Below are 121896 nucleotides of genomic sequence, written 5' to 3' on the forward strand. Positions count from 1 at the left end.
GATAAATAATTTTAAAGTTATTAGACTTTAAAAGTAATTTTTTTTTTTTAATAGCCTTTATGAATAATTAACCAATACTGGTTATCGACTATTCGACCTTTTCTGCAATTTATTCCTAATTTAAAGTATTACATAAATGCAAACATCAATAGTTTCAAAAGTTTCCTTACCTACCCTCCTTAATCTGAGCTTCTGAGTTCTGACTGGACAAAAATAACACAAACAATTTATATTATTATTGTTCGATAAAAATTTAAAAAATGTACTTAATAAATTACAACATTTTAGTGTATCATCAAAAAAACAGCTGGTGTTACATACAGTTCTGAACACTCTGTATGTTGAAAATCGGATGTCGTTCAGTCATTAGTTATTTCATTACCTACGACCTACGTCATAGTGCTTTTCAATGGGTAAACGCTATACTTGACGTAGATTGCTACTGTCAAGCCAACAACTCCATCGATTAGGTTAAAAATAAATAGAACGATTAGACGACATCCAGACCGGTGTAGTAAGCCCGGAAAGGGGTTTTACATACATAGGAAATAGATAAGCCTAAATAGTAATATGTAAATTAGTAAATTGTAACAAAAAACATAAACTAGGTTTAGAACAAGAGAAACTAGTATTAACAACAAAGAACAAAGTTGTTAATTACTCAGATTGCAAAATACCTAGTCAAGGGAGTAATATGAGACCTGAAAGGTGTACGTCATAGTGACGTACATGATAAGTACATAAATATATAATATATAATATATAATAATATAATAATATAATAAGTAAGCGTGTGCTTACTACACCGGCGGTGTTATTCCCCATCGATTTAAAAATATTGTTTTGTGAAAACAATGTACCACTACTGTATTCTGTTTTGAAGGCCTTATTATGCGAGTTAATGTTATGTATTTTAACTAAACAAAAAACCCAACGACTCCGGTACGTGTCGTTTGGATAGGACATTATATTTTTGCAAAACTCGCACAACCTTTTTGAATTCTGAGTGTACATAACGGCATCATTTGTATTCGACGAATGCGACTATAACTGTGTACACTATAATATAATATTGTGTGAGTGTGTGTGTGCAAACAGAAAATAGGACACAGAAACGAACGGAATACGTTATGCCACGATTTCGTTGCGCTAGTACAGCGTTATTATTATTATATTAATAATAATTAATAAATAAATATCGTATTCAAAGGGCGTAGCTTTGCGGATTTCTAACTAGAATGATTGATCTAAATATCATGACTCCTAAGTCTTAACCTAAGTTGCAAAAACACCAACTGTACCGTGCGGTGGCGCATTAAACTGTCTAAGAGACTATGTTTTTTTATTATTTTCGCTACAGCACGCATAAGCGCAATTATCCCTAATTAGCTTCCCCCCTCCCCTCTGAAAACCCCAAGGTTTTTTTGCATAAGGTTTAAGCCCTTGGTGAAGGTAAAGTAGACAAATAAATATCGTGTTAGCCTTTCCAAACTCCATATTCTAATAGCGCTAATGACTGCACAAGGCGTAGAATGAAAGGAGTTAAAATAAGCGGACTTATCAACATATAATTATATATACCCGTTATTAACACTGGCTGTGGAAAATAAAAAAAATATTCCCAAATAGTACAAAATATCCCTTTTTTTTTTTGAAGACTGTTAAATATAGTTTTAACTATTTGATATATGTATAAATGATAAGTTGTAAATAAATACGTATAATATAATGATCGAAGACATTTTACTTTTATACAAATAGTATACTTAAATATACACATTGTCATATATGAAAAATTAATTTGGTGAACTGGTCAAATAAAATGATATAACTGAGTCTACAACTTGGTTCTAACTGTTCTAACTTCTTTATTAGCTTCAGGAAATACACATTGATATCAGTTCTGCAATGTTGCCTTAGTATGCGATTTTTATGTGTTTTAAACATAATTTGAAAACATGGTTTGACGCATGGGATGAGATACGATGCATTCAATTAAAAACGGCGTGGCCAATCAAAAAGATACGAAAATCATGCAAGTTAATGCACGTCACACGAGTGGATGTAAAACGTCAACGTGACATTAGTCCTTGCACGACACAGAATGGAAACGTTTTAAGTGAAAGGACACTGCAGAAACAATAGCTTGATGTCGACCCAAACCATGTTGTGTAGTGTTTAGTTGATTTTCCAAGTCAATTGAATACATTTTAATTAAACTTTAACTTGACAACTTATTTCTTTTTTTGTTTTGCCTTACCTAGGCCGTATTGTTAAAAAATCATTAGACTTCTCTGCTTTGGACTCATCACAATGATGGTATTTTTTCTGTGTGTACATTGTTTTCAACCGCTGGGATTTATTTCTAATTAGATCTCGCTGTTATATCTTATTATTTGAGAGACAGTCTAAAGTTCTATTCCGGAGTAAGCTGTTCGACAACGCTTAAACAATTGTTCGCAATTTATTTTGTTTTCCTAAAAAAAACCATTGAAAAAAATATTATTTAAAAGCAACTTTGTGACTAAAACCTTGAAATCGGCTGTACAAATGACAAAGTGTTTTTTTTTTTGTAATAAAAAGTGATTGTTTACAAACGTTGTTCAGCATTGAAGCGTGTTCTATAGGAACGACTAGATCTATTAAATTTAATACTTATTTTATACCGAGGATCCTCCCTAAAACCGATTTGACAATAATTATCGCTTAATTGTCCATTTTTTTTATTTTTCTGTTGGTGATCTTACACAATGTTACCGACTGTAATAAATCTCAAGTGTAGTAAAAACTGCGACAATGTTCAATAATGCATTTTTCATAGACCTAAGTACGCGAGTGTGTATGGGTTATGATGAAACCATAATATGGGTTTATGCGCCTTATGAATTTATGATGTATTCTCTTAATGGAAATATGCCTAGAATAAATTACAGATACCCACGGTACAGATATTCAGCGTGACCATTAATAATTATTTTTATTTGTGCATAATAGACACATTCAAAATGAACATAATATGTCCTTAGAGGTTTTCGCATTATATTGTATTAAGACATCTCCACACGGTCTTTTGACAGTAAAGAGTATACATTTAGAGGATAACTTTCTCTATAGGAGAAAAACCAAACGCCATAGCAAAAAACTAAGGGACAATAAGCTTTAAGAAATCAAACACAACTTGACGAGCATCCTTGGATAACCCATAAGCATTTTATGGCAATATTAACCAACTTACCGAGCCACAAGAAGTTTGATTTCAAACCTTTCCTGGCCGAATGCGGAAATTATTTAGACATCCGCAATGAGCTCAATATTTCATTAATTGTTAGATAATTAATATGTTCCTACAATCAAACAAAACTAGGGTTTGCATATTATTTCAATGCGACATTTACTTTGCAAAATAATGATATTTTGGAAAGAGAAATATTTAAATTTTTTTATAGGGGTAGGACTTTCAATTTTTAGATAGATAGATGCTACAATTCCAAACGTTTTGTATAGTTTTATTTGTAATAACTAGTCCAAATATTTTGAAATGACTAGAATCTAGATTTGCAATTTTGTAGATCGCAATTTTTTTTTACTACTTTGGCTTGATGTGAATGATTAATACTTTTCTGGTTTAATGGTATCAACCAACTCGCGTCGGAACGTTTAACAGTGGTTTAATTACCACCTTGACCCTAGTTTACTAACTGTATATGCTGTGTTGACATGTTATCTTATTCTAGTTTTTTATAGGTCAATCGTCGTATGTAAGCAACATTCAACAAAATTTTATAAAAATCTTAATTTTTTAGGTTTTTTTTTCTAAGTCTAGAACTGAAAATTCTCGCCATTGATTCATCTCAATTTATGATACAACGTGTTAATTGGTGTTATTTTTTGGAATTCCTGAGTATTCATACTTTGAGTAAAATTATTAAAGGAGATTTTTCGATATCTTACTTTCCAAGTCAATTTAAAAGATAACTCAAAATAGCGATAGTATGTTATTTATTTACTCCAAAAAGATTGAAATAAATTAGTAGTAGGTCATAATAGGTTTGTTTATTTATAATTGACTTATTTAGTCAAGAATTTAGTTAAATTACACATATATTATGATATAATTCTAAATAGAGATTATATGTAAGCTCAATACAAGTTATGTAAACTTTGCATTGCAAATAAATCATTAAAATTAATTAGTTTGTTAAAATAAAAATGAATACGACTTGTTTCTTTTTAATTTCATAAAAAATCAGTATAGCAATTTTAAAATGAAAGGTTTTCTGGTATGTATAACTGGAATGTAAACTTTGTTTTTCTCTGTATAACATAAAAATCCTCCTTGCTAAGTTTAGGCGTAATTTGAGTATACTATATATTATAACGCAATAAAGAAATTGCTTACATATTTTTCTCTAATGGACTATTGAACCGTCTGTACTAATTTTTTCAACGTTGATCAGACACACGCCTATGCTAGAACCCTAGGGATGCCCCCCCCCTCCCTTATCTGCAGTCCAAGTCTTAAGGTCGAGTTCGGATTTCGAGACGAGACAAATGTGTGTTGTGTATGATGTGTCATAATCGGATTACACTACTATGTGTAATAGCAATAGGTGTATTATATTATGAATTCAATGTGGAAGAACATTATACCGTCCCGGTATAGTGTTATTTGTGGTGGAAGATACTCAATGTCACCAAGAGCGGCGCACATGCGGTTCGGTGGCGTTCGCACGTTTTCAGTCAGTAGTGCCTTCCTCGGTCTCCGGTGTCCGTAACAAGATAAAAAATGTAAAAAAGTCGTCAATGTTTATTTTATTTTTGCACTCTTGTTTTTTTTATTTTTAATTCGCACTATTCGCACGGCCGTCGAATTAAATATTGAAAAATCGTTGACAGAAATTGATGAGCGTACGCTTCGCAATATAGTTTTTATAATTGTTCGGTTTCTTCGAGAAAAACACAGTTGATCTCAGGTAAAAAAAACAAAAAAAATTAACGTTAAAAAAAAAATAGTGCCTAATATACAATTATTCCGAATGACAAACGTAATTTTATTTACATTATTATGGTCGTCTCCGGGTTACACGGCATAACGACGTTAGGAAATATAGTCTATGTATACATTTGTTTATATAATAATACATACTAAATTAAATTATATTACAATTACAAGACACCGAGGAAACGGTTGGTGACGAACGTTGACAAATCGCTAAAATTCTACAGTAATAAAATCTGTCTGTATAATGCACGAGACTAGAAACTTAATCGCCCGCATTGGCTTTGTTGGGGTTATATTTTAAATTTAAAACATTGAATTTTGATAATTTAAAGTGTACAAACTTTCTAACGGCTTTGTTGCTCAAGTCGAGCTAGTAAAAAAAAAAATGTTACGTCTATTATATTTCACACCTGTAATTCGTTATTGATTTTAGAAACAAATATTTATTTTATTTTTACCAGACCAATACATCAATGATTGTCATCACGGTAATCCCGTAATTTTTTTAAAAGAAAATCATAATTATTATGTTAACCGTGTCAAAAAATTATCTTATTAAGTAAAACAATAAAATTAGACTTAAATAATTGGTAGTTAAACTTATAAATAATTTTTGTTTGATTTATGTTTGTGCGTGAACAGTTAAAAAGTACAAACCTTAAACAAAATCACTTTTTATGTATTAGAAATTTAAAGGAATCTTTTTAAACTGTATTTTAACTAATAATTTACCAATCATGAGTATTTTCAATCATAACATTAATCAGTAAAACCATTTAACTAACATTATATCTTAACTGTTCTAGGGCGTAGCTTTTCTCTGCTTGACTGGGCTAAATTACCTTCATTACAGGGCTTTCTTTAGTCTCGCAATCGCTTTAAGAAAATATAATAAATCTAATAAGATCTATTACCGAATCGTCCCCGAATGATGATTGCTACATTCATAAGAACGCCGACTAAAAGATAGTTTTTTTAACTTTAATTTTTTTTTTTTATTATGGAATACTTTGAACTAATAACCATCTGTTTTATGAATTTCTTATTATTTTCTATTTTGTACTGTTTTTAAATGGAAAAATTAATATAAATGGAAATGTTAGCGATTGCGAAAGCAGTTTAAACTTTAACAAATAGCTATTATAATAGATTTATTATTTTGTCCAATATGAAATAAAATAATGACAAACTATAAGTAATGAGTAAAGGGTACCACGGGCCAAAAAGGGGTCATAACAACACTCCGAAATGTCTGTCACTCACAAAAAACAAAATCCTACTCATTTCTAATTTTTAAAAACGTTCAATAATAATTGAATATACACACTTACGTAAGCTAAGTAATTAAACTGCATTCTTAAAGTATATATATTTTCAATGGAATTACAATAATTTATCTGGTTGCCTACAGTAATTTAATACAAGTAGTTATTTTTCAAAAAAATCAAGCGAAAAAAAATATAATAACATATTAGTCTGCAAAAAACTCGTACAGCAATTGAAGACCTTGGAGCAACAACAAGACATGCCCTTTTTTCATTTTTTTTTTCATAACGTTTGGATTTAAAAACATTTTGGAAAAAAAATTTTTTTAAAAAGGACATGTCTTGTTGTTGCCCCAAGGTCTTTAATTATTGTTATCTGCGCCCATACAAGTTAGGACCGGAGGAGAAGATCCTTCAGTCCTAACTTGTATGACTTTAAAAATAGTTCTTCAAAACTGGTTATCACTTATCAACCAGTTAACATTTTTAGTAAAATATTCTTAACTTAAAAAATTAATAAATAAATAATAAATACGTTACAATTTAAATTTCAAAAGTTGATATTAAAATAATTAGTTTGGGGGGGGGGGGGGGGTAAAAACAAACAAAATTGTGAAAAAATGAGATCACACTGTATAAAAACACTATGAAAACAAAAATGAATTTCTTATTAAACCCTATTAAGTGGTTCACAATAAAATTATCACCTTGTATATAATATACTAAATTGGCAAATTATATAATATATATTATGTGTACAAATATACATGAAATTAGGATATTCATTAAATAAACGGTCCAAAAAAAAAAAAAAATTATAAATCGACATCAAACCAAAAATAAGCCTTACCAATAATTATAGACCAGCAAAAAAAAAGGAATTTTTATATACATTTTAAAAATTATTTATATGTTTGACCTACAAGAACATATTGCTTAAGAACGACTATTTTCCATAAGAACAATAACGGCTTAATATAATAGAGAATATTTAATAACCCTTAACCATAAAATAACACAATCTCCGCGGAAAGTGTATTATTTCATGGTTAAAATTTTTTTAATATTCTTTATAATATATATCCGTAAGTTGCTCAAGTTTTTTCTAGCTTATTATATTATATATGTATATATTTTTTAGAGAGATTTTTAATGAATATTAGCGTGGTTGGGTTTATCCTGCCTCGGAGCGGTGTTACTAAAAATCTCAACTATTAGTTATAATTTAACAATAGAAATTACGTCAATAAATAGTGATATTTAAAAAGGAGAAAGAAAACTCACCAACTAGACTTATGGCAATTATCATTAACTTATTTATATGGTTGGAGTGAGAATTCAAAGATTTCATCGTTCTTATTTAAGGATTTTTCATACAAAAGTTAGTCGGTCGGGTAGGCGTATACGGAATGATTTGATCTGGTATTATAATTATTAGGTTTTAAAACTAATTATTCCGAGAACTCTTAAGGTTATCGTTCTACCTTGAGTCAATTTTTGTGGAAAACGATTTCAAGTTGTTGTATTTTAAATAATTTTTTTTGAAAATAGTAAAACTATTAATCAAAAAACAGAAAATTAAATGTCTTTGGACTCATACATATAACATGTGCACACCTAATATTATTATGTTAAAAGAAATACCATTAAGGAAATTATTGTTCAAGGTTCCGATAATCTTGTAAAAAAAAAAAAAATAAGGAGACCACATAGTCTGTGTTTTGATTTTCTTTCTGAAGTTATTATAGTAGCAGTTAGACAAGTATATAGTTAAACAAATTAATTGTTTGGAATAAATAATATTTTTCTCTCACGAACGTCGTCGTAGTTGGACGACAAATAAATATAATTTATATGTTCGAGTTTTATATTTTTATAATTCGAGTGTTTGGATAGTAACATGACGGTGTTCGGACGAGGATCCATTCGAAATGATTTTCCAACCAATTGACCACAGTGCACGACCGTTGCATAATTATTATCAATATTGATTTATTAAAAAAAAAATATCTTAACTATGGGAATACTCCGAATCTCGAATAACAACAAAAATCAATCATATATAATAGATTTATTTAAGTTGTTATTGATTTTGAATACACCGACGTAACTATTTAATTTAGTAAGCACATATTGCAAAAAAAAAAACAATTGTTCAAATCTTTTCCTCGACGGAAAGGCGTAGGTCCATATGAACATGTCTTGGTTTCCTGTATGTTATCAATCCATTTGTTTAAATTTAATCTTAGCCGTTTCCATTCGTGGTAAATTTTACATAGAAATTAGCATTTTGCAAATTTTCGGCGTTTTACCGCAGCAACTAAAAATATTCAACTGGGAGCTTTTGCCTGTACAAAACACCACAACACTTGTACAAAATAGATGTTCCTAGTTCTAGAGAACAATAGTTTTGTGTTTTTATAAAATAACCGTTTCGAGTCAAATGTCTTGCTTGGGCTTTTGTAACGTTTTGGCCGTCTAGAAATGCCGTCTGATTTGTAAGTACCCTAAACACATTAGACAAACAGGTTGATTTTATACACTGAACAACGACATCTCTTTTGTCAAATGTTTCAGGACGTTTATAATTGAAAAACTGTGTTATATTAGTGTAATATAGTAGCTATCCGTAACACTATTGTCTCGTTTGTCCAACTTAGCCGTATTAGCGAAACGTCCTCCGAAATGCAGCTATTCAACATATGGGTGCTATTTTATAATAGTACATGCACATCTATAACGTGCACGGTATAGGTTTCCTGTAAACCTTTTCTCGAATGTTGACTGTGGATTACATTCATGTGCATTGTTCTCTATATTATAACAGTATAACCGGTTAGATAGAGTACCGGAAAAACGCAACACATTAATTTGAAGGCGTATTTTACCTGTCAATAATTTTATTAGGATTTTATCGTCGTACAATAATATTATGTAATGTTGTTAAAATATTAAAAACATTCTAAACGATTCGCCAAACTTATTCGGCATGTAAACGGTTATTATCATAATTAGTGTACTCGTCTAGTTTTACTTGTGTTACAATAATAATTGGCACGAACCACCACGATGACCGACACAGGTAATGATATATTATTTTTAACACATAAATTGCAACTCATTGGGTTGTGTCCGCGACGAGTAGGTAGATAAGAAAACGAGATAAGAGATTGTAAGCTTTATCGAAAGAAACATTTTTTTGTTAAAGTAGTTAGATTAGGTGGGAGTGGGCAAGTGCACTGTTAATAATCATAATGGTAAACCGGTCGCTGCAGTTAGTACTTGCAGTGCGCCTTTTTTTTTTACTTTTACCACACAAATTGGGACTTTTTAAACATTTTTTTTTTTTGTGAAAGAGGTGAACTACTTCCACGTATGGTTGGAAAATTGTTTAAATAAAGTAATATCGAAAAACCAAACAAAAAACACTTTCACTCCAAACGGAGTGGAAACTTTTTAGTTATTTCTCTTTTTCTAGCGTTCAACTAAATCTATCGTAGGACCCCACCGACCCTCATCCTCTCTTTCATATTGTATAGTTGGTTGTGCCAATGATTTGTACGAAATAAATAAATATTAAGAATAAAAACGCGCCAACACGTCATATTCTCTCATAATAAATATCATGAAAAATATTTTTATTTAGAACACCTTAATATTTAACAAAATCCTAAAATAATTATTAGTTAAAGTTAATTGAAATAATTCAAACAACAAAGATATGAAAAAAATTACCAACGAAAAGAGTGCAGAAATTTAATCTGAACCGACATCGTCGGTATTAATGTCATGGAAGTGACTATATTTAATAAAACCGTTAAACTGTTATACCGTATTTGAACAGTACATTGTTTGGTTTCATTTGTAATTTATACTAGGTTGATGATACTGACTTAAAAGTGCTACTTACGGACATGTATTGTTCTTCAACTCATGACTTCAATTAAATTGAAGGTAACAAAAAATGTGTAATCACTTTTTAATGAGAAAAATCCGCAAAATTTTCTTAAAATCACTAAAGATATAGATATAATTTTTTTTTAAGACAATTTAAAAGACCTTGAAATTCGATGTGCAAACTAATCACTGCAATAATCAACAATTATTGTAGTATTTTATTTATCATTGTCTAATAATTCCAACCACCAATTTGCATAGAAACGTTTTTTTTGGGAAATAATTGTGTCATCACTATTTAGTTTATTCAAATATTTTTAAACTATTAGTCGCTTCGATTCCGTGTGAGCTCGATGTCATTTTAGAAGACACTCTGATGAGCTATTCAATTCTTTTTTTTTTACTGTTTGCATTTTGTATTGGCAATAATGTGTCCACACTATTATATCCAACATTTAGGTTAGATTAAGTTCGTTGAAATTGCACTTTTTTGGTCTATAGTCCATGTGGAGGTGTTAATAATACATTTTTAAAAACAAAATGTTATCTCTAAAATCCCCAACAATTTGGGTAAACCCAATTTTATCCAAATTTACTTCTAAAATAAAAGTTGTAAAAAAATTATAAATTTCGAGTGATATGTTAATTTTTAAGAGAATTTTACAAGAAATATGGAACAGTTTATTTGTTATTTACATCCTTATTCTAGAACACCTTCGATAAAACCTGAATTTAGCATAAAAGCGAACATTCTAAAATCCTTTTTTTCCTATTTGCCCCTCATCATGAATTGTGTCCCATAAACGTGACATTGAAAACCGGAACGCCTATTTATAATAAATAGTAAAAATAAAAAATCAGCACGGTCAAACCTACACAGAAAGTAGTGTCATTTAAGTTATAATGATTATTTATTTTTTATTTTTTTTAATAATAGTTTACCATAATTTATTCCAGTGTTTGTTTACCCACAACATCACTCTCACCTATGTTTTACCGTTCTCCTACTTAACCAAAAAAAAAAAACAAGTTATACTTGGCCAAATCGGTACATGGCACCATGCCACTATCACTAGGTACGTCCATTGACCACAGTTTAAATAGTCCTCATTTTAATTACACAAAAAAAATGTCCATTATGCAAATGAAAATTTGATAACAATTAAATAATTTATTATAACATTTTTGGCAGTATATGATAATATAGGATAGTGAAGTAATAAATACTACAGTGATAATAGTATTATAATTTCATTATTTTTGAAAAAATTAAAAATTGTAACGTATTTCAAAAAGAAAAATGTTATTTTGCTTATAAATCAACCAATGATAAATAATAGTTATATGTTAAGTATCAAAATTCTTTGAGTTTTCATCCATCAAGAAAAATCCATTTATAATTTCCTTTTAAAAACAAAGTTGGTTATTCCAGCGTTTCGGTTTATTTTGCATAAACAATGTTTAATTTAAAGTGATATCATTACATTTGAACCTGAACAACGAAAACTTAATGGCATTATCTATTATTGCTAAATAATAAGAAATAGTAAATTTATTACATTTCATAAGTAACTTGTCCAAGGATAAAACTGCTTACAGATGATAGTTGCATATTTATTTATAACCGATCGACAGCAATAACTTTCAAAATTATATTAAAATAAATTAAATTAAGAAATTAACTAGTTAATGCTCAGGCCTCGGTTGTAAAACTAGTATTGAGCAAGCCATTTAATATTTGGATTTAAAGTTCTTGAAGCCATCGGAGTTTTTTTGTGAATTTATTAAACTTTATCTCTAAATTGCCTAATTTTTTTCTATTACTCGAGTGCGGCTTATTCTTATTGATTTTGTCCCTAAACTATTGTTGTTGATTTCACATGACTACTACAACTGTCATAAGTCCTTAAACACTTATATTATCCCTTTTAACAAGTCGACTATAAGATGAAGACTAAGTATTATATCGCAATGCTCTTCCATGGATCCATCTATACCCCGACAGGCGCAGGCACGGATTCAGGATGTCTGATTGGGGGGGGGGGCATCAAATAATATCAATAGAGATTATCAGGGTTAACTATGTTAAAAAAATTTGAAATCAGGATAATTATGATTGAGACGAAGTTTACCTAAAAATTATTTATTTATAAGTAGACCAAAATTGAAAATATTACGTGCAGACTATTAGTGCTCTAAATGATCGTTATTTATCATTATATTTTAGTTCCAAAAAGTAAACTTCAATAAATAATTTAAATTTTTATTGTAAGAAATAAACAAAAACAAATTTTAAAAATATTTAGGTTACTCAAGATTTTATTTTATTGCTTAAAAAATAAATGTATATTTAATATTAACGATAACATGAACGGTGTACGTCGTCGTTAGCCAGCCCTATTAGAATTTACCGAACTATAAATATAATTGACCGAAAACAAATATCGTTTTTACAAAATATTATATCAAATATGTAATAAGAATAATTTAATGTTTTTCTCGTGCAAGTTTTGATATTACCCTATAGAAGTTAAAGTTACACCTGCACAACCCGTCCCGTTCATCATGAAACTTGGCGGCCGTGTAAACATATTGGCCGCAGGGTTCAATAGGTATTGGATGCGTTATACTATTTATTATATATATATATAAATACATTATTAAACCACCTCTCCTTAATAAAAACGATGAAATATTCGAATTCTCACTCCAAGTCCCCGGACCTATTGATGTCCAATATCTAAAACGACACAGTTGCATTCGTTATTGCCTATGTGCGACTGTGAAATCCAAAGAGTGTTATGCTAGATAAAAGTAAAAACAGCACAGTCCAGTTTATGGTATATTGATCCATTGAATATTTCAATTAATTCAAACGAGTTGTTGTACTCTATTTTTTGTTAGTAATAACTGTATTCAATGGCCGTCGAGATTTATATAAATTATTTATTTACATAGATTATAATCTATGTATATTAATAATTACTAAAGAATAATAACAGTTGGGCGTCAACATGTTTGTATTTTCATTACATTACAACAATACAATTCACCGCGTAAGGTTAAGCATTATATAACGTAATACATCTGACAAGATATTAAGCATTAAAATTATAATTCATATTTATAAAATTTACTTCAAAATTCTAATAGCAGTTATACATTTAAAAACGACTTTTTCAGTTATAAGGAAAATACCCAAGCGCGTGTAAGTAATTACATGTATTAGTACATGTAAGGAAACAAAAAAACACAAGTATATTTTTAGTTTTTTGTCAGAAGGTTGATTTTTTAGCGATGTGTTTAGTGCGTTAAAAGTAACAACACCTCTTCATCAAAGTAAGGGAAAACCCAAAAAAATAATTCATTTTTTTTTAAATTTTATATTTAGTATTCTGAAAGCGAATTTTTATTCCTTTGGCATTTACAAAGAGGGGTAGTTTGTCTTATTAATTTGAATAAGAATTGACGTAGAGTACGGTGAAATCAGCTATAATACGAGTTATTATTGTTAAAGATAAATGGGTGAAAATAGGAGAAATCAACTAATATCAGATATGATAATGATGAGAATGATTATTAATAAGAGAAAACAATTTAAGAGATAAAATAATAATACGAACAGTGGTTGAAATTTGAAAGGTACTCGCTGCAAAATATATAAACTACATTTTGTAATTTTAAAAGGTTACCATCTTATTATGAAAATCATTTTTTTTTTATTTTAATCTAAAATCGAATTTAGCGTGAACTTTTATTTTGTAAAAAAAATATGACTCTATTGTTGCTTGTATGTATATTATATAGGTATTATATCATTCATACATTTTTTGATAACACTGAAAAAGACCATAATAATTACTTGGGTAACTTCATTCATTAGCACTCAGCATATCTAATATTTTCCTGGAAATTTTAATTAACCAATAAGCTTCTAAAACTAAAAACAATATGCACTGCATTGGCCTTATATATGTCACAAAAATAATATAGAGTTTATTATCAGTTGTTATTAGTTTGTTAGCTATTACTTACTAGACCTATACAGTATAATAAAACACTTAATTGGTCATGTGCAAACAATTATTCCTTATATTTAATTTTACACGTGCGAGCAATTAAATTACCAAGACTAAACTACTGAGAACATAGAAAACAAAAATATAGGTTACAAAAATAAACAGTATATAATTTAATACCCAACCATTAATTTCAGTGTATACTATCATCGCTATTAAGTAGCGGACTATCAAGAATAATAGAACATGTTATGTTTAAGAGCGCCATAGTCATATTATATGCCTATAATATTGTTGTCAAGTTACAGGTTTGCGTTACTTGGTATTTGGTAAAGGTGTGCTAATAATGCTTCTTTTTTGCTTATGTATTTCTATAATACTTACATTGTGTCCAGAACTGAACATCATAATTTTGTTTTTAATCATGTTTCGGAAATTGGCTAAATTTAACACTTTTAAATTATTGACAGAGAAATAAATAAATACAAACTACCAGTTTTGTCCAATACTCATCTAGTAAAATAACTTTCAGTGAAATAAATACGAGTACAAACATTATTTATCTTTTTGAAATTCAAAGCATCAAGTCCCTGGCAGCTGGCCATTTATTTTTGTAATTACCTATAAAGTGGAATACATAAAATCTTCCGGTTAATTAAGTTAGCTTATATTCATGTTTAACTAATCTTTAAATTCCAATTGACTTATTCATAAGGTTAACTCCTTCGAATCTGGATTAATTCGTAACTAATTAATTTAGGTTTTTTTATTCAAGTATAACTATTCTAAAAGCAAAAATAAAATTGAAATGTAGCTTAACAGTAGTCGACGAGAGAAGACACTATTGGTTTGTTTTAATTGTTTTACTACAAATATTCATATAGAGGGCGTCGCACCGCCCATTTTTAAGGAGAAAAGTATGGGCAATTTTTTACAAAATCTTAATTTAAAGGTTAAACTGTGGTGTGTAATTATTAGTTCAATAACTAGGCCTCTATTTTGGTAGTTAATTTATTTTTTGGACAATCACAGCATCTTGAAAGCGATTTAAAAATGTTTTTTCATCTCTACATGTTTTCGCCAACTGAAAATAACTCGCTTCATTTTGGTTTTAGAGTAAAAGCACCTATTATAAAACTAAAAGAGAACAATATTCCGGAGGGCAAGACGGTGCGGTTATTCATTATTCCAAGTATAACCCTCAATACATAGTTTAGAAATAACGACTATTTTAACATTTTTAAATGACTGTAACTTTTCAAAAAACGATTTTTTTTTTTTAAAACGCACCGTTTTGCCCACCGAAATATTGTTCTCTTTTAATTTTGTAATGGGTGCTTTTACTCTTACACCAAAATAAAGCGTTTTATTTTCAGTTGGTGAAAACATGTTTTTACCACTGAAAATCACCGGTGCGACACCCTCTTAAGTAAATATAATATATGTGTATTATAATTTTTTAATTTATTTAAATTAACTGAAAATTCAATGAATTTTTAACATAGAAGTTATTTAGTAATATTTAATGTAATTTAACTCAACAAAATATATAATATAAATCATTTACTTATACAGTTTTTAAACCTATTTTACAACATAGCTGGCATGTGTTTAAAAAACATGTTAGTGTTTTCAGACCTTGAAACTAAAAATTGCATGAGTTACAAATGTTGTGGAGAAATAACATATAAATAAAATTATTGTTGCTTACCTGCTTGTTACATCAACAGTTTTAGTTGTTCATATAAAGTAGTGTGTTGCATTTTCTTTACTTCGTTTTTTCAGAATCTACTATTTTTTATTTTTACTATTTAAGAACTGTAGTTGTTAGTTAATAATTATTACGTTAGTTACAAAAAAAACGGTAAACGGTTAAAAAAAATCCGTAACATCCTAGTAGAATTATGAGTACAAAATAATTTCAAACGTTTTGTTCTTAGGAATATGGCCTCTAAAAAGTGAAATGGTTAGATAGACAAAACACATTTTTTTTATACAAAAAACCCAATACCTGAATAATAGGGTCATAACCGATTTAATTAATTATTAATTACATTACGGCGTTGAAACACAAGAAAAGATAGAGAATAAGAGAGTACAGAAAACCCCGAAGAGTATGAAATCATGAGCACAATAGTCAGTTTTTCAGGGTTAAGTTACTTTTAAAAATGGTTAGTAACTGTTTTGCATTGAATTGGCACATGTGCCTGAGGTGATACGTCTTTTGAAATTCCCAACTGTTTTGTTACCTTACGTCGTTTACATACACATCTAGATCAGTTCTAGTAAACTTGATTTTGCCCACAAGATGTATTTTACGCCAACAGAAAACATCAATTATGTACAATAATTTAATCATAAAATAGTTTGTAAATCAATAGTGGTTTATCCGGTTTAAAAAACCGGATAAACGCACCTACGCAGATTTTACTGATAAGAACAATAACGTAAAATAATAATTAAAATCATGTAATAGCAGTAAAAATTACCTTGGAGTATTGGTTGAAAATACAATATATGCTACAACATAACGCATGAAACACAAAAAAGATCAAAGATTTTCAGAATGCCAAACATTTCAATATAAGAAAAGAAAGCATTGGTAAGTTTGATAGCAATGCTTAGCATTAACGCGTTGATAAGTCAAAGTTAATTTCATCGTTACCAGACTTAATCTGGATAAACTTTATAACTTACTAATTCATAGTTATTCCAAACTAAAAACAAATTTGAGATGTAAAAAATGTGATACAAATACACAGTTTTTTTTTTTTTAATTTATTTGAGTTACTTCATTATGTTAGGTTAGTTCAACACTCAACTGGAAGCTCAATCCAACTTAAGCTTGTAAACCAATTAAAAATAACTATTTCATTAGACTTATTTTTTTGATGAAGTAATATATTGACAATTAGTTTGCCCAGTCTTATAAGTTCCAAAATTGAGACTTGTTTTATAATAATCGTTATAAAAAAAAAAAAAAATGATTACAAAAATTAATTAGTTGTGGAGTTTACACTATACGTCGGGCGATCCACCAGTGGTCGATGATGTAAATTGTATTAAATTGAGTCATGATTTTGAAAAATGAAAGTCATCCTTTTGTGGATGTGGATGAAAAATTTGTAGTAATCGGTTTTTTCCAATAACTTAACATTGACGAAGACTTTAGACGACGGTGACTAATCCTAGCGGTGTAAAAAAACCTACGGGGTTTTCGAAGGTTCATTAAATAATATATGCAAGTTTCTTCTTTATCCGAAGGTAAAACATGTTCTGTACCTATTGTCTGCATAATAATTGCACCTATAGCACATTTGTCCTTAATGGACCCACGCTCGACTCTAGCCGCAAGTAATACTTCTGTTTTTTTTTAAGAAAAAGACTACTATTGTATGCTACCAATTATTATAATGAAGTAATTGATCGTATGAATTGTCAAAAAAAAAACACGCTCTATTGTAATTATATTACCTTATAAAACTATCTACAGTTGGCATATTATTAAACAGATTAACCTTATTATTTCATAGCCATGAGTGTGCTTAACAATACGTATTTTTAAATAATTCAAAGATTTGAAGGCAATGGTAAATTCTAAGCATTCTACCAACACCCAGCGGATTAATTTATATAAAAAATCATATAAGAAATAACACAGCCAAACTAAATGATTAAATAGGCCAACCGTAAAAATTAGGAGTTCTTAAAAAAATCATCACTAAGCATACTTTATGTTCATACATAACGAACAACACGTTTTATATTATTTAAAATTAAATCCAAAACGTTCGAATAATCATCACTTGTAAGATCTATTTTAAGTAACAGAAACCTGATCAAATAATGAATCAAAAGAAATCTGCTTGATTTAAAATCGGCGAAAAAATCCAATAAAATGTATGTGTATACATTTTTATTTAAAAAAAAAAAAAGATTAAACGTTGTTATTAAAGTTACATTTTTAATTTTAAAGAATTATTTTTACGAATTGCACATAATCACCAAACAAGTAGGAATATTCTTTGGGGGAGGGGGTAGATTAATTAGGTTACATGAAATATATATTTTTTATTCAGAAGTTTGTGTGAGATTTGGCGCCACTGAATACAAATATAAGTGAATGGTGATGAAACGAAAGCTAATACGACCCTTCTAAAAGTTACTGAATACTCAGTTAAGTTATAGGTACATATACACTGTATAGCTGTTTTAGATTTTGGTCACTAGATATGAGGCAATAATAAGTTTTAGAGCTGTAAATTCTGTGATTCGTCAAAACGTATAATTAAATATTATTATCGTTCTAGTATGTATTCTGACGAGTTACTGACTAGACGTTGACCTACACCGCACCAGTTAATTATAATAATTTAACATTTTCCTTGAAGAAAAACCATTGGATCTTGAACTTGTCTTATGATCATCTGACTTCCTTAATATTAATTTCCCATCAGCTGGTTATTTTCGATCACAGATGTGAAAAAGATTGCTAACTTTTGATATTACAAAAACGGTCATCTTGGTCGTGGGCTCTGTAGTAGACAGTATTCATAATATTAATAATAATATATTGTCAGCAGCACGTTCAATGTGGACGTTTGCCTTTGCGGTCGCTTTGTTGGCCGCGCCCCAGGTAAACGGTCTGGGACCAACCACGGAGTTCCCACCTTTGTTCCCAGCGTTTTTGAAACTGGTGGCCGAGGGAGTGTCAACGTTGAACAAAGCGTCCCGGGACGTACCGATAACACGTGTGGAATACGACTTCATCGTGGTCGGCGCAGGGTCTGCTGGGGCGGTGGTGGCCAGCCGACTGTCGGAAGTAAGTACACCAGGACAAGTTTAAATAGAACGCACAAGAGATATAACGTCTGTTGCTTGACTGAACTTTAGATACCCAAATGGAAGGTGCTACTAATAGAAGCCGGCCAGGAGGAACATTTCGTCATGGATATCCCGTTGGCAGCAAACATGTTGCAGTTTACTGAAGCCAATTGGAAGTACAAGACTATGCCGTCTGATAACTATTGCTTGGGTAAGACCACGGCTGTAGATAGACTGGTTGTATACTAATTTCTAATTAAAACGATTCCACACTAAACGATAATTAGCCAGTATCTCCTAATACGATTGTTAGCCAATATGAGGGACTATTTCTAATTATAATTAAAGTTGGATTAGTGGCTATATCTGTAATATTCAAACTTAAAGGACTATATCCAGTAAATGATCGTTAACTAGTTGCCCCGTGGCTCTATTTGGAAATTAATCGAAAAGACGTTTAGTCAATAAGGTATCGCTTTAAAATTAGATACACAAAAAAAGTTAAGTCTTCAAAAACAATTGTAATGTACACAAAAATATATAAGACACCGTGATCGTCGGACGTACGATACCTAAATGACAATGCAAACGTACAATAATTCCCTCTCAAAAACGGTTGAGAGAGTAACCCGCGATATTCTTTTCGTTTATCTCAAATAGTTAATACAATGTATATCATTTTTCTTCTGCTACATTAAAAGGATTTAGGGCACATGTACATATTACTGGATTAGCATTATTGTTCTACAGATTCATATTAAATAAATATTATGAAATTGTAATGCCTAATTTAGTTTCCCACGGCTATATTCTACTACACACTATGATACATAATACATACTATTTAAATTTGAATACTTTTAGATTTGATATTTTTAAATGCACTGCGAAAAAAAAAATTGGTAGGCCTATTCAAGATGAGAAACACAGTTGGTGGTCACTCTAATAGACCACGCCACCCGTGTGCTTTTATCGCCGCCAACTGTGTTTTTTAAGTTGAATAGAGTATTATCATATAGAAATTTGTTTTATTCATATACCTCCTTAGGTAACAAAAGAACAAATACTGAGTGTACACAAAACAGCTATCGAGTAACCGGTTTATACGATTTGCTATCAATTGACTCCTAATAATTATATATTGAAAAAAATAATTTCTAAGATGTTGGTAACTTATTTAACTGGCGGTATAACCTATGTAACCTTGATTTAATAGAATAGCATTAGTTTAGATGTAAATCGAGGATATCACTATTCTTGCTAATGAATAATAGTTTTCAAAATTGCATATGATATTAAAATACAATCATAAAAAAAAAACAATATTACTATTATTATAGTAAATTTCAAACGTTAATTTTGCTTATTTCAAGTTCAGTAATACTACCATCTTTTGACTAAATATGAATCTGGCCGTCCAAAATAATTAGTAATACAACCTAACCCAACTAAATGTAGTTTGTTATTTTCAGGTCACGAAAATAGACAATGCAATTATCCCAGAGGAAAAGTCATGGGCGGCTCGAGCGTACTCAATTACATGATATACACTAGAGGACACAAGAAAGACTATGACGCATGGGCAAAAGCGGGAAATGTCGGTGAGTAAGACTCTTTACTTTGGGAATGTATGTTTCACTTAACTTGTAAATAAGAAAAAAAAATTAAAATAACAAAATCATTTTGTTTGAAACATACTCGTATTTAAATAGTTGAACACGATAAAACCTAATTTGAATCCACTAATAAGTACAAAGTTTTCCATTAAAAAAAATACTCATGCTATAGATGTATAGATAAACAATATGTTATATCTTATCACATAACTCTTGTCTCTTATCTTTTATCACTAATCCCTTATCTCTTACCTCTAACTCAAAGTGAAAGTGGCGACATTAAATTTCTTGTATCGAGCCCAATAACATATCCATGTTAATTATACCAATTCAGTAAATTAATTGTGACATTATTGTGTTATTAAAAAATTGGCCCCTTCGCCATTGCAAATATATGCGCATAATTATTGTCGTGAGAATACACGGGGTAGCTAAGTTTAAGCTTATTGTTTTTTTTTTTTTTACGCTTCAGGTTGGGATTCGAATCAAGTATTAAAATATTTCATGAAATCTGAAAATGCCAACTTGACTCTCCAAGATCCGCAATTCCATCGACAGGGAGGTCTGCTCAGCATAACGGAAATCCCGTACAAAAGTAAAGTGGCCGTCGCTTTTGTCGAAGCCGGACGAGAAATCGGTTATCCCGTCAGAGACATAAACGGTGAGAGTCAAGTGGGCTTCAACTACCATCAAGTGACCATGAAGGACGGCTTGAGGCACAGTACGAACGTGGCTTTTCTGCATCCGGCCAGCAAGCGGAGGAATTTGCACGTCAGGAAAAATAGCCAAGTGACTCGGATACTGTTCGACAGCTTGGGCACTCGTGCCATCGGCGTCGAGTACTACCGAGGGAAAACCAAGTACAGGGTGTTCGCCAGAAAGGAAGTGATCGTCTCGGGCGGTGCTATCAATTCGCCTCATCTGCTCATGTTGTCGGGAATCGGCCCGGCCCAACACCTGACGGCCAAAGGCATCAAGACGGTGCGCGACTTGCCTGTCGGCCGGAACCTGATGGACCACGTGGCTCTGGGCGGCCTCACGTTCATCGTCAACGAGACGACCTCGATAAAGACTGAACGGATCCTGGAAGATCCCAACACGCTGTACGATTTCATGGTCAACCACGGGGGGCCAATAACGGTACCGGGAGGCACGGAGGCAATAGCGTTCTTCGACCTGAGCCGGCCCGGAGATCCGCTGGGGCATCCCGACCTGGAGCTGTTGTTCGTCAACGGCGCCGTGAGTTCGGACGAGACGCTGAAGAAGACGTTCGGCATTACCGATCACGTGTACAACCGCGTGTACAGGAAAACGGAACAGAAAGACTCGTACATGGTGTTCCCGATGATCATGAGACCGCGAAGCAAAGGGTGGATCGAGCTCAAAGACCGCAACCCCTTCCGGTATCCGGCCATTCACCCGAATTACTTTGCCGACGAACGGGACTTGGACGTCGTGGTCAAGGGCGTCAGGATCTGCCAGCGGCTGACGAAGGCCACACCGATGAGCGACATGGGCGCCAGACTGTGGGACGTACCTATGCCGGGCTGCGAGTCCCATCGGTTCGACTCGGACGACTACTGGAAGTGCGCGGCCAGACAGCTGACGTTCACGGTGTACCATCTGGCCGGCACCTGCAAGATGGGTCCCCGGGGAGATCCGACGGCCGTGGTGGATCCCAGGCTGCGGGTGCACGGTGTTGCCGGGCTACGGGTAATCGACGCTTCGATAATTCCAGTAATACCGGCGGCGCACACAAACGGGCCGACCATCATGGTCGCCGAAAAAGGATCAGACATGATCAAGCAAGACTGGGGCATTGCCGTTTGACGTTGTTGGCTCTACGACGCGCTGTGACTGTGATAAAAATTGTAAAAATTGGGTAATTGGAAAATTCAATACCAACTGTACATATACACACCTGTACTGCATAGTATATATTATAATAATAGTAAATTATTATTATTTGTTTAGTCAAGTGTATAGTTAACATTTTTTTTTTTTTTTGTAACTTTTGTATCAGATAAATAAAAACGTGAACATAATAAACAACGTGTATAAAATGTACAATGGCTTGTTGTGAGATATTTTTAATAAAACAATTTAAACAATTCTAATACTTAGTATATTTGTAAATCCTGTCCTCGGGTAAAATTAATTCAGTTGCAAGTAAGATTCGATAACTTTCGCAATATGAAATCCATAAAATCCCTCTCCTCGGTACCTTTAGGTTTAGGTAACTACGAGTATTCACTTTTAGCCGGAAAAAAAAATATTTATCTCATTCCACCTCATCAAATTTTGACAAACGACCAAAATATCGAAACCGTTAAAAAAGTACACAAGGTCAGAGACCACGTTAATTATGTACATAGAATAATACTATAATAAACAATACTATTATTATAAGTTAAAGAGCCGCTCGCAACACGCACCGCAATTATATTTAACTACCTAAATATTATACCTACAGTTTAGTAATATGTTACCTGTGTACTGCAAATAGCTAATATTTAAAAGACTAACGACCTAAAACAAAACACTGGAAAATACCTAAAAAAATTTCATGGTTGAAAAATGACCATGAAAACAACAGAAATCAGAATTATTATTATTATTCAACAAGAATATTACTATTTTGATGTTTGTTTTTTGGCTTCAATATCGAATTAGGTTTTTGACCTATCGTTGGACCATATGCATAACATTAAGCCGGTTAACACACTATACAAAAAGAAATAATAAAACCGGTTTAGTAATAATAGCGGATTTTAATGTTACTTTTTTCTTTTATTTTAAACTATTTTAATGAATACTCTTCATCAAATTGGTTTTTTAATATGCCCCTATCGATCAAACCGGGAATTTAATTAAAGAATTACTTTTCTTTAAAAAAAAATGTGCTATGAGAATTTAGCCAAGTGGAAATTGTATATTATTATCTGGTAATAACACTATAAATTGAGCGACTTGCTCAACTTTGTACGGGTACTAGGTAGGTACATGTTACAACTGTTAAGATTGTAAATTATATTTCAGTTTGTAACTTGATCAGGGTATATCTAATGAAATAACGTTTCATTAAGTATTGACTCTTTGTGATTTTAGTTTCTGTTTTATAGCAACATATTGAATTCTGCAGGCAGAGTTGGGAATTTTTTATTCGAATAACCAATAATAACTAATTTATTTGAATAGTCTCTTTATTCGACCAAATCTAAGATGATTTCTTCGAATACTTTTTTTTATTCGACCAAATCCAAGATGATTCGTCTAAATAATTCCCAACTTTGTAGGCAACGAACATTCCCCTAAGCCTTAATGAAGCCTAATAATAAGCCTAAGTGTTATACATTTAGCAAATTACAATAATAAAAATGGTAGCAAAATACTACAGACATAATGTTTAAATGACTGGCCTAATTCAAGGGTTTTTTTTCTACAAAGTAATCAAGGAAATTCCAAGAATTCCGATTTATCATTTTAAAAATTAAACTTTTAAATCATGCCCTCTTTTTAATCTGACCAATTAGACTTCTTGTGTGTTATAATATTGCGCATTCCCATTGATCAACAATTATTTATAACTCTTACCACACATTGATGATACTTCAGTTGCGTTTTCCATAGTCATTGTTTCATTTGCCCGCACCAAGTTCAAAGCAACGGCAGCTGTCGATGTTGACAATCATTATTCTTTTACAATATTATTAGAATATACTATTTTTCCTATGCCCTTAACCCTGGTCAGGTATTGCTTCGTCATGCAACATTAACAGTAATTAATCCTTTATATAGTGAAACGACATTTAATTATAATCACTATAATTAATCTGTTAAGTTCCTAGCACGTGGTACGTTACTAGCGACTTTAAGCCACTTTGTTAGGTAAACAATTCATACTTTTTTTTTTTAATTAATAGTTTTGCTTGTATTTTTTTATGTACTATTCACACTCATATACTATACACATGTTCTATGATAAATAAATCAACCGACATGTTTTTACTTGTTAAGGTTAAGTTAGACAGACAAGAATGCAATAACTATCAAGGAATTGCCCTTCTAAGTGTTGCGTATAAAGTTTTCGCGAACTGTATCTTGTCAAGGATAAAAACAAAATCAGAGCAAACCATTGGCGATTATCAAGGAGGCTTTGAACGATCAACATCTACGATGGACCAAATATTTATTCTCAGACAACTATTCCGAAAGACACGGGAGTTCGACAAGGAAATGCATGTGCTCATAGTCAGAACCCACTATTACACATGGTATTGGCAAAGAATCCAGAAGGGAAAAGACCTCTTGGACGACCCCGTTTACGATGGGAAGACGTAGTAAAGAGGGACGTACAATCACTGAATGGTGGTCCAGATTGGAAAACAAAAGCAGCTGACAGAGAGACTTGGAGGATTGGTTGTTTGACGGGATGGTCCTAGTGGCCGTTAATACCCAAGAAGAAGGTTAAGTTAGACAAACAAAAATAGTAAAAATGTCCATCTTAGTGGCGGAGTAGGGGATTTGATGAAATGTGGTTATCTGACTATTATTTTGTAAAATAATCTTGCAATTTTTAATGGGCGTCGTAACGATATTTATTAGGTATTCAATTATAATTTTTTAAGTGAACAATATTATAATGTGTGCCCAAAATTACCCCGGCATCAAATTAATTTCCTAGTTTTCGTTAAAATTGCAATAAAATGATTTAAAACGTGTCACGATTTATACGCAACGTACCCAATTCATGGGAAATTACTACTAGGGTCACGTTATTTTGTAATTGAGAAAATAGATAAAATACTAGAAACCTTCATAAAGCTTCAAAAAAAAATTAAAGGTGAATAATCAGTATTTTTTTTAAAATTTTATCTTTTGGTGCCTGCATCTCCGTCAATATTAATTCTTTTCACATTCTCGCTAGAGTATTTTTTATCTCTGAAAAAAATGTTTATTTTAATGAAATTTTTACATTTTTACATAAAATGACATAATGTCCCAACAAAAAAAAAAAGCTGTTTAGTCCACCCTAATATACATGTATACTAGTATACGAATTATGAGACAACAATCTTAATGGCATTATGATTACATTCTGGGTTTATTACGAATAGTTAAATAAGGATTAACGTAAAAATATAAAAAAAACAACAATACAGCATCATAATAATTATTATTGAAGTAATTTAATTGCATTGGCTCTTGTCAGTTGTCTACTAAATTGGGTATTTTTAAAACTTGAAAGTAATATATCAGTGTTTTTTTATTACTCACGGCCCATTATACAAGGTTACGACTTTACGTTTGTTACTAATAACTTGCATGGATCTTCAACACATAAGTCCAAGACCTGTTTTTGTTATTAAATTACAGTAAGTAAGTACTCATGTACCTATCCTGCCCAACGATTTTGTCATAAATTACCTATTGGTAAAGTCGATTCGTTACAGTTAACTAAAAACGTAAAAAAATGACACAGATCGTGTGGCAGACTTTAATCAAAGATTTTATCAAAGGCTGAACTCGATTGGATAAGAATTATTAGATTGAAAAAATGTCGAAATAGCAGCCAACTTTTGTGGTTTTTTTTTTTTCGATTTAGTACCTACCTAAACACAGTGAAATAATCAATAACATACTTATGTTTAACCCTTACCCTTAGAATGGGTGAAGACTTTTTCTTTATTTTGATTTTTAGACTTAAGGTCTGACAGTTAAACTTAGTTAAATATAGTAAAGTTCTATAATATTTACATATTTTTTCTTTAAAAAACTGTTGTCAGCATCAATTTAATCGAATTTTTTGTTTTTTGTGATCAATTTAAAAACAAATAACACCATTCTTTTTTTGCTGTAAGAGAAAATGTTGTAATTTATTTAAAAAATATTTTTGGTTTTTTTAAACATTGTAATTTTTTACCTCCAAAAATGATTTCAAGCACAATGTATACATTAAAAATACATCCCAAATCTAATGCATATTAATCTGCAAATAAGTTGACATGGTATAAATTGATTAAAACCACTTTTTCATCAACATTCTGTCCCTTGATAGCGATTAACGGTTAATCAAAAGATCTTCACAGTATCATTCTAAATTCTAGACTACATTATTTTTGCCCTAACTAAACAATTAGCCCTAAACCATACGTCCAATTTAATTTTGTAGATGCTTGAACACAAAATGTCTGTTAATGTTAATAATAAGTAATTATTCAAAAATATGTTCATATACTATTTTTCAAATAATCAACAGTACGAGCAAATGTTTGAGTAATTGAGTTATATGTAACTATGTATAATTAAAATTAACACTTACTTTTAAGTGGCCACCTAACGAACAACCACAGCAACCCCAAAATAAATGAAATGTATTGAGCTTGTAGAATGAAGAAAAATAATAATAACTTGTTTAGTCATTCTGTATTAAGAAAAAATCAATAATAATTTTGAAATCACAAAATACTCATAATAAAAAATATGCATATAATGTAATAAAAAAATACAATTACAAAATATTAGTAACATTTTTTTCAAAAAGTAAAGCAAGTGAATAAAAAATAAAAAACTAAATAAATATCATTAAGTTTAGTATAATAAGTAAAAAAACTTCAAAAAGTAGTTTTTTAATAAAGTTTAGTTTAGATAACAAATAAGTTAAGAAATGTATAATTGTGAAAGCATAAACTCAGAAGCATATTTTCCATTAACTACATTCAATACAATTTAAAGCAATAAAATAATAAAAATAATATTTTTTAGGCTATTATTATTTTGTTTGTGGTCAAAACACTACATCTGAACACAATATCAAAAATCAATAGTGCTTAATGTAATAAATAATTATTGGGCACCTGGGATTTTCGAGAGAACTTTGGTTAAATTTACGCCAGATAAAGCTTGAACAGCTGGTGGTAGTTGAGCTACTAGTCGATTAACTTCAGTACTTATATTGCCGTTACCACTTAACAAGACAATTTCATCGATTTTTGATAATGGAGCCACTATTTCGGCTGCTATTTTCGGTAAGGCATCCATGATCAAAGCCATCACGGCGGCTTCCTCATAAGTTTTAAACACGTTCGCCTTCAACAACATTCCCTGTGCTTCGGCCCTGCCAACGGCCTCTATTGCGGTTGCTTCGGCTAAACCGATTTTCTTTATTCGTTCACCTTCGGCTGTCGCCTCTTCAACAGTTTGAGTCCTGAAAATGTTTAGTAATTCATTGTATAATTGTGGCTTATAAAGACCATAAATATTATAAAATTTATAAAACACTTCACTTACTTTTTACCCTCTGCAATTGCTTGAACACGATAACTTTCGGCCTCTGCCGGTAACCTGACAGTCGCATTAAGTTCTCTTTCCCTTCGTTCCACTTCCTGAACTTCAATTTCAATTTGTTTCTTTCTTTCAACAACATCAATTTGTATTTCTTCATTTCTAATTTTTTGTCTGATTTTGGCAGCCTGCAGCTCATATGCTAGTTGGGCTTCAGCTTTGATCGAGTTCACTTCCATATCGTATTTAGCTTTTTGTAATTTGAACATTCTCGAATTGTCTTCAATTTTCGTATCGGTACCGTACTTGACATCCATTGCCAATTTTTCACATTCTGCCTCTCTTATACCCGCATCTCGGTTAGCCAGTGCAACACCGATATCAGCATCTCGTTTCACCGCTGCCGTCTGTGCTTTGCCCAAAGATGTCAAATATTGGACATTATCGTATATATCCTTTATAGTGAACGATAGTATTTCGATGCCCATACGTCCGACGTCCGGCGCTGCAACTTCCCTTACGAGTGATGCAAACTGATCTCTATCTTTGTAAACTTCTTCGACGGTCAATGTACCCAATATAGCTCTGAGGTGACCCTCCAAAGTTTGCAAGATGGTTTGCTTGATTTCGGAAGTGGTCCTACCGAGAAATTGTTCTGATGCTGTCTGTAAGAGTTCATCGGCCTTCATGATCTTGCACTGAGCAACACCCGTAACAGTGAGGGGAACGCCGTGTACAGTTTCCACATTATCACATACAGGATTTAACGTCATAACCTTAAGGGGAAAAAAAAGTGATTAAAAACAACGACCCCGCCCAAATTGGCACAATGCTGTATTGTTATTACCTCGAGAGACAGATATTGAACATCTGTTATGAACCACCAAGCCCAAGCCCATCCTCCAACCACGGTGTTCCGTTTGGTCGAACCGCAGCAGCCACCTGAAATGATAATATAAATAAATATTAACACAACGACCGTTGTAAAATATAAACATTGCAGCAACGTTCTTGGAAGGAAAATTACCGACATACGGGTATGACACGTGGGCCGTCGTTAAGGAAAACCGGTGTGTTTCAACATCGTTGGCCATGAACAATTATATAATAAAATCTACGCCTGGCTTTCTAATTATTAAATCAAAAACAATTCATACAAGGAATTTAATAATAGTCTGTTCAAAAAACAATAGCTGGTATAACGAATTCCGCTGTTTTTCGTGTTCTACTAACTTATACTGGGCGGTCACGAGGAATAAATTTGCATACACATGAAGCCAGAACAAAATCAGACGTCAAAATAACGGTACTTTTATTTCGGTATATGTTTGAAAATATTCGAAATAAAGTATACTTTGCAAAACGAAATAAGCGATTTAGGTCACCGCATTAAAAAACGCGGCGTGATTGTTTTTGCCTTATGAATTTGCCAGTGTAACTGCGAATGAGCAATCATTTTTAACAATGCCGGTCCTTAAACGTTTAATGAGACAACCTAATGGTTAATGAACACATTGTATGGACGAAATACTGTAACTAAACGAGTTTATAATACTTTAGTAATTATTTAGCCAGACATTTTCGAAAACGCGGGTCATGGATTTTTCGAAAAAATTACACATTATAAACGACAATGTTTTGATTAATGCATGACTTGCTTGTAATACTAGTCATCGTAAAATCAATTCAAAATCGACAATTTTTGTGATGCTACACGAATGTTCTGGTCAGATGGTGCGAAAAAAACCGTCACAGCCCAGAGGCGTAAATAAGGAGAGGCGGGGAGCTTAAGAATCGGTAATCCCTCTTAAAGATTCCCGAATTAAGTTATCAAATATTTAACACCGACCGTAAGACTATAATTAACCAATTCTTTTATTAAGGGATCAGAATAAATACCGAACATTTTTCAAAAAAACAGGGCTACCCTTTGGATTTGAAAAAAATGTTAAGAGAAAAAGACATACCTTAAAAATACAAATTTCCTAAAAAATAAATTCGAAATTCAATAGAAAAAAAATTGAACCACGTTTAATTTCACACTAGAAACTGAGAAAATTGTGCGAAATTACAAACGTTGCTCGACTTTACAAAAGCATTTATGGCCAGAACACGCCAAAAAAAAAAAATAATCAAGTTCTTTTAAATAATAGGAATCGATCTATTAAATCATGTAAATGAATTAAACGTCAACGACCTAAGCTACCGTTTAAATTAATAAAAATATTTTACTTTCCGAATGACAAAAATTATATTTTTTGGTTTTATAATGATGTTTTTTTATGTGTCTGTAGACAATAACTTTTTTCCTGATGATCGATTTTTTTTAGTTTTTATTTGTAATTTTTATAACATTTTAAACTGCAAATATTATATTTTACATTTCCTCGATAGTTCTGTTTTTCTCGGTTTTATATATGTTTTTGGGGAAATATTTAATTATAAATACATTTTTAATTTTTAACTTTTACGAATAAATACTTTTTTTTGAAAACGAATTTTCTTTTTACGTTTTTAACTTTAATATTGTTAGTAAAACTTAGTGGCGTTTTCTTTGTTAACCCCATCAAATGTTTATATAAGCCAAGGTCATTTATTACAAAAATGCTGTAACAATTGTCTATATCAGTGGTATCGATGATTATATTTAACTGTTAACATTTAAAGTATGGAAGGTACTACCTCAATTTTTCAAACAGGTTTTAATGTACATACCTAAATAAATACTTTAGATTTAACAAATTCCCAGAAATGTCCTATATAAAAAAAAAACTAATGTCTTATAAAAAAAATGTTATAATGGATACGTTCATTATTGTGTAGGCCCTTATTTTGTCACAGTACAACCAAAAATTTAAATTGCACTGACAATATATAATATTAATTGTTTGTGTTTATTAGTATACAATTATAAACATCGTAAGCAGAATGTAGTAATTTATTTTTTATGGTTATAAAACAAGTTCAATGCCAAATAACCTACATTAAGAAGTTCAACAACCTAACAAACGTGGTTGTTTTCGCAAGAACAGACTACGTAATACTTAACTGTACATGATTATACCAAGTAGGGATTATATATTACATTCACTATAAGTAATGAGTATAGACCTACTAAAAGTGGAGGAGGGGATGACCTAAAATATAACGGCTATTCCTCAGGTTAAGACCAAGGACAACAGTTGTTCATGGTCAAGAGCATTGTCTTGAATAGTTCATTTCACCATGAAAACCAATATTATATTTTTTATTTTATTTTCAACCACATATTACGTTGAATCGATTCTCGTTGACATTTTTCAATCACTCTACGGACAGTATCTTCAACAAGGAATATCTTTTAGAGAAAACACATACCTAGGCAATAAGCCCATACTGCGTGAGTATGATTTTATTGTTATTGGATCAGGTCCAGGAGGAAGTGTTGTTGCAAATCGTTTGTCGGAAAATTATAACTCGTCAGTGTTAATATTGGAAGCTGGACAAGATGAATCTGTGTACACGGATATTCCAGCTGCCGCCCCATACTTCCAATCGACAGACTACAATTGGGGATACAGTACCGAACCCACCGAAAATGGATGTTTAGGTAGTGAAAATAAGCGTTGTTCGTGGCCAAAAGGAAAAGGTTTAGGCGGCTCATCAATCATAAATTATATGTTGTATACAAGAGGGAGCAAAAAAGACTATGATAGTTATGCGGCACTTGGAAATACTGGTTGGTCTTACAAAGATGTATTGCCCTATTTCTTGAAATCTGAAAACAACTCGATACCAGAATATCAGAATTCAGAATTTCATTCTAACAAAGGGAATTTGCACGTCGAAAGAATAAAATATCAAACACCACTCGTTGACAAGTTTATAGAAGCAGGAGGCGAATTGGGATTGAGGAAAAACATAGATTACACAGTTGAACCAGAAAATGGAATTTCACGTATACAAGCTACAACAATAAACGGACACAGAGTAAATACAATTTTATACATTTAATTTATGATGACCACACACATACACTTTTATGTAAAAAAATCCTCGTCACTCAAATCAGTTTTATAGAGTAGTTTTAGACTTATTATCATATTAAGATTTTAAAAATTATAGTTAGTAACAAAGTTGTAGCTGTTTAAAAATATATAAGTAAGTTCTCGTTCATTAAGTAATAGAAAACTTTCAGTTTAGCAAAAATATAGCTCTCAGAAATATTATATTGTGCTAATTTGTGAATGAGTGTTTTTGCTTTAAATCCATCATGCACAAAGCCAAACGGATTCTTCGTAGCTTTGTTTAGGATAGAACATTTTTTAAGAAAAATAATAATCTGATAAAAAATTAGTTACCTTTGAAAGAATACTCATTGTGGTACTAATATATACTATAGGTATACTTCAGTTTGAACTTTAAACTAAAATTTTGTGAAAAATGTCCTACTTCGAACTTTTAAAAAACAGGAGTTTAGCTTTCTCCTAATAATAAAAAATATAAAACCAACCTTTATTATTTTCTTATAGCAAAAAATCCGTCTCTGTAAGCGAATTGTTACGAAATCTCCTTCTTAGAGGAGGCGGGATGTCTCTAAATGAGCCTTTTAAACTATAAAAAATATGTGGACATGGAAACTGCTACAATTTTATGTTCTCTAAGCTATCCTATAAAATTAAAATAATATTGCATCAATCATGATGGCTATTGAGTTTTGACTAAATATTAAATACTCATAATAAATACTGTTTTTTTCGCAGATGAGTGCGGCTAAAGCATATATTCGCCCAGTGAAAAACCGTCAGAATCTTCATGTCGCAATATTTTGCAGAGTGACCAAAATACTGATTGATCCCCAAACAAAAAAAGCTATTGGTGTAGAGTTTGTTAAAAAAAGGAAAACCAGGAGAGTATGGGCCAAAAAGGAAGTCATCTTATCAGCTGGACCAATTAATTCACCTCAATTACTCATGCTGTCCGGAATTGGACCAAAAGAACATCTAGAAAAACTTGGAATACCAGTGATCCAAGATTTACCTGTTGGCAGAAACTTAGAAGACCATTATGGAACAACTGGTATTACAAAAAAACCTATATTTTGAAGTATATGTTTTCAATTAAAATTATATCAGTTTATAATATTATAAAATTATTGTTTAGGTTTAAGGTTTAAAATCAATAGAACAGGAGTAGCAATCAGCGAGCAAGCTTTGTCAGATCTATTGGTATTCGACGATTGGTTTAATTTTGGTGAAGGACCTTTAACTGTACCAGGAGGAGTAGAAGGTTTAGGTTATATAAAATCACCGGCTGGCAAGGAAGTTGAACTTATATTTCTCTCTTTATCACCGACTGGTGATACGTTTAATATAGTACCTATGCTATTAAGACCAGACGCACGTGGACAAGTCACGTTAAAAGACAAAAATCCTTGGCACTGGCCAATTTTACATTATGGATACTATCAAAACAAAACTGATTTGGATACATCTGTTTATAGTCTTAAGTATATAGTAAAATTAGTAGAAGAAACTAAAGCTTTTAAAGATTTAGGTGCAACAATATACCCTGATCCCATACCAGAATGCGATAAGCTCCAGTTCAAATCAGATGATTACTGGGCATGTTTAGCGAAGTACACAATAACTAGTTTACATCATCAATGTGGTACATGCAGGATGGGTGACGTTGTAAACAACAAATTACAAGTCATTGGAATCGAAAGGCTAAGAGTAGTAGACTCTTCAATATTACCACACGTTCCGAGAGCACATCTTTATGCTCCTACTGTAATGATTGGAGAAAAAGCAGCAGACCTAATAAAAAGTGATTGGCCCCAAATTTTCAAAAATGTTTAATGTTTTATGAATAACCTAATAGTTTATATAATTTCACAAACACGTTGAGTATTATTTTATAATTGTAAATACTTACCAGATACTATAAGAGCTTTGTTTGGACCAACAGTATGTATTTGTCCCATTTTTTTTTCGTTTTTTGTATTTTTTTATTATACTTCTAAGTCATTAAAAATTGCGGTAAACCAAAATATAAAATATGGTGTTTTTTTAATATCTATTAATTTTAACATACAAACTTTAGATAATGTAAAAAAAAACGGAGGTTTGTTAAAAAAAACCACTACAATTAATTTAATTTAATGCAATTATTACTATTCGATAATCATCAACAGCCAACACTGAACACACTTAATATTTAATTACAAGCCCACTGGCAACTTGGTGAATGAATAATGACTAGAGGAATCTACATTGATTTTAGATATTATAGGTACTAAATACTAATGGACTAGAAGACACTACAATAATATTCGGCTAACGCCTATTGCATAATTGAGATAACATATTATAGAAAATTATATTTGCATAACATAACAACATTCAAACCCTTAAACCGGGCACATAAGACGCCGAAAAACAGTCAAACCAGATAATAGAAATTAAATCATCTTTTAAACACGAGTTTAGATTATGATAACTCATCTCAATCAATTAATAAACCGGATCAAATAAAACAATAATTTATTATCTACCTAGAAAATTTTCAAATTTGAATTGATATTATTATTATAATAATTGAATAATGAAAAAAAATGAGTTATTATTATTACTAGCTGCTGCAGTAGTTCCAGTGTATTTACCTAATACTGGCAACACTGTTACTCGGCGTGGTGTGATATCGCTTATCATTATGGAGGCATCATTTCTGGTGGCTACCGCCGGTAATGCATACCTATCCGGTTTCGTACCACATTTCCTGTGTAATTGAATAGGTACCTAATCAATTTCAAATAAAATTGTGTTGTTTCTATTCCTATGATTAGAATTTAAATTAAATTTATGTTTTAGTTATTATTCAAGAATAAGCATTCAAAATGAGCAGATTTTTCGCCACCGGCTCGGATTCTGAATCCGATAGCTCGTCTGAAGAAGAACAGGTTATCCGGCAGCCTACCGCCAATTTCACGGTATGTTGGAATAAAATTGATTAACAAAACGAATTCGCTCTCTTTTCTGCCTGCAATTAAAGTATTTATTATTAAGTATTCAATATTAAACTAAATTTTGAGAATTTAAAATAAGTGAATTATCTTAGGTCTTACGTGTAAAATCCTAAGTAAGCAGTCGATAAAATCTCTTTAAATAAGTACTCTTGTCTCTTTACAATGTTCTATAGGTACCTAATTCTTATTCAACTTTCTCGATAGCCAATAGGTCACCATTTTTTAAACACTCCACTAACTTTTATGTCTTAATTTATAACATCCATTCACTTCTTTTTTTATATCAATTACCTCAACAATTTTCTACGATTATCTTTTTAGTGATCTAAAATTGTATTTTATTTTTCAACTTGCCCAAGAGCATAATCATCTTTGTGTTTTATAATCCTTCCTTTACAACTAAATGAGAAACCTACAGTAGAAGTAATATAAACTATAATAGTTCAACTTGCATATAAACACATCATCTTTCCTGATTATATTTAATACATTTTTCATATTGTTTTTTTTTACGTTATTATTTGTTATAATATAGTTCAGTGATGATGAAGAGGATACAAAACGTATTGTACGGTCTTTAAAAGAAAAACGCTATGAAGACTTAAACATGACTATTAAACAAATCAGAAACCATAAGAAAATCAAAGACATGAGTAGCTTGTTGACAAGTGAGTTTAAATAATTAATAGATTAATCCTAATATATTATATCATTTTTTCTAATAAATTTTATAGGTTTTGAGGATTTAACTCGTGCTTATATGAAAGCGTACAATGCTGTTATACTAAAAGAAGAAAATGGAGTGGCTCCTCGTTTTTTTGTTCGTTGTCTTGTTGAAATGGAAGACTTTATTAATGAAGTTTGGGATGATCGTATAGGACGTAAAAACTTATCTAAAAATAATTCTAAAAGTTTAGCTTCATTGAGGCAAAAATTCAGGAAATATGTCAAGGACTTTGAAAGCGATTTAGCTAAATTCCGCGAAAACCCTGAGCTTCCTGACGAGGAAGAAGACCAAAAAGACGATGCAGAAGCTGATTCTGATGAAAGTGAAAGTGAAGACGAGGCTCCTGCTGCTTCGTTTAAAAAAACTGAAGAGAAAGTGCCCAAAGTAAGAATTTAATCCGTTCTTCTAATGTATATGTATTTTATTCCTACAATTTTTTGCCCTGTGTATTTAGGCTCCTAAAGCAGCTGGTGATGATTCTGACAGTGATGATTCGTTTGATTGGGGCAGTGATTCCGAAAGTTCTTCTTCAAGCAGTGAAGACGAAGGACAGTATCAAAGTATAAGGGAACGATTTTTGAAAAAGTAAGCTATTTATTTTACAATATGTCGACATGCATGGCCTAACCGTGTTATATAGGGCGTTAAAGTACTTGGTTTAATAGGTTTTTAAATTTTTTTTTACTTACGGAATTTTTGCTTAGGAGGGCAGCATAGCTTAACTATGTTCATACAAATTAATAATGTGTCAAATGGACATCTTTATAAAAACATAAAATTTTATATATTGATTGATTGGTTTTTATGTGCTTTAGGTCGACGGACAAAGATGATGACGAAAAGAAAGATAGGAAAGACAGAAATAAAGAGAGGAAGGAAAAATTAAAGAAACCAAAACGTGAAGAAGAGGATGAAAGTGATAGCGAATGGCAAAAAGTCCGAAGAGGAGTAGCTATTCCATCTGTAAAATAACAAAATTAAATTATTGCTACCACTATTTGCTTTGTACTTCACAATAGAAAAGTAAAACTGTTATTGTCTTTTTTATTCTCTCTTAGGAAAAACCAAAAATGTTTGCTAAAGACGCAGAAATCACTCCTGAAGCAGTTTTACGTAAATTGTCTGAAGTAGTAGCAGCTAGAGGAAAGAAGCGCACTGACCGTAGAGAACAAATCGAATTACTTCATGAACTGTTGTTAATATCGGAAGCTCATAATTTGGGATTAGGGCTAAGAACAAAAATTAAAATGTCAATCATATCGTCAATTTTTGACTACAACCCAAAAGTGTCTGACGCGATGAAACCAGAAATTTGGAGCAAGTACGCCAAACGTTTTCATAGCTTAGTTTTTAAATCAAAAATAGGTTATATTTCAAGTGTTTTTTTTATTAAACAATTGTAATACATAATTATGTTAACTTAAAATTCTAAATTAAAACAAATTTAAGTTAGTCTACATTTCTAATCTTCTCCTCTAGGTTGTTGGACTGTATAGTCGAGCTTCTAGATTTAATTCTTCCCGCCAAAGAAACAATATTTATCGGCGAATCGGTGGCAGAAGATGCTGAAACTTTAGATAAACCTAATTTCCGAGTACGAGGTTGTATTCTTACAATTGTCGAAAGATTAGACGAAGAGTTCACTAAACTCTTAAAGGAATGTGATCCTCATAGCAATGATTATGTACAAAGGTTAGTAAATATTGTTCTGAACAAATAAATTATTATAATTTCATGTACAAATTACAATATAATTTAGACTAAAGGACGAAAAACGTGTGTGTGAAATTATTGATAAAGTCCAGTTGTTCTTGGAACATCAAAACATTGATACGGAAATTTGCCGAGTGTACATGCGAAAAATCGATCATCTGTATTACAAATTCGACCCGTTGGTTTTGAAACAAAAAAAAGTGATAATGAAATTATTAAAAACTTATTATGAGAAATCTTAAATAGTATTTTTTTGTTTTTATTTCTTTTGCAGGGAGAAATATTAGCGTCTCATAAAACCAATGTCCAGATTATGGAAAATTTATGCAAGTACATATACGATAAGGACGGCACCGATCGTTTACGAACAAGAGCTATTCTGTGTCATGTATACCATCACGCTCTTCATGACAATTGGTTCCAAGCTAGAGATTTAGTACTTATGTCTCATTTGCAAGAAACCATTCAACATTCAGATCCCTCTACTCAGGTAAATATTTTTCATAATAATATAGCAAATACGTTGTACACGAGGAGAAAACTGATATATGTCTTCATTACTAAATATCTAGATTCTTTACAACCGTACGATGGCTCACATTGGATTGTGCGCTTTCCGTCAAGGCAACATAAAAGATGCTCACAATTGTTTAGTTGATCTAATGACCACTGGTAAAGTAAAAGAATTGTTGGCTCAAGGATTGCTTCCACAAGTAAGGATCGTTAATTAAATAAAACAAAAAAACAAGTTTTTTTTTTTTTTTGAGGGGAGGAAAAATGGTGTTCAAAAAGGATTAAAAAAATATATACTAATATTTTAATAATAGCACTGGGGTTACCATTAACAATTAATAACAATTTACGATACTTTTCAAATGAATTTGGGCAGTATCGAAATATTCAATTATTTATAAATTGTATATATTTGTGTTTTATTTTCAGAGGCAACATGAGCGTAGTAAAGAACAAGAAAAAGTTGAAAAACAGAGACAAATGCCGTTCCATATGCACATAAATTTAGAGCTATTGGAGTGTGTTTACCTCGTATCAGCTATGCTTATTGAAATCCCATACATGGCTGGTAATTATGTATTCAATAATGCACAATTTGTTATCAATAGATATTAGCTGTGTAGAATGTAATATTATAATATTTGTATGCGTAATTTGATAATCTCCATTTTAGCACACGAGTTTGATGCCAGACGACGCATGATATCGAAAACGTTCTATCAACAACTGCGATCAAGTGAAAGGCAATCATTAGTAGGTCCTCCAGAGTCGATGCGTGAACATGTAGTTGCTGCGAGTAAAGCGATGAGAAACGGAAACTGGTTGGCCTCTCGCAATTTTATTATTAACGAGAAAATGAATGCCAAAGTATTGTCTCTATTATTACAATGACACGTTCAGTGATTTAATTTAAACATAATGTTTGTCACAGGTTTGGGAATTGTTCTACGAAAGCGAAAGAGTAAGAGATATGTTGGAGCGTCTTATCAAAGAGGAATCGTTACGCACATACTTGTTCACTTATTCACACGTGTACAATTCAATTTCAATGAAAACCTTATCTGAAATGTTTGAACTTCCAAAAACCTCGACTCATTCGATTATTTCAAAAATGATAATCAATGAAGAACTAATGGCCTCTCTCGACGACCCTACCCAGACAGTTGTCATGCACCGTAGCGAACCCAGCAGGTTACAGTCGCTTGCTCTTCAATTGGCTGACAAGGTCAACAACTTTGTAGATTCTAATGAGAGAATATTTGAAATGAAGCAAGGTAATTAAAATACTTTGATTTGTCAGCATTAACTAGTTATTTGTTAATGGTCTTTTTTATTCATTTATAGGTAACTTCTTCCCAAGAGGTGGTAACCAAAACCAGGGACAATATAGGCAGAACTATGGACGACAAGGAGGTGGTGGACAAGATTGGAACAGACAACGAAGAGAAAACCGGGCTTATTAATTTTATAAACAATCACATTTCTACTGTCATTTCACATACAACAATATTATTGGAGATTTTGATTCATTTAATCTCATTAAATTATTTTCTATTGTTTGCAAATTGAGTTATAAATAATAGATTTACTTTCTTAATAATTTATTAATAATTTTTCATTTTATTTTATAAATAATTATTATACTAGCTGTAGATGTATTTAAATTGTAAGCTGTTTGTAGTGTTTGTTTGTTTCACAAATAAATTCTTAAGAAACAATACCTAACGCTTTGTTTGATATTACCTTATGAGTAAACTACTTTTAATTGCTGTTCAATTACAAAATTAAAATAAGAAATTTTATGTTTTTAACTAAGCGAAAGGTTCAATGTATAAAAAAATAGGTTTTATTAGTGAAATTAGTAATTACACTAAATCTTGGCTTGAAAGCAAGTTCATTATAGTCCTAACAATAATATTTCTTGGTTATTTTAACAAAAATAAATTCAATGTTTTAGTTTCCTTTGTAGTAAAACAATGATGCTTCGTTGATTTTTTTTTATCTGTAAAAATTATCTCAATAAACGTCTTTCTCGACTTATCCCATACACAAATGAGATCAGCACTATTTAATTTATACAAATAATATAATTACACAAAATATACAAATTTATTGTAATTGAAAACGTAGCCACGCGAAATGTAAGTATTGGACTTGACTTGTTTAGCTCCAGTGTTTGGAGTGTTAGGAAATAATCTAATATCTATTATGTCTTGTAATACAATTGTAAAAAATATAAATTTGAATAGCCAAAGCTGCTACTGTTTATCAGAATACAAAATCCAATACCAAGTGTGGGGAGGGGGAGGTCACAGGCCATCAGAGATTGTTATAACTGAAAATAAAAACGCTTAGGATCGTACCTATAGATATGTAGCAATACATTCGACCGCCACAGATATAATCTAATCAAGCATTATCAATAATGTCATTAAAATTGTATTTTTTATATAAGTGTAGCTACATTTAAGGTCGATCGTCTGTCTATAATAATGTGTTGTCGTTGTTACCTATTTAACAGTTTAATGAAAATATTTTTCAGAAACCTGTTGACTATTGATTCAATACAATCATAGCAACCTGGAAATTTACTATGGTTAAAGTGTAATTTTCCTGTTTTTTTCGTTTTTCCTTAAAAAAAAAAATTTAACTAAAGATTTTTTAATAAATTTGAAAAGTTATAGCCTCACACTAGATTTATCTTTTTCAAAGTAAATCGATAGTACTTTATCGAAAAATATTCCATACAAATTTGGAAGTAATTCGATTATTGATAAAGAAGTTATATCAAGCAATTAGATATAACTATAAAGTAATTTTAAATTCAAAAATGTGTACATTTGTTGGGTATTTTTATCGATTTTAAAGGAGAAGGGGTGAAATTTTCTAATTTTTGGCCCAATAAAGTACCTTTCAAGTACGATTTCTGATCTATTAACACAAAGCGATCGGTTCAGCGGTTTAGAAAATATCGTTGGTCCAGATGCTAAATTAAAAAAAATAACCACACTTCATTGTAAAACAATAACTAATATAACAGAATAGAAGCAATTTCAAGAGAAAAGAGACTCTATCAGAAAATGAATAGAATAAAAAACAAGAGACTTGACTAATGGGTGACGTAAAAAGTCAAAATGAGACAATTAACAGTAACTTATTAGAAGTATAAACAGAAGGACCAAAAGAGAAGTGACTTAACTTTCCAAAAAGTTTGGATCCTCGAACGCGTATAAAAATTTTTACTTTGTGAGAATGGTGAAAATGTTACATACTTGCCTATAGGAAGCAAAATTTTAAGTTAATTTCTTTTTAAACTTAAAAAAAATACCGGTTAATAATTTTAAAAATTTTTTAATTTTTTTCAAATGGTTGATTTTTTTTTTGTTACATTATGCACGCTGATTAAATTTGTTGTTTTAGTGCAGAGGCAATAGGCATACCCTCTTCTATATTATTATCATTTATCGTTATTGGTTAAGTATGGAATCCCACGCACATCAGTGCTTCATGTTTGCTGGTATAATAATGTCATGACTTATAGACGTTTTAACAAGAAGTCTTACCTATATTTGAAATTAGATTAGCTCACGAATATATATTATATCATTATCGTATTTCCTTTATTTCTAACTTAATGGAGATTTCCAGTGACATGTAAATCGATGTGTATCTAGGTCTAATGATTAGTAGAGGGAAATAAACTAGAATCTTGTTTTTTAATGATAGAACAACAAAAGCCAATAAGCTTTATTAATATAAAGTCTATACTTGAAGAAAATTAATTGTTAACTGTTAAATATGCTAGTAAAAGTGAATTTATTTGTAATTGCAACGCATTTTTTCAATAACGAATAATTTTCATTTTTTATAGATAGGGTACATTTGTATACGGTATAGTATCAACTCGTCTGTAATGTCAAAAAAAGTAACAATGCCATATCATATTATTTAAAAATATGTCCAAACCATTTTCATTAATATTTAATTATTTAAATTTTACATCTTTCATTTGATCAAGATTATTTTTATAATAAATAATTGTTTGAATAAAACGCATATGCATACTGGACGAGCTACTATATACGCCCTTCTATCAACCACAATTACTCTGTCAATTAATTCAATCTATGCTAAATTAATAACAATAATGTAAAACAAATTTTGTGTTCAAAGAGATCCTTTATAATATATAATATAATATAATATAGGATCTCTTTGAACACAAAATTTGCAAACCTATGCTGACTCTATGTGTGTTTTTAACTGCTGAAAACAATTCGTTTCTATGTTAACTTCTGCTTGTTGTTTGAATAACAAGACGTAGCAATTTTATATTGATAGTATATTAAAAGTCAATACTTAGATTTTAATATTTTCAGCGAACAATATGCATTGTGTCGAAGCGTTCTGCAGATATATTTTACGTTAAAACAATTACTTTTTCGAACGACTTAAACATTACTGTCATGTTCTACTATAAGTTTGGACGTAACTTCAAGATATTTCAAAAAAATATCCGAAGGCGACCAAAAACTCAAAAGGGGTTTCGCCTGGAGACTTGATGGTAGGTATTTCGAACACATACAGTTATTATATTATGTAACATAATACAGCAATATGTTCTTCTCTCTCATTGTTATTCATAATAACTGTTTCAAAAAAAAAAAAGAAAACTTTTATGAGAACACTTGGAATTTTAAAAGTTGGTGAATTAATTTAAGCATTTGAGAGTCTAACAGGGCGATTTCACATTCGGGCTTCAGAGTAGGCAATGCAAAAACCCAGCATGCTGTGTAGAAATCTCTTAATATATAATAATTTAGATACCAAATCTAAAGTCCAAATCCAATTATTACTAAATACTATTTACTAATATTATGTTATTTTTTTTTAGATTCAAGTGCAATTTTTTACACGTGGCGGTCGATCATACATTTCCTAATAAGTATAAATAATACGAAGTAACCCGTAAGCAAAACATGTAGTAATTTATTTTAAATATTAATAATAATTTAATTGTATACAGCTGTAAGGGTGCGGAATTAACTACAGACGAAATAATTGTACTTAAGTTTCTCTGCTCAGTAAAATTCTTACATATTAAATTCAAAATAAAATAATTGAAAAAACATTTTTTTATATGTCTGGTTTGTTAATTCTAGACATTTTTCTATTGCTTGATTTGGTATAAGTAATGTATTCCTCAGACGAATTTATAAAAAGGGAGTGTAATTATTGGAAATATTTTTTTCAACTAAATCGATACATTTCTGAGTAATATATTCTGGTCTCACTTGGAAGCAAAATAAATAATACCTAGTAGGTACCTACGCTAAAATATCTAAACAATAGAGTTACCTCCCCTCCCCTCTACTAAGTCAAGTACTGTGTGGATTAGGTCTATGTACGATGATGCCATTTTACTTTCAATTCTCCCTTTATAAATTATTTTGGACAACCTCACAATTATAATTTATTTATTTAAGTAAATTCACACATTATAGCACTATTGTCATTTCAGATAATTGAACTAAACTACTTTAACAATTTTTTCGTTTGTAACTTTTCACTTTCGCGTTGTTGTCGTTCTCGTTATAGTTCATAAACCTCTCATATTTTCTGCTCAGTAAAAATGAATTACTTTAAAATTTGCGTCCAGTTAATCAAGTCACACCATTTTTACACCAACAAGATTTTTTTGTAAATCAAATTACCAATATCTATCCCTTGATCCTTACTGGATAACCTCCTTCGTATCCTCTTATACGCAAAGTCTGTCGATGCCGGGATATTGTAGTCATTAAGTTAGTCTTAAGTTAGTCATTAAGTTAGTCATTAAGTTAGTCATAAGTTATGCCCGGATCGACTTCGATGCGTAAGTCCACCATTGTCTGTTGTGTGGCCGCCCAGTCTGTCGATACCGGGATATTTTAGTCATTAAGTTAGTCTTAAGTTAGTCATTAGTTAGTCTTAAGTTATGCCCGGATCGGCTTCGATGCGTAAGTCCACCATTGTCTGTTGCGTGGCCGCTCAGTCTGTCGATACCGGGATATATTAGTCATTAAGTTAGTCTTAAGTTAGTCTTAAGTTATGCCGGGATCGACATCTATGCGTAAGTTCACAATTGCTTGAAACGCCCCTACCACACATTTCTGGTGGTTGTACAGTAAATACAATTTGAGCATCATCGTAGATGGAGATACCACATTAAAAAAAACGAGCCAAATACTCTACCTCATAGGTGGTTTGGAAACGAGTATAAAATTCCTAATACGAAGTAACCGGTAAGCAAAACATGTAGTAATTTATTTTAAATATTAATAATAATTTAATTATATACAGCTGTAAGGGACCGGAATTAACTACATACGAAATAATTGTACTAAGTTTCTCTGCTCAGTACAATTCTTACAATTTAAATTCAAAATAAAATAATTTAAAAAACTTTTTTTTATATGTCTGGTTTGTTAATTCTAGACTTTTATCTAGTGCTTGTTTTGGTATAAGTAATGTATTCCTCCTTATTGACGTCTTCCAATAAAGTACACCAACGAAATTCGAAAAAAACTAAAATTCATTGGCGTGTCCATAAGCCTAAGCAGGCGATAAGTGATAACGACAATATCACGTATTTATTATTATTTAATTCTATTTTAGGCTTTAAAGTTAAAAGAAAACTTACATCAAAATATTTTTCTTTTTTTTACATCATTTTCAGGAATACTTGAAGTTGAGTTGAACCCCCCCCCCCTGAATACGGCCATGTTTTATAATAGTACATTTTTTTCTAGGAATTATTTTTAAAAAAGGATATGACATTCCTTCATTCCTTTGTCATCGTTTTTATTTTAGAAATGTGTTTTTGCATTAAATCTATCTTGAACTTAGTAAAGAGCATACTGTGTAATCGAGTTTATGCGCTGGAAAAATCAAAATTTGGTGTAAACCGTCTTCTTAAAAGCTAACTCTAAGAAGTCGTCAATTATTGTGCAGTTTATTTATTTGGTTTTTTTTTTGTATTATACTTCATAATATATAAATAGGTAGTTGTAATTTTAACCAATTAACTAAGTGTGTAATTAAGTCGTACATTTCTTTGCAGATTTCACTCCGAGTGTCATAAACAAATACGTTCGGTTTTGAACTATTTTGTATATTATCACATTTCAAGTACAACAAAGTACCCATTGTGCACATATTTGATAGCGAGTGACGGCAAAACTCGCAAAAGGTAGTACACTAATTGGAATAATGGGCTTTATCGAAAAAAGCGGTAAACTCACAATATAATCATGGATGAGAATATCGGTAAACGATAATGTTATTATCGTCGTATTATTATAGTAATCGATCGAGATAGCCGCTGCTGCTGACGATAAACAGTAAACCAAAATCAAATTACGGTTTCATAAAATTAAAACTACTTAAATAATTTTGTATTTTTTTTTTTTTAATTGTCAATAATGTTATTGTTGAAGATAATAATAATAATGTCATTATTATTTTTTTTTTTATATATACACGGTTTCCGCCATGAGCAACGGTCGTTTTCTTGTTTTGCGCGCTGCGGTCGGCCGTTCCCGGTTCCCCTTCCTTCGGCCGCCGCCGCACATTCCAGTTTCCACTCTCTTGCTGCGCTTCCTTCACTCGTGGTCGGGTGAAGTGGTGTTGCCGTGTAACGTTTTTTTAATTTAACGGTTATTTTCGTACGTATCGGACCGACACCGTAGCTGTTGTGTCTGTTGCGTTTCGCATATTTAAAACAATATATCAGCGTTTTTTTTTTGTTTGTACTGTGACTTTGCTGTAGCTTTACGACAATATAATAAACTTTCGATACTAGTTGTCGTCAATCCAACTGGGATAACCTCGTTCCCGGAAAATCGTGTCCTGCCGCAGTGTGTCTATTAGTGCCAGTCGTTCCGAGCAAATCCGCAAACATGTCGTCCAGAGCGAGAGAAGACGAAGTCAGAATCCCGGAGGTCATCGTCGACAATAAAACCAATAAGAAATACCAAAGGGGCAGCTTTTTGGGAAAGGTAGCAATAACGTACACAATAATATTGTAAACAATAACCGTTACAAACGAGTGCGCGGCAGATAACCAGCGTCCTTTGTGTACACATTATTATTTTTCACGTTGGACAGGTACAACAACCCTTTCCGTTTGTTTTTCGTCCCCCGAGACTTTTGCCAACATCAGCTATTCAATTTAACCAGTTACACATTTTCTGGTCTTGTTGAAAATATAATATTATTCTTTTACAACACCGACATCTTGGTTGTCGAAAAACCGTTTACACATTATAGTTACCATTATTTATTAATGTGTTAAAATATGCATTGATCTCATAATGTATTTGCACAGGTTAAATATTTGTAAATACAAATTACTGCCACACGAAATTATATTATTATTTTCAAAAAGTAACCAAAGTTCAAGACGTTTTGTATTAGTTATAGTTATAGGTGTAGGTTAAAAACACCTGTTTTTGACAACAGTAAAATTAATTTGTGAACATAAGGTTTTATTCTACAGTTAACTACACCGGTATATACCAGCCTATAATTTTAATATTGTTAAACTATGCATCTACTTAATACCTATTTAATTTTCAAACTAGCAATTAGTAATTTTAATTTTCTGATCTTACTAGTTGTTTGAAGAAATAAATAATCCCAACACAGTGTGAAATATTTTAAATATTATTATCTTAATACTTAACCCAATGTTTAAAATTTTACATTTTTATTGATGTCTAAACATCAATTAACCTAAAAAATTACTGAAATTAGTGGGGTATTGTATTTACACTATTTACATATTTTGTGGTTGCTCCCACTTAGCAGATTGACTGCTCTGCCCAGACCAGTCAATCTGTTCAAGCGGGAGTAACTGCAAAATATGTAAATAGTGTAAATCAATTAACCTACCATATTTACATATTTCGTCATTTACCAATCCAAAAAAATCAAAACTAATATACTGATTTTGAATTAAAATTTTAATTCTGTGTAGGTATATATATTTTTTTTAACATATTGTGTGAAAACAGATGCTATTAGCATTTAATATTGTAGTTTTTATTAATATTGATTTTATGAAATTGTACTTTGATTTTTGTTTACTGTTTAACGTCAGTTATCTCGGATCAATTATTAAAGACGATATTAGGTATTATCGAAATCCTTTACCAGTATTCTCATCCATGATTATGTTGCAACTTTATTGTATTTAAAAATTTCCTTTCCTACTCGCTTATCGACATGTTTATAAAAACGCACAAACATAATTTATTTACAAGCCTTTTCATTTGATCATTCCCTCATATATAACAACATCTCATTTGTATTTGAATGGAATTTATACCTACCTAACAAACGTATAAGTTGGCCAATTTTTTTTTAAATTTGTGTTTGTACCATAAAATAATTAACATTTTCTTCTAAGTATATGTACTATTTTTTTATGTTTATTTTAGGGTGGATTTGCAAAATGTTACGAGATTGTAGATATGAGAACAAAAGAAGTTTTTGCCGGAAAAATAGTTTCGAAAAAGTATCTGTTAAAACATAATCAAAAAGATAAAATGACTCAAGAAATTCATATTCATCAAAGACTGAAGCATAAGAATATTGTTGGATTTCACAGCTTTTTTGAAGATCCAGATTTTGTTTATATCGTCTTGGAACTTTGTAGAAAAAGATCTATGATGGAACTACATAAGTTAGTATTAATTGTTATTTTTGCAATAAGCCAACAGCAGGTTATTTAATTTAAAACTTAGGCTTTCAGTCGTATAATAATAATAATAGTTGAGCCAAGAATGATGTTTTCCAATTATATATAAATAAACTAAATTACATAGGTACCTATTATAATTGCCTATTAGCTGACATGATGTATAAGCAAAATGTAAATAATTGCACTATTTGAGTCTTATTAAGTCTAAGGAGTTATTGTCATGCAAACTTTGAACTTGTGTATCATTCAGTATCAGGTTTCCGAGTTCATCACAGTATTGATTTTTGTCAGGAATTTGGTAGGTAACTAAGTATTTTAGTGTTAAATTATCCATTTAAAAATTACATATGCTTAACATCTACTTTTGTTATATAAAAAAATGTATTAACAGTTCATTACCTATAATATTGGGATATATTTTTTTACCAACTATAATGTAGGGTATTTTTAATCTAACAATTTATGGACATTTACAATTATTCTAAAACTTTTTTTTTAATTTAAACATTATACACCTATCCCAAACAGCAAAAACTTTAGACATTTAAATCATAATATTCATACAACATTTTGTAATATTAAACTTAACAAATAAATAAGAGCATTTAACAATATTTTGGAAATAATTTAAATAAAAAAATTTTGTATTGATGTTGTCATTCAACATATTTAGGCATTTCCTTTTTTTTTACACAGAAGAAAATATAAGTTTGAAACTGTAGTGATAATAATTTTAATTAAAAGTAATCATAATTAATATATGTATTGTTTTTTCAAAGTATCAATTGTCTAGTATTGTTACACTTAATTGCTTACAATTAAATAATGATGTTTACTTCTAATTAAAATTATATATTTTATACCATATTAACTATTAAGTCATCCAGTAATCTAAAACATTAGCATTGGTAATTAGGCAATGTCTCAGTTTTAAACATTGATTTTCTTTAGTTAAAAAATATATAATGAAATACATTGAATACAAATTTAATATAATGGCTGTCCTATGAATATTATTTCTTATAATTTCTTGCTATAAGATAATAAAAATGAACATTTTTTTTAGTTTTCTTTTAAATATTGTTTCGTGGTGTTGCTATTAAGTAATGAAAATTTTTCTCGGTGGGGGGGGGGGGCATTGCGTCATCACCTACTGTCACGACAAGAAGATGAAAAATAAGAAGAATCATTTAGATAAAAAAAATTACATTTTGGCATTCGATTAATGCCAAACTCCGATTGTAAAAATAATTGTTCTTAAAATCGATTCTTTTTTCAAATTAAAATAATGCATAAAATCTTAAATATGCCTTAATAGTTCAGATAATAAAAACTGTTGTCTTCAATTAAATAATTTTTTTTGAAATTGTTACTGTTTATTAATTATATTATGTTTGTCTTAACAGGAGAAGAAAAACACTCACCGAACCAGAAACTCGTTATTACGTGTACCAAATTCTAGAAGGTACTGTTTTTTTGCATCAACAAGGTATAATTCATCGTGATTTAAAATTAGGCAATCTATTTTTAAATGATGAAATGGAAGTTAAATTAGGAGATTTTGGCTTGGCTGCTAAAATTGAATATGATGGCCAACGTAAAAAGTAATTACTCTCGACTGATTTGTTTGTGTTATCCTAAATTACAATGTGATCATTTTCAGAACATTGTGTGGAACTCCGAACTATATTGCTCCCGAAATTCTCAGCAAAACTGGTCATAGTTTCGAAGTTGACGTTTGGTCTATTGGGTGTATTATGTGAGTATTGTTAATCCAATAACATTGAGATCTTTATTTAATTGTCTAATTTATGTGTTTAGGTATACTCTCTTAGTGGGGAAACCGCCGTTTGAAACTAGCTCTTTAAAAGAGACGTATGCTCGAATTACTCGATGTGATTATAATGTTCCTCCTCATTTGAATAAAAGCGCTATCACCCTTATAAACCGCATGCTTCAATACGATCCCAAGAAACGCCCTACTGTATCCGATATTATGAAGTCTGATTTTTTCACAACTGGTTACATGCCCAAAAAGTTACCGCCGTCTTGCCTTACAATGGCACCTCGGTTCGACTCTATCAATTACAGGGAATCGATTTCTAACCGCAAACCCCTTAATGGTGAGTTAAATTTTTTGATAAAAACTACTTCTATTAGGAGGTTAGGTTCACTCTTGACCCCTGATCTAACTGAGCTGTTTTTTTTTTTATGGTTAAAATTAAAATTTGCAGAACTCAATAGCCCTAAAGCGGCCGTTATTAAAGCAGTTACTAAACCTCAAGATCCAGCTAATAAATTGCCTCTATTCAATGTACCAAACAGAGCAGTTGGCGGAAACGGCGTTTCTGCTTCAGACTGTAAAGAGTATATGATTTCGCTCGAAAGAGAATTAGGCAACCTATTGAAAAATAAACCAATCACGAGAGGAATGACAAATATGGGTAAGAACTGTAAAAACTGATATTCTAAGAAGTGCATTTTTTTATAGGAAATGGTTAAATTTGTGTTTTTTTTTTATTTGAACAATTTTAGAAGAGAACACTGATCCAGCTGCAAAACCTTTGATATGGGTGAGCAAATGGGTGGATTATTCTGATAAATATGGATTCGGTTATGAACTATCCGACGATTGTGTGGGCGTTATGTTCAATGATTTTACTCGTATTGTACTATTAGCGAATTTCAAGTAAGTAAATACTGTGGCCAACGCTAGTACATTAATTAATTATAATGATATATTTTTCTTTAGAGACGTTCATTACATTGAACGAAATGGTTCCGAACAATATTATACTACTGAACACACGCCTCCATCTCTGGAAAAGAAAATGAAGTTGCTCATGTACTTTAGGCGATACATGAACGATCATCTAATTAAAGCCGGAGCAGATATTTTAGAGAAAGACGCAGACCAATTGAGTCGTACTCCGTACATGTTCCAATGGTATCGATCTACTTCGTCAGTCATTATGCAACTCACGAACGGCACATTACAGGTTTGAAACTATTACTAGCAATCCATTATTTTTGTCTTAATATTATTATATTATTATTTTTTATGTCAGATCAATTTTACGGACCACACAAAAGTCATATTATGTCCACTGATGAACGCTGTTACATTCATTGAAGATAATGTGTTCCGTACATATCGATTCAATACAATCGCAGAACATGGTTGTAGTCCGGAGTTGTCTAGGTGTTTGGAGTATGCACATAAAAAAATTGGGTCCATATTAAAAGAAAATAAATAAATTAGTTGTATCAAAATCTGGACAAACGTCTAGACTTGAAAATTTGATTTGCAAGACAACTGAAGAAAGTGTAAATAGTTTTTTTTTAAAACTTTATTTTTTTTATTGAAACTATACTCTTTTTAATAGTTCCATTTTCTTTTAATTACATTTTTTGTTTCTCGTTAACTTTAATTTGTATATTGTTATGTTGTAAGCTAAAAATGTAATTAGGTGTAACAAGCTCAAAGCTGTAAATGCGAAACATAACCCCACTTTTGAGGATCAACTACTCTGCATAAATTAGCTATGTAGTTGAATTCTTTGTACATAATTAAAAAAATTAAATGGAATGAATATTAACATATTGTTTGCTCACTAAATTATAAGTTCTAACCAAATTCACTAATTACATACTTTGATCAAGGCTTTCAAAAATTCAAAATATTTTATGTTTGCTAATGAAACTTTAATGTCACTACAACTAATATTGTGTACGTTTTATGTTTTGTCCCTTTTGTCATCATAATATTGAAACAATAAGTAATTCAAACCATTCTTGTTTATTTTCGTGATATATTTGCTTGCTTAGTTATTTTTCTCCCTTTTTATACTAAATACTTTTTTTATATAAACTACTTGAATGTGTCGTGACTAATTTTTCTACGATCAACATTCGTAGCAATAAAATATAAAACTATTTTGTATTATAACATTAATTGTCAAATTTAATTTACGTGATATTTTTTTATGTATAATAATTTTAAATTGCAATTTTTGTTATAAGTATACTAGAATAATGATTTATTTATTTAGTTAAAAAAATATAATAATAATTTGCTTTTTACTAATCTGTATATATATTATATATAAAATAAACGTCTGTTTTGATAAACTAATTCTAATTAAACAATCACTACAAATACTATAAATAAAAGTATATGTTTGTATTATAATATATTAAACTAAAATCGTAAACTGAAAAAGATTTTTTAAGTGTGTATAGCTTTCAAAATCTACTTGTTTCATTCCTGAGATTTAAAATATCTCGACAATTGGTTCTTTAATAGTAAAAGCGTCAGTTTGAATACAGAAAGAATTGTTAAAAATTGTAGGTTAGTATTCCTAATGCTGGTAAAAAAAAATAATTTTGCTTAATTCTGGGACTTGTTAATAATATAAGTACATTAGTTAGAAAAAAATAATGAATTATACTACATAAATCGTGAAATACACCATTTTTAATTTTGATAAAAGGTAAAAAACTTGATTATTTTAAACATTTGCACATTAAAACAAACATTTTACCTTTTTTTTTGTTATTTAATTTTTTAATAAGTTGCATGTAATCAAAGTACGTTACGTTCTATCATATTTTTAAAATATTCATCTGTAATGGTTAGACATTTTTTTTTTTTTATGGCTACTAATAGTGTAAACAAATAATTTTGTAAAAATCAAATGTTTTATGATTTTACTTGGCATATATAATAAGTGTAAGTAGTGATCGTAGTATATTTTTTTTATATTAGATTCATTTTTTTCAAGTTACTAAAAAGTAATGTTGATTTATTTTTTTGAGAGAGGCCCCCCTGGTCAAGTTGCACCACTGTACCTATCTAGTAAAAGGGTATCTATTAAATTAAATGTAATTGTTGTATACAAAATTTAGAAATAAAACGCCGTTTTTCCGAGACCATTTCACAAAATTCTTCTCTTCAAAACCCTGTCATACACTTTTCTAGATCCATAAAAAATAATTAAATTTCCTGTTTCACGTTCTAATCACAGACTAATATTGTGAGTGAATTATTATTTATTTTCTCATAAGATATACAGTATACTATTATATTGCAATTATGTGTTATAACAATATAATTATAAAGGAATACCTTTTAAACTGCATAGGGCATCTTAAGCTCACTTGGCCTCTGGCCCGAGTTAATATATAAATACTGAAAATCAGATTTTTTTTATTATTTCCAATAAAAATAATTTATTATGCATGTTATGCTCACGAGGTAAAACATAACTATTTTTGTAAGAGGCGCGCAATATATAAATGTATAAAATAATTTTTTTTTTAAATTATAAATTATAATACTTTGTTTTTAAATTTTAAATACATAGACAATCTAGACTATAATTAACAAATTTTAAAGAAATACAATAATAGTAGTTATAATAATAATTAAAACTAATAGAGTCAATTAATAACAATGATATAGATAGTTTTTACTTAAAAAATAAGAGCACCACGATTTAAGTAGTTACTTTAAACGAACATAAAATAAAAATTTCTTTGTAGTTGCCACAGTCTTATATAACAACATATATATATAGATATTAAATGTTTTATTTATTTTATTTGTTACCAAAAGGTTATAATTTTTTCTCAGAATGCGTTCATTGTATTTAAAAATAATCAATAAACATTGGCTGCTATAAACTTGTAAACGTAAAATATGGTCAACATTTACTTAAATTTAAAATTATATTATATTTAATTGAGTTAAATAAATTATCACAAATAGCATAGGACAGAGTACAAAACATATAAAATATTAATTAACCTTAATCTAACACTTTGGCAACCAAATTAAATGTACAGAACATAATCCTAATTAATAATAATATTAAAAAAAAATATATATTACCAAGAAATCAAGACTAAAACAGGCAACAACTTAAATAGCCGAGTAGTATCGTGAGACAAATAGTTGATGAACGAACGTCGTATTTGCTTGGTTGTCCTGCTGATGACGTACCTTTAACAAAAATAATAAATTACTAAATCTATGATCGACACATTATAACTATAAAAAAAACATACTTGATGCCAATTTTTTGTTATACACCGGGCAATTCTGATAAGGAATTTTCAGTTTAACATTTGTGGGATAATAACCAGATATTTTCAATGTTTGCGAATGCAGTTGCCCTGTCGTCAGTAGTTTGCTGAAGTCGGATTCTAATTCGTTAGCGATTGCTCCTGATGAATAAATAAAAATATATCGTTGTCATTGAAATACAGGTTTTTTTCAAAACGAATACTTTTGTCTTTGTCACTTTACCTTTGAAGTGGACTAAATATTGAATACATGCTCCGTTGTGTAATATTTTAGTCTTCCTACTATCTACTGCCAACATCCATTCGGGGACGCCCAAAGCGTTCCTGACGGCTTCGAAAAAGTGGGTCGTCTCGAATTTTGTAGTTTTCCTCACGTTTACATACTTGATAATATCTTTATCGTATTCAATATTGGCACATGCTAATTTTTCGTAACCATTTTTTGAAAATACCACAATCGATCGACCAACAGCTGATATGTCCCCTTCTATAAGATTAAATGTCATTATATTATCAGTATAAGTGTACAAAAATGAACATGACAAGTTTATTACCTAAAGGTAAGTTTGGATCTGAAAATACCATCGAGTGCGATCCTATGTCTATCGTGCCTAGACGTCCCGATATGTCTCCAACATAGCATCGTAGCGGTTGGTCGGAACCACATTCGTCTTCATACAATTTAACCTAATGTCGTTTAAAAAAAAATAAACATAAAGGTTTGTCTTAAATCATTTCTTATTTATTTTATCATCTAACATTTAAAGGATCGGCTAGCTGAGTGTAATACGGGTTCCAAATGTATCCGGCTGCTGTACATCGTGTTCCTAGATCTTTAACAGTTGCATCAATACCGACTGGATTGACATAAATTGCCCATTTGTGACCTTTAGTCTAAAAACAAATGTATAAATAAATATTACAGAACAATTGTAAAACTATTTTCAATTTTCAAATTACCATGTTTCTGTTGTACGACCCCGGATACTGTAAATTGACTTCTATCACCGTATCACTTTTGCTTCCATCATTATAAATCAATTGAGTCTTAAACAACAATTTTACATAATTCAAACTATTAACTTAAGCTTTTAAATTGGACACAGCATATTAAAAATGTAACAAATTTCTATTTCTACCATTCGTATGTATCCTTTAAGGAATCCATTCGGATTATGAAATGACGCCATCGCTCGTATTTCTCGAGCTTCTGAAGGAGCGTATCCCCTCTCTATCGTCGAACACATTAATCTGTTATCCAAAATTAAAATATATTAGTTACGCTACTTTAATAAAAACTTAGTTTGCTTGTTTATGGCAAAAACTACTATATTTTGAACATGTTAAACATAGTATGTAAAAAAAGTGTTAGTTTTAGTATGAAGTGAGAACTTGATTTTTAACTAAAACCATTCTCGTTTCTTAAAGTTTAATAAATAAATAGTTAAACAATCTAAATTATAATTAATAAGTTAACTTAAAATATTATTATTGCTTTAAGTTTATTTGATAGTTTACTTGCCTTTTTTTGGAAGGCATTCCATGAATAATTACAGATCGTCCCAAAAATACCAACTGACCAAACAGCTGAGCATGAGTGTCATTGCCGACAGCTGATATTGCTCTGTCTCCTTGAATGGAACCAAACCGCATACTCCAATCGCCATATCGTAGCTGTCCAGTTAATTTATTATTCCACGGATCCCACACTTCGTATAAGTTAGAACTTTCACACGGTAAATCTAAGCCACCATCGACTGGATTCTGTTAAGAAACGAATTATAAAAAAAAATCTCATTGTACAATAATTAAATACATCAAAATTTAAATTACTTACCGAATAAACATAATAATTGTAAGCGCCTTGTACACCTTGTAAATTTATTTCAAAATCGACCGGATCATATTCGGAAATTTGAAATAGTTCAATTTTACCAGACACGGATATTTTTTCATCATCGCTGTACCAATCTTTTACAACTGCTTTTCGATGCCAAACTTTTTCAATTCTACGTAAAATAAAATGTTGTTGAATAATTCTATTGAAATAAAAGTGGTTTTTCATTCAGCATAGGAAAAAGCATAAACTCGTTTATATATACAAATTAAAATTATTAAGCTTCAATTATTATTATTTGACTAACTAATATTATATTATAAGTACATGCATAGCATTTGTCAGTTTTGAAACCGTACACCAAATTTTTGAAATTTAAATGACTGTTGAACTCTGAAATACTGACCACAACCACCAATCCACCGCGTTAACAGAAAACAAAAAAAAAAACTATACTTAGAACAAGCTAATCGATCGCCACGAGCTTCGGGTCCGTGATCACCATAAATGACAAGTGCTTTGCCAATAATAGAATGTATTCCGAATAACGACATGTATTCGTCCACAAACATACGTCTACTCACTCCTATAGAATTCAATTTATTTCCCGCAATCGACAAAGTATCTAACCGAGAAGACAGATCGCCTACACTACAGTACTTGAGAGATTTGCTGCACATAGATGTCATGTTGTTTTTAACTACCTAAGTTTAAAATTGAAATTTCATTAATATATTAATACATTAAACATACGTAATCTGCCTAAAAAGTTCGCGGACTGATACCATAATTTTTTATTTTAGATAAATCATGCTAAATAAATTGCATCCTCTTGTAAAATAGCCATGTGGAGGCAATACTGGGACATAGTCCACGCGGCAGCTGAAGAGCTTAACTTCTTAGAACTTTTAGAGATGTGAATAGCCTGATTTAGAATTTTTGAGGCACCGGACAAAAGACAAAAATCAGCCTATTATTAATGTAATACTAATAAAATTATGAACTGTAAATTAAATCTAGTAGGTGGGCCCCGGGTCCACATGAGCCCTGGAAAAATACCCATAATGTCCTTGCGTAAATAAGGCCCTGACAGATGTCTTGAGCAATGTAATCAGAGACGAGACAAGTGTATTGCAACATATGGAGAGTGTTTTGAAGGGGATGAAATTTACTTAACATGATTTATCTAAAATAAAAAAAGAAGGCATCAAATCGCTTATTATTTGGACAGATTACGTAAGGTAATATGTACACATATTATCGCTCTCATACAAATTGTTAATTTTTTTTAACGACCAAGACTGGCAAGAATTTTTGTTTTAGGATTATAGTCAAATAAATTACATGTATACGTCTGTAAGGCTGACTGTTTTGTTTAATCAAATAATATTTGGGTGATTAAAAAATTGTTAACCGCTATTTCTACATAGTTGCTTTCTGTTTGAGAGAAACAATATAATACACACTTTAGCTGTACACAAATGTCCAAACCTTATGGGGATCATATATCGCTCCGGCGCTTTTACATCGTTCTTGCCAATTGTAAAAATCTTTACCAGGAGGATTCGTGTTAACCGACCACCTATGTTGATCTGAGTTTTTTAGTGTAGTGCCGTCGGCATGAACTAAATTTTCAACTATTACTATAGTCTCTAGAGCTCCGATGTCGACAGGTTGGCGAAATATTATTCTACCAACAAGCGGATATCGGTATATTGCCTCAGCTGTTAAATATGGTACTTTCGTTTGAGATCTAGGTCCAAAATACGGCAACAGTGTAGTACAAGTCCAAATATTGTTATCTCTGAAAATTCAAACTTAAAGTTAATAATTTTGACCTGTCGTTAGGGAAATTTTTAATGTTTTAAAAGATATATGTATTAATAAAAAACAACATTTTAAAATTACTATTTTGTCATGAACAAATAAAACGTCTTATGTTAAATTTACCACCCTGTGTACATGTTTAATACATAAAAAATATTAAAAACTAAGCAAGCTTTGTATCAAAGCCAAAAATATAAAAAATTGAAACAAACAATTTACTTGTATAAAGCCAAAGATCGATGAATAACACTTCTCGTACCAAATAATGGCAAAAATAAATCCCAACTAGAACCGTCGTAATTGTATTTGCCGCTTAAATCGCCGATTGCGTATTCATCTTGGGTTATTCTCTCGATGGGTGCAGGAAACGTTTTACCAGTGGGGTTATAAATATTGCCAATACCCAAACAGTTGACATTTTGGTCTAATGGCATTTTATACGTTTTTGGAATAGGAGGCATTTCATGTAATCTCAAAGCAACATTAATTTGGTTGGTCTCGGCCTTCGTGTAAATATGTGTTATTTCAAATGGCGATCTTTGCCAAAAAACTAGTTCAGCTTTAACATCGGTTTCATTAATCAATCCTCTATAAAAATTAAATTAAATTTATAGATAATATATCAAATTAAAATTAAAATGCAAGAAAAGTTAAAATGCATTTATAATTTAACAAAAATACAGTTATTTTAAACAAATTATGTAATAAATACTATAAAATATACTTAGTAAATTTGTATTACTTTAATGTGATGCCTTTTTTTATGTTAATTTGTGCACAGTCTAAAATATTGTCAACACGATCACTGTCAAATATCACCATGTACAATGCTCTGCTCTCGTACTCGATATCAAATGTAGCCAGATTCGGATCCCTTATTAATGTTTTTTTTCCAATGTTGACTGGACCGAGACGAGCAGTTAAATCGCCTAAACCAGTTGATTCCGGATCATATACAATTTGTAGAGCATCACAATTGAGTTTAGATTTATCTAAAAAACATCAATTTAAAATATTAACGAAAATAATGTAAAATTGTTTACCTATATATACATACCCAAATGTGTCTCTAGAACATCGTTTGAAAATATTTTCCAGTTGTGAGATGTAACTTCTCGTTTTAAACTTTTTCTATCGTCAAGATCGGTATATATGATAGCGTCCATTAGACTACCAGACATTCCGACAGCAATAATGTAAATGCTGCCAAAAAATCTGGTTTGAAACTTTGCTTGAGCCACTCTGATATCGGAATCTTCTTTAGACTGTTTGAAAATAATTATTTTAATTTGACAGTTTATACAGGTTATACAAATAATGTTTTTTGAGAAGACATGTCAAATTATAGTGTACAGAATACATAAAAATATATACTCTAAAAAGGGACAGAAGGGCCTAAAAAAATTATTAAGAGCCTACAGGTACCACAGCAGAAAATACACACCTTGAAGAGAATAGTTGTTAAAAAGAAGTTCAAAAATAATACAAGAACAACGACTATATGTATGGAAATTGCATGGGAGAGAAAATTGGAAACTTAGGTGATTGAATCCAAGAAATAGATAGTTGGGAGTATCAGCAAAGGAAGAAGAAAAAAAAGACCTAAATGTATAAAATTAAAATATAACATACCATGATAGTAGAACATATTGTTTTTCCATTTGTATTTTTTAATACTAATGATCTATGCCAAATTCCTAGTCGACCTGTAAGTTCCAAAATTGACTTGGATATTGAAAATTGTAAACGTGTATCATTTTCAATGGTTAATTTTCCAAATGTATCATCGAGATTATACAACCTGTAATTAAAATATAAGTAAAACATTATGATATAATATTATTAATTGTATCAAAAAAGTAAAAATTGATAAAAGAAAATTGTTATAGTCATTTACTTGGATCCTAGATTTCGATCAGTACATCGTTCTTCTAAAATTGAATAATCAACCGGAAATTCTCTAATCTGCCAAGACCATTCCAAGGAATCTCCAAAGTTGCTCAACGATACTGATAATAAAATGATATCTTCGAGTGAAGTGTGTTGAGAAAACAATATTGAGCCATGTATTTGATGTTGAGAAAACTGTGTAACCAACTGAGCTGTAGAATTAGCATTAACAAATTCATCTGAAACAAATAAATATATATTTACCCATTTGAAATTTTAAAGATAATATTACTAATTAAATATTATAACATACTATTAAGTCTTAATGGCATTAAGTATATTCAAGTATAACGATTTAACAAAGTTGTAGACTTACCATCGTCAAGACTTTCACAGAGAAAGAACGAAAACAAAATGAACGCGACCAAAGATTTCCAGAAAACCATCTCGAGGGTTTTAATTTATTATATTATTTTGTTCATTAGATCATTGATTTAGAATCGAACGTCCGCCGTCTGCCTAATAGAAACCAACAAACTTCATTTCGATTTATTCAAGTCAGATAAACATTAAGAAACTGTTTAGTAACATGATATTAGTACAAAGAAAGAGAAATTTAAAAAATTACAAAACTTTACGGTCACATGACACATCTACACTGATATTTGATAATACTATTTATGTGATATCATACAACTACAGATTAAACTGTGATACAAGGTACAACCTTATCGCTTGTCAGAATGAACCACTACAGTGGTAACTGGTAGTTAATGCTTGTCAGTAATTTTCGTCAAACGTAAAAATGTTTTTAGAAATAAAAAAGATTTACTATATTTAAAATTAAATTTTTTCATTCAAGTAAATCAAAAAATTAGAAATAAATCACCATATTGTTTAACTTAATATATTAAATTATTTTATTTGTTCATTTATCACGTAATTAAATGGTTAATAACTACGATTGACCATTTAAGATCTTAAATCGTGGTAAAACTAAAGTCCGAATTTGTTTGCCCTAAAAGACCTTGAAATATTATGCACTTCAAAATTATGAAAAATATGCAACTTTTTTTTATCCATATATTTTATAAGCGAAAATGGCCTTTTTAAAACTTAATTATAATGTAGCTCCATACTTTATTAAACAATTATATTATACTATTATACAGTATCTAATAAATACTAATTAAAACCAATAATAATTATTTTATACTTTGTTTTTGGTTAAAATTCATGAAACAAACTTAATTATTTGAGTTTACATTTTCTAACAATTAAAGAACGATATTTGTATAACTTGAATCAGTCTTCTTTTGAATAATTTATTTATTTAGTCAACCAACACAAATTAGGTACATACAAAACTCAAAAGCATATTACAAAATAAACAATTCAAAAGATTATTAGTAGAATTGCAAATAAAATATTATTTTTCATGCATAATTATTAAGAAAAAAAGACGAAAACTAAAGAATATAACTTTTTATGAATTGTTTAACGATATTTTAAAATATACAGAATTATTCAAATATGTTGTTATCCATAAAAAATTTACAAAAACAACTTTTTCTTCTGTTAAACAATTCGTCCTCATTAAGCTGCATAGAACATACACCGAAAAACAATATAAAAAATTATACTTATTGATATTATACAATTACTAAAAATACTATTCTTGTATTATTGCGCATAGTGCCGGATAGAAAAATAAGTAATTAATATTATTAGGAAAAATCACTAAACGTAGAGGAGTTTTAACGGTCGGGTCACTTGTCGACTGGAATTTTATTGATTTTTCACGGCGGCCTCACGCTGTATACAGTATACGATGTTGTACACAGTAGGTATATTTACTCTTTGATAAATATTTGCTTAATTTAAATTCTTTTACGCCGATAACAGCACTTTGGTTTGGGCGAAAACATTTAAAAAAAAACCTAATAAATAGATCGTTTGAACCATTTTACCATTAAGACGTTTTCACTTTGCTCGCTTTCTACAACAATATGCTTAATACAATAACAATAACAATAGCCGTAAACCAATTGGTTACACTCTAACTCGGGCAATACACGATAGAATGCAGTAGCTGCACTACTATAACAACACTACTATCTGCACAATCGGACAAATGATAGCACACGGGGGTATAAGGTAGTTAAAGTAATGTTTTAGTATACGGTAATATTGCTAATTTTTAAACCGACACAATTGCAGTGAAAACGTCCAGAAGTACACAGAACGGCGGGGAGTGTTGTCGATCGGTCATAGGCGTGTTATGTCGTGATCGTTTAAACGACAAAAAATACGATATTATTTTGTATCACACGAAATATTATTGTTCACACGTTTCTTTGGCAATAATTTCTATATTCGAAATAATAATAATTAATCCACGAGTTCAAATCTGAAATGGTAATTGAATGCGATAATAAAATAGAACGGGAAAAGTTGTTCGGCCAAACTAGCGGCGCTCTTCTTCCAGGGTAAGTATTTAGTTTTTGGTTTTGTTCAACTCCATATTTTTGTTGTGTGTTTTTTCATTTTTACGCTTTTTAATATAAAATATTCAATCGAACCTATACATCAAACATTTTAACAATATGGTTTAATCAGGTATTGCAACGTTGGTAGGCGTATGTCTAAATTTAGTTTAACGAATTATTTAAACGTTTTGTATACAATTAAATATTTAAATGAATCGATTAACTATCCGTTAGTGCAGCTGATGACTACAGTAATTATAAAAAAAAACAAATAATAAATATGCCTACATTTTTTTTATAAAAATAGCCCAATTGTTTTGTTATCATTTCAAAAGACAACACGTGCCGCCAATTATTTTATATAAGTAGGTATATTGTACCTATGTATATTATTCAATTTTATTAGTCAATTATTATTATTACTGTGATTAGGTATACTTATTACAGTAAATAAATTATCCGACTATATAAACAAATGCGTGTATTATAGTTCAAATTTCGATAACACCTTCCGATAAATATAATTGTACTAATAAAAATGTATATATATGTTACCAAAGGATATCCGTTCAGGTGATTCAATAATAAATTCTTAAAAATGACAATATACAACACAAATAATAGTTAGATGTATTCGAATTATACCATCGCAATCCGTATAATGTTATTTTAATAGTTTGTCAGATAATAATATTCGGATTTATAATGTATAATTATTAATACAACTATAATAGATGTCCTATTTCTATGACATCCATCGAAATTTATATCGATTCATTTGTCACGCCAAGGTTGGCAAATAGCAATCGCCGTTACATTTTCGGCAGTATAATAATATGGTTAAAATATTGCCTTCGATGTATTCTATCTATACACTTTCCAGTAATAATAATAACAAAAAAAAAAAAAAATGAGAAATTTCTCCATTATAGTAATTTTGAACAGAATTTTTGTATTACACTAGAAATATTTTACGGTACATAATTTTGTATTCAAGTACTTCACATTATACTTAAATATACCTACGTTTTTTTTAGTTATGTTGTCCTGTTAAAGTACATAAATTTATAACGTTTATTCGGTGTACGTGTCACAATAGTATTGCGTTTAGCGTTGAGTAAAGTTTTGTTCACGTGACTTCAAAACTAATGTGGTTTGACTATTTTTTTGGAGAAATTCGTTTAGATAACAAAAGTGATGATAATATTATAATAAGTTTTCAACTTTTTTTTTGTTCGTGTAAAAATTATTTACCATTTTTCTTTCCACAATATTGACGTGCCTAGCTGTTATGTGTCTAATTTTCACTTTCTGATTATATCATGAACGGTAACGAATGCAATTAGTAATGCTCTGTCGAATGCATCCACACAATTATTACTGTGTTCTTATCTAAAATCTTAATTCTTTCTTCTTAACATTGTTAGGGTTATAATTATTATTGCTTTGTATTAATATGGTAATTTCAAAATGTTTATGCACTCGGCGTTAGTTGTGATTTTGTCCAGTTATATTTAAATTGAACAAAAATGAAAACAAAAATGATTTACACTTTTTTTAGCAGTACATAATATACTCAAATTTAACCTTGGTGATTGTCTGGGTACGGTAAAAAGTGGGTTTTCATCATTCCGTGACGACTGCTTGTTATTGTTATGTTTGACCCTGGTAGTACCAGTTAATCTTACTTTCTGTCATGGCGGTATATTTGCCATAAGGAAGTATGTATTTCCTGCTTTTTATATTCCCTTAAAAGTTTGTCGATTCCTTACAAGGGGTTACAATTTAATAAAAATGTAAATAATGTCTATTCAAAAATCCTTGTTAATTGTCTCATATATTGTGTCTTATCGACATCAGTTGTCTACATATTTTGGTCAGATATTATTGCTTCGCAGTGAGTACAATATTAATACTGTATTTATAAAATATTAGAGTACAATATAACTTAATACTTTTTACATTAATACCACATAAGGGTAGACGACCGAGTCGTTACTGGGCTACATTATTTATTTTTTTAAAAATAGTCGAATTCCTTCCAAATATGTATGGAATAATCTTTAGACACTGTACTACCGATAAACGTCGACAACCCCAAAAAAAATTATAAACCCTTTCCCCCAGAAGGGATGGAAACTTTTTCTTTATTTCGTTTTTTTTTTTAGTCGTTTTAGGGTTTAAGGTCTGAAAGTAGATCTTGAATGGGGCTTAAACAATTTTTTCTAAAATCTGTAGTCAAGCTTTTGACTACTAAAAAAAGGGACAATTACACTTTGACCGTAGTAAATTCCTAGGCTGCGGTTTGGGAGTGAATTGACAGTCAATGCAGATATTTTAAAATATGTTTATTATATTGTTTACCACTATGTAAATAAATGCCATTAGGTACAATGCTTTTCGCATCGTAGCTTTTATTTGAAAGTGGTGACCTCCCCCGCTTCAATATGCTCCGTCCCCACTATTCCTCGACTCTACTGTACTGGCTTTCTTTAAAATATTTATACAGCAATAAAACTATCGTTGTAAGGTACTATACTATATTTATGTTCACCAAGAAATTGGAGTGTATAAAACTCAGTATAATAATTATGATGAATGTGTTATCGTTTATAAGTAGCAAAACGACGTTTTAACCACTGCAGTAAACCACAAAGTTACCTACTTGCGTGTCATGGAACATTAGTTTTAAAAAAATGTTCGATAACTAGGGCGCTAGCTGGACTAGTCTTGACTTTTTTTTAATAGCCATCTATAAAATGTACATAACTTTATAATATTGCAGTTTTATATACTAATAAACCATCAAGGAAAATGTATTATTATCGAATTATGTACTAATATTGAACGGCCGAACAAAATATATAACGTTCCAATTCATTATTTATAATACATTTTTTTTGTCGAAAACGGTAACTGTGATTTATTTGCAAGCCGTCTTATTCTGGAAAATTATTATTGTTTAAATTAATTTGATTATTTTTTAACTAAGAAATGTTTTCACAATACTATATTTGATTATATTTAATTCAAAATATGAAAATACGCTTAACTTATCATGTAATATAACTACAGTAAATAATAATAATAATAATTTGATAAATAAATGTTCAAATTGTAACCATCACATATCACCTTAAAAGCTGAACTTTATCATTATTTGGTTCTCGAGTACAGAACTATTATGACTGGATGTGATTAAATTTTTAATTATTATTAAACTAGGCATTTATGAAAAACATGTTTGTAATTTTAAAATAATAAAACAATTATTTTAAACGTCTAAAAAACATGTTAAAAACGCTGTTGTTTCATTTCGAATTGTTCGTATTATTAACTGTTTTAACCTATTTAAAATATTAATCGATTTGGATACAATGTAAAAGCGGCTATTAATCATTTAAAACTTTTTTTTGCGTCTATAAAAACACTAAAAAACATTTATTTACTGATTGGATCGTAAAATATTAGAAATAAATATCAAGCTTTTTATTTTCAGGTACACTGGTCACTGCCCAACGTTAAAATTTCGTTTTGGACAACGATATGGAGCTAATACTTTAGAAATTATACAGGTATAACGTTTTGTAGAAAAAATAAATGTAAAAAAGATCTCTAATAAAACTCTTATTAAGTGATATATTTAGTAAGTATTAAAAAAATATTATTTGAAAAAGTTGTGATAAAACATCAAAGAGAAACATATATATATATATATATATATCACAAATTAATAGGTCATTAAAATATTTATATATATATAATGACCTATTAATTTGTAGAATGATGTAATGAACTAATGAATTGTCGATATCCTGGAGTAATATTTCTTGAGTTGTAAGCATTTAAAGGTATAGACTGGGGTAAGGAAGACAGCATTTAATGCTATTTGTATCCACACGCTCCACTTAATACCCACACCTCCATCGACGACTAAACTTATAATGCTAATAATTCAAAGAGTATTTATTCAAATATGGTTAACGACCCTATTATTAACTTTTATAATATAACTATATAACTATTAAAATATGTACTACGAGTATTAAGTATTTTATTTGAAACTTTTTTTTTATCTAAAACAATTGTTCCATATAAATGTGTAATGAAACTGGAATAAGCTTGTTTATATATTTTTTTATGTCACTTCAAATGTTACATTTAGTCAAGTTTGTGTGGTTTTTGGCTTTTTGTTAAGTACATTTTCTTCTATTACAATACACAGGAACTCCGTGAAAAGGGGGTGTTGAAACAATGTAACCTACGAAATGTATACATACGAGACAGCAGTCCTATCAAACAATTGGCGCCTAAACCGAGTATTGACGACACAAAAATTAACAACGACAAACAAGAAGAAGCGGCTAAAACGTATCAAAAATACATTTTAGGCTATACTGGTAAATGGTGGCATTAATTTTGGGACGGATTACATTTAATACATAGTAGTTATCCTTGCGGTTAATATTGGATTTTTTTTTTTTAAACTTTCTTTTCAGGTTACATCCCTGGGATGCATTTCCGGTATGGCAAAACGTTTTGTACTCTCGCCCGAGAATGTGAAGATAATTTACTTGCTAAAATTTCCACAGAAAAGAGCCGAAAAGCAATAGAAAGACCCGTTCGGTTTCTGCCCCCGAAAATGGTGCCAGATAAAGTGAACGCGCGTCTACAGCACACGCTGAATAAGTACAAAAAAAGCAAAGATTTTAAAGGTTAATATATTATGGATTTTTTTTTTAAATAACGGCTCATGTCGATTAGTTAACTAATTGGCGCATTGATGTTTTTATACAATTGACAACGTCTAAAAAACAATATCTCAGTTATCATCGTTTTGCCACTTGTATCAGCTGTTAGGTTCTGTCTAAAACAATCTCTAGATTTTTCTTTGACACTAGTCTTTTTTTCATGTTTACTTATCACATTTATCCCAGAACTGTATTCTTATCTACGATAATTGCGTGATCCATCAACTGCTGTTCTTCGCATATCGCGCATGACCTTTATTGCTGGTTTAAACCTAACGGCCAACACTTTTTGCATACTTACATTATTGTCGAGTTACGATTAATCTATTTATAGTATTACATTACAGACCATAAAGTATCGGCAGAATTGCCTCCAATTACCGGCTACACGGGCCATATACCAAGGCTTAAAGTGTCTAATATTTCCGTCAGCCTGCCTTTTCATAATTCCGCCAAACTAGGATTGTCGGTGTTGAAACAAGTAAGTCTAATGCGTAATAACTATGAGGTAGTGATTATACTTGATTAAAATAAGATGGACTATAATTTTAGAGAACTCTTAGCTTAATGAAATATAATGGTGTAATCGGTTATTTTTAATTAAAAAACAAAACAAAATGGACAAATTTGGGCATAGTTCAAATAATATTTTATGACTTATTTAATCATTTGTTATTCGATTATTTATCAACCAACTATTTGCTATTTGTTTTTTTTTCTTTTAAATTATCCCGTCTAAGCCCCGATTGGCGGGAATAACGGACGTTAAACGTAATAGAGAGAGAGAGAGAGACATTATTATTTTTGTAAAAGATATTTTTTCTTTGAATTCTTTTTAAAATTGCCGAAAACTGGTAATAGTCCAGTGTTTTACTTAAATAATAAATCTATTCGTTTTAAATAAATAATATTACACTTTAAAATAGGAAGAAATTCAAATCTTAAATCTATACAGTTTCTTTACGACTATTCTTTATTTTGATTAAGAAAAGTCACATAACAATAATTATTATATGCATAATATATAACTTATGTTTTTATTTTTCAGAAAAACGAAAACCCTTTGGGAAAAGAATGTACTAGGTAGTAAATTGTTTGTGTTGGCAGTGCACTAACGATTACCTACTGATATTAGTATTATTATTTATTTATTATTATTATTCGTGTGAATTTATTCAAGTAGCTGTTCTAATATTTAATTTCATATATTAGTTATAAATCAATGTTTTCACTCGCTGTTTTTTTTTTAATTTGTGGTGTACACTGTACAAATTATAGAGTTACCCATATTCGTGTTTTTGTTATAGTATTATTGTTACAAATGGTCCCAGACAAATCATATTATTCAGACAACTTTGTGTGGTGTCAAATTATATGTTTTTAAATAAATTTATAAGTCTGTTTCGTAAATTATATAAGTCGTTTTGACAATACCTATTACCTAAATTGTATCCTCCGGACAGAAGTTGGTTTTCGCTTTTTTATCACGTAGTTCAACATTATTAACGGTCATATTTTGGATTCAGAATAATGGAAGAAGTCTTGGACGAATGCAGTATTATTTTGCAATCAAAAGAAATATAATTTTAATAGATCAGATGTCCTCTGTACTTTTTCCGCCGCTCAAAATAAAGATATAACCCAAAACCTACGGATTTTCAAAACAAAAACTTTAGCCAGAGAGCGGTTTAATGTTGAATGTATGGAAAATGTATAAATTATATCTCCTAACAAAAATTATTTATGAGGAAAAAATACTCACTCTATAATGTTCATTATAATCACCTAAGTGATTTTATTCGGTGTTCTTTAACTTGCATCTAACTGTTGAGAGCTGTTTACAAATCCTGGCTGTCTTTTATTTTTTACATTGCCCTCTACCCTACCCACTCAATCAATAGCCACCGAGTAAATGGTTCCATAACTGTTTGGTCATTATTTTTACTGATTACTGTCACTGTCAAATTTAACCTACTTTATCTAAAGAATATCCTACAAAAGTTTAAGTTGGGAGGCAGTTTTTGATTTTGGAAATTATCTAACGATTAGTCTCAACCTGGCAGAAGACTTATTTTATATCGAGGAGAATTTCTGGACAGTCAATAGTCATATTGTGTGTGATACGGTTATTGTTACACTTTCAGAGTGAGTTTCAAAAATGACTGAACACAATTAAGTGAAGGTTTCCTTTTTATTTCGATAATATATCTTTCATCAAATCACGCATTGTTTATCTAATAACAACATTCGATACGAGTTGTGTACAATTAGGGGAAATAAATATTATTACAAAATCTGGTTATTGATTGCTTAGTTTAAATACACGATGTATTATTCGTCGTCTCCAGATCCCAGCACCATGGAGATGAGGTCTTCGGTATCGATCAAACCCTGTCTGTCGATTTCCATGTTGTCGAAGGCGTCAGAAACTTCTTTCGGGCTGAACTTGTCTCCCCAGTTTAACAGACCGTATCTCAGTCTGCACAATTTAATAATGCACATGTGTATGCGGTTAATTTTCACGTTATTATTTGAAAAAAAATACAATTCAATCTTTCCCTCGAAGGAAAGACAACATTGGATTATGAATATTCCCCCTTATCACATCATTTCCATAGACAAAGAAAAAATGTGATGTAATGCTGCTGTAGAAGCCAGTTTGGGGGTTAGCAGTTGCCCTTTTTTTTTTAATTGGGCAATGTCTGTCAAAACTTAGGCAACCGACGGTGGCCGTAGCGCATGCAGTAGTCAGTAGCCAATCAAAAGTGAGCAACTCGCTGCACCTTTACCCAGGCCCCGGACACTTCTGTGATATCACGGAATCAACCCGTATAATTTGTTATTAGTGTCCATTCTGATTGTAGTATTCTACGTCTTTACCCCTCGCGTTTGTATCTACAAACGGCCGTTACGCTCCGTCCCTTCTTTCCTATGTCTATGTTCTCTATCTACCAACGTCTTCCCTTTCGACAGACCCCCGACCATACCCATATTCATGTAAAAAAAAAAAAAAAACGAACTCGCTTACTTTTCGCTGTCGATTTTGCCATTTTCGTCGAACGATTTGATGGCAGCGATGACGGTCTCGTCGTCGTCGGTTTGACCACCGTCGGACATCCTAGCTGCGAACAGAGTCAACAGCTGGGTGAAGTTGATCGGGCCCGACGCCTCGCCCAACATGGCGTCCAATTCGGGGTCAGTCACCAACTTGCCGACTTTGTCCCAGGTGGCTCTCAAGTCCTCTTTGCCCAAAATACCGTCTTTATCCCAATCCATCATTCCGAAACCCTATAATATGGTGTATTGCGAAATTTTAAAAAAAAAAGTGTACACTATAGGCAATTCAGTGTTAAGGATTTCACAAAAATGTCGATTAGACTCGACCATTTCTAACGGATTAATAATACTGTATAAAAAATGAAAGCAAGTAAAAAATAATTAACAAGTAAAGATAAACAAATTTGCAAAAATGTTTGGCGATTTTCTCTCTTATTAATGGAGAAAGAAGTGTACTTCTTTGAAAGTTTTCTAGATTTTTTTATATTTTATTCGTTGTTTGAACATTTTCTCTAGAGAAGGACAACACTGCTAGGTATGACTTGACTTATCAGCTATAGCTGTTAGGTGCTGTTGGTCTTGCCATCGGAAACGCGATAGCTACGTTTTAAAATTTGTCGAGGATAACTTGCGTGGTTACTGTGCTTGTTTTCAGTCAGCAATTATTATCAACATAATATACTTTACCTCTTTGAATTCGGCCACTTGTTGGGTGGTGAACATAGAGAACACATTACTGCCGGACCTGCGGACTTTTTTTGATGAGCTCTTGCGACTGCTGTGTTTCGTGCTGGAATGAGATGGCGGTGCTTCGGGTTCGGGTGCGGCTACTGGAGCTGGGGCTTCTTCTGCGGGCGCTTCTTTCGCTTCTTCCTTCTTTACCTTCTTCTTCTTTACCTTCTCTTTATCGGCCTGTGAAATGAAACACAGTGTTTAATGTTCATTACTAATTCGTCGGCACGTTCAATTTTTGATGACTCGGAGCCTTAATTTTAGCCCTAATTATTTTTGTTAATTTGCCTCACTAATCATATTATATTTAACTGTAAAACTTTTAGTATACTGGCATTTCAAAAATAAAATTAGTATACAGGGTGGAAAATGTCTCAGCGTTTACGGTTACTAAATTAAATAATTAATAATATATATATCATAATATGTATTTATATGTTTTTACATTTTCTATCAATTCGAGACATTAAATTTTATACAACAACTTTATACACACAATTTTATCTTGCATAAAAATGCATATTATGTCGTTAGAGATTATTTCATAAACAACAAATAAGAAGAAACAAGAAGATTATTTTTTAAGAATTTTAAATGGAAATTCAATTTAATAAAATTCATGTGATCAATATTTTAGTGTCCGTGTTAAATATCTGGTAACCGAAGTATTAATTTTGTTTTAACTACGGAAGACTTAGGATTGGACTAAAAATATGTACTATTAAAAGATTATTATCGAAGTTATCTTTTTTTTACAAACGCATATTTAGTAAAATACTATATGAACATATTCTCCTAACTTTATACTGCAAAAAAAAACACCATTTAAATTGTATTAAAACATAATCTGGTCTCTAATTATTAACATAGTCTTATTTATTCCAAATAATAAATACAGTTACAGTGTTTTTAAAGTCCGATAACAAATAAAGTTATTTTAATTTAAACTTAAACGGTAAATTTTTTTCTTGTTAAAATAATTAAGCTTCTATTACTTGAATCACAACAGACTTATGGACCAACGGAATATAAAGTACGCCTATTAAAGTTATAATGCTTGACATTTTAAGAGTGAAAACAATATGTGTATAGCTTTATTAAACCAAGTTATTTTTAAAATAATTTTGATGACCTCAGAAATTTGGCCAAATGCCACTAATGCCTTCCCCTTTTCTTCAGGGGTCATTTCTAATCAATAAAATAATAATCAAATTTCAAATTTTTTTTTAAATACAATTGTCGTCATTGATACTTTTTTTTAAATTTAATACCAGGAGCTACAAAAATAATAGCATTAAAACAAAAAAGACTAATGTAAATTTTAAAAAATACAGAAAACTTCATAAATAAATTAACAATTTTTTTTTAAATCCCAAAAAGTGTTTAGAATTATGAATTTAACTTATACAAAAGTAAGTACTACATCCCTACAATTATAATAATATTTAAATGAACTAAATTAGAAGAACCAAAACTTAAGTAATGCCCATTTTACAAATCAAATTTCTCTTCTATTTCCTTATTTTAATTGAATATAGTTTTTTTTATTAATAAAAAAAAATCTGGTTTTATTTATAGCAATTATAAATACTATGGGAATGCCTAAATACAGTAAAAACTGATTGCATTAAATGCAATATAACTCCTGTTCAAATGTCTAGCCCAACGACACTCATATATATATATATATATATATATATATGTATATAAATGAAAGGCAGATGCCAAGTGGAATAAATCCTATACGGTATAAACTTATTCACTTAGGACTTTTGGCGACACGCCAATTTTTGTGCCCATGACGCGTCCGGACCAAAATCTAATTATAAACTGAGCTTATTCTAAATTAGCGGAGTTTGTAATCTGTCAACATTAAACAGCCGATCATGCTCGTCCTAAACTATTTTAAATATTATGTATTAAAAATATGTTATGACCTATATTGTTACACGATTTTTGAAGTCTGAAAACCTTAAGAAATATATTTTCCCCCAACACATACGTACATTTATCAATCTTCAACTAAAACAAAGTGTTACAATTTTTCAAAAGCTTGTATAAGGCATGTTGTTATTAAAGTTAAATATTATTAAACATTTTTTTTTTATATGTACAAGTTGAGTAGCTATCATTGGCTTTAGGTAATATCCTAGTAATAATTGGATCGTTGGAAGTATTTTTGTTCCAAGTATTTGGAATTATTTTTTTTATCATTGATAAAACAAATATAAACGTAAAAAAAATGGTTCAATTAAAAAATAACTATTAATATTAATAATTAACATTTTTTTTAAACTTATTATAGTTAAGATATGGAGGGTTTAGAGCAAAAGTTAACCAAGTCCATCGTTGTTGATTTTCAGAAATTGGCTCCTAAATTGTTTTTCGTATAATTTATGTTGCCATTTTAGGGCATTGTGATGATTTAAATAGACTTGGTTTACTTTTGCACTGAGCCCTCCATTTGTTGGTAGGTATGCATTTAATATAATATACTTTACAACTACAGTAAGATACATACTTTAATATCATAAACCTAATAATTAAACTTTTTTTTTTTTTTATTATTTCCCTCGGCGGCAAAGGAATTAAACTTTTATATTTTAACATAAGTCAAAACAATTTTTTATAATAATAATTAAGAAAATATGAAACCTAGTTGCTGTACTAGAAAAACCCTAATTACCTGGGCCTAACTTGTGTATTATAATACACAGTTAACTGTTAAGTAATACAAATACCTTTACCATAAAAATTATACTATACTTTTCACTATTTAGTGTTTTTTTCTTTGGTACTGAGTAATGGAGAATTATATTATAAATATCATAATTCAAATTTATGTTTAATAAAATGTAAACTATTTAGCAAGTACACATTTAGTTAAAACTCAAGTCACTGGTATAAATTTAAGATAAGATATTATTTATTTTGTATTGGTTGTTGCACGAATAAATGTGCTCGTATATTGTATTATAATTAATTAAAAGGTGCTATTGTCCGTATTTAGTTTTACTTTTCTTGTAAATATACATAATATAATAGTAGGTAAATGGTAATTTATTAAAGGAAACAATATGATGTAATAAAATATAATATATTTACCATGGCGTATGTTCTCTGTAGACGGTTGTTTAAATGATGGAAGAAGCGAACAGTAGTACTGAGCTACTGAGCCAAAACCGCGGTCGGTGCACGATTCTCAATGGTTTAAAAATATAACAGTACCGGCTAGCGAAACACTAAACTTAGCCATACTCAGTCATATGTCTTTTTGGTGTTGGTGTTTTATTTAAAATTTCCATACCCTACCCACTCTGCGCAGTCTCTTCTCCTAGGTATCATCAGTCGGAATGTATATTATTTGTCGTACAACAATTTTTTTTTTTGGCATCCCTTTCTCTTACCTCGAATTTGCAAACAACCGCTTTCTATATTATTATATTGTTACCATCGACACAATTTAATGGGGACTAGTCTTAGTCAAAACCCTAAAAAAATAGTCCAAAAAGCCTAAATTTTCGAATTCATTTTTTTAGTGAAAAAATACCTATTATTGACTATGATTAATTCCATATTACTAATTCAAACTCGGACGGTTTTGAGTCCTACACCTAACCTCCTTGTGAAATTGCACCAATGAATTTATTACCCGAATAACGAATTATAATGATTGGTAAATATTATATTGTTTTGGAAGTATAATCGAATTTTTGTTTGTTTAATTATATAAATTCTAAAAAAAAAAAAAACTAAGATACGAGCCTTTTTTGGATAGTTATAAATTACATATACAATGTACAATATATGTATATTAGTTAAAGCGGTTTTAGTATTTTACATTAAGAAAAAAAAGTTGCATTGATGCAAATGATCTCTAAAAATAAGTTTTCTCTACTTTGGAGTTTGGACCAAGGATATTCAATTTATTATGAGGTAATGTTTCACCTATTTATAGATAAATATATTCAAATACTTTACTTATTAAAATTATACTTAAGTTAAATTGAGCCAGTTTATATATATTGTATTGTATTTAGGGTAAATTATACTAACACTCACAATCAGATATTGCTTTGTAGAAATGACTCATAATAATCACACTATATTCAGGCCAAATAGTGGTCCACTGTAGATAATGGACTAGATTTGATTGTTAAGTAGTTGAACCTATAAAATTGTGTATATTAAAATTAATAATAATTTAATTGTAAACATTTAGTATACTTAAGAAGTTCACCAGATACAATGTTCAAACGAATACAACGTCGTAATCGCCCATCAGAACGAAATGTAAAATTAATATATTTGAAAAAAATTGCACAAATATTATGAAAAATGATTAATGAAAGATGACCAAAGTAATTTTCTGTGCTCTTTGTTGGTATTGGAAGTAAATAAAGACTTATCGGACCAAAAATTAACAAGAATTTAGAAAATGTATGAAGATCAGATTTTAGGGAAAAAAGCAATGTCATAAGTAAGTGTTATTTAATTAATGTTAACACATATCTTCAAGAAATGTTTAAGAAGAAGATTGTAGAAGATCGTTATTAATTATCAAAATAAAAACAGTTCTATTTTGTAATCCTAAGTATTTTGTATAAATAAAACAAGTCTTGCACTAATATTTTTATTAGATGATTACTATTTAATATAATAAAACAAATGAAACTATCAAATATATTACTTTATATTGTTAGGTAATTTTTTTTATAATCATAAGTATAATTATTTGTTTTTATTTAAATCTACACATGTTTTCTTTAATGTGGTTCTTTTATTGACATTTCTTCTAGTATTTTGCCTGAATCAAATTTCTGGGAGAAGTTCAGAAGAAAGATCTAAATCTGCAGTATACATGCATGCACAGCAAGATGGCATTCTAAAACTATCATAATACATTTCTTTTGAATCTTTTATTGCCGCTAGTTTTCTGTATATGTATTTTTGCACACAGATTGTTGTATAACCGCTCGGTAAATGCTCACAAAACTTGCATGGTTCTCCAGAGTTTCTACATTAAAAATATGACAATTATTAAATTTAATTATAAAATATCAATGTTAAATAATTTAATTTAAAAAGAAACATATTATATCTATTTCAACTAATAAAAAAACAAATTATATTGTTGAAATTTACTGATGGGGTGGTAGCAAAAGTCGTAGCCTAGTGTTTGGTAATAATTAAACATTATTTTGAGCATTTGGTACAAAACTACTTAATCGAACGGCGTACACTTCTCCCAGTCATGGAAGATGTTATAATGACAAATTAGCACGATAATACTTCTTCTTCCAAGTCTGAAGAAGTATTAAGGCGGTATCACAGCTATGCCGTTCCATTTTTATAAGAAGCGCTGCTCGTGTAAACCACCTTATATATAGTAAACATTTAACTGAAAACTTGATCAGATATAATATGAATACGTTAATTCAGTCAGTATGGTCACGGCATTTGAACAGTGGAGACCACTATTGCCCTGAAGATGGACTCTGCAAAGAGTCCGAAACGTTGGCACACAACATTCGACGTGGATATATCCGAAACTCACTCAGTTCAGATATAATATGTTAAAACTTTTGTAGATTGAAACTACTAGTTCCATTAATTTCAAATCTATGCATGTTGTCCATCTTCAGAGTAATAGTCGCGAATGCTGTATCGTTTAGTAGGCGGTAAGGGCTATTTCTCTGATGATGGACCCTGAAATGGGTTCGAAGCGTCAGCTAATAATGATAACATTAGATAGATCCGCAAAACTAAAACTTGAGACATAAACTGTTGTAAGTATCCATGTTATATTATGTTCATATAACAAGGATACTTCATTTATTAAAGAGGAAGTAAAAATTGTATAGGTTTGTTACTTACATACACGTTTCCACTCTAATGCCTTGTCTATATTTATTAGTGTCATTATTTGGTCCTTGAAAAATATAACGCCATTCAAGGTTTTTATCAACGGCTGCTTCTGGATAGATTATTTGTTCCTAAATATATATTTTAAACATAGAAATGTAGTTAACACAAACACGTGAATACCAAATAACATACTTTAATATAATAATACTTAATTGTTTTTTCCGAATTTTTATATCCTGCAGTAAGTTTTTATACAAAGCTTTTCCTATGCTTAATGCTACCTCCTATCGGCATCAATACGTATCGGGCGTATTTTTGATACTTCATGGTAGAATCAAATTATAGACTGATGTCGTTAATGTAAATGTTAACAATTAAATAGTTTTATAGAGAAAACGGCGAATGTTCTATAAACATTGATATTATGATAATTAAATTATTAATAGGTACACTTAGTCTGTATTGTCATATTGTAAATCCAAGCGTATAAGAAAATACTTATAGTATTAATAAAATAAATATAAGAATAAATAAATCAAATTTAACAAAAAAAAGTTGTTCAATTATAATTGAAATAATGTACACGAGAAATCAAATTTAACTAATTTCGTCAACTTTGAAACATAAAATGATAGCCAATATCAATTTACAGTTCATCGATGTGGAATTTCTACTAAAACCGTAGGAAGATGTAACACTCGTAAATGGTATTAAAGCTCCTATTTTGGGATATCATAAAAGTTTAAAAACTGCTGGTTGTTATATTAGCGTTGCCTATCTAAATGTAGTATATTTGATCATCGATAGGAGGAAAAACCCCTTTGAAGTGTTTTCGTTGGCGGATAATTATTTTTATTTATAATAATAATATATGCCCATACCACCACACTATTCACTAATAGTTACTTTATTCTGTACAAACATTTATACTTACTAATGAAGCACACATTGGCTGGGGCCGGGATATAGTACTTTGTGGTACCTTTATAAATTCTGTCTTTAATAGTAAAAATAATAAATGAATATTATAAAATTTTATTAATGTGTAATTTTCTACTTACGGGATCTTCTCCAAATAGTCCACTTGGTATAAATTTGCTGGTGCGAAGAATTTGTTGTAAATCACGTCTAACGCAAAATTAAAACAAACTCAATAACAATATTTAGTTAATCGTTCATAAAATTACCTTGGGTAATTGTCAGCGTGTTCACAATAACCATCATTCTTAGAACATTTGACAATAATTGGTTGGTCTGGTTTTTTCACAGGAATTGTGTGAACAGCCTTTTTAGTAGAGTTAGGAAGTACAACTATAGGTGAGGACTTGATTTGAGGTGTTTTACTGGCAAGAATGGTACTATGATTTGATTGTTGCGATTTTGTTAAGTTTGTTGTTGAAGTTCTAACATTAGTAGTCGTTATTATTGCTCTGTTTTCATACCTAGAATATATTAAAAAAATAAGAGTAAGAATAATAAAGACAATAAAGCTGTACTTTAATTTTTAGCGTATGCAAATCATAATATTGGCCTAGCAAGGATTTTGCTATGTATAAGTGTTATACCTGATATACCTGGTAACTTTTAGAGGGACAATTTCAATTTCAATTTTAGGGGGCCCCGGTTCCAAAAAGCATTCTGAAAATTAGTATTTTTTTAGAATTTAGGGCTAGTTGAAGTTGTTAGAGAATTAGATAACACTCCGTAGTGACTAGAAAATACATATGGATATTGTCATTTGAATCATAGTATTGTTCGTTTGAAACTTTTGCTAGGAGAGCCTTCTCAGGAGGGTATTATGTTATAAATCGTCAAAATGTATACAATATACATATATTATTATTAAACTTATAAGATCTCAATTATGTATGTGAGTGCTAGCAGTGGGGCACTCGAGATATTTGGAGGGGTGGGAGGGATTATGATTATATACAAATTTTTAAGTTAACAAAATCTAATTTTATATTTCTATTTAAAATTGTAATTAAAATAAAATAAATTTTCATACACGAAAAAACAAATTTTAAAACCAATACCTTCTCAATTATTATTGGTTAACTATTATTTTAATTAAAAATGTTTACTTATACTTATTTGAATCCACTGTGATAGGAGTTGTGGTATCTTGAAAATGTGAATTTGTTCTTTCTGTTCCTGTATAATTTACTTTAAGAAGGAATGAATATTCTTGCCAGTTTAAATTGTATTCGTGTGGATGTTGCGCTTTTATGCACGTCCATTGAAACTAAAAATGATTGGTTTTTCTTTTATTAATTGTGGGTACATTTTTAATATTGTATATAGGGTTTTCATTAAGGATAAGACACTCAATATCTCCTAAAATAATTTCAATTTTTTTTTTAAATATTGTTACCGTAAATAAAAACATTTAAACTTTTTGACTGATCGATAACGAGTTTTGGATAACTACTTTTATTTTTTTTAATTTTAAATAACTTGTTTGAATAGTTAGGCTTATTTTATTTATTACACTTTAGACCTGTTCTTTGAATTCTAAAAAACGTTAAGTATGCTTTAGAACTAATTAACTATTCAGCCTATTATCATTGGTTATATTTATTTATTATCAATGCGGATATAAAATCAAATTTGAATTAAAATAGTAATTTTAGCGTTTAGCTACTACTACCAAATAATTTTTTAAAATTGTATAAAATAAATACAAGATAATTAAATGAATGTAGTAAAGTTTTTATGAAAGTGATTTTAGTGTAATTGAATGATTCTAAATGACTTCAATGATCGTGTAATATACGTGTACCAACTGTGAACTGGTGGAGTTACATCTTGAAAATATAGTATTAAATATAAAATAATATAAAAAATAAATAAAATAATACCTAATATGTTGTTATTTGTGTGTAGACGTGAAACAACTAACAAGTAACACTTACTGCTAATTAAATAAAAATACTTTATTACCGTGCTAATGAAGACCAGAAATATCATCAGCCACGGCCCTTGAATCATTTTGCTTGGGTTTTCCCATTCACGACAAATTAAAAAAAAAATTGCCTGAAAAAAAAAGTTTTTAAGTAGTAATAGTAACAAAAGCACAACACGCGCACACCACAGATCAGCTGCTATTTTAACACTGGACTAGGTTCGGTTTATTGTAAATTTGTACCGATTTTTTGCCTATCTAACGTTACTGTAAATTAGTGTGCATCATAAATTACGTATAATCATATTTTAATTATTACATATTATTTTCAAGTCTGATTTATTATTCCGAATTTCTCAGTAGATGAACCTTTGGTGTACAACGATTATCTAGAAGTACGTTAATTATTTTAATAAATAGCAATACCTAATTATCTCTATTATATTTCGTTACTCGCTATATAATATTATCAGCTTAATTTTATGTAAATCATATCGTGCATAATATGATAATCGATGCTAAAAAGTCAAAAGGTCGTAAACGACATTTTTGCAAGTTTTCAGGAAGTATGCTAAATCGATAGAGAATTTGACAATTGCGCAAATATATTAAAAACTTATTTTTGATTCAAATGTCGTTTTCAAAAAAGGGTGGTGGTGAGAGGGCCACGAAATTAGGAAATAGCAGGACACCAAAGCAGGTACTCTTGTCGTTAGCGCCGAAGATGACAACATTGTTGCAGAAATGGTACGTATACGCATAGAGTGTATTATTTTTATGGTTAAGGGTTAAAGTATTCATTTCGTTACTATAGGGTAGTAAAACAATGTTCAAAATTAACTTAACAATGATGTAATAAACTATTATTCCGATTTGTAATATTATAAAAAATAAAAACAACCGGTCCATCATAAACAAATCAACAAACAATCCAACGTCGCATAATAAAAATATAGTGTACCAGGAGAGTCGAAAGAAAAACGAAAGTAACGGTTAGAATTTGAATATAAATAAATACAAATAGGTAGATTGTTTATATTTTAGTCAAGACCAACTCCATCAATACATACTATCACTCCCTCCTCCCATGATTCAAATTTAAATTAATAATAAATATTAGGTAACATTTAATAATGCCGCAGGTAGACGGTAGTTGCATAGAATAAACAAAGGAGACACTTTTTAAGAATTACATGGAGATGGTATAGCGCACAGATGTGTTAAGTGACATTTTTGGCGAATATTAATTAAGTACTCTATAAAATCTTAAATCGTTGTCCATGTTTTTTTCCATATTATGCACAAATGTTGTATGTGAATTGTTTAATATTTTATCTACTATATAAATAGCATTGTTGTTTGAGATATGTACTGTGGTTTATGTAAAATATGTAAACTTTTAAATGCTTTACTGAACAATTTGCTAAATGACACTTAACACATCTGTGCGTTAGACTAGACCATCGATGAGTTCTTATAGACATAATATACTGCAGGTGCACAACTAGCGCTTGTCTAGCGGGCAACTAACAAAACAAATGTCGGGAGATTCTCCCGTAAGAAAGCATTGAAAAATGTAAAATTTACATATTTGTTATTTTAAAATAAGATTATAGTATATTTTTTTATTCTTATCAAGATGTTAGATTTACAAAAAATGGATGAAACCATTCGTTTTAAAACTGTAGTGGTTTTTAGAAAAAATCTTCATATTACATACACGAGTCTCGTCCACCAGAGCGCTCTCAAACAAAGAAAAACGCGGGAAACATTGTTGATAACAGTTGATAAGGGTCAAGGGATCGTCACTAGTGTTTACTGTCTAGTGTCTAATGTCTTAAACATAAAACAACCGGATAGATACCTTGTCTCATGTCTGCTATTTCATGCAAATTTTTAAATTGTTAAATATTGAGATTTACTAATTGCTAACAATATTACTATACCTAACTAAACTAGTGTAGTTTTTTTTAAATAATATCCGTGTTATATTTGATCGAAATGGATACTTGGACTCCTGCGTATTGTATCGATAACATAGACGAATGTAAAAGGGTCTTACTGACGCCAGGAAATTGGGAAAAGGTTCGTTAAGTATAAATTATGAACTATTATTTTTTTTTTTTTTATGAAAGTGTTTTTTGTTTACTACAGTGTGTTTGATAACAGTACAAATTATTATCGAATAACCATATGCCTATTAGGTATTCGGTAACCAATATATTCCAGTCAGATAACTAGGTTACAATATATCTTATATTAAATTCTCTTATTTAAAAATTATAATATTTATAGAGTAATATAGTTTTTTTAATCAAATCAAAAATACATTTTTTATTAATTTTTATGAAAAAAGATAAGTTATAAGATCAATGCAAAACCAGCAAAGTGTTAGCGATTTTTTTTAAATGATTATATTTATATCTAGATCCCCATTTATATTTAATTTCTGACTGATTTCTTTATGTACAGTGTGGTGTCGACTAGAAATTCTAGATCAAAGACATTTTATAAGAGCCAAATTTGATACTAAATTTCTGTTTCATTTTGTTACCTAGTTGTATTTATTTAAATGTTGGCTAGTAAATTAACTATTTTCTATGTATTTTTCAGGTTCCTTTTTTGTTGGATAGACAAGCAGCAGTTGGAACATTAGTGCGCTTTAAAGGGATGATACAAGATATGTTAAATCCCGATTATTATAGCAAAACATTTTCTGTTGTTAACTCTTTGACAAATGAAACTAAAGTTTATCAAGGAAAATTCAGTTCCGCAGTGAGATCAGTAAGTATAAATCAATAATAGTTTTGAACACATTACTAGTCTTTAAAAACATTATGCTTTTTAAAAATATATTACTTGAATAATTCAAGTACATATGTTTTAAATATAAGACTTAACACAAATCGTCCATGTCAGATGTTAATTTTTTCTTGCTGTCTTAAAATTATATTAATAACAACATTGATTGTGTGGTGTGTGTTTAGAAGGAAGATGAAGAAATCCACTTTGGAGATGATCTAATGGAGAGACTACCTGTTGCTTGTATACCTATTCCTGGACTTAACGATTGGGTAAAAAATGTAGAAAGTTCCAATGGGCTCAACGAAACCGAACTGTATGCATTCTTTAGTTATTTTACTATGGTCTATGATCTGCCGAAAGTGGTCAGCATGCGCCTTATTTTTTTGCTCAAAACCTTGTGTTATAGCAAAAGTAATAATGCTTTGTATAGTGACTGGATTTTGATAATTTTATTTGTTTAGAAACATTCTGCTTGAGTTAATGCTAATCTCTGATTTTAAATAATTACATTTTTATGTGCCATAATAAATAAATGTTATGAACTCGTTTTTTTGTTTGAGTTTTGGCATAACTGTTGTATTAAATTAAAAAAAAAAACTATGGATTTAAGGACGATTTATTTTTTTTAACAAAATTATAAACTTTCTCCACAAGGATGTCATCGCTTTTCCAATAAAAACATTTTTCATCACTAAAAGCTAAAGGGACTAGTGATAATGAGTTTACTTTAAAAATTATAATGAGATAATGCAGTTCTTTACCTAACCTATTAGCGTGCTGTGCTTTCCATTACAAACTATGTGTGGAAATATAATTTAATTAAATTTTGTATTTACGCAACAATTTATTATTATTTTCAGAGAAGAAAATTTTGCCAAACGGATTCGTTTAGATCCAACGTGTCAAAAACGGTCTAATGAAGTTTTTGTTTTGGTATGTGTTCAATAATAGTTTCAGTGGTTGGTTAGGATGATTTTACTTTTTGTTTTCTTATAAAGATCTACCCAGAAGATGTAGACTCCAACGAATTAAAACTCAACAGAGTTGTGGATGTCATTGGATTTTATGACCATCAATATGTCAACACTGACGATGAATCTCAAGAGCAACCGTTAGATGTAAAAGCATCATATTGTGTCCATGCTATCCATATAAAATTTCAACCCGACCCAGTTTTATGTGGAAGCCAATTAAGTAAGGTTACATTTTCGGTATTCATAGTACATCTGCACATGAAATCAACAAACCTTATAAAAAACAATACTTGTTTTATAAAGTAAAGCTGTAGTCGATACATGCTGTTTTTCTGTTGGGAGTGCCAAAGAAATACATATAAATAGGTAATTGTATGCAACAATAATCTATTGCATTTGTTTTTAGCTGAAAAATGTATTTGGGAAGAAGCGTCTAAGATCCAAGAAGAATTAAAACTTGTATTGACTCAAGCTTTACTCGGAGATTCTTTAGCTGCCAATTATTTACTATTTAATCTCGTTTCAACTATGTAAACATTTTATTTTAATTAATTATGAATAGTTGCATGAATTAATTTGTTGATTAAAACATTGTATCTTAATTTTTCAGCTACAACCGACAAAACAATCAGGTTCCTGGTAAATTTGCATTAAATATACGCGGTATTCCACAAGATATCGTAGTTGACTACACTAGTAAATTGTATTCTTTAATATCGTGTTTGGTAGAAAAAAGTAAATACTTTCCAATAACCATTGATAATATGAACAATACAGACCTGATACCTCGGTGAGTTTTGTACAATTCATGTTGAGTTTTATCATGTTTAATTTTTTATTATTGTTTTGTCATAGAAAATGTTACACTACAAACAGGTTATTAAATGGATTTTTACAACTGTCGAGTAAAACACATTTGGTTCTGGATGAAACAAATTTGAACCCAGGAAAATTAGAAAATAAAGGTTATTCAATGATTAATAAAATTTTAATTGTCTTACAAAAACAATGTTTTTTTAATGGCGAATAAAATTATTTGCATATCTTCTTAAAACAAGAATTTATAAGCAAAAAAAAAATATTTTTAGTTTTATTTATAAATAAACTTTTTTACTAAGAATAATTTTTTAGTCATGAGTAATCGAATAATAAATGCCTAACTTCAATGCTAATATGCTATTTAAATTTGAGTTATGTGTTAAAAGATCTATTCCTCCACTTAATTACATCTAAATTCGCTTACCTGGCTCCTCAACTAAGTATAATTATGTCTTCTATACAGCACCTGTTCTACTGCGTCTTCTCTGAATGCCTAACCGTAGCTTATGCCATACTAATATCTTACTAATGTTTTATTAAAAAAAAATTTTTTTTTAAAAATATAAAAAGAGATTTTTTAATAGTTGTTTTTTATTTGTTATATTTTGTATTTTAGGAATGTTAAATCTTCAAGCAATCAATGACATTATATCTAATCAACAAGTGAAGTATGATTTTATGTACTATACTATTGATTATGAAACTGAAATTTCCGTGTTGACATTATCTAATGGAAAATCTCTATTCCCGGTAAGTTAAAATAAGATATTATTACATACACGGTACAACACAATGAGAATCTGTCAAATTACACAATTGTGTTGCCCAAGGAAAATTGTATTGTATAGTTTTTCAAAATTTAATTAAATATTGACAATAAATAATACAATATTAAAAAAGCCATTAATGTAGAATTCATTAAAAAAAAAATTGCCAACTATGTATTATGATTTATTTTAACAATTTCTAAGTATAGTTTTATTTTTATGATAATAATTTAATAAAAAAATTAATTACAGTTTGATATCGACATTGTATTCAAACCGGATCCTTCTTGCATCGGAAACATTGAAGAGACCATAGGTTCGGCCCAGACGTATTTAAATTCTCAAAGTTCGCTTTTGGAAAAAATAAGAAAATATATTACGATAATATCTTCGATGGATTTCAATTTTAACGAAGATATTTTAAAAGTAACATTAATTTTAGCTTGTTTTTTTTTTAAAATAATATCTAATGTTTTGTACTACGTGTTTTTATTTTTAAATAATTTCAGATCATAGAAAACGATTATGTGGCAATGCGGAAAGCAGATCCTAAAAATGTTTCGCCCGATGATTTACATCGTTTTATGGTTATTTCAAAGTAAGTTATTCAATTGTTTCTTTTTAAAACAAAATTTCAATGTGTTAATTTCTTTACTCGCAGGTTAATTGCCTTATGCTCCGGCAAAAATGAGTTGAATAAAGAAATATGGGAAAGTTGTAAAGCATTGGAATCAGAACGTAAAATAAGAAATAAATAATTTAAATTTACCGTCATTTTATCTTGGCTTTTCTTTTTGTTCTATAATTTTTTAAACACGTTTTTAGTTTTTTTATAAATTATTATAATTTTTTTTTTAAATAAAATATTGTAAAATGAATATCTTTATATGAGTTTCAATCTTATTATTGTCAAAGTTATTCACCAATAATTTTTTTTTTTTTAGTAAGCTTAGAAAAAGCTCGGTTTAATACAAAGGTGAGAAGGATTTTATTTTTTTAATTTTGCCAAACTTAAGTTAATAGTTTCTATTTAGGTCTGCTCATTTCCAAAAGATGCGCTTTACATTCAAACTTAAACATATTTTGTAAAACTGTATGTTTGTCGTTTGATAAAATGTCTTTGAAAAACAATATTTACAGTTACATAAAAATATATTTTTATTAAGAGCATAATAACTAAATAATGAATATTTATTAGGAATATTTTATAAAAATTGAATATAATATGATTTAATAATTTTTTCTAAGACAATAAATGTTTTGGTCATGCACTATTTTATTATTCTGAATCTTTTCGTTCATCAATCTATTGTCACTGTTTTCCATACTAGCATTACAATTATTTTTCTTTTGGAGGCATATGTCCATATTTGAACGTAAGTCTTAATTCTCCGATTTGAGTTATAGGCAAAACATCGGGTATCCATTCAATTACAAATGGTATTGGTTCTTTCTGTTGTAGATTGACAATACCTAAAAAAAAAATTTAGTCCAGGAGTAAAATAAAATATCATGATATTTCAACCGAAATATATACCGACCAACTTTGAGAAAAGTTTTTACATCGTTCGGTTGAATTGGCTGGTTTGGTTTGCGAAGAGGTATTTTATCTATTTTATCGTGTTCGAATTCTTCATACGTATTTTCTGAGGTTTTAATAAAGCTGCGACTGATTTTCAACGGCACTGCAGATGTCTCGAAGATTTTTTTCACCAACATGATGTTAGTTATGTGCCAAGTATATTTTGTGAACGTTCCCAAAGGCAGGGAATCATGTTTGACAAATACTACGGTAGAATTTGGTAACCGTTTCTTTGCAGACGCGGCACACATCCTCTCTCGAAAGCACTCGAAAAACGTCTAACCAACAACATATATACACAATAAATAAACTTGGACTAATTAAACTAATTAAGTTTCAATCGTTCTTTACTTTGTGTACATGAAAAACCATGGTCGGTGGGTTACCGTCAAACTGATAATGCATCTCTTGGTTTATTCTTTCTGTTATAGACGACAACCACCTTTCGAAACTTAACGTTGGATTTGGATTGACTACTTCCTGTTCTTCAGTTTCTGTCAATTTAAAAACAACACTATTAAAAATTTGAGTTCCTTTTTATTGTTCATTAAAACTAAGAACTAGAATATTATTGTAAGTATAGTATACTTTTTAATTTTTGTACTTTTGAATGATTCTGTTCTCTTTTGCTCCGTTTCTAAAACAAAAATAGTTTTGTTTGAATATAAATTTACATTAGTAATTTTAAAGTATAAAAATTATTTTCAATGCAGTCTTTTATTTTATATTATTATCATTAACTACACATATGTATACTTAATTTATTATTCATTAAAAACATTATTTATTATGGTTATTTCATCAATAACAATATCTCTGAGAAACGTCCAGCTGATGTGTTTTTTTATTAACACTAAAAATTATTTGATTTCAGCACAATTCTCTAATGAAATGATATATGGTATTTTGAGCTTCGATGCAGTGCAGAACAGTGCTGTTTTTCATTTACCTTGGCAATAATGTTTGGTAGTGAAATTTGATGGTATCCGGGTGTAATATTTTCTAGAACACATGTCTCACTCGTTATGATCATCTGATCTTCGAAAAATGTAACGGGTCCATTGCTTCCTTCGACCATGGCATCCTCTACGACTGTAAAATAATTAAGTAATTATTTCACTTGCAAGCCGTAACAAGAAATAAAAACCATGGCCACAAATATAATTACTAGGCAAACTATCGAGTTGTACGATAGTCGTTGACAACGTGGACACTGACACAAAAGGGCTGAGATTTTTTTCAAATTCTTGAACCATATACCGTGAGCTGGCTATAGCGCTGAGACATGCTATATAATGGCAACAAAAATATGTGTTTAAGTCTGGTATTTGATCCTGAAACCAAACTAACGCTATTTAAAATTGCATAACATCATGTTTTTTTTTCTTTGACAATGTAACAAAGTACTACAGACGTACCATTTGATCTACAGTAACTAATGTAGTCGTACAACTGAAACATTGATTATATTTGCCGATAATGCAGTGCAGATAGCCAAGAGTGTTTTGAGGAGTTATTTTACAACGCACAACGAATATATTTTCTGACACCCTTTGCAAATATGGTTTTTTTTTGTCCAAAAAATTTGACCATACTTCCTGGAACAAACAAAAAACATAACACAATACTTATTTGAAAAAACAACTTTTCTGGTAAATATTTTTGTAATTTTATAACTTTTTTATTATTAATTTACCTGTTTCACATTTTGAGGAACCCTAAAAGATTCTAAAACTGGTTGATCAATTTTTAAAGCTACTCCTGTTGTGGCGCAGTCAAAACAAGCTTGCACATGTTTGCACGATTCATTTTGGATATTACTAGGGTTTATATCAGTCTCCTAAAAAAATACAAACACAAGCAAGTGAAAATAAATTTAATTTCGCAAATATTTGTTTATAATCTTAAAACTTTTTATTTTTAAAAATGACAATAAAAATAATAGTTATGAAAAAACCCTCACAAAATATACTTCATTAAAATTTCAACTAATAATCAATTGTTTTGAGTTAAAAAAAACTTTGTTACAGTTATTATTGAAAATACTCGCTGTAAAAACAAAATACAAAAATAATATAATTTTTCATATTTTAACATTAAAATTCTTCTGTATGGTTTTTATTTTCTTGTAAAGTACGAATATAACAACTAATCAAAATGTTATTTTTGTAAAATATAATTTTAGTTTTGAAATTATTAACATACGTGACATTTCAGAACAGAGGATTTGGCACAGTAGCGTACCATACATATTCCATCATTGAGTTTGTTTTTTGTGTCTTTATTTTTTAATTCAGGAAAATAAACAAATCCTCTTTCGTTCATATCCGTATCATCGGATGAAATATAAGAGAAAATCTGTAATTTAAATAATAATAATAATAGTTTGAAAATACCACTAGACATTGTAATATTAAAAACGTTTACTTGAGAAGAAGAATACGACGTTAGTAACTGGCATACTTCCGACGGAGGTACCTTTTTGTTATTAGGTCTTAGAATTATGTAACATGTTTTACACACTACAGTTCGGGTGCCATTATATGTACCGCATGACGGACACTTCTTGACACCTCTCTTAGTCGATCTACCCAAATCGGATAGAAGCGCTTTTATTTTACTTGTATGTGACATTACGACTGCATACAAAAATAGGTATGTTTAAAAAACTACAAATAACAATGAATGTACATTCATTTTTTACTTTACTAGTAGTAGATTATTAGGTGTGCGACAGTTCTTTGTTTAGATTTTAATAAAACAAAATTTATTAAATCATAAAAATTTAAATCAGGTAGAAATAATTAAAACATTTAAATAGTTCTAATTGTTTTTCTTAAAAATAATATCATAGTTCTTTTGGTTATCAAACAATTGATAACAAAATCACTGATATCAATGAGATTCGTTATCACAACGAAAAAGAAAATTGGCGGGTTTTCTAAATATTCACTCTACGAGAAAAATGATATACACCTGATAATAGAATTTAAAAATATTACCATTTCCAAGTTAAATCTATAATAACATTAATTGAACTTTTCACTTTTAGTTACTGTTATATTATATTTTTTATGATAAGAGAATAATTAACAATAATTATATTATAAACATAACTTATAAGACATCAATAACAATAGATAGGTACCTGCTTTTATTTTTAATATAAAATACTAACCTAAGATTGTAGGTATTTAAAAATAATATTGTTTCTTATATTACACAGTAAGCAATATGACACTGTACGAAAAACTGATGAAAAACAAACAATCGACACGTTGGAAGAAGGTGGTTGCCGAGAATTTGGATTTGGATTATTGTGAGAAATTTTTGAATTTATCTGAAGCCACTGCGCTAATGGACTACATGGAGAACAACGTGCAATACTTAGACGGTAGATTGACTCAAGTGAAAGTGTTTGGTGTGTATCATCCGATACCAAGACAACAAGTAGCGTTTGGCGACGTAGGTGTTACGTACAAATTTTCAGGCACAGTCATTGCAGCACAGCCGTGGCCTCAACCAGTGCTCGAGTTGAAAAAAAAAATCTCTTCCGAACGAGGAATTAATTATAATTTTGTTCTAGTAAATAGGTAAAATTTATTTTTGTTTTAAACCAAGGCACTCGTAGCTATATTAGCTATGAGTTTAACTTAGTTTAAACTAATTTTAAGGTATAGGAATGGTGATGATCATATGGGCGAGCATAGGGATGACGAACCAGAACTGGACAAAATGATCCCTATTGCATCGGTGTCTTTAGGACAAACTAGAAAGTTTGTATTGAAACACGGAGATGTTAAAAAGAAATTGCGAAAAGTAGAAAATATAAAATTAGATTTACATCACGGAAGTTTGTTGTTTATGAATTGGCCTACTAACGAGTACTGGTATCATTCAATACCTAAGGAAAAAGCGGCTACCAAGGTAAGATTAAATTTCACATTTCGTAAAATTAAATAAAAATATAAATAGTTATAATAATATTTGTAAAAAAAAAATATATATATGTTAAAGTAACGGAAATTGTGTAAATATATTTGTTATTTTTTTAATAGATTTACTTTATTTTTCAATTTATTTTAATACATTGTATAACTTATTATTTATTATGTAACTTATATCTATAGTTATTAGTTTGAATAGATTAATATAATTATATGAAATATATAACAATATTTGTGTAATACAAAATAATCATATAATGTAATACAGTTTTATAAATAGATGTTATACAATTGTAATATTTATAAATTCAAATTTTAAACTACTTAAAAGTTTTACCTTAAATTAAAAAACCGACGAGATGATGCTTGTGGTAAAATCGGAGCTGGCGTGCTAGGTTCAACTGTTGTCGGGTCATCATTTACATTGATAAAACCAGTCCAAAAACTTTTAGGTAACATAAGAAGTTCTTCGATAACCTAGCCGTAATCATAACATTATTTATTTTGAGTAGGACTAATTAGGACTAATGTATGACATGTGGTTGGAGGTATACGAGTAGGCGCTTAGAATATAAATAGTACAATAGTAGTATATTATATCTTACTTGAATACTTAATTCAGATTTGATGTAAAAATCATCCATCGTTTCGATTGAAGACCCAATAATTGTTGAGCCGAACACGGTAGCTAAACTACTAATGTCTATGTTACATTTGGTTGATGCAGCCACTCTAACTCAAACAAATTCAACAATTAATATTTAATATTACTTGTATAACCCAGACTTAAGAGAATTTAGAGTAAAATAATTTTACTTAAAATTTGGCAACAAAAATATGCATTAAAAAAAAAGAGGGTATTCTCTCAAAAAGTTATAAAAGTTATAAGTGTATAATTTTATAGGTGAACATTTTAGTCACTTATACATCTAAAAAAACGTTGCAACTCTGAAAAATCCATTAAGTCTAATCATCATCCGAGATATAAGCGTATTTAACACTATTAATGTATTATTATAATAAATATGGAGATTGTATCCATCCAAATAATTGTATTTTCAAATCTTAATTATATTATAATATTAAGAGGGCGTCGCACCGCCCATGTTTAAGGAGTAAAGTATAGGCAATTTTGTACAAAATCTTAATTTTAAGGTTTAGCTGTGATGTGTAATTATTAGTTCAATAACTAGGACTCTACTTTGGTAGTTAATTTATTTTTTGGATTATCACAGCATCCTTGAAAGCAATTTAAAAATGTTTTTTCATCTCTACATGTTTAAGCAGACTGAAAATAACTCGCTTAATTTTGGTTTTAGAGTATTATAATTTAGGTTTTTTAATTCAAGTTTACCGATAAGTAAATAGTAGGTACAATATACTTGTAAATGTGGTCTTGTAGAACTTTATTGATTGCAACCCCTTACTCCCGTATAAGATAATTCTAAATTAATTACCACAAAAAATCATAATGTTTAGAGTGGACTGAAGGCAAATTTTTTTTTTTCATTAATAGTATAGTGAAGGTCAGGAAGCAAAGCCTCCCTCAGATCACTAAATATGTGTATTTTAAATACTCGTACTTCAAATATCGTTCACCCTTGCCCATGTGACGTGTACATACTTCAGTATATGTGTCATACGGGCAATCCAAACGATGAATAAGTTATGTATTTCTATATTTAACGTACTTTTGTAAATGTAGTATGAGGTACGCAAGAGTGGTTCGATTAACCGATGGTAGTTCAAAGATAATCTGTTTGACGCATCGGTTGGATGTTTGCGAATCTCGAATGGCCTCGCCTAACTTGACCAGATCGTCTGGAGGTATCAATTGGTTCTTTTGAGTTTGAATGTACTCCTTTAGGCAACAGCACAAAACGTGGACGTCTACATTGGCCAACTCGGGCAGACCGTCACGGAATTGATCTTTAAGACATTTCACTTGTTTCCGAAAACCGGAAATTCGATACAAATCCAACATTTCCAACCCTCTCGAATCGATTTCACCTATACAGTGCACGATCAATGGAGGGACACCACTCTGTAATGAAAAATTGTGAGAAAATAATATTAATATCGACTAAATAATGTATATTACGAAGTGGTAAATGATTAGATTACTTACTTTTAAAGCATTGGTCTTTTTCCGATCAAGTACGCAAGCTGCAGAAATCATACTCTTACATTTCGGATGAGCAACCGTTTTGCAGTTTTTACACTTTATCATAGAGCTATCAAATTTAATCCTATAACATATTAGAACTATTATAATGTTACTAAGTTTACTAAAATTCAAATCCAATTCTAAGGACTGGATCATGAAAAAATAATTTATAGAAGTGCCAATCGAATGTGCCATTTTTTTTCTAAATCGTTTGTATGTATTTAGATAGTTCATAAAAACGAGTTAATTGCTAAATTAAATAGGTACCTCTTATGACACTGTCCGCATGCTTCAGCTATTACAACTTTCTTTATGATAAAATTGTGGTTTACTTCGGTTTTTTTATTTGCATCTTCCGAATTAAAATCATCTGTTTCCCATTTCAAATTACCTGAAGACGAGGATTCGACTGAACCTATAAATTCAAATGTAGGTTAAAAATAACTATTCAAATATACAATAATGATAAAATAAGTTTTGGAACACGTGTGATTTTTTTATCCTTTTATTAATTTTGGCAAAATAAAACTATAAACAGGGATTACATCTTGTACCTAAATGATTATTGTTATAAATGCAGTTTAGTTCCCTTGGACGATTTTCAATTTTGTTTTTCTTTAAGTATTATATATTTTTTTACCCTGAATTATTGTGTGGTCAGAGAAAGACTACTATTTTACGTCGAGAGTATTCAACATAATATATTTTATAATTCACAAATAAGTTATATAGTTTACCGGGTACGTACTCGATTCAGATTGCGGTTGAGCAATGATGTTAGTCGGTTGTTTGGGGGTAATTTCTGACATGGCGATTATGGAATCTTTATTGGTCGTTGTCACTGTTGTCGTGGCTACAACAGTATAACCTTCAACAGAATTCTGAGAAACAACAAGACGTAATGTAGATTAAAACTTGTTCGTTTGTTACAAACTATAATATTATAAATATCTCAAAGAAACTATCATATTTTTAGGTTGGTATTGACATCGTTTTGTAGTATAACGACATTTTGGTTGTGAGCGCAGAGTAAGGTAATACAACGGTTAAAATTAATACTCAAGTCTATGACCTCAAGACGCGGACATTTTTTTTTTCGTTAAATATCCCAATCTCTAGGTCACACAATTTTTTTTAAAGAAGAATCCATTCAACACCCGTTGTGTGGTAAATCAGTAACAATATAAATCTGGTTCGAAAGAAATCTGTGGAAGCAAACTCAGAGTAAATGCAACCAGACTTCCGAGAATTTGCAGTGGCCAATGTTTTGAAGATGAACAAACAAAGTGAACCTCTTAGGCCAGTTAGGTATCTTAGAATAGTTAGTGCAATCACTGACAGTGTATCATACAAGACAATGTATTGGTGTTCAGGCAGTGGAGATATTTTACTGAACTTAAATTTGTTCACGATGATATTGATGGCAGCTATCAGACGGCTGGAAGACATTGGAGAATATCACAATATTGGGTGGCTAGAAGAAAGTCGAATGTAGATGTGACAGACAGTATTTCATGGGCACAATAATTTTAATCTCGTTACGCAAAAATAGTGAGGGTAACCATATTGAAATAGAAAAATTCCCGATGAATTTCAATTGAGAGGACCAATGGAATTCAAGCAAAAATACCAGAAACCAAAGGAAACCAGCAAAGGTAAAGGACAAATTTTCTAAAACGACTGGCTTAGTTTAGATGCGCAACAATGGTACAAGGCACAATATTTTAAACTACAAACACCTCCTTTAAGATATGGCAAGGATTCCAAAACGTAAGTAGACACATTTATTCAGTAAATAATAACCATCAAATATAAATGTAAATATGTTTAATAAATGTACGATTGCACTTACTGTTTTGTGAATATAATCCCGGAACGGAATATTGAATGTAAGATTTTTCTTTTCAGGGAAACAATCGCTTCCAGTGTTAGTCGCATCCGCTGCATTTTTGTACGAACTACCATCGTCTGAGGTATCAGTGCGACTGTAACTCAATCCAGATAACAAATCATCTGAAAAATAATTTCATCACATAGTCGATGGTGTTTGTGGTAATGCTCGTTCCTCCGAGACAGCAGGGCAACGAGTAACATTTTTCTACAGCCTTGATAACGGTCAAGGGAGAAATAACTTGATCAAATATCAGTATACAAATAAGATGTCCATAATTATTTATCTTACAAGATCCTTAAATTTTGAAACTTTAAGTCAACCTTGCTTGTTTTTTTTTATCCCAGAAAGAATAATATAGCTGTAAAATTAATGTTCTTTCTTATAAACCTGTATCTAATCCACCTACCGGTGTTGTTGTGTTGTCTTTTTCGAGCAGCTGGATTTGCGCCGACAACTGAACCGTTTTGCACATTTTGTTCTAAACAGCTAGACTTGTTTAAAAAGTTGTATAGTTTTGCTAGTTGCAATGTCTATAAATAAATCATAACAGTGCAATAACGAATTACCAAAAATGTTTCCACAACTAAAAAATAAGTCGAAGAAATGTCTAATTTGTTTATTTTGATATATACATAATGTATTATGTAAATAAAATTAGTCTTGATTTATTAGTAAAATAATATTTTACTATTTAATTGTTGTACTTGCCAAATACTCTTTTTCTTTCTCGACTTTATCCCTCTCTGAACAAGCTTTGTCCAATAAACGTGCGGACGTTTTCAGTTTGAAATATAGCTTACGACATTCTTCTTGAAGAGATTTTATTCGTTCCTTGATAACAATATTGTCATCATCATTTAATACATTTCGATGTAATAACTTCCCGATGAGATTCAATTTATCAATATAGTCTAATAAATAAATAAAACAAAATTCTACAATCATTTTATAAAGGTATTATTACATAATTAAGAGATAAAGAACACTAAGGCCATGCATGTAAAATATATTTAACATTTAATTTTTTTACAATATATAAAGAACTTTTATTAAGATGTTTACTCGGTGTTCACTTTATAATAATTTATTTAAATTACTTTGAGAAGTATTATACTTATTAAAAAATACATAAATCCAAAACAATTGTATGATTTGTGGGAACTTATAGTCAACTAATCAGGTATTATTCTGAATAGAAATAATTATAATTCTTGGATTTATAAACTGTACCTTTTTCAACCGATGTATTCAAAAGCTGTTGTACATTATCGACAAATATGTCATATTTCAAAGCAAGAGAGTTTTGTTGGGCGTTCATTGTAAGGTTTTCGGTCTTGTTCCGTAGACAAATATTATGGATTAGTTTCGATACGTTATATATGTTTCAATATCAAAGCACAAATAAATTAATAAATGCAAAAACATTAAAATAAGTAGGTAACTATATGCTATTGATGAAGAGTAGTCATTAAAATTATTATCTAATCAATAATTTGAATTTTAACGGCAAATCTCGGGTCGTGAACTTAGATTACACGTGTTGGCGGAAATGTGTAATGCAACTGAATTTGTCAGTATAAAAAAAAAATAATCTTTTTATCTCGTTATTTTAATGTACAGTGAGCTTATATTTTAAATATTGTACAAGGGCTATTGAAAATAAAAGTTTTGAGTTATTGTTTATAACATTATAAACCTCTTCGAAAATAAAAACTGATAAATGGCAATTAACTTAACCCACTAATAATTATGAGTTGTTTCTTCCATATAATTTACATTTTATTTAAAAAAAATTGAAGAAAACTGATAATGGAAATTGTCAATTTTTTTATTTTTCCTGATTCATATTTGATATTCTTTTCAAGTATCTATGGTTTGAGACTAAATATCTTGCGTTTTTTCTAATTCTGCATCTTGTAATCTGATTCTACTGGTTATCTGAAATATATATATATATATAGCATTTTTTCTAAAACTGTAATTTCAACGAGACTCTTCTTCTAGCCTTACTCCGTTATCTTGCATAAACCTATCCCATTTTAATAATATTTTATATGATACACTGCAATGGAGCAGGAAAATACATGATAAATTCGTATTGTTTATTTTTCAACCATTCCAACTATTTACAATAATAAATACGGTTATGACGTATAATGAAAAGTATTGGTAATTTGTTTATTGAATTTTACTTTGGAATAGCCTACTTCAGTAGCCATTACCATAGTGTTTATCGGCTGACCTTTTGCCTTTTAATATTTCCATATTGTTGAGCTTTATGATTTCAGAATAGTATATATATATATATATATATATATATATTTTTTTTTTTTTTTAAATATATTTCAATAATAATATACATTTTTTATTTACCTACCTTGACAGCCCGCAGTGTTTATTATATTTTCTCGACGGCGTAGATACAAAACATCATTTTAGTTTAAGACGAATGACACTTTTATAGTTACATAATTTCTGTGGTTAAACAATCATATTTGTATCTATCTGTCATAATAATCAGATGAAGTAACGAAAACAAGTAGAAGAGGGTAAACAGTAAGATTTATATTCCCTATAAAGTATAACGACTTTATAAGTCAATAAGGTGGCGAAGTGTAACTTATTAGTTATAAGTAATTTAAGCAGTTGATGAAACAAATATCAATGAGATCAGTAACAAGGCCGATGTAAATATTATATGCAATATGTATCATAGATAAAAAAAAATGTTAGCTTTTGAAAAATGTTAGATTTGATATACGTTATCGTCCTATGATTAAATGTATTTGGAAAAAGAGTCAAAACATATTTATAAATTGCATTTTAATTTGTCTTTTTTTACAACATCACCCCACCTAAGACTACATATGTGTAGAATATGAACATAGACAGTTGTATAAATAATAAACTAACACACAGACAAAACATAATATGTTTTGTTAATAACAATTTAACATTTATTATTTATTTATAATTTGAGTACTATTAGATAGGTAAAACCCGTTTTAAATCTAAGTGCAAAAATATAACTAATGTGTATCAGTGTTAATAATAACTTGTGTTGATGTCTACTATAAATTTTTTCAGTCTAACTAGATATTATAATAAAGGTGTCTAAACGTATAGAGTTAAATTAGTGCTAATGAAATTCATGGGAAATAACATGTCCCTTGGGACCTTGATATTATATGTTATGACGCATTTACAATTGAGAGTTATTCAACTTAACACGTGTGAATAAATTATTGTCTACCACTAAGTTTGTACTACATTTGTTTTGCCACTTTCCGAGTCATCGTAATGTGCAAACTTCAAGTACACTTGTTCCAACGTCGTCTGACTGAAACTGTATTCTTGTATATCGTAGGTGTTTTTTGCTGTGTAAAATATTTTAATTGTGTCATTAAAATGTTAAGACAAGCCTAGGCTAAAGCCACTATCACAATATTGGCTGATGTCTGTCATTTCTTTTTAATATCCCATTACTAAACCAAAATTTCAAGTCAGTGTAAAGCCCATACTTGTATGCCTTAGTAATTGACATTAAACCAGGTCAATGAAAAAAATGAGAGAAATTATTTGAGATTCTAAAACAGAATATTAAATGTTAAAATTTAGAAAGAATTGAAGTCTAAAGCAGATAATACGGCATGTCGAACAAGAAGTCAAAATTGGCTGTGAATAATACGGCGGAGTACGATTGCGCGCGTTGTACCTTTTTGTGTATACGATTGCGCGCGGTGCCGGAATAACAAAGAACACGGTTTTGACCCTTCAAAGGCGTACTATTGCGCGTGAAATTGGATGCGACGTTGCCGCTAATGGTTACATAGATAAATAATTTAAAAAATATCGTTAAAAAAGTTAAATTTGATTTAACCTGTGACCTCCTCCTAGACTGTAGCCTGCAAACCTAGGATATTTTTAGTTAGCGGAGCGAACCGACGGCGCCGAGCGAGCGAGTGTCAAAACACTCGGTGACCTGCCGTAGAATATATCAGCTGTTGTGGCTAATTTGTTATCACATGTGTCAGAGAGCCAATCAAAACTCGCGATTTTCTAAAGGTCCTCTAACAATGTATGGTATGCTTATATGCGTACAGATCGCCACAATTCGTATGGATATTTACCTATATATGTATTTGGCAACGTTGCATAGAAGTACAAATAATATAGCGCGCGCAATCGTACGCCTAAAAAGGTACCGCCGATAAGGACCGCGCGCAATCGTATTGCGCCCGAATAATATAACTGAAAATAACATAACTGAGACGAACACTCAACAAATTTTTGTGAACGACCTGGATTTGATCTAGAGCCCCTTGAATGGGCAAAAACAGTTATATAAAAAGGTATACAGACAGATAGCTCAGTGTCGACGCGTTTCACTGTCAACCATATTTTAGGCATGTTGGATATAGTGACCATTCGCCACTATCTCGATGATCATATTCAGCCAATATTGGGATATATAATCTTTGATCAACCGCGTTATACAGCTACCGTTTTCTAGGCACAAGAAACAATGAGCCAACGATTCTACTGTCGACTGTGGCACTCCAAAAACCAACCGATCGGCAAACTCTTCTTCTGGTACGGCGTTTGGAAAGGATGACATTACGAAATGTTTTACATCGTCCACGTCGCCATGAGGTTTCAATCGAATTTCCAAAGTATAACCGGCGCCGTACAGGTTTTTCAGATACTGCGTCGAACCCAAACACCTGAAAAATTAACTAGGTAAATTAACTGCACACAGAATCGTTGTGGTTTTCGGTTTACAGGCGCCTATTTCTTATGCTACAACAATTTGTATCACCTACCTGAGTTGGCCTTTTACCATTATTCCGACTTTGGAACACAACGCGTCAGCTTCTTCCATCGAATGAGTAGTGAGTATGGCGCCTTTGGAACCTTGACAACTGCCAATAATGGCGTCCCACAAATACCTTTTGGACCTGGGATCCATCCCGGTGCTGGGTTCGTCGAGAAGCACCAGCTTCGGGTTTCCAATCATAGCTAGCGCAAAACTCAATTTCCGTCTCGTTCCTCCCGAACAATGACCGACTTGTTTGTGCTCATGCTCGGCTATTTGAAGGCCGTTTATATATTTATCGACAATGCTGTGGACAACAGTTGATAACAACTTTTAGCTAAGATATCAATGCAAGATATGGAGAATTACTTTTGAATTTGATCTTTGGATATTCCTCGGATAGCGGCGTATATCTCCAAGTGTTCTCTTACTGTCAGTGTGCTCCATAAAGCATCGTGTTGGGGACAGTAACCGATCATTTTACAAGCGACATCGGTGGACTCTCTAATGTCATGTCCCTTCAAGTATACCTTTAAGGACAAGACATAGAAAATATTGTCAATAAAAACAAAAATGATTGTATTGTGACATATTGAAAGGACGGCTAGACGAACCTTTCCCGACGTTTCTCTTTCTTCTGTAGTAATGATTTTCATCGTTGAAGTCTTACCGGCTCCATTGTGGCCCAATAATCCAAGCACTTCGCCTGTACCTACAGTCACTGATAAATGTCGAATGGCTACGCTCCTTTCGTCTCTATTATCGGAGCATTTTTGAACGAGACAGTTTGTATTCGATTCCGTGTTTGCATTCAAGTATTCTTTTCTCAAGTTCTGAACGATTTAAGTAGTCAATACAAAATGCATAATGGCAACAATTGATGGTTCGGCCCGAATAACGTGCTAAGAACTAATTCGTGATTTTTACAATATCAAAGAAAAATAAATTGTTTACCCATGGATTTAATTGGTTTTCACGCTTATGAACAATGATTATTGCGATAAGAAAATTTTGGGAAGGGTTATGATTCTTAAAATTGATTCAAATTGGTTCGCAGCACGTTATTTGGACCGAACCTTCAAACTCGATATTCTTAATTTAAAGAAATTAGCCAACAAGTAAATTAAATTAAGTAAAGTATTGAAAATAAAAGGACACGCCATACTGCGTAACTTCTCTTTACTTAGAGATCTATAGCTGTGTAAATATACTTGTATAGTGCTTATGATAATTAATAGATAACTATCAATTTTAGACATAATGGAAATATGAGCACAATTGATGAAATTATAGTATAATAATGATTATATTTTGTTGTTTTTTTTCCCTTGAAATGTGGGATAAACAGTTGTTATTGAAATAAATAGAATAAATTTAACGTTTTTTTTTCCTTTTAGTGTGAACTTTAGCAATTTGCTAAAAAGGCTGACGAAATACTGCTTCTTGTTGGGCAATTCGTTGGCTAATTTGATTTATAATATTTCTTTTGGCGGAAAGAGCAAAGGTCTAGCGTTCTGGCGGAAAATGGCCACTGTGTTTAATGTGAAGAAACCCATTCACCTGAATGGCGATCACCGGCCAGTCTGCTTGTTCGTTCACAATGTCGTTGACTTTTCTGCGTTCGGCTTTTACGTCGTCATCGCCGTCGTCTTGTAAGTCTATCGTGGGCCTAGTGTCCCTTGGCTTTTTGGCGGCCGAGTCCAAAAACAACAATACTACCGACAACACCGGCAACTGGCCTATGCAGCCCATCAGCAACGCCACCGTTTCCTTGTTGACATATTTGATGAACGGCGCGTGCTCGTCGTTTTCGCGGTACACGCTGTTTACGAAGTACACAATGGAAAACGGAACATACACGAAATTGGTGGAGGAGAACAGCACGTGCAGGGCAAAGGCCATGTTCTTAGCCACTCCCAACATGTCCAGAGAAGCCACAACTATGAACGGCACACCGCCGACCAGGGACGTGATGTTGGGCAACACGCATTGGACCGAATCGGTTTTATCGAAGCAGTACGATAGACAGGCGGTAGCCAGCACTGCGGTAGGACAATAGGCCAATAACAGTATTGCCAAGGTATACAAAGCCGGGACAGTGTCTAAGCCTTCGACGCGCAAAATCCCAATAAGCGACAAGAGTATAAAGAAGATGACGAGCAACATGAACGTCAAAAGTAGAAAATAAGAAGTGAAATATTCCGTAAACGTCACGCCGTTGATTCGAAGTTGGTTTTTAGCTTTAATCTGTAAACAAAGGCCATATTTAATATCATTATACCACGTGCCGTGTTAAGAACAAGTAACTAGCATGGGGCGAGTTACTTAAATGTAGTAACTTGTGCAGCTCTAATGAAATGTAAATCTGATGAATATATAATATGAAAATGTAATAACAGAGCAACTCATTGACTAGTTATTTTACTGATAGTTAGTTTTCACGAATCAAACCCTTGTATTATAATTAAATTTAAGACGTTTACCTCTCGGTCATAGACTAAATCAGACGACAAGCTCACGGGAACTAATACAAAAACTATTCCTAAGAAAAACGCAGACGAGCATCTACTGAAGTTGAATTCGTTCTGTTTGTATTCGGTTTTAAATGGCTCTGTTTTCACATAGATTTTACCACTAAAATAAAACAAGTACACAAAATTAGTACCAAATCAAACACCTTGTCAATAATTTATTTTTAAGAATTTTAATTTCGACGTATACATTGAACGTTTTTCCAGGTATTGTACTTACCCGATTTGTGTGCTAGATATTGAGTTTAGGATTATTGGCAATGAATGTATAAATGAATCGTTATAGTATATCGAAAGAGTGGTGAGAGGACAGCAGTTATTGTATGGTAATATTGCTCCTAGATGGGGAGATAGTTCCAGTAAACCAGCGAACGAGCCCGAGTACAAATCAGTTTTGAGCGTGGTGAAGTTATCAAACTCTTCTGATAATACAATTAGTCGGCTTTCATTTTTATATACGGCTAAAAAGAGATTTAAAAATATTAAAACGTGTAATATCGTAGTATTGTTCGTTTAAACCAAACGCGAAAACAAAGGCATTAACGTAGGTTGTCAGATTTGTATTAGATAATATGACTACTAACGTACATGAAACAAATACTTTGGCGTATAACGCAGTTGTTTCGGTCACACTGCCTGGGGGCACTTGTGGGTTTTGTCAATATAATAAGATGAAGGTGAGACCGGGTTTAGGTTAACCCATTCCATACTGGTCGGGCTCTCGCGCCATATGCAAAATGTGGGTTTCTGGTGATTTCAGTAAGGTTAAATTAGGATCTTTGGTCAGGCTTAGTTTTATGTTAGTACTTGTATAAGTTGGATATGTTTCAAAAGAAGTAACTGTCTGTCTTCGCGTCTGGACTCTGGAGTAAATCGATAGTTTACTACATGGTTGTAAATCATTACCTTCGTCTAAAATTAAACTTTTTAATGGCTGGTTTTCGTGGCTTAATTTATTCAATATAATTCCTGTGGCCAAAAACACGACCGGTAACAATACCATGACATAAAGCTTGTGAATATCTCGTATCACTCTCTTTGCACGCATCTTTAGCAAAGTCACCGTGGTCGACCACTTGGTGGAATCGTAAACGGTACTTGATCTTGAACCGACGGCTTGGGTTACAGAGCCAATCGAACTCCGACTAATGATAAAAATACAGACAGAAAAATAATACAAAAATTAGAACTATTAACAATGGGTTAATTGTTTTTTTAACGAGGTAGTCGTTATTTAAATCTATTCACCTCGAGCTAGGTGTCATAGACTGGCGTTTCAATAACTCGAACGCCAGTTTTCCCGCATTAGGGTGTTCGCCCTGTTCTAAGAAGAGAAACACCTCTTCCAGTGTAGTCATCGATACGCCATAGTTGTCTATACCCAAATAACCGTTATTGCATTTGATTTCCGTCTCGATCTGCCTGAACAGAAGATGAAACTTGCCAACGCTATCGTGTGGCAGAATGAAAGACAACTCGTGACCGTGACGTCGAGCTCGTTCTGCGTTCGGTATATATTCTTTAATCAATTGTATAATTGAATTTTCTTTTGCTTCGTTATTGAGTATCAGTCTGAAAATCATACAATAAAACCAGGTTTCAAAAATATTTTTAATCCATATGTATCTATATGTATATGTATCCATATATATCATACTTAGTTGTATTTTACTCACGTCAAATGATATCCGATTCCAAACTTATTTTTAAGAAAAATAGATGACCCGCAACATCTAACAGATCCTTTTGAAATAACGGCAATGCGGTTAGCCAAAATATCAGCCTCGTCCATGAAATGTGTTGTCAACAATATCACCTATCGTCATAGTAGTGAAAATAGAAAGTGCACATTTTTTTTCCAATTAATATTTACTTTTCCTTTTTTTCTTTTCTGGAGCATGGACCATAAGTGTCGCCGTGCCGGAGGATCAACGCCAGCAGTGGGTTCATCCAATATAATGATTTTCGGATTGCCGATCAACGCTATGCCCACTGACAGTTTACGTTTTTGTCCTCCACTCAATGTTTTCGCCATACTATCAGCCTTGTCTGTTAAATGCAGTTCTTGAAGCATTTGTTGTACTTCTCCCTCAACTTTGTCCGACAACACTCCCTAGAAATATTAAATAAACGCAAAACAATTAAATCGTGTTAAAATGCACTAACCCTAGAATGTTATATATTACTCTAAGAACAGCAAAAAATTGCAAGTGCTCTTTAGGGGTAAGTCGTTCGAACAGTATATCGTATTGCGGACACACTCCAATTGTTCTCCTGATTTGTGTGATGTGCTCAGGCTTTCGAACGTCATAACCAAAGACTTTGATTGTACCCGACGTCGGCTCTGTAAGTCCGGTTAGTATGTTAAACAACGTTGTTTTTCCAGCCCCATTATGACCCAGTATTGCAGTTATTTCTCCTTCGTATATGTTCATATGTATGCCTAAAATTAATATGGTTAAATATTTGACAAGGCCAAGTTCATATTTTGAGTAAATAAAAAAATAAATTGTTGTTTAAAAGACTTGAAGAAAGTTAAAAACATGTGTTAAGAGTGTGTGTTGGCTGTGAGTTTATTAAGGATATGATGAGATGACACGAGAAAACAGATGTATTGTTTGTTAAGAAGATGCAATAAAATTAAGTAAAAGGACTTAGGAGTCATTAGTAATGGATAAAGTTACAACTGACGGTGGAGGACTTAAATCTGTTTTGGGAGAGTTAGTACACAGTAAAATAAGCGAACGTGTCCACATTGAGAGAATGGAAGAATACATGTATAATGTTATAGTCAAATGGGCAAGACTGATTAATAATTTTCATTTGTTCATTTGCTGTTTCATTTGTTCCCAATACGATTCTTGATCTTGGCCTAAGGCTTTCTCCTTCACTGAGTTCTCGTCCACATATTCAAGAAATGAATTGCTATTTCAACGAATAGCTCGTGAATTTAAACTTTTAAAGCCTTTGAAAAGTCTGTACTGTTCCCTCCAAGTCCACTCTATTTTAGAGTATGGTTCTGTTGTATGGGACCCCTACACATCAGTGGATTGTATTATGATTGAAAGAATCCACCGCAAGTTTTTTCGCTTTGTTAGTTTTGTCCTTAAGGTTCCTTGTCCTCCACATGATTATTCTCCGATTCAAAATATCCTTCAACTCCCATGTCTTGCTGATCGTCGTCATGAGATTAACCTTAATTTTGTTTATGAACTTCTATCTGGTGCAATCGATTCCCCATCTTTGTTAATGCTACTCAACTTTAGAGTCCCTTCTCGTTCAACTCGATTTCATGCCCCTTTTTCATTGACTAATTATTCCTTTAACTTCCCCATATCTCGTCTCATGCGTATTTCTAATGAGAACCCATCGTTTTAATTTAAGTCTTAAATTTTATAGTTTTATTTTAGTACTACTTCTTTTTGTAAATAAATATAAACACAAATATGACTGTAAATTTTGTTTTGGGCACCTGTGCTTGTTAAGTAAATAAATAAATAAATAATGCATGGAGGTTCATTCATATGCTAAGGCTTAAAAAGTATAGATTAAGTTCGTTGTAAGTGTATTTGTTAAATTATAATTATTTAGTTTACCGTTTAATATGTTTTTTGTCGAGCCTTTGTACGATTTACAGAGATTGGTTATTTGTATTGCTGTGTGATCTCTCATTGAACACGGTACGGGTTCGAAGTCTGGATTTGATACCGCATATCTGTTAATCTCATCAAACTCCATTGACTTTGGTGGTTTGGAACACCAGTACGATTGTTTGAAAAAAAACAACAGTGAACGTTTACGGCCATACTCGCTGGGCACGACCATAGTGAAATAGTACGCCAAAAATGCATAAATCAATGCGTCGACGACCATCATTAAAAGAAAGCCACCAAAAGGGATTCCAGGTCCTGCCCAAATATTATTGAATTTCAGCCCCTTCCCGTCAAGATCCATTGTCATAGCCTTGTCGATTGCCATTGCAAATCCAGACGGACTTAATAACGAGAGCATCCATAAAATGTTTTCATTGGTAGAACTGATCACGTTTTGCAAGAAGTATAAAAGACTAACCAAGTTTAACGCGAAGTTTCCAAGTATTCCAGCTGTCTGGAAAAAATTAATTAAACCAAGTCGGGTTTTATAAAGGCTGGTCAATTAGTTTTCATTAATTGTTATTGGTTAAAGTGGCAAAAAGCGTCAAGTGTTTAGTGCGATGCTTACTTTAGTTGTGACCTGTCGGACTAAATGGGTTGAATATTTTAGTTTAGAGAATGTTAAGGCTATATATAGGTATCTTTTGACGGACCATAAGAAGAACAAAGAGTCAACGAAGACCATAATTGCGATGAATATGAATAGAAAGAGAAGTAAATTAGAGGTTAGTTACAAGATACTTACTCTAGACTTGTTGAAAAATGGAGTGATCATGAAGCTGAACAAAATCACCGTTATCGAGTACAGTAGAATCAAAAGAAATATTAAGAACCAACAAGTGTTATTGAAAATCCCCAACATGTATAGTATGGCTGTGCTGCAAAACGACAAGGTGAAAGCGTAAACAGCGTAAACGTTGAACCACGAGCACCAAAAAACCAATTCCCTCAGGCCCATTATTTTCATTCCCTCTTTTATTTTCATTTCCTTTTCTCCGACCAGCTGTACAAGAAGATAAGTGATGAACTGCGACAGGGCGATGACCACATAAAGAGGAATGGCCATGCGGAATACTGATAGCCAACCTATGATAAATGGTATACGTATAGTATAGATACTATGTGCTTGTAGTATACTTTAAACGAGTCTCACTTGCTGTGTAAGCCGGCTTGGGAAACAAAATGAAACGATAATTAGGTAATTTCTCGGTTTTATTAGACACCATAGATATCGCTGTAGTATCAACGAGTGTCTGTAAAGCCAAAAACCCTGAATATATGTAATGAATTGCTGGACACGACGATTCGTCTTCTTGTTCGTTGTTGTGGTGGTGTCTGTGAAGAAATCGCTTGGTGAACTTATTAGCAGATATAACGCGACAATGGTGACTATAGCCGTATAATTTTGATGGCGACGGTGATGAGTCGTAGAACGGATTCGTATGGATTTCGTAGCTAAAACAATATTATCGTATTTTACTGAAAAGCCCACAAGCTTTTAAATTATTTCTCACAGATGAAAAAATGTATCAATAATATATGTACGATATCCTTACTTCATTTATATCTACTTTTAAATCCTTTAATTCTATTCTTTCCCGTCTTATTCTATTAAACGTTTTTTTATTATCAAACTTGTAGTCTCATTCTACCTTGTACTGTTATAATTTATACTACATCCTACATCTTCTCAAATTTCCCAATAATCGCATTTATTATTATATTTGTTGCAACGTCGTCATTACACTCATATCCTAAAACTACATCATCCTTTAGCAATAGACACTAAGTTTATCGTTGTACCGAGACACATAGAATCGTTCATTAATAAGGAAAAACAATATGGAATTTATCTCAATCGTTGATGAATTGCTATTCCCAATATGATTTCTTCCATTTTACCACATATATTTCGTACACTCGCTTTTTCTATTTTTAATTATTATCTACTATTCAACTTTTTATAAATTATATTAGACACTCTTCTTTTTTCAATCTTCTACCCGTATTCCCGTATTTCTTGGTACCCTGAGGCTTCCTACCATACGCTTTCCTAAGTCTCGCGTTATCCTCACAGATCTATAACTTTCATACTTGAGTACATTTCATCTATATATAAGTCTACTTAAAAATTGAATTACCCGATTGAGTTATTTTGGATTTCGAGGTAGTCAAACAGCAATGCTATGTAAACCGATTCAGGATTATTTCTCTGTACTTCAAAAATATCTTTTTTATCGTTGTACATAGTAAAGTTTAATACATCTCCCGTTCGGTTCATCCACAGTGTATTCATTTTCGCTAAAAATTCCTATAACGCGTTTTATAAAGACTCTTGGTTAACACTGATCGGACTTGATAGTAGATCAATAAATGTAATAAAAAAATAATGGTTAAAATATATCTTCTAGCCTACTTTGACGGATGTTGTTGCCGGCGCTACAGTGATATTTCCGTACAAGTAATTATACATGTCGGGTGATTCTTGAGGTGTTGTTACAGGCGGAAAATTTGGATTCGACATCAACAGCTTAATGGCCACTAGCAGAGCCAGTGTGTAAATAGGTATCGCGATTTCCTGAAACGACAATAATTAGCGTTGGTGAGTAATAGTCATGTTTAGGTATGTCCAATGCCTGTGTAAGTTAGTATCTAACAACTATATGATTATATTTTATACATACGGAGAGGGTTTTCTTCATTTCCCTTCGCTTGATGAGTGCATTTCTGATGGTCATCGCTTTGATTTGATACCAAAATTCAAATTTGGTAGGGAGTTTCATTGTAACATCGGCACTCTTGAAACAGCAGCTAACCGACTACTGATCTAGCGTCCTATGTAAAAGATACATACATATTTTTAAAAAATTCTATTGATTTTCTACGACGAAGAAGGGTCTCAAGGTTTAGGTTGATAAATATCTAATAAGCGGTAGAGGGCACAATCGTGGCGACTCTCCATTATTTCAACTAAACCTATAATTTCAGAATATTCTCTCACGACAAACCGGCACGAATGATGCATAACTAAAATGTTTTTTTTTAAATTAACTTTTACCCTACACTAATATACTCAACATATTTTGTTGTAAACAATATTATTACTAACTATTAGTTTGTCAAACCGAATGAAATTTATATTACAACTATTGTAACTATCATTTATACAAACAACAACGTGTTACATTTTTCTAGAAAATAGTATTTGTATACTTATAAAATATGGTAAAAATATTTTATAACTATTTTTATAGTACTATTATTTTTTTTCGACATTTTAGAAGTATTATGTCAGATTGCATAAACGTTTAATGATGTTAAATGTTTAAGGGCTGCTTAAACATAATTTAGTGGCCCGTGATTGGACCATTAAACTTGAATTTGAATTAATCATTAACTGTGCAACTCAGCCTTAATGTATTAGTTTTTGCTGCCTGAATTTAGTTGACTAAACATTTTAACTATTTAAAATATTAGTAATTTATAGCACTCGAGCGTGTCGTTAACAACTTTACCATAAAGGATAAAAGCGATGTTCGAAATGACTAATAATGTTATAAAAGTTTAAATCCACTCAATAGCCTGAAGGTTAAATTAATTATTCATTACTTTAGTTTCGAAGCAGAGCTGGGAAGGTATTGGGTTCCAACGATGTGTTTTCGATTATAATATTGTTGTTTTTTAAGTAAATTGTATTATAATCTTGATTACCCTATCACTGCTGTGAAGGAGGTTATAAATGTAAGAACACTTTTGTGTTCACGGATGCAGTCGATGGGATAAGTCACATTTTTTTTTCATTTTCTAGGATTCATGAAAAAAACTGATTTTTATATTTGACTTCTATTTTATACAGATTTGATTAGTATCTTTCATTAGTTAACAAACCGAACAGAAAATATTATGCCCTTGCCAATCTCCTTACTGAAGTTCTTCTTCCGATTTTGGTTCGCCTTAGTTGACTCCATAAACCAGTTGAGTCCGTTCATTATCTTATGATAAATGTTAGCCCTCGTGGTCCTTGACTTCTTATTAACTACTGTGAAGTCTGCCGAAGAGGAGGAGGAGGAGTTCCTACTTCCGATTTTCAGGCTCCTACTTCCTCTTGGTGGTAACATATCATCTTTCGACAGACATCACACTGCTTTTGCTGTCCTCGATAGACATTTTAACGTATTTGTATATAAAACGGTCCTCGGATGAACGTAAACTACTACTATTTGTGACGATCTGCTTGTGAAAATAATTGATACTTTTATCGGATATGTTAAAAAAGTATCAACGACAGGTTATGCCGTGTTACTTGTTTAAGATTTCAAGTAGTTATTAAAAATTATGTATAAATTAAGTATTTTTGTTGTGTAGAAATTGCAACAAATGCGACTGATACGGTGTCAGCTTTTCAATAACTTCAACAACCGGAACTATTATATAATATAGTGAACACTTGGAGACGGAGACTGTTCAGTTCTTCAGTGCAATCAAACCAGACGTTTTGGATATAGTCAGTGAAATCATGATGACCTAACCCTTGACTGCAGTTATCACTGGGAATTATTTGTCCACTTCAACGACTGCATTACTGCACCTGAAGGATACAATTATTATGCTAATTATACCTGAAAGTCTAGTAAAGTGTTTCTTGACATTTAATGTCAATTTTTTAGAACAAAAATGAGTATTGGCGCCGTGCTAATTTTCTTTTATATTTGTTTCCAGCTAGGCTAATTGACCGTTTTTTTTTGTTTATATTATTGATAACGATTAATAGTTAACGTTAAAAAATACAATATTTGTTTTATGATATTATTATTTTTCTGTTTTTTTATTTTTTTTATTAAATTTAGTCAAAAGTATCCGGTTGTTATCACATTAGTTATAGCTAAAAAGAAGTACCTACCAAAATATATTTGACGTTATTATCATCTATTATACACTTGACAATACATTGTACGCCAGAAATCAATTAATAACATTTACAATTTGTTTATTATAATTCTTGTGTTTATTTAATTTTTTATACTAGAATGATTTATTAGTAACAAGTTTATAATATTGCCACTTGTCAGTTGTCAGTGTCCTTCACAGTTTTTCTATAAAAATTAACAACATATCGTCTTATATTATACTTTCATTCAATTGTTAACAAGTTTATATTACTTTTTCGTCTAATTTTTAAATTAATATAGTATCAATATTTTGGTATGCTACATGTCTTGACACCTTAAATTAAATTAACAAACAAACCAAATTTTATAAAGTGAGGAAGGGGATGTTAATGAATATTATAAAACAATTTCTAATAAAAAAAACGTACAAAAAGTAGGAGCACCGAATAAGCAAGTTGATTAATATATGAAGTATACTTTTTATAGTTTAGAGGCCATATATTAAAAAAAAACCCAAATATAATTTACTTGTAGTCATAAAATGGCACTATAATAGTATAATGGTATACGTAATAAGAAATACGACGACGGGGGGATTTTATACATTCGCATAAAATAAAATTACTATCCAAAATAAAATTATTTTGAGAGGGTTGATTTTGTTTTTTGAATTACTGCCCTTAGCTGACATAAATGGTTCTACTTCTGTAGTTGCCAATATTACTTTACGTAGGACATTAGAATAAATATTCACAACTCTCTTCGTACTTTATTTTTGTTCAATACTTGAATATAAATTGGAAGTTTACATTCATATTTTTGTTTGCTAAGGCGAGTTAGTATAGTAATATAATTTTTTAAATGTATATTTCCCCCCAGCATAATGTGTGTCATAATCATAAGGATTCAATATTTTACATGGTATATTTTATCATGCTGTAAAAATAATTATTATACAATATACATATTTGTTTGTAATATTTTTATTAAAATTAAACTGTCTATTATTACTTATTAATTAATTAATTAACTATAAGCTTTGGGTTGATTTAAATTAAATCGAAAAAATGGTATTTTAACAGCAGTAGGTAGACAAAACATTTTTGTTCCAGGAAAATAAAACATAAAATTGCATTTAAATTATTTGCTAACGTATTATACATGATCGACAACGTTTTTCAAGTATATTTTTTTCTAATTCATAACTATTATACACATTTTTTTGCTACGATGTAAAGATGGAAAGGTATTGGAATTTTTAGTTTTAGTTCATTGAAAATTATATTATTTTATAATTATGACCAAAACAAATTTTTCATTGCAATTTCCTAAGTATTAAAAAACAATTTACTTACTTAACATGACTAATTTTCAAAACCGAGTCGACCTATTTCGATACCATATTTTTGTTTATTGGAATACATTTTTTACCCTATTAAAATTGCCAGTTTTATTGTGGTTATTTAATTATTAAGTAAGCACCTAAAGAAATGTTGATTTTGATTAAATATTTTCTATAAATTGTCAAATTTGAATTTGTTTTAAATCAGTACTCACATTTTATTATAGAGAGTTTTTGATTTGAGGGAGAGAAGAACTAGTCTAGAATCAAAATAATTTTCAAGAGTTGGTTAAGTGCACTCTTCGAAGAGCACTGATGCTTATAAATTATAATGAAATAGCTCATCTAATTTAATCCTTCGAGATATAACTAAACAGCAGGAAACGCATAATAAAATTACGTTACATTCAATCTTGGCAAACATGTAATTAAAATAATACTTACACTCAACGGCGTAAAAAAAATACATAATATATAATAATGTTGTTATTTTATATTGATAAATAATAAATTAAACAGAGAACCATTTTATTTTAATTATAAATTACAATATTCTCTTGTACATAATTTTGTAACAGGAGTACGCGTATGAAAATGTTCTATGCTTCAGGCAATTAGTCACTATGATTTTGACTATACATAATAATAAATTTGGAAATTTTAACTAATGTATTACAAAAGTACGTCGCAGAATGTCAAAATTTCCCTATCATCAAGTCTCAGTGCTGTTGTCTCGTTCGGTTTGATGTTTTTCAAACCAGTTTTTTTTTTACTCGTATGGTATTTCATATTTTCTATTTTTTTGAGAAAATCGTTTTTATGCCTATATCTACGTAATTCACGAGAATATATTTTTATTAATTAACTATGGATGTGAATTTCATTGTGCCGTCGAAGAATCCGTCGACAAATTTCATAATAGACTTTTCTGTTATGTCTATCCCGTACTCCATTATTGATATCCTACCCATAGGTATATCTATGCACGTCAGCAAAGGAACTGCGTCATCGGTCAGTCTTGCGAAATTTCTCAGCGTATCAGATGTCCCGTCCTGTGATCGAGATAACGATGAATGCACAATAATTATTAAATAGTAATATTGAATATGTGTTTTTCAGCGGTGCTTACGTCGGGCGCTATGAAAAACAGAAGATCGTACAATGGGTTTTGTTTAGTTTTGGTAACTTGCTGTGCCACGGGTAGTAAAACGCCTTCGGCCAATTCCATTTCCTCCTCCTGGTCACCTTCGATGAACAGCACGATAGCCGGGTAACTCTGAAGTTTCGGTAACAGTCTCGAGGTCAACGCATAGACCAAGCGAATTTTCCACGGAAAATACTGTGCAACATAATGATATCGGTTTCTATAATCTTCGACAGATTATTATAACATGTATATTAGACTGTGTCTAAAATTGTCTTACCCCCCCCCTCTCTCCGCTAATCGATTGTAGTCCATTCAAAGGAGAAATCCCCAAAATATCAAATGTCTAGCTCAACTCTAAGTATTTCCTAGTATTTTTTTTTTTTATTTGCACAAGATTGACACGGGAAACTTTAGTTTTTTATTAAAACAATTCTAACTTGAAAACTAATCACCATTTTGCAATTTAAATGAGACCACACCACACCACCTGTATTTTGGCCTCAAAACTCGTTGTGAGGAGGACAGGTTGTACTCGTATTAGATTTACAAAATGTTTACAGTAGACAGCTAGAAACTTTACCTGTGTCGTAGCATTTTTAAAATTTTTTTTTTGATAACTTAAACACAGTGCAAGTTCTTCGTGCGTAAAGATTTTACTGTGAATATTGACCGCATAAATTTGTCCCTCGCAAAGCAGTTTTGATGAGAAAAGTTGTAATGTATCCTACATGAATGACTGTGATTGTTTGACAAAAAAAAATTACAAACAATAAAGAATCCTCATTAGTCATTACTGTACTAATAAGTATAAACTATAGTTCAAACTCTAAATTAAGATTTTGCGAAAAATTGCAAATACCCTACTCCTTAGAAATGGACGAAGTGGCTGAAACATGACACTTAGATATCCTTCTTTTGATATTTCGTAATAGACAAATTTGTAACACATTACAGCCCATTGAAACTGATAAAACTCAACTTGCAAAAAAAAAAAGAAGAAAACCATAACAAGGATATTCAAGTGTCGTATATTTTCAGCTTGTGAAAATGTTGATTAGTTTTCAATTCTATGGTTGTTGAAATGAAAAATTCCAATGTTAATAAAATGCAGAAATAAACAATTCACGAGGAAACACTTAAGAGTTGAGCTGAGGATCTGAAATGTTGAAGATTACTTATATAAATAGACTACATTCAATTTGGGGAAGGGGGGTAAGCCTTAGGAAAAACCAAAAAAAAAACAGTTTAATATTATATTATATCGGACACGGGATCATTTACCGATCCGTCAGGATCATCGGCCACTTCGGGTCGGCCGCTTTCGGTGATAACACTTCCCGCACTGTCGACTAATACTAAATGAGGAATGCCGCGAACATTGTAACATTCCGTCAGGTCTTGCCGCAAAGCAGTGTCCGCGTAGGGAATCGACGTCCAAGGCATGGAAGACGCGTGCGATTGAAACGACTGTTCGCTCCTAAAACATTTGGTATTTGGATTAATACGCTAATAAGTGGTACAGTACGGTAATGAATAAACATTTTTAAAAAAAATATCAGCACAGTAATGTCGGGGCATTGCGGGACTGTTGGAATTGTATTACTTAAAACACAAAAAAAAAAAACACATAGTTGGACCAACTAAAATTATATAGTTAATATAAATTGACACAAAAATAATAATATATAATGGACACAATAAATTTATTGTTAATATAACTAAAAATTTAGTTGGCTAAACTATTCATTTAGTTGTACATGTGGCTTTAGCCTCTAGTTACGACTCCGTGTGCCCCTACTAAATGCACCATATACCTAGTTAGTTAACCACAATTTTAGAAGGTCCAACTATGTACTTTTATCTGTGATCGCTTTCTATGCAAATCTGTAGATGATAGAAATATTAAAGATCAATAAAAATCGTCGTGATGTGATTGAAATATTATCATTTAATCATTTGAACGAGTACGAATAGGATTGATCGTCTTTCTATCCCAATAATTTTTTGTCGTTGATACCTGTGCACCGTAATCAGCAATAAAATATTTTGTCAGATACCTTTTGTATGTTATTCACTCACATGTAGCCACCAAGAAATTTAATCCGATCACTTGATCGCAAGAGGTGTATTTTCCCTCTTTATTTTTGGGTTTTTCTTAATTCGAAAAAATTGACTACAGTGAAGTTTTGAGAAAAATGTACGTGTTATAGCAGCAATCTACCTTCATCTTCAGGCCAAATTAAAACTACACAAATATAAGCGAAATAAAGATAAAGTTTCTACCCTTTTTGGGGGATAGATATTTTCTTGGGTTTTTACTATATAACGGTAGTACTTATCTAAAAAAAAATATCCCACACAAGTTTTTGAACTGTTTCCCATCTACATTTTCGCGCCAAAGCGATTGTGTAAAAGCAATTTTAACACTTTTAATTAAAGTCTGTGTCTCATTATATTAATACGAAAACTAAACAACGTAGGTATATTACCTGTCAGAACTAACGAAAATAATCTCAAATTTGTATCTTTTTCGTATGCTGTTGTAAGCCTGCAAGAGTTGCGGAATAAATGCTTTACAAGGAGGACACTGAAAAAATAGTAAGTAATATTTCAATTGTTAATGTTCACCATTGGATGGCTTCTTCACTTAAGCTAATTCATGTTATTATTCTTGTTACCTTTAACACTCACTGTAAACAAATTGTTTACAGATTGTATTACATTTACAAGGTTAAAAAAAAAAAATGTTTATGTTTTGAATTGTACATTTTCAGTTGTTTCATCTCATTCGCTGACGTTTAAGATTACTGCAGAAGTCATCTTTTAGAATTAACTTATACATTTTAAGCAGTATTAAATGCTAACGTTTTAGCTTCAAAGTTGACTTCTGTACTAGATTCAAAACTGAAGTGTTGTAAATAATACCAACATAATTACTAAATAATAAATAATAATAATTAAAATATTTTTTACTATGCAAATTAGATAACTAAAAGTAGATGAAGTTACCCAGTGAGCGGAAAATAACAAGCCGTAAACAGTTTCTTTATCGTGTCTCGAAGACAGCTTTAAAGTTTGTTGCCAAATTTGGTCATTCCAAAAATCTGTCCACGGAAATTGTTTACCGCTATCGATTAGCTTTAGGCAATTTTTTGTGTAGATTTTCTCCAATCGATCGTCGTTCAGGATTACTTGAGTTTCAGAAATGCCAACGTTGTACTTGTGTCTTAAACGAATCTGAAAACAATAATGATTAGTACAAATGTTTGAAATTATATAATTGCACATATTAGTATAATAGTTAGTTTATAAAACGTATTGAACATATATATTTTGGGCTAATAACTCTAAATTGTTATTTTGATTTTTTTATAAATTAAAAATTGTATTAAGTATTTTTTTCCGGAAAATGAAATATTTGTAGTTTTATAATAACTTATATTATACACAGAAATCTTTAAATCCATATTAGATATTTAGTAAACCCACAAAGAACACTCAACACCTAGTATAATATGTTACATTTTATACACCAGGAGACATGTCTTTTATTTTATATAAAATATGACATATTTTTCTATCATAAATAAAATTTGGGGTTTATTTTGTAATTAGGTGAATAATTTGAACCTCGTTTGTGTTGAATAACAGACACAACTTACACATTATTAAATTTGATTTCATCTAGAAAAGGCGAGTTTAATAAGTGGCTGCCGAATTATATTAGAATTAATTCTTCCATTTTTCAGTTAACTAAAATAAAGTTGACTTAACTGACTTTTAAGTCGAAAATACTACCTATTCAGTGGACTCTACTATAGAGTCAACTACAAAATGTTGATCATCATTCTTTTGGTCCAGTGAATAAAAATATTATGGTTTATGACCGGTTAAGATTTATGAAATGTATTTAAAGACAACAATAATAATTGTACCTATACTTGAAGTAGTTTCAAATAATGCATATGTGAAAATATAAAATATGTCATTATCCTATACAGGCATTAATAGGTAGTCTCAGGGATAACTTTTTGCTGTTAAAATATTGACGGTTTTATATTAACTTCAATATTTCAACATCGACTTGAACAACATCAACATTTTACAACAATATATTACAATAATAGGCAAAAAAAAATGTGTACATTACACTCGACAAACCGAGTTCTCTTCAAGGTTTGTAAATAAGTAAAGCAAGTGGAACATAGAGAGGGGTCTTATTTAAGAACACCTTTAACGATATTGTGGGTTCTTTGGACAAGTTCTACAGTAAAAGAAAATATGAATAATATACAACAATATGCGATGTACGTTTTAGAGTAACGGGAAGCTACATTGCTTTTTAAGTGTTGTGCTAAAAACTGTGATAATAAAAATAAAACTATTATGTAAAATGTGTAATACAGAGTGTTTCAAATGCCGGATGCGGTTATGTTTATATGGTAGTAGGTATTGATTCAACAATAGTCGCTAAACGTAGTGGTGACTACTAGGGTTGGAGGGTCGTTTAACGCGTAAAACTGTTATGAATCAGCTATACTACATTGTATACATATAACTATATATTTACACATTTTTCTCTACAGGGTGCTTATAAGACAATCATTTTCTTTGGGAATAATTACAATTTTGTAGTTTTTCTTTTTGAAGACAGTTTAATTTATGACGTTTTACAGTAATAAACAATATCCAAACATTTATGTTTTATATTTATAAACTCTACCAACTTTTAAACATGAATAGTATCAAATATTTTAATGACTTTTTTATATTAAGAATAATAATTTATTCAACATTTTGGCTGGTCGATAACCAACAAAATAATACTTAAGACCATCATTTCGGGCGACTAAAACTTTATTAACATTAAAAATAATAATTATTCAAAACTGGTTATCGACCAGTCAACATTTTCAGCAAATTATTGTACTATACAATACAAATGTAATTAAATATAATGTACGCGACGATTTATGTTTCAAAAGATTGATAGAGCTCTAGAAAATATTTTAAAAAAAGTAAATATATCACAATTTTATAGTATTGTAAAATAGCAATGTAAATAAAATTGAAAAAGGAAAACTACAAAATTTCACTATCAATGGACCACCCTGTATACATATACATATCCATATGATATGATATCAGGTGCGTGTTGGGAGATTCGTGAGGCAGTATATACTGCTATAACTAACCCCCTTTCCCAGAGATAAAATGCAAAAAAAAATTACGAAGGGTGCCAAATCCTGGGGAGAAGTCGTGGCGATTATACCAAAGTTTGAATGGGAATACTGTCCGCGATGACTGCCAGCAAGGGGGTTGTTGATATATATTAAAATTACGTGCCCGAACCCCTGGGGATTTCTAAATCGCACTTACGGGACTGTACGATGGCACGTACACAAGCGAACAAGCCTCGTGCGCTCATAATACTTTAACCCCAAGGCCCCAATCCAAACAGAAACATTATTATACCGTCTGACGTAATATGATATAATATTATTGGGTAATATTTACAGTTCTAGCTGCAGACAAATAACTACCACCAAAATATATACCAATAAGACGTTTTAAGTTAGTAAAAGAATTACGGGATTATATTTTATTATCTAGCAGAAATGATCAAAATACTTAACTTTTGGTATTTATTACCAAAATGTAATGATAACACGCACTACTTTAAACTAATACTAATTTATATTTAATTTATTTTACAAAATATGTTTAAAATAACAATTAATTTCATCCATTTTGACTCGACATAAATGTTCGTACACCCTTACTTTGTACGACGGCGTTTCATATTTAAAATACAATTATACTAAATGGGGTTTTTGATTATATTGTCGAGTTGCTTTTATCTCTCATGCGTTTAATACAATTTACAACTAATTTAATCATTATAATATAATAAAATTGTTTTTTAATAGCATAAACCACTATAACCTCAACAGAAGACAGTTTTCTTTAAATTTTGATAGGTACATATGCATATCTGCAAATTGTGTCTAAAATTAGTATTAGTAAGAACCAAAATAAATCTACTTTTTAATATCTTATTATTTTTTTTAATCATCTGCGTAATATTTAAAATACACTGTTCAGTGATTTTACTTTTTTAAGTATAGTTTGTAAGTTTAAAAAAATAATTCAAAACTATTTTAAATAGGTATTGTTTTGTTAAACTTTGACTAATTTCAGAATTATTACAAAATTTTGATTTTTGTTTTGTAAGTTTTTTACAATTTTGGAGGTTATTAAAAAATGGTGTAATAAATTAAGCCAAAGAAAATCTAAATTCATATTCGGACTAGGGATAGTTATTAACTATACTATAGTTAATTACTTATTTCAACCAACGTTTGAGTATTTTATCGCCATTTATTAGGATAACAAATATTTTTACTTCAAGTGTGTAACGTTAAATTTATCACCCTGTACCTCCGTTTTACAATTACCATTAAAAATATTAAATATAATTATAATATAGTTACCAACCAGTCAAAGTTTCAAAGGTTGATAGAGCTCTAGAAAATACTAAAAACCTATAGAAAATATTTCATAGTTTTATAGTATTGTAAAATAACATAAACAAACTTTTTTGACGAAAAGAAAATCTACAAAATTTCAACTATTTTGTAGAAAATACTGTGTGTCTTACGTCAAATGGATCACCCTGTATTTTTACTGAAGAGATAAAGCTAAGTCGATAATAACATGAACGTTTGTTTTTATTGACTTACTCTCCTCTCCGTGTAGTCGTAAAGGACGGCATGCCACGGGACGTCGTTGGTCATTTCGTCGAATCGTTCTCGGTCGTCGACCGCATCTGGATAGCATATCTGAACGATGTCGAGTGTTTTGTATACTCCGTTGGCCGAATCGTATAGATCTCGCAACGCTTGATCATCCCTCTGTTGACGATCACTTCCGATCGGGACGAAGTACAATGCGATCAATGAACCGCTGAACGTCGTTTCGTCCAGGGAAACAGTCGTCGAACGGTGTAGTAAGCGATCGCCGAACAATTCTTTCAACCGCTTTGCACGTGATTCGACAGCCATTATATAACTCGCGTTATCCCTGTAAATAATGAAATATAAAAACGTTATACAGGGTGATCATTACCCTAACGTCAGACGAACATTTTCCCTTAAAGTTTAAAATTTAAGACGGGAGGCGGTGTAGTGAAGTATAGTAATACCTATAGGTTCATGTAAAAGTAATACTACACTCCACTTTGCTTCATATCCTAAGTATTAATCTTTAATAACTTTAAAAGTAATTATCCAAAACGGGTTTTGAATAACAAGACTGGTTATCCACCAAAAAAAAAAAAACAAAGTACAAAAAGTATTTCCAATATTACCCTTCCCTGGACTTGAATAATTTTCCAAAAACCTTTAATTTTTCTTTTTGTATTCTTTTAGCAACTAAATTCTTAACAAAATGATTTGCATTGCAAATCTACACATCTTTCACATGACAACACTTTAATTTATTTTATTACTGAAAAATAAATTTACGTAGATATAGTTGATATTACGCTTCCCCGTTTATTGCCTAAACTCTAGAAAGCTTTAAACTTTTGAAATAATATTGTTTAACTGATTTTTATACAAATCATTATTTTTAATAAAACATTCTTGCATTAATAAATAATAATAATTAAAGAGTAGTTTTCTAATAATACATTAATATAATTAATGTAAAAGAAACGGATATATTTTATACATCTTTTTTTAATTAAGACCACTGTTCGTCTGAAAGTTTAAAAATATTAAACTTAACTATAATAAAATTATTTAACCTATTATAAAAATCATAAAAACCATAAAACCAAAAAAATATCATTGTATGTGCATCAGACAAAAAACATGCTAGGCACTTATATAGTCTATTAAAAATTGAACATGTTATTGACCATTATTGAAAGATAATAAAATAGATTTAACTATTCGCAAACTGACATTTTTACACAATAAGTAATTTATAAGGTCTTAGTCATTATTTTTTTCGAAATTTTAGCATTTTAATAGATGTATTAAGATGTTTGTTGCACCTTGCATTTGGCAATTGACAATTCAGACAATTGCAATAGTCTGAAAATTGTAAATTTTAGTGAAGTCTTCTACAATATTAATAAATATGATTATGATTTATGTTCAAGTTCTGTATTATGGAAAATCTGAAATTCCCAAACTTCTTGGAACTTTACCCAAACGTATCATTCGTTTTATTCAATAAATGTGTAATATCGTGTTATAATAAGATAAATTAATTATAAACCAAAATTATAATGTATAAATTCGTAAAAAAAAATTCAGGCGAGTTTAGCACATGCATCCAGATTTACCTTTTGACTAGGACCCAGATAATTTTCTTTGTATTGGGTAAGTAAATAATTTTAAATCTCATATAATAATTTCTTAACTTTCTTACGCCATGACGATTCTGTCGACCATTCGTCTTTTATTATAAAACGATAGTTCGTAAAAATCTAGATTTTTTTTTTTTATATTCTCATTTGTATGTGTCAAAAAGTTCACTTACATTTACCATAATTTGACTTTAACAGTTAACATAATATTTAAATGCAAATAACACAACTGTGTACTACCTATAATAAAATATGACAAGCGTGGTGTGAAGCGAGGTGGATAAAATCGATACGGTAGCTATACATAATACATAGTTTAATAAAAAAAAAAACATTATAACACTTACTTCAATTTATTTGAAACGCTTGTCCATAGTAAAATTTAAAAAGCACGTACACGGACTTGGATCTTAAATAGCAGAACTCACTCTTTGCAAAATCATCAAGAGTCGACTAAGCCAAGTGTGAACGAAACGGCGCCACGACACGTACTGACTACTGAATAACCCTCGAGTACAAGGCCGAGGGACCTTTGTTGCGTTGTTTATACTTTAAGTACATGTATGAAAACAGTATGCCCCGTACAAGGGAGAAAAAATCCCTTAACAAGACTTTCAAGTAAACCATTTTCTCGCTAAATACGACCAAAACACTTACGACTTCCAAGTACCTACATACTTGGCACTGGCGTTTAATTATTATTAAGAGTATGAGTACAGGGTTATCCGAATTTCGTAGTACAATGTTAATATCAAAGAAATAATTATTTAAAGTCGAAAAAAGTTTTCTGATAAGATCCTTAATGTATTTAACGATAAAATAGTATAATAAAGGGGAACGGAAAGCGCTATTTATTAAGGAGCAAAGGATAGGCAATATATGACAAAAATTGATCTAATAGTAACATTTTTAATATGCCGACTAATTTTAAAGCGAACAAATATTAAGTTTTCATAGCTGTAAAACTTTAAGTTGTTCTTCTTGGAGTTATTGATCAAAAATTATTCGTAAAATGTGTATCTATTGGACGGATTTTTTTTTTTGTTTATGTGAAGCTTACTTTTTTCTGTATGGAGGCTAAAAGGCCGATTTTTAAACTAACTATTAGAAAACTAGTTAGATTTTTTAG

The 121896-nt window shown here is 30.6% G+C and overlaps 14 protein-coding genes across 19 annotated transcripts; 7 read left to right on the forward strand and 7 right to left on the reverse strand.

The window, feature by feature from the left end:
• Positions 1–4718: 4718 nt before the first annotated feature.
• LOC126847224 (glucose dehydrogenase [FAD, quinone]-like) lies at positions 4719–22694 on the forward strand. Of its 2 annotated transcripts, none has more exons than XM_050587382.1 (5): positions 4719–4973; positions 18764–19005; positions 19077–19218; positions 20480–20608; positions 21096–22694. In XM_050587382.1, the coding sequence occupies exons 2-5, from the start codon at positions 18775–18777 to the stop codon at positions 22451–22453; spliced, it is 1860 nt and encodes a 619-aa protein (XP_050443339.1). In that variant the 5' UTR covers positions 4719–4973; positions 18764–18774; the 3' UTR covers positions 22454–22694. The 2 variants fall into 2 exon arrangements, with proteins under 2 accessions (XP_050443339.1, XP_050443329.1); XM_050587372.1 differs by having other exon boundaries at positions 18767–19005.
• A 4395-nt stretch (positions 22695–27089) lies between these two features.
• Positions 27090–34273, reverse strand: LOC126841997 (flotillin-2). 2 transcript variants are annotated; one of them, XM_050578848.1, is made up of 4 exons: positions 33824–34273; positions 28755–28849; positions 27914–28683; positions 27090–27830 (listed from the first exon to the last, which is right to left on the reverse strand). In XM_050578848.1, the coding sequence occupies exons 1-4, from the start codon at positions 33870–33872 to the stop codon at positions 27470–27472; spliced, it is 1275 nt and encodes a 424-aa protein (XP_050434805.1). In that variant the 5' UTR covers positions 33873–34273; the 3' UTR covers positions 27090–27469. The 2 variants fall into 2 exon arrangements, with proteins under 2 accessions (XP_050434805.1, XP_050434796.1); XM_050578839.1 differs by lacking the exon at positions 33824–34273 and adding an exon at positions 28935–29033.
• Positions 31054–33963, forward strand: LOC126841988 (glucose dehydrogenase [FAD, quinone]-like). The gene is made up of 3 exons (XM_050578826.1): positions 31054–31876; positions 32650–32965; positions 33050–33963. The coding sequence occupies exons 1-3, from the start codon at positions 31133–31135 to the stop codon at positions 33745–33747; spliced, it is 1758 nt and encodes a 585-aa protein (XP_050434783.1). The 5' UTR covers positions 31054–31132; the 3' UTR covers positions 33748–33963.
• A 329-nt stretch (positions 34274–34602) lies between the features above and the next one.
• LOC126838461 (eukaryotic translation initiation factor 3 subunit C-like) lies at positions 34603–39586 on the forward strand. Its single transcript, XM_050572907.1, has 15 exons — positions 34603–34682; positions 34759–34877; positions 35449–35581; positions 35648–36024; positions 36095–36225; positions 36456–36603; positions 36699–36961; positions 37120–37332; positions 37400–37553; positions 37628–37843; positions 37926–38066; positions 38296–38434; positions 38540–38733; positions 38798–39140; positions 39211–39586. Exons 2-15 carry the CDS (start codon positions 34785–34787, stop codon positions 39327–39329), a joined length of 2664 nt encoding a protein of 887 aa, XP_050428864.1. The 5' UTR covers positions 34603–34682; positions 34759–34784; the 3' UTR covers positions 39330–39586.
• A 5914-nt stretch (positions 39587–45500) lies between these two features.
• LOC126846548 (serine/threonine-protein kinase PLK1-like) lies at positions 45501–51492 on the forward strand. The gene is made up of 9 exons (XM_050586116.1): positions 45501–45905; positions 47349–47593; positions 49018–49215; positions 49275–49370; positions 49433–49734; positions 49846–50055; positions 50147–50300; positions 50364–50610; positions 50680–51492. The coding sequence occupies exons 1-9, from the start codon at positions 45807–45809 to the stop codon at positions 50866–50868; spliced, it is 1740 nt and encodes a 579-aa protein (XP_050442073.1). The 5' UTR covers positions 45501–45806; the 3' UTR covers positions 50869–51492.
• A 1733-nt stretch (positions 51493–53225) lies between these two features.
• On the reverse strand, positions 53226–60108 carry LOC126845769 (uncharacterized). Its single transcript, XM_050584658.1, has 17 exons — positions 59629–60108; positions 59260–59491; positions 58995–59163; positions 58420–58627; positions 58105–58354; positions 57582–57950; positions 57027–57339; positions 55992–56239; positions 55536–55707; positions 55221–55462; positions 54838–54949; positions 54659–54745; positions 54458–54592; positions 54253–54385; positions 53922–54185; positions 53681–53839; positions 53226–53615 (listed from the first exon to the last, which is right to left on the reverse strand). The coding sequence occupies exons 1-17, from the start codon at positions 59696–59698 to the stop codon at positions 53518–53520; spliced, it is 3261 nt and encodes a 1086-aa protein (XP_050440615.1). The 5' UTR covers positions 59699–60108; the 3' UTR covers positions 53226–53517.
• A 1262-nt stretch (positions 60109–61370) lies between these two features.
• On the forward strand, positions 61371–67870 carry LOC126838012 (protein FAM166B-like). Its single transcript, XM_050572088.1, has 6 exons — positions 61371–61741; positions 65241–65316; positions 65967–66141; positions 66241–66456; positions 66840–66973; positions 67541–67870. The coding sequence occupies exons 1-6, from the start codon at positions 61668–61670 to the stop codon at positions 67577–67579; spliced, it is 714 nt and encodes a 237-aa protein (XP_050428045.1). The 5' UTR covers positions 61371–61667; the 3' UTR covers positions 67580–67870.
• Positions 67871–68664: 794 nt separating this feature from the next.
• On the reverse strand, positions 68665–73529 carry LOC126838021 (myosin regulatory light chain 2). Its single transcript, XM_050572100.1, has 4 exons — positions 73387–73529; positions 70237–70461; positions 69521–69780; positions 68665–68971 (listed from the first exon to the last, which is right to left on the reverse strand). The coding sequence occupies exons 1-4, from the start codon at positions 73387–73389 to the stop codon at positions 68824–68826; spliced, it is 636 nt and encodes a 211-aa protein (XP_050428057.1). The 5' UTR covers positions 73390–73529; the 3' UTR covers positions 68665–68823.
• Positions 73530–74960: 1431 nt separating this feature from the next.
• LOC126842359 (protein spaetzle-like) lies at positions 74961–79336 on the reverse strand. 2 transcript variants are annotated; one of them, XM_050579308.1, is made up of 7 exons: positions 79093–79336; positions 78240–78394; positions 77337–77591; positions 77211–77277; positions 77084–77146; positions 76159–76277; positions 74961–75298 (listed from the first exon to the last, which is right to left on the reverse strand). In XM_050579308.1, the coding sequence occupies exons 1-7, from the start codon at positions 79138–79140 to the stop codon at positions 75094–75096; spliced, it is 912 nt and encodes a 303-aa protein (XP_050435265.1). In that variant the 5' UTR covers positions 79141–79336; the 3' UTR covers positions 74961–75093. The 2 variants fall into 2 exon arrangements, with proteins under 2 accessions (XP_050435265.1, XP_050435256.1); XM_050579299.1 differs by having other exon boundaries at positions 74962–75298; positions 78234–78394; positions 79093–79332.
• A 1521-nt stretch (positions 79337–80857) lies between these two features.
• On the forward strand, positions 80858–85297 carry LOC126840239 (mini-chromosome maintenance complex-binding protein). The gene is made up of 12 exons (XM_050575863.1): positions 80858–81139; positions 81668–81838; positions 82042–82172; positions 82720–82792; positions 82858–83053; positions 83240–83363; positions 83444–83623; positions 83689–83798; positions 84269–84402; positions 84672–84845; positions 84929–85017; positions 85081–85297. Exons 1-12 carry the CDS (start codon positions 81056–81058, stop codon positions 85175–85177), a joined length of 1563 nt encoding a protein of 520 aa, XP_050431820.1. The 5' UTR covers positions 80858–81055; the 3' UTR covers positions 85178–85297.
• A 291-nt stretch (positions 85298–85588) lies between these two features.
• LOC126840221 (uncharacterized protein C2orf42-like) lies at positions 85589–95433 on the reverse strand. Of its 3 annotated transcripts, none has more exons than XM_050575842.1 (11): positions 90286–90373; positions 88429–88640; positions 88207–88359; positions 87698–87841; positions 87420–87599; positions 87170–87335; positions 86951–87093; positions 86590–86638; positions 86353–86495; positions 85961–86279; positions 85589–85892 (listed from the first exon to the last, which is right to left on the reverse strand). In XM_050575842.1, exons 2-11 carry the CDS (start codon positions 88633–88635, stop codon positions 85759–85761), a joined length of 1638 nt encoding a protein of 545 aa, XP_050431799.1. In that variant the 5' UTR covers positions 88636–88640; positions 90286–90373; the 3' UTR covers positions 85589–85758. The 3 variants fall into 3 exon arrangements, with proteins under 3 accessions (XP_050431799.1, XP_050431791.1, XP_050431808.1); XM_050575834.1 differs by lacking the exon at positions 90286–90373 and adding an exon at positions 88706–88842; XM_050575851.1 differs by lacking the exons at positions 85589–85892; positions 85961–86279; positions 86353–86495; ... (4 more) ...; positions 87698–87841; positions 88207–88359 and adding exons at positions 90554–90680; positions 91640–91992; positions 92077–92197; ... (4 more) ...; positions 94718–94920; positions 95240–95433 and having other exon boundaries at positions 88497–88640; positions 90286–90425.
• Positions 88993–90020, forward strand: LOC126840248 (DNA oxidative demethylase ALKBH2-like). The gene is made up of 3 exons (XM_050575875.1): positions 88993–89145; positions 89228–89594; positions 89676–90020. Exons 2-3 carry the CDS (start codon positions 89236–89238, stop codon positions 89962–89964), a joined length of 648 nt encoding a protein of 215 aa, XP_050431832.1. The 5' UTR covers positions 88993–89145; positions 89228–89235; the 3' UTR covers positions 89965–90020.
• A 1642-nt stretch (positions 95434–97075) lies between the features above and the next one.
• LOC126840523 (phospholipid-transporting ATPase ABCA3-like) lies at positions 97076–107792 on the reverse strand. The gene is made up of 19 exons (XM_050576341.1): positions 107694–107792; positions 107426–107587; positions 107151–107320; positions 106163–106464; positions 105755–106095; positions 104953–105463; positions 103543–103799; positions 103230–103469; positions 103033–103172; positions 102605–102928; positions 102263–102501; positions 101577–101817; positions 101309–101459; positions 100386–101072; positions 99440–99658; positions 99195–99355; positions 98833–99132; positions 98513–98733; positions 97076–97386 (listed from the first exon to the last, which is right to left on the reverse strand). Exons 1-19 carry the CDS (start codon positions 107790–107792, stop codon positions 97265–97267), a joined length of 4887 nt encoding a protein of 1628 aa, XP_050432298.1. The 3' UTR covers positions 97076–97264.
• A 3931-nt stretch (positions 107793–111723) lies between these two features.
• LOC126843436 (nucleoredoxin-like) lies at positions 111724–121245 on the reverse strand. The gene is made up of 7 exons (XM_050580987.1): positions 121115–121245; positions 119131–119470; positions 115397–115624; positions 114877–114974; positions 113669–113864; positions 112370–112579; positions 111724–112292 (listed from the first exon to the last, which is right to left on the reverse strand). Exons 2-7 carry the CDS (start codon positions 119449–119451, stop codon positions 112098–112100), a joined length of 1248 nt encoding a protein of 415 aa, XP_050436944.1. The 5' UTR covers positions 119452–119470; positions 121115–121245; the 3' UTR covers positions 111724–112097.
• Between the last annotated feature and the right edge of the window lie 651 nt (positions 121246–121896).

Source organism: Adelges cooleyi, unplaced genomic scaffold (assembly GCF_023614345.1).
Source record: "Adelges cooleyi isolate 19-005CV unplaced genomic scaffold, UGA_ACOO_1.1 ACOO_flye_CR_arks_rails_tigmint_CR_PRNA_108, whole genome shotgun sequence".
In the NCBI taxonomy this organism is placed as follows: Eukaryota; Metazoa; Arthropoda; class Insecta; order Hemiptera; family Adelgidae; genus Adelges; species Adelges cooleyi.

Bases quoted from the DNA above. Each gene is read 5' to 3' on its own strand.
- LOC126840248 (XM_050575875.1), top strand. From the start codon at position 89,236: ATGACACTGTACGAAAAACTGATGAAAAACAAACAATCGACACGTTGG. The intron at 89,595-89,675 runs GTAAAATTTATT...ACTAATTTTAAG, and splicing joins AATTTTGTTCTAGTAAATAG to GTATAGGAATGGTGATGATC.
- LOC126838461 (XM_050572907.1), top strand. From the start codon at position 34,785: ATGAGCAGATTTTTCGCCACCGGCTCGGATTCTGAATCCGATAGCTCG. The intron at 37,844-37,925 runs GTAAATATTTTT...CTAAATATCTAG, and splicing joins ATTCAGATCCCTCTACTCAG to ATTCTTTACAACCGTACGAT. The intron at 38,435-38,539 runs GTAATTATGTAT...TCTCCATTTTAG, and splicing joins TGAAATCCCATACATGGCTG to CACACGAGTTTGATGCCAGA.
- LOC126845769 (XM_050584658.1), bottom strand. From the start codon at position 59,698: ATGGTTTTCTGGAAATCTTTGGTCGCGTTCATTTTGTTTTCGTTCTTT. The intron at 54,593-54,658 runs GTAATTTGAAAA...ATTTGTTTTTAG, and splicing joins GGTCGTACAACAGAAACATG to ACTAAAGGTCACAAATGGGC. The intron at 53,616-53,680 runs GTATGTTTTTTT...TTTTTGTTAAAG, and splicing joins TAACAAAAAATTGGCATCAA to GTACGTCATCAGCAGGACAA.
- LOC126841988 (XM_050578826.1), top strand. From the start codon at position 31,133: ATGAAAACCAATATTATATTTTTTATTTTATTTTCAACCACATATTAC. The intron at 31,877-32,649 runs GTAAATACAATT...TTTTTTTCGCAG, and splicing joins CAACAATAAACGGACACAGA to ATGAGTGCGGCTAAAGCATA. The intron at 32,966-33,049 runs GTATTACAAAAA...ATTATTGTTTAG, and splicing joins AGACCATTATGGAACAACTG to GTTTAAGGTTTAAAATCAAT.
- LOC126846548 (XM_050586116.1), top strand. From the start codon at position 45,807: ATGTCGTCCAGAGCGAGAGAAGACGAAGTCAGAATCCCGGAGGTCATC. The intron at 47,594-49,017 runs GTTAGTATTAAT...TTGTCTTAACAG, and splicing joins TCTATGATGGAACTACATAA to GAGAAGAAAAACACTCACCG. The intron at 50,611-50,679 runs GTTTGAAACTAT...TTTTTATGTCAG, and splicing joins TCACGAACGGCACATTACAG to ATCAATTTTACGGACCACAC.
- LOC126847224 (XM_050587382.1), top strand. From the start codon at position 18,775: ATGTGGACGTTTGCCTTTGCGGTCGCTTTGTTGGCCGCGCCCCAGGTA. The intron at 19,219-20,479 runs GTAAGACCACGG...TGTTATTTTCAG, and splicing joins GTCTGATAACTATTGCTTGG to GTCACGAAAATAGACAATGC. The intron at 20,609-21,095 runs GTGAGTAAGACT...TTTACGCTTCAG, and splicing joins GGCAAAAGCGGGAAATGTCG to GTTGGGATTCGAATCAAGTA.
- LOC126840523 (XM_050576341.1), bottom strand. From the start codon at position 107,792: ATGAAACTCCCTACCAAATTTGAATTTTGGTATCAAATCAAAGCGATG. The intron at 103,173-103,229 runs GTAAATATTAAT...CTATGACGATAG, and splicing joins AGAAAAGAAAAAAAGGAAAA to GTGATATTGTTGACAACACA. The intron at 98,734-98,832 runs GTAGGTGATACA...TTAATTTTTCAG, and splicing joins ATGGTAAAAGGCCAACTCAG to GTGTTTGGGTTCGACGCAGT.
- LOC126840239 (XM_050575863.1), top strand. From the start codon at position 81,056: ATGGATACTTGGACTCCTGCGTATTGTATCGATAACATAGACGAATGT. The intron at 83,364-83,443 runs GTAAACATTTTA...TTAATTTTTCAG, and splicing joins TTTAATCTCGTTTCAACTAT to CTACAACCGACAAAACAATC. The intron at 83,624-83,688 runs GTGAGTTTTGTA...GTTTTGTCATAG, and splicing joins AATACAGACCTGATACCTCG to AAAATGTTACACTACAAACA.
- LOC126838012 (XM_050572088.1), top strand. From the start codon at position 61,668: ATGGTAATTGAATGCGATAATAAAATAGAACGGGAAAAGTTGTTCGGC. The intron at 61,742-65,240 runs GTAAGTATTTAG...TTTTATTTTCAG, and splicing joins AGCGGCGCTCTTCTTCCAGG to GTACACTGGTCACTGCCCAA. The intron at 66,142-66,240 runs GTAAATGGTGGC...CTTTCTTTTCAG, and splicing joins ATACATTTTAGGCTATACTG to GTTACATCCCTGGGATGCAT.
- LOC126838021 (XM_050572100.1), bottom strand. The intron at 69,781-70,236 runs GTAAAGTATATT...ACCATATTATAG, and splicing joins AAGTGGCCGAATTCAAAGAG to GGTTTCGGAATGATGGATTG. The intron at 68,972-69,520 runs GTAAGCGAGTTC...TAAATTGTGCAG, and splicing joins GGCAAAATCGACAGCGAAAA to ACTGAGATACGGTCTGTTAA.
- LOC126840221 (XM_050575842.1), bottom strand. From the start codon at position 88,635: ATGTCACATACAAGTAAAATAAAAGCGCTTCTATCCGATTTGGGTAGA. The intron at 87,842-88,206 runs GTATGTTAATAA...GTATTTTTTTAG, and splicing joins CCTCTGTTCTGAAATGTCAC to GAGACTGATATAAACCCTAG. The intron at 86,639-86,950 runs GTAAATGAAAAA...TTTTTGTTTTAG, and splicing joins TACCAAACATTATTGCCAAG to AAACGGAGCAAAAGAGAACA.
- LOC126843436 (XM_050580987.1), bottom strand. From the start codon at position 119,451: ATGGCTGTCGAATCACGTGCAAAGCGGTTGAAAGAATTGTTCGGCGAT. The intron at 115,625-119,130 runs GTAAGTCAATAA...TATTGTTTTCAG, and splicing joins ACGACTACACGGAGAGGAGA to ATTCGTTTAAGACACAAGTA. The intron at 112,293-112,369 runs GTAAGCACCGCT...TCTCGATCACAG, and splicing joins TGTTTTTCATAGCGCCCGAC to GACGGGACATCTGATACGCT.
- LOC126842359 (XM_050579299.1), bottom strand. From the start codon at position 79,140: ATGATTCAAGGGCCGTGGCTGATGATATTTCTGGTCTTCATTAGCACG. The intron at 78,395-79,092 runs GTAATAAAGTAT...AATCATTTTTAG, and splicing joins TTCTGGTCTTCATTAGCACG to TTTCAATGGACGTGCATAAA. The intron at 76,278-77,083 runs GTAAGTATAAAT...ATATATATTTAG, and splicing joins AGCCAATGTGTGCTTCATTA to GAACAAATAATCTATCCAGA.
- LOC126841997 (XM_050578839.1), bottom strand. From the start codon at position 29,001: ATGGCCAACGATGTTGAAACACACCGGTTTTCCTTAACGACGGCCCAC. The intron at 28,850-28,934 runs GTAATTTTCCTT...TTATCATTTCAG, and splicing joins CGTGTCATACCCGTATGTCG to GTGGCTGCTGCGGTTCGACC. The intron at 28,684-28,754 runs GTAATAACAATA...TTTCCCCTTAAG, and splicing joins TTCAATATCTGTCTCTCGAG to GTTATGACGTTAAATCCTGT.